The sequence below is a fragment of the Sprattus sprattus genome, assembly GCF_963457725.1.
Source record: "Sprattus sprattus genome assembly, chromosome: 5".
In the NCBI taxonomy this organism is placed as follows: Eukaryota; Metazoa; Chordata; class Actinopteri; order Clupeiformes; family Clupeidae; genus Sprattus; species Sprattus sprattus.
The window spans coordinates 15,269,662-15,410,394 of NC_137924.1; the positions used below are offsets into that span (position 1 = coordinate 15,269,662).

General features: G+C 42.6%; 3 protein-coding genes across 3 annotated transcripts; all 3 read left to right on the plus strand.

The window, feature by feature from the left end:
- Nucleotides 1-20,117: 20,117 nt before the first annotated feature.
- Nucleotides 20,118-112,252, plus strand: thsd7ba (thrombospondin, type I, domain containing 7Ba; the record flags this gene model as incomplete). The annotated part of the gene is made up of 27 exons (XM_080838259.1): nucleotides 20,118-20,262; nucleotides 45,194-46,046; nucleotides 48,876-49,124; nucleotides 51,016-51,185; nucleotides 57,109-57,264; nucleotides 62,696-62,896; nucleotides 71,984-72,202; nucleotides 73,338-73,578; nucleotides 77,622-77,737; nucleotides 78,648-78,780; nucleotides 78,923-79,026; nucleotides 85,501-85,692; nucleotides 89,021-89,287; nucleotides 89,555-89,739; nucleotides 100,026-100,159; nucleotides 100,389-100,542; nucleotides 101,657-101,798; nucleotides 102,509-102,628; nucleotides 102,992-103,105; nucleotides 104,395-104,540; nucleotides 107,571-107,742; nucleotides 108,822-108,995; nucleotides 109,510-109,605; nucleotides 110,242-110,324; nucleotides 110,844-111,036; nucleotides 111,656-111,743; nucleotides 112,171-112,252. Exons 1-27 carry the CDS (start codon nucleotides 20,121-20,123, stop codon nucleotides 112,250-112,252), a joined length of 4,926 nt encoding a protein of 1,641 aa, XP_080694385.1. The 5' UTR covers nucleotides 20,118-20,120.
- A 10,744-nt stretch (nucleotides 112,253-122,996) lies between these two features.
- On the plus strand, nucleotides 122,997-127,958 carry LOC308365093 (histamine N-methyltransferase-like; the record flags this gene model as incomplete). The annotated part of the gene is made up of 7 exons (XM_080838424.1): nucleotides 122,997-123,055; nucleotides 123,581-123,727; nucleotides 126,121-126,173; nucleotides 126,890-126,997; nucleotides 127,178-127,308; nucleotides 127,410-127,503; nucleotides 127,603-127,958. Exons 2-7 carry the CDS (start codon nucleotides 123,591-123,593, stop codon nucleotides 127,956-127,958), a joined length of 879 nt encoding a protein of 292 aa, XP_080694550.1. The 5' UTR covers nucleotides 122,997-123,055; nucleotides 123,581-123,590.
- A 1,456-nt stretch (nucleotides 127,959-129,414) lies between these two features.
- LOC308365940 (histamine N-methyltransferase-like) lies at nucleotides 129,415-132,960 on the plus strand. The gene is made up of 7 exons (XM_080839576.1): nucleotides 129,415-129,454; nucleotides 129,667-129,809; nucleotides 131,321-131,373; nucleotides 131,812-131,919; nucleotides 132,067-132,197; nucleotides 132,360-132,453; nucleotides 132,593-132,960. The coding sequence occupies exons 2-7, from the start codon at nucleotides 129,676-129,678 to the stop codon at nucleotides 132,943-132,945; spliced, it is 873 nt and encodes a 290-aa protein (XP_080695702.1). The 5' UTR covers nucleotides 129,415-129,454; nucleotides 129,667-129,675; the 3' UTR covers nucleotides 132,946-132,960.
- The last annotated feature ends 7,773 nt before the right edge of the window (nucleotides 132,961-140,733 follow it).

The following is a 140,733-nucleotide window of genomic DNA, read 5'->3' on the forward strand; positions in this document are numbered from 1 at the left end:
TCAGGCCTTTGATTCTTGCAGCATTTTGAGGTTTTGGGAACACGCTTGATTTGTCCTCAAACATTCAGGCGTCCTCTCATTGCCAAACTCTCAGAGGTCAGTGTATTTGTGCATGCACACACTCCGATGCCTTGGTTGTTCTTATCTTTGCGGAAGCTGATGTTTCAGATTTTCTTGGTCTTATTTCAGATGTGGCCTTGGTGCTTTTTTAGAAACAAAAAATAGGTCTGAATCACATTGCCAAATATAGATGACAACTCTGATGTTAGGGGACAGCAGCTCAAGCTTATATCCTGGGGAAATTATTCACATTTTCTGAGGTGCAGCAGATGTGTTGGTTCTCCAGAGATAGGAGGATCAACTGCTGTGAGGAACATTTGTTTATGGTGATTGCATTAGGACTTGCACCTTCCAAACCTGTTCGTTATCAGCCTGATCGGTACAGCAAGAGGGGCTGGCAGGGAACGCAGCCTGTTTAAAATACAGAGGGGCCGCCTCATACAGGAGAGGCTCCCCTGGTAGTTCATTATTTCATCAGAATCAACCCAGAAGCAGACTGCGTGATGGCTCTCGCTGTCCTCCTTAACATTTGCTGCACCACAATATGCATTTCCACTGCTCCTTTTGCATCTAATTAATACAGTCTGTCTGCCTCCAAACAACAAGATAATGACTTCTACTACTGCCTGCTCTCTTGTGTCAGAGCGCCACAGCCCCAACGCTAGGGACTGTTTTGTTTTGTTTCAGAAGATGTGGAGCGTAACTTTCTGCAATGTGAGTTTTGGGAAATAATGTCCCATACCCCCTCACTGCCCGAGGTCATGTCATTCCAATTAAGGCAGCTTTGCTCGTGAAATGTTGTGTTTTCAGTTGTGCATCATCTGTCAAAACATTCACAAGAGAAGAAATTGCAACACATTGGCTCTCATGAATGATTGATAACAGGGTGTTTTTCCACTGCTCGGGGTGAACCTGTTAAAATTGTATGCTGAAACCAAAAGGTGTACATGTTGACTGTTCACTGAGCATTACACCCCAACGTAGTGCTTGACATAAATAATGAATTGCTTTTATACACACAGTGGATTCAGCTGCATGCCAGAATGTGTTAAAAACACTAACAACAGAAACCATTCATTGTGGAGTGACACACTTTTCTGGTGCAAAACTGTGAACTCTCACTGCATAAACCCAGTTCAGTTCAGGTTGATTGGGTGTTCTTTAATGACATTTTTTTTTCATTCGAATGTCTGAAAACCATTCTGATTGAGCGTATAGGACAGCAAGCATTACGGGGGCCCATTTCCATATAAAACAAGCCCACAATGATTCTTTGAGCACTCAGACACAACACCAGCTCAGCAAACCACTTGACTCAACACTCCCGTAATGCTCATGTTCTAGGAATTTTCTCTCTGCCTCAGTGCTGCTCGAGTGATCCAGGGATTAATTATACCAGGCTATGGGTGAAGCAGGAAGCCAGCCAGCCACCAAGAATGGAAGACATACACTCTGTCCTCCCAATCTCTGGCTATTTTTGGGTCCCTCCACAAAGACCCTTTAACTGTGCTTTTGTAAGGAGAGAATGCAGAATAGCACAAAGATTCACTGGCCCACCCCCCTCCTCCCTCAGTTGGACAGACATCTTCTTGGCGCATAATAATCTGGGTTCTCTGATCTGGTCCCTGTTAAGCCAGCAGCAGGAGCTAGCTGAGTTTGGGTCCTGATCAATTCATTGCATACAGTGTCGTGGTAATAATTTCACGGCCACAGATTTTCTTCAAGGACACCAAACAGCATTTCCTTTATCCTTAGGTTCATGACAGACTGAAAGGCTGAATGATGCAGGGCTGACTTGCCGTGTGCTCTTTGTTTGTTATTTGAATTGTATGAGCTGCTGTTGAATTCCCCTAATGATACATTACCTGCCCATAAAATTCCAAAGTACATGGAGTGGAAAGGAAATAGCTTCAGTAAAATGAAGCAAGCTACTCTCTGTAATAGGTAAGAATTGAATAATACACCACCATGCACATTTGGCACAGCTAGTCTTAACTTGACTTTCACTGCTCTGATACAATTTCCTTTTTCACTGTATATGTGTGTGTGTGTGCCAGTGTGTGTATGTGCAAGTGTCTGTGTGTGTTTGTGCAAGTGTCTGTGTGATTAAGAGAGGAAGACAGTAGGGCACAGCAAGAAATGGAAAAAAATAACCAACTACACACATGGATGGTAACCTATTAAAGCAGAGAGTTAGGGCATGGAAATGAGCTGCTCCATCTTGGTTTTCAGATTCCGATTTCATGTGATTGAATTCATAGGGCTCAGTGAAATGAATTACATAAATGTGGACATAGTTGCTGTTGTGGTTCATGAAAAATAGTAACAATGCGATCATGTTCGAGTCTTAGTTCTTGTGGGACTGATTACATTTCTGACCTTCACAAGTTGAAGAAATATAGGTCATTCTATTTCAGCTGGCGTGTCACAGAATCTAGATTAGTGTGTCTATTGATTGTGATTCAGCTCCTTTGTCACTGGCAAATGGGGGGACTGTCATTTAGCCCAGGTTAATCTGCTTGAAACACTCTAAGGTCACACAATACAGTAAACTGCCTTTGGATTGATTAGAACACTGGATATTTGGCATGGAGTTTAGAGTCACTTTGTGTGTTGCCCTTGTGCCTGTCCGTTTTTGATTTTTGTTCGTCTTTGACGTTATCTGGAGCTGTAGCTGCATTTGATGACATGAATATGAGTGGAATCATTTTTTCCCCAAATAATGCCATCTGGTAAATAATAGGCCTACCTCTGTTAATGTGATCGACTTGAGAAGATGTATTCTACTGAGGTTACAAAGTTACTGAGTTAAATTGTCTTGAGGTATTGTTCGCTAAAGCAACTGTATTTGTAGCACCAAAAGCCTTACTTAATCAGATTTATGATCAAATAATCTCATCTGCCACCACAATACAGTTGTTGCAGTATCATTCAGATCTCGAGGTGCACTGCCTGGGTAGAAGAACTACTCTGTCTATCTTTTCTATCTGTCTTGACATGCAAGGCACAGATTGAGGCAGTTTTGTGTAATCCTGTCCTTGGCCTAAAGGCCTCATTCATCAAAGCTGCAGATGCCAACTCTTGGGCGGCATTATCTTTCAAAATATCAATATCCCCAGTCCTCTTGTTTAAAAGAAACAGCTGAATGGACACACACAGTATGAGTTCAGCAGATGAAAGTGCACTAGCATACAAATAATGGACTGCGAGCCAAATATGTGATCTTAACAATGGGACTTGACAAGGAGTGGTGTAGTGTTGAGTTTGAGCTTCTCTCTGATCATTCTTGCCAGCCACTGCGCTGACAATTTATTTGATTGTATTTCTTCTTTCTTGGCTGTGTAAGATTAGTCATTTTTTAAGGTAATTGACCTTGGTCCCATCACACCTGAGGTTTACAGGCACTTGTCTCGCCGTGAGGAATAGAAATAGTAGATGTCCAAGCAGGTACATTCCGGGGGGGGACACACTGTAATCGCTCAGAGGACATCTTGTTTTCTATTTCTCATCAGTGTTTTGGGGGGGAGGGGGGTTCCATTTTGAGGAGTTTGACCAACTATACAGCAAAAGCTTCAGAAACAAATAATTGTGTTATTTCTCAGCCTACCTCCACACCTCAATCTGAGGAAGGCACAATCAGCTGCTGACAGATTGAACCTGTCGCTCCACTACCATTTTATTGGATTTGCCCTCAGTGAGTTCACTCCACTGCCACAGCCAGGTGCCAGCCCTTCCAAAGGGTAGAGCATTCCACTGCTCAATAATGTCTCACTTCCCATTGCCTCAAGAATTCATGTCCAACCAAATCAGATGGAGGGTTCAGTCAGAATGATTCATAGGGGCATGCGGAAACCCCTGCTAAATCTCATCTGACATAGCTTGTGGTCACAGAGCTGGCATAACTGTCTCACAAACGGACTGATGCACCACGAATATAGTCATATCGAATCTTGTGTATAAATATGTTGAGTTAATCTTAGGTGGCCAAGCAAAATACACGCAGATTTGAAAGTCTCATATGAGTATTCGCATGTATGCTCCTATTGCTGTGGACTAGTAGGCCTATTTAACACTACAGGCAGACTAGATGAGCAGTGAGAAAATATTAGACAGCACTGCAAAAATGAATTGGCATTGCATAACACTAAAAAAACGTAAAGCCATGTATAATGTGCATGTTCAAACATTTCCATATTTTTTAAGTTTGCATTTTATGAACATACCACAAAGTAATCCAAATTCTTTTTTATGTGTCTGGATCTGTGTGAAGTGGTGCCAGCTCTACTACCTGAATATTCTCCTGTTTATTACCATCTGAATCAGTACATCCCCCTCCCATCTGATTCCCACAGTATCCTAGTGGGAAAATGAGGCTCATACAAAACTCTATACTAAGGTTCAGAAACATTCTAATGATATCTCAATCATGTAAACATGTGTTGTGAGCTATGGATTAAACAGTGGTACACAAAAACAATCTGTTCTCTCTGTTGGATGTCATGATCACAAAGTTGATCTCATGGTGTAGCTTATTTTATCAATCCCAGTTAAACTTTGCTGTCCATTTGTTTCATTCCTTCTCTTGTAAGCTCTGGGGTTTGTCAAGAAGTCTGCCTAATTTCCCTTTACCATGAGGCAACAAGCTAATGAATGTTAAGCTGAACTTGAGAGGTTTTGCCTGCTTTGGTTAAGTGTGAAGAGACGTTTCTGTCAGAATACGTATGCTCATTTCAGATTCTGAGATGAAATCACAAAGTGCATTTTCTTCATTATTTAAACATGCTAATCATATTATTATTAATATATTGTTATTATTATTATTATTATTATAATATGAAAGCAGTTAAACAAGGACAGGGAGATTTACATTTTAGGAAGATTTAGAACATTTATACTATAACTTTGTGTTAAGAAGGAGGGTAAAGGTTTTATGTCATATCTAACATGAATGAAATCGGATTATACGCAAAGCCCTACTTACTATGACCTTTTCAGTTAAGTTCTTAAAAATAGCGATTAATAAGACATCAAGAATCAGATTAAGGTCTGTCTAGTTTTCTTACACCAGCTTCGTCCCTTTTCAACTGCGCAACAACCACAGAATGTGATGCTGGTTATTAGAGTGGTTTAGTTCCTGAACCATATAAGAAATTAAACAACACTTCTCAAAGCTGGGCATTTCCTGTTAAGATTTCAATTACCATTCTGATTACCACTGACATCATCTCCTAATGCAACAGCCTTGATTGCATTATTTATGAAGAACTTTCATCAGTTGGCCGCTGTTGAGCTAAGTATCTTAATTTCCTGTTTTTGCCCCCTATGATGTAAATCACTCTTGGACTAACTTACTGACTTTATTGCCCCCTGCTTCTGGGGGAATAGTCAGTATATCTGAACCTCATGGTTTTATAATGGTGTTGATAGAATATATAAATAAACCTTAATAATGCTGTCACAATAAATAAAACCACCCATAGACTGTGGCCCAAGTCATAGACTACTAGTTTGTTTCTCAAGTATTGACAATTTATAGTTGGTCCAGAAACATTGCAGCCAGAGCTAGCTTTGCTGTGTGTGTGCTGAGCTTTTTACATGTGGCATAATGGTGTTGTCTAATGGTTTCCTAACATGTTAATAGCCTCAGTCAGCAGCTGACATCCATTATCATGAGATGCTAATAAAGACATTTTCAGTGCATGATGCATCTCCCCTTAAAGAGGACTTCCCCATTTAACTCTTTAAGCACCCAGTGGCTGATTTGCTTGGCACGTCAGCTTTGACATGGCAGTTACAGGCTATGACATATTTGTCACTGCTGACATTCTGAAATTTCTTTCATAACATATTTTTTTCTTTATTGGGGCTTTTGCTCTGTCAGTTCTCTCTCTCTCTCTCTCTCTCTCTCTCTCTCCCCCCCCCCTCTCTTCCTCTTCCTCTCTTCCTCTTTTTGATTTCCTCATTCTGCTGACTCCACATCTTCTAGAGGACCTCATTAAGGGCCTAGGCCGTCCCCTCAGAAGGCTACTGCCCATCTCGAGTGTTATACAACCCCACTAACTCTTCACAAACAGGAAGTAGAAGACTTACTCCAGCATTTAATGGAATCTACTCTTTTATCTGCTTTTATTATCAGTTGATTAAGTAATGCAGCGTTCCTCTTAGAGAAGGAAGGCTGGCAGAGTCATATCTGGTTCCAAAGGTTAAGTGAAGGTGAGATGTAATCGGCCTCTTTGTACTCTGCCAAGTTTGTAGGATGAGGTGCAATTACTCTGAAAAGGGGTCTCCAAGCATAGTGAAAGATAGAGGTTGGGCCCTCTCAGGTGTTGCAAGACTGCATGGTACTGATCTGTGAAGTAAAGAATACCTTTGTTGACTTAAAGTTGTGCTCGTCGTTTCTCATGTTAATTGCACTGTCAGGATTTTGATGACCTCAACCACACCACGTAGATGGGTTTCTATTTGTTTGCTGAATTATTAACAGATAGCATGCCTTTGGTGGTCCTGGGGGGGCAGAGGAAGGTTCTGTGATATCCAGGATATTCACATGGAAAACAGTGACATTGAAAAACAGTCAATTTTGAAAATGTTGCAGAGTTCATTCCCAGTGTTTATTTCCACATCTGCGAACAAGATTGTACTCGGCTACATTTGGCCTCATTCAGTTTTCTTACTGCTTTTGCAGTGGAGAAATTGTAGTGAATTATAGGCAATTATGTCTAATTCTTCAGAGAGAACAAAGTGTGTACTGGGGTTGGTTGATTTAGAGAATTTTAAGTCACAGAACTTTTACTCAGAGGTGTTGAATTTAGAATTGTACCTTACTTACAGCATTTCACAGTACCTTAAAATGTTTTAAAAGACCTTTTTGGATATTTTCAGAGTTCATAATGATGCTCTGACAGATCTCCCGCTAAAAGAGCTGTCAGCATTAGATCCTTGGCATTGATCCCAGAACCATCAACTAAAGATGAATATTTTTGTGGATTATTTTCGAATAAGTGTCTGCAGATAAATATCTGGGGGATCACAGTACACTCACTTTACGGGACTCGCTGTATATGGTATATCTCGCCCCCTCTAAGAAATTCTCTCTCACACAGACACACTTTCCCCAAATCTGGTTGTCATTTTTCGATTTACCATGCAAGTGATAAAAAAGTCGTTACTCCTGCATGTTGGAATGTTCTGATTTACATAAGAGGCAAGCTGGGTTTTTTGAGCTGGAAGGAAGTTTAATTTGTCTGAAATATCTAAGATATTGAGTTACTCGTCTGCATTACCGCTCGTGTACTGGGGCCCCTGTGATGAAAGCTTCTCTCACATAATAAATGATAAGCTATGGAATCAGTTCAGAAGGTATGGTTTTGCTCTGTGTAGATTCCCTTCAGTAGAGCCACCTGTTTTTTGTTCATAATGATTTTTTCCCCCCATATATCAAACCATATAATGCATCAATGCTTAACATTCTGTGACTTAAAATTACATTATTTTAAAAGGGCCCAACATACTTCTGTTATTAAACCCACAGCATACAGCAGATCAGATCACGATTCTACAGAAAATTAGCCTCGGTAAGAGCCTTGGTAAGAGCTTCCTTGGTCACTTCAGCTCCTTAAAATTGACCTGAACCTCTTCCTTGAGCTTCAGGGCTTTGATTCCAAAGATCACTGAATGGTTCAGAGTAATGTAACTAATCCAATCCCGTAACTAAAATCCAATTAGCCATATGGCAGAGCTCAGCAATAATTCCTGCTGGCACTACGTATCCCAAGATCTCTGTGTAGCACAGGTCACCATTACCCCACCCCCTTTTTTTGTTTTAACTGAGTCAATTTGTATCCCCTTGTGCTAGGTGTATACGAGAGGGTTGACTCAAGTTTCCATCCCCCTGCCGGAGGCCTTTATTGAATCACTGCCATGCGGGCACAGCAGCTGTTCCTTCTGGCCACAGCACGCCACTGGCGTTAATTGAACCGTAATAGGCACAACAGCAGGGAAGGTCAGACAGGCAGGGTTCAGTGATACATGGCACTGTCGCCTTTGATACAGGGTTTGTTTCTGTGATTTCCATACCGGCATACAAAAGCAGGCACACAAAAAAGCTACATTCAGCCTCGGAAACACCTCAAATGTGATTTGTGCACAAAAGGAAGCATCTGCCATTTATATCTTGCACTAATGGAGAAACCTGAAATTGAAGACATTGAGCTAATGTGCTTTACATAAGCCTCTATGTGAAGATTTTAAGTAAGGCCATAGAATAAAAATACAGATTTACTGACTTGTTAAATGTCTGCTTTAACAAGGCAGGAATATTCTGCAACTCGGTGTCCAGGAAACTGCAGGTCTCAGAAGAATTGCTCTCGAAATGGATAATGACATGAATCATTGCTTGTGCATGTTCCCTGACTCCCCCCATCAACACCTCTAGCAGGCAAAGCCACAGTGAGGAGTTTGGGCATACTGTGCCAAGTCAAGTTGTTGTGGAGAACAGTAAAATAGTCTTCGGTATGCACTGACAGATGAAAACTCAAACTTTGTCACTTCTGTCACATCTGCTTTGTACTTTGTAAGGTTTCTTGTGAAATGCAGAAGCGGAAAGCTTTATCTTTTTATTTCAATGCCGAAGTTTGTTCAAACAGGATTTCACTTTTGTTCTGCACTTATCATTGGTGTCTTTACTTTACTCAAGCTGAAACCCTGTTGGAGGGCACCTCTTATCATCTTGTTCTGTAATGGGATATTAAGCCATAAACTAATACAAGAGAGCTGAATCAATACCTCCAACAGCGGGATTGAGGATATGACTGGATGGATGTGCTGGAGCAATGTGGTTGAAGAGTGTTGTTTTTTCTTAATGTAGCTGTAATCTGACAGGCACCTCAACAAACAACCTGCTAAATGAGTGCTGGTCACAGCAGAACAACTAGTCAAAGGAAAGCAATATCATTGATTGTTGGCACCCTTCCCTATTTTTCACTCTTTGCTGGTGGTATGGTGATACAAATAGTTGACAGAACGAGATCCATAGATGTGCATGACTGGCGGAAGAATAAGACACTATTGAAATGTAAATGTCAGCAGGTGTAAGGACATGGCACATTTGCAATCCTTCCACTAGAAGAATAGAACAAAAATAATGTTAAGCAAGTATGTTCCCACACTCATTTGCTTTATATGTCTACTATTCATCTCCTTAACAGGACTCTCAGGGCACCCACAGTTATTTATGTTAGTGATCAGTCTGACTTTTAAGTAGCTGTAGGTCTGAGTTTATCCAAAGCCTGGGTTTTAAAGGTACAGTTATCCATTCTTGCAGACCACACCTTTAAACTCTGGCATTTAGATGACTGTGGTTATAAGCAGCTAGCTGATAGCTTCAAAAACCGATTTGAATGTCCTGTTGATTACATCATCACAGCAAAATTCTGCACATGTGTTTTTTCAAGGGGCAGGGCCCCCCTTTGTTACAGGGCAGTGAATGGAATCGGGGTGGAAGTTTAATCTCCAATTCCCTGATTCAGATGTGGGATCAATGGAAGAAGTCACCCATGCTCTTGGAGCTGTCTCCTGCACAGTCCCTATGCCAGCTGTCCGTCTGCGCCCTTGGCTGAACTCTGGTAATCCACTGGCTGAAACCGAGAGGGCTGGGGGTCTCCCTGACAGCCTCCTCTATTGTTCGCTGTCCTTATCTCTGTGCCCGTGCTTGGCTTCTACCCCGCGCCAACAACAAAACAAAAAAAACAGTGTGGCAGCTTGTCCTTAAAAAAGAGTCGGGACCTAATGTGCTGGTTCATTTCTTAGTAGGATATTTTTGGACCACAAAAGAGCACATATCTTTATTTCAAATTTAGGTAATAAAGATTTCTCAAAACCTTATTAGCCTCAGCCATTTATGAAGATTATAGGGTTGAATGCCAGATATTTGGTTTATTTCCTTTAATTTTATGCCCTGGCACTGTAATATCTGCAAAAGGTTAAACGAAGTAATAAGACATGGATATTAAAAATGTGTATTTTAATACAGGACTAATGGCAGTGGCATTCTTGTCTTTGGTAATCATCAAATCGTTGACTTCAGATCTCAATTTCAAAGGTCATAGAAAATTAGGTGCTGACATTTATTATGACATTTTGACTTCAGTATCAAATATTTGGCTGTGTTGGTGGCCTAAACATCATATTATACCACTATGTTACTCCCTGCTCAGGTAAGAGCGTTCATAATAATAAAGAATGTGCCTTAATATTAAAAGCCAAAGTGGGAGGCTCTTTCTTATACTGGCAGGTTGCTGTGTGTATGACTATTGGCTGGAGTTGTCAACATAAGTGTCTTGTGAGGTTCCTTGGGCTAATGAAAAGCCTGTTCCATCTTCAAATATACTCGTACGTGATAGATGGTAGTTTCCCAGCTAAATTTCACCCATAAATAAAATGCCCTTAAGAGGATGACATGCAATTCCACTTTGAAGGTTTGGATTTACACTTGAATTATGCTAGGCTTGTTTTGGACTGATTTAGAGCTATGTATTGCCCAAGCGTCTGTGATTGCCTCGGACTTACTAGCACATTTTCTTGTGCCTGTAGGCCATATCGGATTTGAGATGATAGGATAGGATCCACATGAGCAGCTAAGTCACAAAATTAAACACTCTTTTGGCTTTGATGTGCACAAAATAAGAGTGATGATTCTGTAAATAACTCTTTCAAAAAGTGCACAATTACAAATCACCATGTCTATTGAAACATATGAAATAGATCAATTAGCTTTTGTCCATATAAATACAGGAATATAATTCATTTCAAGTAAATATAATTTAAAATTATTGTTTGATGTGTAATACTCTATTTGATGCAGACTTCATGGTTATTGCCCTCTCTTTTGTTAAAATTTTGGCCGTCTTTTGTAATAATCAGCTAACTAATACTGCAAGCTTTTCTAAGTGTAATTGTGTCAGTTTTTTACAGAAAGCAGTAGATTGTTTGAAAGTGTTTTATTGTAGTTTTTCTATACAGCATGGATCCTTGATAGCAAACAACCCAACTAATCAAATACTTGTATGAATCATACCTCTTTCAGTTAACCATGGACCAGACTGGTTATTTCATTTAGTAGTGTGCTTTAAACCTGAAGCATATTGGTATTTCAGAGTAGTCTTTCTTTCACAGCATTTGTGTCACCTCCGAGGTTTAATTTCACCCATGGTTCCCCTCTCTCTCAGACTCATCCTCTTGTATAATTGACTTGAACAGGTCCGGGCTCAGCTGCGCCCCGACTCTGGACACTCTCTCCAGGCAAGGCTGGCTCTGTGCGCTCGGCGCCGATTAGCAGGCGTTTTCCACAGGGATGCTCGTCAGGATTGTCTAGGACCAGGTGTCTGCTCATGCAGGGGCTTGGCTATGTTATCAGCCAGCCTCAACAGCCAGGCCTGCCTGAAAATAATCCCAACCCCCACTACACCCCCGCCTCCGGCCAATTCGCCGGACTGCCACCTGCCAGCATTTTTCCTTATTCTCCTGGCCTGCTTATCAAATCTTTGGGGAGTTAGCGGGGCGGAATTAGTGCTAGTAGATTATGAACTAGTTAACAAGTATAGGCAGCCAGGTGGAACAACAGGGCTGTATGTTTAATTACATTTGTTATCCCTGTGGAAATGCACCCTTTCATTAACTGGAGGCAGATACAGTATGACTCTCGGCTGCTCTACTATGTTTTTCCTTGCTGGTGTAGGTATTCGAACTGTGAGGGGCGTTTATTTTTGGTGCCTGGTTTCCTGCCTCTCTCTAAGCTCTGTGCTCTTTGCTCTCTGTGCTGCACTACGCTGTCACCAGCACTTGAAGGGAAGCGGTTTCTTCATCTCGCAGACGATGAACCACCTCAAAAGCAGCCAATTAAAATCAGGGATGACAAGGACTTTTTTTCGTCGCCTGACAGGAGTGGTATCCTCTCACCTGACGGGGCTTCAGGTGTTTGTTCTCTCCGTTCTGCTTTTTAAAGGCTTTCTTATGGGAGACTTCGTGCCACAGCTTATCACCACCTGCTCCTCGATGAGTGTAAAAGAAGCTCATTATTTCAGTCTCATGCCACGGTGCTTTTTTTTTAACGTTTCGGTGAAGGAGAAACCAAGCCTCTCACGTGGTGGGTAGTTTGTAAAGGTTTCCTTTCAAATTTTTGCCTGTTTATACAAGGCCAGTTATTTCTTTCAAATCAAAGACGTTTGCATTGATGTCTGTGTTTAGACATTTATGAATGGATGAAACAAGCCTAGATTTGGTAAAGTCAATTGCCATTGACATGTCATTAACAATTGTGATGGATGGCATTAGTTGATTTATCAGTTTTTCGCAGCCTTTCCCCGATCCATAATGACGCCCCTGATAAGCTCACAGATCTGTATTACCCTCACAGGCCCAGTAGGTGTTGGTGATAGATGATTAGCTTGATAAACACAAAATCCATCATTCATTTGTTAAGGCTAAATCTCAACAACACTGATGCAGAACGCCTGGATGCCTGAATTTCCGTGTTTACATTTTCACATCAATACACTTACCAGTGCGCTAATTCCTTTCTGTCTTGCATAGATTTCAGAAACAGGCTCCAGCTACTTGATTTTATTCGTGAAGTGTCCTCCTTTTTGCACAAGACACAGACTAAAGGATCATATTCAGCTCTCATGCTGCTCATATGAGATTGCGTGTTCACGAATGAATGCCTTGTCAAAGCCAGCTATTCCTCTGCATGGGGAGTGTCATTAATGTGGCCACAAAAAAACAAACAAACAAACAAAAACAACTGGCACTGTTGCGATGATGGGCACTAACTGCTTGTGACAGCACGGTGAAACTGACACACATTTGAAATTATTTTGAAATAAGGGTTGTGTGTTTAATCGGGTTGGCTAATCTAATTATGTGTTTATAGGATTGACTTGATTCATGATTAAGTAGAGGTTAGGAAATTGAAATGCAAGCACCATCTTCAAATTTAGATTATGGAAAATGTGATGAGAAGTGCCCATGACAGAGGAAGTAAGACTGCAAATAAATAATCAAGTGTCTCCTTTTGTTTTTTGCATAGCCAAACATTTTATAATTTTGTTAAATACATTTGCTAGTAGTGACTATTTTCAAATTAATTGACAGTGGGAGCAATGATTTAACATCCTGACAACAAATTTCCGTGTTAGCACTCTTCAAATTGATTTGAAGGGCAAAACCGTTCACTCCATTCATATTCAACGATTCTGCTGCGTCTTTGTCTCTGTATTATTTGCCATGTCTGAACAGATTTACTCAGTAATTATTCATTACAGCTCTGAACAATATAAACAGTCTCCTAGCAAAGTTTATTGTTTAACAGATAATGGTTTCCATCAGTTTTCTCTGCACACAAACATTTGTCCACAAAGGGAGGGCTTGCTAAAAATGCCAAAAGGCCATATCGTGTCATACCTTTTCTCTTAGCAACTGGAGTTGGAGTTTAACACCAGCAGGGCTTTATCACAATAGAGATGTCCATTAATGTAAATATGATCAGTCAGAGATGTTCTTCCAGAGAGATGGGCGAGGCCGACAGGCAGTCTGCGAAGCCCTGCTCCGCTCATATAAATGCTGCACACACACCCGCGGTGAATGCATATGCTGCGTGACCCCTCCCCGCCCCAACACCTCGACTCGCTGCTTGTTTAACCACCCGTGTCCGGGCACCTGCAGGGGGGTGGGGGGGGGGGGGGGGGCGTGCAAAGAGGCCGGATGTCTGAGAGGCTCACTATAAACAGGGAGCTGATTGAGTTCAGCACCCCAGCGGCTGCAGTCAGGTGTAGGTGACGTGCCCTCCTCCCAACAGCACTATTGAGTGTCACCGGCAGCCGTGATAGGGCCTGGCAGTCGTTCCCCTGTCTCCGTGTACCGGTATGTTCTGTGCTGTAACAAACAAGCAGGGGGAGTTCCACCTGCCAGTGTGGGATAGTTTATTTTATAACAGACGTAAATTGTTTCACCTGAAGTTTACGATGTTCGGTAGGATTTTATGAATTTAGTCTATAGTCACCACAAAATCTTTAATTTCATCATTTGAGAGAAATGTTAGAGATGATCACTTACATACTCGAGGGGTTCATTGGCAGGAAGAGAAATGTAATGACGACTGCATGAGGTAAAAGTCAAGCCTTTTTAAAATGTCATTGCAAAGACTCTGTATCCGACCCATGTTCAGAGGGAAGGTTATGCAAGTTTGTATTCTTACTCCTACACTGAAATTATGACACCAAGCTAACAAAAAATCAAACAGGTCATGTTCTAATGAGGTTGAAGGGTTGGTGTACTGTGAAGCAAACAAAGCCGCAGCAAGACCTCTTTTATTCCATACTGGGACCTCAGAAATGGACCCATTTATATATTTATTCATTAATTCGTTCATTCATATTGTGGTAAAAATCAATTTCTTTTGCTCCATCGCCTTTTCCCCCTCTTCTCTGTGTGACACCAGGGAGGGCATGTGAAAAGCCAGAGCCAAAGAAAGTCATTTGAGACACAATGGTGGGGAAAGGCAAAGCACTTAAAAGCCTCGGGAAATAAAGCAGGGGTCAGGCGGACCAGGACTACCAGAGCATGGCGTGGAAAGTCAATAGGCGGACAGGAGTAGAGAGCCACGGCAATGGACGGGATGAGATGGGAAGGGATGGGAACAAGGGCACGGGGTGTTAATAGAATCAGGGATTCAGTGGGATGAGCTTGCAGGGTCCGGCTCAGCCGCGGTGTTGACAGGTAATCATTGAATGTCAACCTGGAGCAGAGCAGGCCTGCACAACTTTGATTGTGTAGTGTTTTCGTACATGTCTGATACTGTCTGACAGCTGATAAATTGTCATTCTAATCCCTTCAGTTTCTTTTATGAAATTTTTGACAAATAAACAAACACTGAGTTTGTCCCTGTCTTGGTATGTTTCTGAGGCATGTGTGCATTCCGATCACATAATCCCTCGATCCTCGAGCTCAGTCTGATGTATTCCATCTAAACCAACAAATAGGAAAAAAACTTTTTAAGATATGGTGGCACTTTCTGACTTCTTGTTTTTAGTTTCTTATTTACATTTATTTACTTATGTAAATCTTTATGTAATCTTAACTCTATGTACATTTTATCTTCATATTTTTTCCACAAAGTTTTAGTTGTTCCATTACAGTCCCTATCCATCTGCGGCCTTCCAGCCTCCATTTTGAAGTAATAAAAGAATGGCAGTCTAATCCTGCCTTATTGTGGACTGGCATGTTGCATAATGGAGGACTCATCTATGAGGTCAGGTGACTTGGCTGCATGTCACCTTTCTCCTTTTTTGCCCCTGAATGATCTCCTTTCTCCTCTCTGCCTCTCCCCAGCTTCGTTTGGCTCTGGGACTGTTCCCAGCACAAATTTCACACGGAGGATACCTGATCCAGCCTTTACCGCCAGGGTTATCGTTATCGTGTCCGTTTGCCGGTGATGGTGTGACAGGCACATCCTTCACACCCCAAACTTCCCGAGGGGGAGTCACAGAGGATTAGCTGCTGGATGATGCGTCAGGAGAAAGACAAGGTTCTGTTTATCTGCCGTCCACGTGTCAGCCTGAGCATCCGAGGAGGCCAAAACTGTCAGCACCATCAGCGGCACCACCAGCCTGGCGACTGCTCCAATGCCTGTCAGTGCTAAGTGATGACTCTCAGCCTATCCCTTCAGGTAATGTTCCGCAACAGAATGGGTGGCAGTTTGTTTGCCACCATAACTCCATCTATTGGACAGGGCCCTCTCTAGCTGATACCTTTTCCTGGAATGAGAGATATAGAAAGTTGGGTTATAAGTGTGTGTGTGTGTGTGTGTGTGTGTGTGTGTGTGTGTGGTAAAGTAACACTCTATGAGTTATGTTTTTATGAGCAACTACTTTTTGTTCATCTTCAATTACGAAAGTGTATATGTACTGTATATATAATATTGATGGTATATGGTTTATGGTAATGCAAAGGACAGCAAAACACACCAGCATTCCTGCTTACCATACAGGCTACGTGCTATGTAGTTTTGTTTTTTGGATCTGTACACCCCACGAAAATGTAAGAAAAGTCATAGCACAGTGCGACAATAAGGATAGTAAGCATTACCATGTTAAGGGGTGATTACATCGAGATGTGTCGCTAGTAGCAGCCACTTCAAAAACGCCTTGGCAAAGCGCGCCGGGCAAAACAGCCTGGTGCGCCTGTGGAGTGGGGCTGTGAGTGCAACCAAATCACATCACGACGCTGAAAAACATTTTAATTATATAGTCATCGTAATTAAATTCCCCTAATATCAACCTTTCGTCTGCATTTGCCATTGTCCCACCGTTCCCATAGACACAAAAGGCGCGCCTTACCAAAGGAAAACAATGGTTTTGCTAGCAGCGCGTTTCTAGAAACGCTTCTCTGTGTGATCGGACCCTTAGCAAGCTTTTATTAGTGCCAACTGGGCCAAGTGGTGTTTTGTAAGGTTTTTGAGGGTAAGCCTAGCTTTTTAAGACCATTTTAGACCAAAACTTCATAATGGTGCTTTTAAAGCTGGCAGGTCCATTGTGCAGTATTTTTAAACCTCAGTGGATGAAGCCTGGTCCACATTAGCATGATCGCATGGAGATTAGAAAGGTTGAACCTCCACCCCATCCAAAGAATTGATTCTAGAATTTAGTTGATTCTGATATTTTTCCTGTTCGCATCTACATTACATTAAAGACTGCAGCACAGGCAGAGTGTTCTAGCATGGTATTTCTCCTGCTAAACTTTCACACTTGTGCTGCTTTTGCTCAGCTGCCAGAGTAAAATACTAGCAATGCCAAGGTCACAGGTTTGGTTCCTAGGGGACACAGATGATGGTATAATGGTATAATGCAAACCTTGCATGCCCCCCAAGTTGCTGTAGACAAAAGCATCTGGTTTATCAGAGGCACCGCAATGTTTTTGTCTAAAACTAGTTAACAGGCCAATGGCCGTCAAATTTGTCTTGCAGACAGCAAAATTGGCCCTGATAAAATGGTTTATTAAATGGTTTATTTCAGCGATATTTCAGCGCCATCATGCTGTTAAAGCTGATCTGAGGATTCATTTAAAAGTGTAAGCCTGGTAATATTGGGTAAATATTTACTTATTTATAACTATTATATTTAAACTAGAAGCTACTATAAGTAAATTGTATGTTGGATCGGTGACTGCTCCTGACTGGTCATCTAACATCCAGGCAACTGGGAAGAATTGAACCATGTGTGAATGCAGCTCCTGTGTATGTGCTTGGGCAAGGGGGGATCATTGAAAGGAAAGGATGTGTTTTTTAAATGTTGAGTATCTTGCTCTAAAAGCACTGATTTCCTCTGGAGTGGCCAAGTATGCATTGATTTTGAAATTTGCTTTTGATGGGTGATTCGTTGTGGTGGTAAATTACGTGTCAATTGATTACTGCAAGGAGAAGGATGCTGGGGTCTGTAATGTGTATCTATTGAAACATTAGCGTCCTTGCTGTTTATCAGTATCCAGGCACAGGTAGAAGTTATTGATTTCATGTGACCAGACAAGCTAACTGGACTGTATTGAATGGAAACCTCAGCAAACAAAAGACATCTGTGTAAAATGGACTGGGATTAGCCGGTTTTGTTTTCCTTCCCGCTAAAGCTGGATTTATGCTCTCCCAGGGAAGGGTGGGTGAAGGAGACAGAGCGCTGAATGGTGATTGGATGAATCTGCGGTGAATCAGGTGCTTGCATTGCCGTAGTGGCCGCTTTGGGGGAAGCTAATCAAACATTAATTATTGGGACCACCTGTTTACCCCGGGGGTTTGCTCCTTCCTCTGTCCCTGGGTGCTGATTGGGAGATGATCAACACTCTCTGCCTTTTCACGAAAGCGAACCAAGAGGGTTGGGCCGAGAAGAGAGGAGAGGAGTGAGCGTTCCGTCACATCTTAGCTCAAATGTCATGAGATGGCCCTCTGGCCCTGATGCAGCGGCACTCTCCAATGCTCAGCCGTGCAAACTGCACTGTGCTGCGCTGTGCCTGCAACCAGTCATATACGATTGACCTAGTTATTCTAAAAAGCAGCTTAAGACTTTGACACGTCAGATTTCAAGATGGTAGGAGCTCGTGGCTGTCAACAGGCACACATAGACTTAAAAACATACATATTCACAAACGCACAAACACACTAACACACCGCACACTCACTCCCTACACACACAAATGCAAAGTCACATATATCCTGTATATATAAATAGAGGTGCACACACACACACACACACACACACACACACACACACACACACACATCAACTGACTCACACACAAGCATGAAGCATCATGCACACAAATTGTGTTTTGCTCATAAGAAGGAAGGAATCGTTTATATTTACCACCTCCTCGAAACTGCCAGTTCAACAGAGATAGGCCACAATCTATCACTCCAGCAAGCTCTTTCACACTAACTGACTCCAGGAATATTTGATAAACTGCACCTAACCTTTAAAAAAAATCTACAACATAAATATAAACGTGCATAAGGGCTCTGTAAGCCAAAGCCATTGGAAGAGCATTTCCTAGTCAGTCAATAGTATATCTATTTGGCTGGCAAGGATGCTCATCCTAAAAATCTCATCCTAAAAATATTACTATTGTGCTGCTTGCAGAGAGGGCAAGGATTAGCTGTAAAATGAGGCAGCCTCATGGCTTGCTGGTAAGATGGCCAGTAGTGCTCTAATTGGCCCCGTGCATAGCAACATATTTGATGCCAGATTCTGAGAAGATATAGGGAAGCGTTTTACTGCCATTTTTCTTCCCTGTAAGCATTGTCCTGGTTGTGATTTTCTTGGCCTTTCTTGATTTCTGACTCCACATTTCTCTCTTCTCTCCATCAATCTTTCTCCACATTCCCCTCTCAAATCAGATTTAGCTCGCAGTGAAACACTGCCAAAGCAATGAGATAAAAATCTAATTTTCCTGAATGAAATCAACCGAAAACCAATTGGAGGCCATGGGCTTTCCTGAGAAATCACATAGAAATAATCCCACCTTCCAAATACATAGTTAAGCTTAATATTTATTCATCCATCAATATACATATTTTGTTCAGCAACCCAGAGACAATCGGATTAACCAAATGCATTGTGTGGACTCACTGAGCGAGAGGGGGGAAAAGAAAAAACTAAATTTTAATTCACGTGCAGGTAACATGGGCTTACCAATGGCACAAGAATATAACCTCTACAATACTGAGGCCTTCAGGTATTCTGCTACCCACAGATCTGAGCAAAATCATTGGGTATTCACAACACAAGTACAAACTGAAAATACAATAGCAATGCAGACCAATTTCAATCAGCAAAGCACCAGATTGTGATCATTATGTGAGTCACAACTTGTATCCAGTGAATTTATTGTGCAATGTTAATGCTCAGAGAGAGAGAGAGAGAGTGTGTCAAATATAGTGGATATATTTTAAAGTGCTCCATGTACACCACTGTGGGAAGGTTATGTTTGTGTCATGCTGATATTAAAACCTTTCTCACTTAACCTCTCTCAGTCGTTTATAAATATGTCTCATTATTTTCGCATTACTGCTGGTGTTGATGCATTGCTTTGCAGTCAAGAATTTGAAGAGTGTCTGAATACAAACTTAATTCTTCCCCCTCAGGGTGTGGGTCGTGGCACAAAGGAACAGACCGAATGAACTGAGCAACTAACAGAAATGTGTGAACGCCTTCTGTTATTTCAAAAAACTAAATTATGGAATGGATTTTTATGCTGTAGCCTCATGTGCTTCAACCTTAACTCAGTGGATGTTCTCCAGTTTCTCTGACCATTTGTTCATGGCCAATGGCTTGGGCTTGTCTCAAGAGGAGGGGAAAAAGCAAACTAACAGGGCATGAACTGGAGGATGGACTCTAGAGGGGTTAGTTTCTCACATAGCGGTGATTGACACGCTGCTTGAGTTTAGTCTCCTCTAAACTGTCTCCATCTCTCCCCTTTCTTTTAGGAATAAGAAAAGGAAAAGAGAGTCAAGTGGCTGGACTATGATTCTAAAAGATGACACTGGTGTCGTTGGTTGGACATGGCGTGTTGGGAACTACCTACTGCTCTTTGTTTCTCTCACTGCAGTTCAAGTGCATTCAGACCTTGAGTTTACAAAGGATAAACACTATTCCTGGAAAACAGGTAAGAATTGCTAAATCTTTTATTACAGTTACTGCCTCTGAAATGAAAAGAAGCCTTCTTTCTTTTCGATAGGTTTCATTTTGTGTATTCATCTGTCAGAGGACATGTTATATAGACGGCCCTTAAACTACACAACCTTGTTGTTATAGATAGTGTTGACAGTACTACATGATATTTTGTTGTCTTTCTCTTTAGCGATGGTTCAGATTTATGCTATTGTACCATTTCTTTTTATCAGTGTTACAACATATTGAACTTGTCTGATTTCAGCCAGTTCTCCCCCTCTCAATCGCTCTCTCACTCTCTAACACACACACACACACACACACACACACACACACACACACACACACACACAGTCAAAAGATGGTGTAGGCTATGGCAATCAATTCCTTTTTACCCGGGCATCCAAAGGGTCACGCAGTATTCACTTTCACATTCCATCCCCCCTTGAGTAGCACTTGTGCTTTCATTTAGTATTCTCTTAGCAGATGTGAAAAAACCCCACCAAGACTGATGAAGGGACCACGGGAGGATATAGGGACGTTAGCATAATGGTATATTTTCGGTGAAAGATTATCCATCTCCTGGCAGCTGGTGACAAGAGCCTCCGAAGAGAGTGTAATCACATATAATGATATATATAGTACTCTGTCCTCAGTTCTCAAAGGTACAGTAAGTAATTACCTGCCATTGTGACTTCCTGAGGATTAATGAACGAGTTTCAGACATTTCATAGTAGGATGGCATTCTGCACGTTGTTGTGTGGGAAAGTTGATTAAGACTTTTATTGCGTGGAAAACCACATTGGCACGTTTTCTTGTGCTAGTAGATGTTATATATATCCAGACGGGTATATATATATATATATATATATATATAAGATACAAAACAACAGTTGACTGTAGAACGGTCTTTCTTGTTTTTTTTTTAGAATCACACCACTAGTATAACGCTCAGTGGTCTGAATAAATACATTTGAGGATTCTGTTGTCTTAGCTCCATTCTCAGACATACAAATTCACTCTGTACTCCACTGTAACAGTATCCACATCTTCATCCTACTCCAGCACTCCCTGACAATATGTTTCAGAACACTGATAAAGCCAAGGATTTAATTTATGGTTTTGAATGTAACTGTGTCAAAGCCATGGCAGGTGCACCTGCCTATCTCCTTTTCCAGCGCAGCATGAGAACTTTCCTCTCAGTACACAAAGCCTCGGCTCAGTGTGATTATTACTTTCATTTCATTCTCTGCAGTTGGGTAATGATACTGCCCATGTGATAAAGAGATTGATTAATTTCACTTGAAAGGGCGTGTGTTCAAAAGGGATCTAAGCAGAACACCGGGCGCGTAGGATTTGACACCCTTGCAGAGCAGAAGGCAGCTTATACGAGGTGGAGCCTCTCAGGATAGGAAATCACTCTCTACCACCAGATCTTGGTACTTGAATGTTAAAACGGGCATTTTCGATTTCTACACTGAGTAACTCGTCGAGCAGTTTTGATCTGCTGAATATCAAAATGGGTTTCTTTAGATTTCACTTACAACAGGATTCCTTGATAGAGAAGATTGTTAATCCCCTTGAAAACAACGCAACGATGTACGCAAAGCATCAAACCTTAGGATTTAGGTAGCTCCTTGGCCAAATTCAATAACAAAACAACTAAACAACTTGGTTTTACATGGCCTAAAACAACTTAGTTATTCATGGCCTAAAACAACTTAGTTATACATGACGGTACAACAGCATTTCAGTCAACAGATACTTGGTGGTGTGCTTTGCCTTGTGTGCTTGGCTGGGCAGTAATGGGGTATCTCTGTGGCCCGTGCTGTGACTGCGTGTCTGTGAGTGTGAATATGTATTGGGGTTTGGGTTTGACCTTCATCAGCGATCAGACTGGAGCACCCAAGGCAGTGGCTAATGGGCCAATCGCTTAGCTCTTTAAACAAAGCCGTCTCATTAGACCTTTAAAATACACAGCTACTTTTGAGCCATTTTTCCTCCTGCCTTGGGAGAATCAAAGAGCAGAATAATGTGCCGTGCCATGAAGAAAGTGCTCTCTCCACTCTGCAATCGGTCTGCCCTCTTTCTGATTTCAATCATACGGACAATGTGTTTTCATGTCCATATTATGTTTTATTTATTTACTTGTTGGGTCATGTGGTTTGGGTTTTTAATGAAAGTACGACATGTAGGCCTATTGCAGTCAATTATGAACCTTACCAGCAGGCCTAAGATGTGGATTAGTATGCGCCAGTGGTGGGGAGTGGCCATAAACCTAATGGCCTATGTGCAATACTGTCGTCTACTGTATTATGTTACCCATCACCTATAAAACATATTGCTTGTTTAAAAGGAAGATGGATACAGTTTCTTTAAGTATAAGCTTAACGAACAGGCTATTTAGGATATATGTAACATTTTGTCAGAAATTGGTGTTAAAATGCCCTTTTATTATCCCTTTATTTCCATGTTGGGGTAAACCAACCTGAGGCTTTGCTGTTGGTTTCTGCTTAAGGTGCTCAGTTGGACCTTAGAGGGTATGGATAGAATTGCTACTGCTCTTGTTGCCAGGAATGTGTTATGCAGTTTGTCTCTGCCTAACTTCAAGCTATGCTGGATGAGAAAGAAGACCAGGAGAGATCACATCCCCAAACACCTCTGCTGCACATTAGACTACCAAAACCGTCTGCTGCTCTGATGCCTCACACACAGCCGGCTCATCACTGCTCTGGAGGTTATTTTTGAAGCGCTGCATATAACTCTCAACAGTGAATTGTGTAGAATTCATGCTTTCAGTGTTGTGACTTCACTGTTGCATCTACAATGTTGATGACCTGATAACCGGTAGCGCCCGCTGGGAGTGACAGCTGGCAATAGCTTTCACACCCAGATTCATAAACACATTGATATCAGCAAAAAAGGCACTGTCAGATGTAACCCTGAAAATTTGCATGCATAACTGTCAACGCTCTCAGTTCCCTCTTATTTCCGATTTCCCTTTCAGTGAAAATGTGTGTGAGGGACTTATTTGGAGGAAATTACACAAAATAAGAAGACTTGTAGGTTGGACTTATTGTCACCTCTTCTCTTATTGTCACCTCTTCTCAGATGGGATAGAAATATGCCTTCCACGGTTTCCAACAATTAGATTCCAAACTCTAATTCAGTCATTTTGAGCTGCGACAGTCACAATAAACCTGCAAGATCCTGTAGGGCCTGCATGGGTCAGGTGTTTGCACAAGATCCTGTAGGGCCTGCATGGGTAAGGTGTGTGCACAAGATCCTGTAGGGCCTGCATGGGTAAGGTGTGTGCACAAGATCCTGTAGGGCCTGCATGGGTAAGGTGTGTTCACAAGATCCTGTAGGGCCTGCATGAGTAAGGTGTTTGCAAAAGATACATGGCACTGCTGCTCCTCAGGCCAAAGGAATGTGGTTTGAGGAGCTTTTTGATACAAGATGCCATGAGGCATCTAGGCCTACTTCGATTTAGTAACCCTAGCAACCTCAACATGACCCATCTGTGGAACATGTAGACTTCAGTCTCATTTTAGTTCACCTCTGCAAGGGCAAGGCCGTAAACCGTGTGTTGCACTTTTTCATACATTTGTGGATTCGAGTGATTCATGAAATAAACGAAATTAACATTTTCTTTTTCCAGAGGTCTGATCTCTGCATAAATTCTGGTGTACAGGCTACAGTATTTTATTGATCTTGCTGATCAAATATAGTCCCCCTGGCACATCTATCTCAGTGCATCATAGACATGAAAATATGTCAAGACTCTCTCCATTTTATTACCCTGCTCAGGGCAGAACCTTAGATTGATCCTCCGGCTTTCCTGCCACCTTAAGAAAAGAATAGTTTTATTATTGCTGTTAGGTGTGCTCTTAAAATAAATCAGATCCATAAAGGCCAGGGTATGTAGATATTTCAACGCACAATACAAAACCAGACCCCAGGGATGAACAGATGGGGATGTTCACTACATATAATTTGAAGAGCTCTTTTTTAGTATAGTAAATCAATGTACGTGTTTAGAAAATGCTAAATCCTATCCTATATGAATAGGTTGCCAGTTTTAGTCATGGAACCAGGTTAAGGTTTACATTGTGATTCATCCAATTAAAAGATATCAATTTCCTGTAGCTTGAAGAATTTAATTATAAACAGTTTTGTAGAGGTCCATCTTTCACTCTTGTTCTTTGGCAGTGAGGCTGCTCATGAACATCAATTCCTCTGGGTTTGTGTTTTTTTTTCTAAAGTTCTCACTTTTTTACCTTCTGTCAGACATGTAGCTTCAGTATTTTTGTTCAGAAATTTGACAGCACAGTTACCACTGCAGAAGAATGTACTGCTTCACCCTTGAGTTTGGAGTGAGCCCTTGTGAGCTCAGTACAACGCAAAACATTTTATGTCCAAAACACAGTGCTATTGATTTGGTTTATGGATGAAATAGATTCAACACAAACAGGCACAAATTCAGAATATGTAGAGGTTGTAAAATGTTCCCACTGAAACAGAGTTACTTTTCTATCATGTTTTTAGACCTTCTGACATATTTTCTGCATTCCAAGCCGATCATATGAGACTGATTAACGGCATCCTGGCCAGTGTACAACAATAGCGTTTCTCAGAGTCATACAACTTGTGCTGAGCAGATGAGTGCAAAAAAAAAATGAATTGAAATTAAAAAATCCTAAATTTGCATTTCAGCTGGCACCATCATTCTCTGCTCCTGCCAGCGACTTCCCCCAAGCTCATTTTAGATTGCAGCTTGTGCGCTGAATGCACAATTCACCCAGTAACTTCACCCCATGTCCTCCTAATGGAATTGTCACAGCCGTGTAGCTCGTCCCTAATTTTCCTCGCATTCTTGCAGATACACGAATGTGCATAAGATTTACAGAGCTTTGCTTTTAATAATTAAAGATGCTGAGGGTCAAGCCAAACAAGAGGCACTGGTTTCTTGTTTTGGCTGTTGGTGATGCTTTCATTCTTCTGTGTCTGTTGGGTTTAGAGGTGGGGTTTGGGGGGGATTTTCGTGCTACGTTGGTAAATCTGCCTGTGATTCTCTGGAGATTTTAGCGGTAAAGTCTCCAAACAAATAACATCCAAATTAAATGTGGGAACTCGTACTGAGAGAATAGGCTTAGAGGCAGTGATTCCTCTGAATGAGAAATCAATAAGGGTTTCATTAAGGACAGAGGGTTCATCTCAAGCCCTTGTTGCGGTAGCACTCCAGACCTACACTCACTACACCCTGTACGGTCAATCAACAGCATGGTCCCTGAAGATGTGGATATCTATTTTTCTCTGGCTTTCAAGATCATCTATTTTTGTTGGGGTATTTTTACTGGATGTTCCTGGACCATCTCAGACATGTCAGTCACTCTTGTGCAGTAGGTCAGTTGTGCATCCACTGATGAGATCTCCTGGGCAATTACCGCTAGAGCACAATGCTAGTTCTCAATGATGATGAATCATTGGCCACTAATCAACAGCAGACATGGACTGCCATAACTGATCCATGAAGCACAGGAAACAAAACTATTCAAGCTGTTATGGTGATGAAGTGTTTCCTGTAACGTTTGCATATATACAGCAGCTCTTTTGAATGGTAGTCTTTATATGGTTTATATTGATAAAGAAGCTCTATATCTGGCGGTATATATATCTCTAAATATTTGAAAAGTCAACTTTGCGAATGAGGTCGTAATTATTTGTCTTGATATCTTTTCATCATTCAATTAAGCCATCAAGTTGAAACAGTTTTAACATGTGTTGTGTTAATCCAGCACAAAAAGTGTCTAAAAGGCTCTCTGCATCATCACTAAGAAGCAAACACCTTACCACCTTTTACCACTTTGCTTTTTGGCTGCTGTGCCTGAGCAACGGGGGAGGAGTGGGACCAAAAGAGGGGGATAAAGCCCCCCTTAGTCGATTCGGCACCCCAACCCTCACCTCTCCTCTCTGCCTCCCTTTCTGTTTCAAATATCTCTGTTTTGATGTGTGAGCTTCGTTGTGGTAATGGTCATCTGTGTGTGCCGGTTATCAAAGCGACCTTGAGAGAATCTGAAGGTGAGCCTTCAAAGCGTTCTCAGCATTGATCATGCAGTCGAGATTCTTCTGCGCGCCCCAGTGCGGTGCTATCTCTGTCGGGTGGGAACTGATTGAGGTTGTCATAAAAGCCGACGCCCGATCTCAGCGGACCTACCAGCAAGGAATCTCCAAGCAGTCAGTTCACGTATCCCCCAGAGAGAATATCCTCAGCCGAGAGTTGGATTCCAGAATGGTTCCCGTCTCTCAACTCCCTTTTCAAGTCCTGAAAGGGTGGTATGTCAGCTTTATGCAAAGTAGTGATTTTTTGAGGTGTCATGAATGATGAATTTCCAACGGACATCGTGATGAAAGAGGCAAGGGGTCTTCAGCAGCTCCAGAATGCTAATCATTTCATGAAGAAATTCTCCTCTTAATTTCATAATCGAGTCTCTGCACAGAATGAAATATTAAGACTAATAAGAAGGATGGGAGGATATAACCAGAGCTCCTGGGGGCTCTTGGTATGTGGGTTTGTGTGCTCATTTCCCCACTCACCCATTTACCTAATTCCACTGATTCCCACTGTCTGTCTGAGCTTTCCGGCATCATTCCTGCATCCCTGTGCATGAATCACCCGCATTTGGTCTCTGAAACCTGTGCTACCAATATCTGTGCAGCTCATAATTCCCAGTGAGCAGTGCTCAGCAAAAACAGTCCCACTTAGCATGGCAGACATGCACTGTGGTCCTAGTGCTGGCATTGGCAAACCCTCAGTTTGCTCTCTATATGATCTGCAGCCAAGTCCCTCCACTCGAGAGTAGAGGCATTCAGAAGAATGAGTCTCATTAGGGATCAGGGAGAAGCAGACATCTGCAGCGCACAGAGGCTTCCCTGATGCCATTGAATAGATAATCAAGATAATGGCAAAATAACGGCACACCAAGACGCGCCGTTTAACCTAACAAACTGCCATCAAGGCTGTTTGATAACTCCTCTTGGCCTGTAGATAGGTGCTGGCTCAAAACTGAAGTGGGAGTAAAAACATACACAAGGCTAAAAATACATCTTTTTTTTTCGTCAGGAAGTAACTTTCGCCGCAGCAAATACCCTAGTGGTAATGTTTCCATACTGTCATGAACAATGAGACTCGGCGCCGGCGCAGATGCACTGCCAGTCAAATTGGTTCCCTTGTGATTAGGTCCCAGCCGAGGCACCATCTCCGGCACACCTCAGCCTCCCATCTCCCTGTCAGAGTGGTAATTAACATGGTATTACATGGCCGGAGGGCAACTCCAGGGCTCGTCAGGAGGGCCCCCTCACAGCAGGAGAAGATGTCATAGCCCCGCTGCCGGGTCCTGTCCAATACCACCAGTATGGTAATGGGCTGCAGGGTTGCCTACGTTGCATGCAAACATACACAGTTTACCGTCCATCTACACCCCCGCTGTGTCTTCCGTAAAGTGGGTTTATCAGTGACTGTGTAATTGCAGCCAAAGTGTTACCAACATCGGAAAACACGGTTTCAGAACATTAGAGTGGCAAATACTGCAGAAAAATTTGCAATTAATATGACTCCATTGAATTATTAAATGACCAACAATATTACCAAGCAGCATATAAGCAAGTTTTTAGATATAATGGCATGTCACAAAAGAAATTATACAAATTAACAGTTTATTAATACAATAAAAGGTATACCTTAAGTGTTGCAAGAATGTAAGGTAAAACCCAAGTGGAAACGTACAACTAAACTATAATAATTAAATGACACGTTGATCCCAAGTAGACCATATACAAATAAACATGATAAACCTGAAGGCATGTAACATAAAGAACATAGACCCAAGTCTGAGAGAAATGGTGAGGGAGAGACAGACAGAGTAGCGATGCTGATTGCTTTTAAACCTTTTTTTATCCGTCACTCCTACACCAGAGATCCCTTCAAGGGCTAATGCTGAGATTGGCACTTGGATCTTGTGGTATTGATTAATTTATTTCCAGAATATCTCTTCTGGTTCATTTCCTCAATATTATCTCCTAGACAGAGACTGAAGGAGTGTACTGGTGAGAAGAGGGAACAGCATTGGTCTTGACGGGCATGGCAAGTCAATTCTACTGATTCGGTTGAGTAATGCTATAAATATTAAACTGCTGCCTTATCGTCAACAATGTCAGGCATTCCAATAGATCAGGGCACAGGCACAGACAGGGAGACGCCAGTGATCTGAGCAACTGAGGCAGGGAGCAGTGCAGTCTTTGAGAGCTACGCAGAGGCGAACATATGAGGACTTTGTAAATGTCAGAATATTGGAATCGTTTTTGTTCCCAGATTGTTTGTCTGCTTGCAGTAAATATTCAAGAAAACAATCTATTTGTAATACTGGAGCTTTGGTGAGGACTTGGGGGAATTTAGAAATGTAGCCTCACGCAATACTGGTCTCAGAGAATTTAGAGATATGCCCGTCTAAGTTTACGGAACAAGCATTCGGCCCCAGCCATTCAGAAATCCATATTTTATCTTACAAACAGGGGGTTTAATTTCACTGCTTGTATTTAGTCCAGCTGGGAATGTCGTTCTCAGATGGTAGGCAGTTGAAATCTAAATAAGGCGCTCCTGGGGTTGCATTTCAATGAGCTGAGGGAGAACCTAGGCATGTAATAATAAACAGACACCTTCAGGAAATGCTTGCTTGTGTGCTCAGCTGTGGGGGCTTACTTGGGTCGTCTTGTTAAAAGAGAATGCAATTGGTTGAATAAATAGAAGGGTCAGGTGCACATTTGCAGAACTAGCAGGGTGAGTTTATAATTGCTACAGTGTACAAGTCATGGTAACAATACAATACATGGAAAACACAGCATATTACTACGTAGGACAAGCATAAGCGGTACAAAAACAGATGGTAGACTCCGAGGTAGTCTCTGTGTCATTGGTGGCTGCAAATGATTGGACAAAAGAAAGGATATTCCCTTTTCAATTCTCAGCGCTGTTGGGTTGTCAGACACAGTAGCAACCTGCTCATCCCTAGAGAGATTTCTTTGCCTTGCACTTCACCTGCTTGATTGGTAAGGTGGTGGAAATATTCTTTTTTCTGTCACCCAATGGAGGTGCTTTCATAATGCTTCCGCATCACAGTGATAAATGTATTTTTTCTTTTTTTCTTTGTCTCTATTTCTCTCTCTCTCTTCTCTTTTTCATTCTTTGTGTAGCACTCCCCCCCCCCCCCCCCCCCCCCCCCCTCTCTGGATTTCTCTTTCTGTCTCATTGTACCTCTCATGACCAGAATTATTTTAAGGTTATGGCAAGAACAAGATAGTGACAATGGGATATAGTTGTACAATAATGTGCCATTTGTAAAGGAAGTGCCATTGTCTTGAACCTAAATAAGGTACATAATCATCGATTATAAGACTTTTCAAGAAAAAAATCACTTATTTCAGAGACATGCAGGCATTCAGGAAACTGTTCAGCAATATTTCCCTGTACAGCAAAGCTGCCTTGTAGTATTGCTTTAAACTGTGTTGAGTATGTCGTTGTTAATCATAGGATGTAGGCCTAACTGTAGTCCTTCATAGTTTGAAGTCGTATGCCCCTTTTCAGTATAAGTATGGTACACAATTTCAGGGATAATTAATTTAACCATGCTTAACAATAGACTGAGGCAGACAGTACCCATCTGATACCTTGTTTCAGTCTCTGATAAAGTGTCCCCCTGCGAGCAGTTCCTCACTGCTCCCTACTCCTGAGAGCATATTCCTCTCAAAATGCCCAATTAGCCCCTAATTATTCCTGTCACATGTGTGAGCGTTGCATCTGTGAATTCCAGTCTCAGGTTCCCTCTGGAGACACTGAGAGACGGCTGAAACCCTGCTGAGAGTGCAGTCATCTCCCCAGTTCTCACTTCCAGTAGTCTGAAGCTCATGACAACTGATAGCTCCTGCTGACCAGGAGACATGGAAGCCGTGTTGCTACCTCGCTTAGATCAGCTTGCCCCGGACATCATCCCCGGCAGCAACCTCTTTCAACTTTTTAAAATGTGTACAAATTGCTTTCTCCCCACTCACAGGTTCTTTTAGGTTTACTTTCTCCTGCAAGACCGCGCTTGTTCATTACCTCTTCTATTGACAAAACCTAATTGCTGAGGCAATTGAATGCTCAGGTTTTGAAGGGGGATTGGGGAAAGTGTTTAAAATGCATGTCTTGTTGAGGCAGCAAATAACTTAAAGCAGTTAACTTTTATCAATTAATTACTGTGGAAAGAAGAGACACATTTGGGATTGGGCTATTCCTTCGAAGAGCTTGTATGTGCCTTTTGGCAAAATTTCTAAGTGTCTAAATAATAATAGCATTAAGTCCTTTGAAGGTGACACACATGGAAGAGCTTTGGTGCCGTAATTGGTGCTGACATTGTTCGATACTTGACCGGATCATTTGTATGCTGTATACAAATGAAAAACAGAATCAGCTGTATTGGCCGAGTATGTTGAGACGTTGACTTTGACTCAGATTGTTGGTGGCTCTCAAAGCCATATGACCACACACAAAGATTATACAGACAATATGCAGACAGTGTACAGATTATATGAAATAAACTTCACAACTGTCATAAACAACAATAGGTGGTATTATTGCATACATTAACAAATCAATAAACAAACAAAAATGATCTAACACAAATATTCCATGTTAGACCAAAAAAATCTATTCTATAACATTTATAAACAATCATTTTAACTCTCTCAGTTGGCATGGAATCATCATAATAATAACAACTAGAATGCGTTTCGTGAACGAACTGCGAGAGTGTGCTTGCTCTGTTGCGGCCATGACCGAGAGAACAAGTGCCTTGGAATTGGGGTAGGTGTCAGCTCTCCAGCTCTCCCTGCTGGATGAGCATGCACAAATGAGTATGCATGAGTGAGTATGCATGAGTGAGTAAACATGAGTGAGTATGCATGAGTTAGTATGCATGAGTGAGTATGCACGAGTGAGTATGTATGAGTGAGTATGCATGAGTGAGTAAACATGAGTGAGTATGCATGCGTGAGTGTGCATGAGTGAGTATGCATGAGTGAGTTAACATGAGTGAGTATGCATGAGTGAGTAAACATGAGTGAGTATGCATGAGTGAGTATGCACGAGTGAGTAAACATGAGTGAGTATGCATGAGTGAGTATGCATGAGTGAGTAAACATAAGTGGGTATGCATGAGTGAGTAAACATGAGTGAGTACGCATGAGTGAGTAAACATGAGTGAGTATGCATGAGTGAGTAAACATGAGTGAGTATGCATGAGTGAGTAAACATGAGTGAGTACGCATGAGTGAGCAAACATGAGTGAGTATGCATGAGTAAGTATGCATGAGTGAGTATGCACGAGTGAGTATGCATGAGTGAGTATGCACGAGTGAGTAAACATGAGTGAGTATGCATGAGTGAGTAGAGCCCTGGTATGGAAGGTGTCTCTTAATATTCCTAGTTATACAGTTGAATGGAGAGGGACAGAGAGAGAAGAGGAGCCGTGCGCAGGTGTCAGTGAGAGTTGTCAGTGAATCACAGGTGCAAGCCAGTTTAATGAGCCTATTATGATGTCATAATGCCTCAAAGTTCTGCCATGCAAGTCTATGGAGAAAAAAGGTGATGGAAAAAGAGGAATAAAAAAGGAGTGGCAAGGAGTACCGCCACGAAAAGTCATAGCAGGTTGCACCGGATCGGGCCGGACGTTTCGGTGTTTGAACGGCGTCTCTATCTCAATCGGGCGAGGAGTAGTTAGCTGCAAGAAAAATGGGGAGAATAAACTAGAATGCGTTTCGTGAACGAACTGCGAGAGTGTGCTTGCTCTGTTGCGGCCATGACAGAGAGAACAAGTGCCTTGGAATTAGTCTCTTCCCCTCCTAGTCTCCTAGAAGAGTGAAGAAAGTAAAGAAGAGTGGAAGAAGGAAAGAAGAAAAGAAAGAAGAGTGGAAGAAAGAAAGAAGAGTGGAAAGAGTGAACAAGAGTGGCTCTGGATAAAGACAGTAAAGAGAGAGTGAAGAGGGAAAATATTGAAAGAAGGAGAAAAAAAGGTGAAGCAGAGAGATGGAGTGTGAGAGAAAGTAGAGTGAGAGGGATAGAGAGAAAGAAGGAGAAGGAGAAGAAGAAGGTTTTTCCCAAGGAGCACATGTGCTCCTAAATGTTTTCATTTAGGAGCACATGTGCTCCTTGGGAAAAACCTTAGCGTAGAGCCCTGCAAATACTCTACTTTTTTTCTCTCTCCTTCTTTCTCTCTATCCCTCTCACTCTACTTTCTCTCACACTCCATCTCTCTGCTTCACCTTTTTCAAAGAAATTTAGGAGCACAGCAGGTTTTTTTCTCTCACACTCCATCTTCACCTTCACCTTTTTCAAAGAAATTTAGGAGCACAGCAGGTTTTTTTTACGCGGAAGCAAAGCATGTCATACTCATTTGCGACCTATAGTTACAAACATTGTATTTTCCAACGTTTAACCCCATTCATGTTCAGTTATTCCAAAGCAATTTAGCTGGTAAATTGATCAAATTACTGCATTTGTTCATACAACGCTTTGGTTGACCTCTTATTAATTGTTATTAGTAGTATCTTACATAGCCAGCTTTACTTAAAGTTTATTGTAAGATATAGCTTGTTTGACTTAATGCAGTTAGAGTTAGACTGTAGGTCTAGTATCTAACGTAAGCAACACTTTTACTGTATAGCTAGAGAGCACGTGTATCACATTGGTTTATAGTCTGTCAAATTAGTTCTAGTTATTGGTGTTCGTTGGCATAAAAAGTTAGTCTTCTCTTATAAGCCTATAGTACATCTGATTAGAGCTAGCAACCGTGAAAAACCTCTTCTGAAACTAAGAAGGATAACTATGACTAAATGTGACTAAAACTAATATGCATTTTTGTCTTAAGACTGAATCTAAAATAGCTGCCAAAATGAATACATCTCAGTGTTCATTTTGGCAGCTATTTTAGATTCAGCAGCTATTTTAGATTCAGTGCATATTAGTTTTAGTCACATTTAGTCATAGTTATCCTTCTTAGTTTCAGTCTAGTTTTCGAAAACTGAGCACACTACAACAGCTACGCTGTGTCCAGGTACATCCTCAAACGTTTTTCAGTTAACCTAATGATTCAAGGTCTCTCATGAATCATTACTCCCAGGACACGGGTTAATGTTAACTCACGCTATCGGCCACAACAAGTTAACCATTCTTTCAGTATAAGCAACTTTTGCATAGCCCCGCACAGCTAGGATAGCTCACGTTACCGTAGTAGGAATACAAGCCTTAGCTCACTATATCCACACAACTAAATTCATGAATTACTTCACAGGTTTACTTAACAACTTGAATTAAGGAAAATGATCCCCCGTTACGGCTAGCTGAAACTGCCAGTGGATACTCCCGTTACGTGGTGTTAGTTAGCCTCTATTCCCGTACTCAGATGTTACAGCTGCTTAACACAGCTAGGATAGCTCTGCTTAACACAGCTAGGATAGCTAACGTTACCGTAGTGGGAATACAAGCCTTAGCTCACTATATCCACACAACTAAATTCATGAATTACTTCAAAGGTTTACTTCACAACTTGAATTAAGGAAAATGGCGTCTCCAACGTTAACGTAGCGTTAATTTATATGTTAGCTGCTACGGCTAACACTATCAGTTTCCATTAAAATTTCAGTCAGTATACTGAAAATGCTGCCATTCAACTCACCTTAACGAAGGCAAGCACACTAATAAAGAAAACTTGACAACAACAATACTGTGCTTCCCTTCGGGAAAGCACACTAATAACACAACAACAGACATCTGCAATCAAGTGCAGATTATTTTAACACATTTTGACAACGAGCCCATTGTGGTGAAAAACATTGACAAAATCGTATTTGTCTGTTGTCTGTGTGTTATGTGTTAAGCATAGGGTTTTTGCTCTAACATTAAAGCTTTATGGTGTGAAGCACGGATGTAATGATGTCCTGGTGACACATTTCCTTACATATGCATTGTTTCTCAATCAGATTTCATTTGTCTTCCCCCCCCCACAAATGGATGTGAAAAAAACATGTCAATCAGAAGACGAGATGATGAGTATCTCATGCTGTTTGTAGCTTTCATTTGTCTCTGTGCTTTGAGTTGGGGCTAGACTGCAAGGAGAAAATATGGTTCTGTTTTAATCACCCTGATGACCTGAAAGTGCCATCATAATTGGGTCCATTACAGCTGACAGGTATGAATTACATTGTCACTTGTCCCGCTTGAAAAGACCAGCAGCTTCCATCCCTCATCATCTCTAAAACATCTTCAGCTAACCAGGTTGTTGTCTGTCATTATGTGCCTTTTCCAGCCCTTTTCAAGTACTCTTTTAAAGACTTGCATTGAGAAAAGATGACTCTTCAAAAGCAAAAATGATGCTGTCACATTGCAGCAGAGACAACTGTATTCCCCTGAGGTAAAATATTTCTATACCAGTCCCATTATCAGCAATCAACCAATTTCATGCATAAAGAGCCTTTGAATGTAACATTTAGACGTTCGATGGACATGATACAACGCGTGTATTATGTCTTCGAGCCATTAGAGAGAAATGTGTTATGCGGGATGTGGTAGTGACGAGTTGTTAAGGCCATGTTGTCACGACCTTGTTGTAATATTGTGCTTTCTGAAGCTGGTAGAAAAGGGTACTAACAGCACCAACACCATGAGTTTAATGCCCAGGAAACAAACATGGTGATTTTAGTTTTTTGTTGTTTTTGATTGCAGCATCTGCTAAATGTGTACCTATCAAAATTCTAATAAACATTAAACACTAAAGACATTTTATTTGCAATAGATCACAGTAACTTCACAATGAGGCTTAAATAAAGATATTTCTGCATTTTCCGACATACTGTATGTGCTGTATAGGTTATTACAGCCGTTGTCCATCATATTTCCATGTGAGATGGCAACCCCATCCTCTTATCATGCCGTGAAATCCTATTGTTTTTGTTTTGCATCCAAGTACTAATGCTGCACAACTGTGCCACAACATTATAGTTTTATTTAGATAAACATGCCTCCCACCAATGCTTTTGATTGCAACCATGGCTATGTTCTCCCAGAGTCTTTCCAAATGTGGCAGACACTCACATCACACTGTTGGTGTTGTAATGGCACCATCTGCCCCAAATTACAGTGTAACTTCCAGAATGCCATGTGTCAGGGTTTGTAATGCCTCAGGAACCGTACCTGCAGTACTAGCCAAATGAGAGAGCAGCAGTGTGAAATCTGTATATACACTCTACTCTGTATGTACACTGGAGACAAAAGGCATATAAATATATATCCCATTTCCAGTGCCTGGCTCGGCATACAGTACGCGGCTGCCTTTTGTCTCCACTCTTTTGTGAAGTCATGTGTGATAAGGGGTCTGCAGTGCATGCTTAGGTGGCCACGAAAAATGATGTTCTGGGCGTCCCATGACATGTCTCCAGATGTATCTTTTTTAAGGGCTTCTTCTCCTAACAAGCCACTGCACATCAACACTAAGAATAGTAATCCTTTGCATTGCATAGTGCTGCTCATTTATGCACTGCGCTGTATTCATTCTATGCTCCATTTGAGGTTCATTTTGATGAGTTTCTGTGCAGAACCTTTGTGCTGTAAGTGCACACAGTTTTTTTTTTTTCTTTGGCGAAGCACACACTACTAGTTTGCCCAGGTCTCTGCGCCTGTATAAAATGCATCTTAGTTCGCTTCTGGTGGCTGCTTCCCTTATTTACAGGTGGATGAAGAAGACTATCCCCTCCTGATCCCGAGGAGCTCAGAGTGACTCCATTCATCTTCTGTTCCCACCAATAAGTCACTGAAAGAAATGGTTTTGCAGTATCAGCCAGTCCTCTAATGGGTCTGGAGATAACAACTACCTCCACCGCCTGGAATGGCTTTGTTTGGTAACCTGATAGAGAGACAAGAAAGGGATTATGGCGAGGCACTGTTGTCAAGGCTGCTATTGACACTGCCATCACTGGATCACTTTAACCCCCGGTAGCCCCATATTCCAGTCTGGTGGCTTCTTCTTTTTTCCCTGGCAGAGGGATGCAGTTTAGCTGATTTGTGTACCATGATGTGAGATGCTGTTGTTTACTGCTGTGCTAAATTAAGTGAAGAGCTGCTTGAGGACTGAGGCTATTATCCCACTGCAGCAGTTTAGTGAGGAGCTTTAAGATGATGATAGAGACATCATTTATCTTAAATGGTGATATGCCTCAGACAGTCATTTTCCCCCCCAAATGCCCACTCTTGTGTTTCTATTTACAGTGGTCATTGATTCCGTTTTATTTTTACCATCTTCTGCGAGACAATCAACCACACTGAATCCAAAAGTGTGTGACAACTTCAGTATCATCTCAATTACAGTAATGAGCTGTGTATATAGTATGTACCATTTTAATGAATGATTAATTCTGGGCAGGGACTGTGGTGACAGGAGTGTGTGCCTCTCTGTGTTGTTCTACGAGTGAGGACAGGCTAACAAGCTCTCCTGGATTGCAAATGTACATTTACCAAAGTGAATCCATCAGCCCAACCCATTAAGGAGAGTGTAATGCCGAGCAGAGCATTTTATTTCTATTCTAAGATGGTGTGTCCGTCTGATGGTCGGACAGTGGGATCCACGATGGGAGGGTGTAAATGGAAGACGGACACTTTCCTTCTGCTTTCAATTTCAGGTCTCGCCAGCCTAGCAGCAAAGCAGGTGTGGATGAAAAGGCTTGCCTGTCCTCCCTGCAATGTTTAATGCTAGAGCCCACTGTTTCTCTCCTGCTGTTTGGCCGCGCATGACCATTTGCCTGTGGTTCTCCGGGCCAGTTATGAATAGTGCTCCGCAGAGCCTGGGGAGGGTGGAAGCTAACATTTCTGATGGTTCTGAGAGCAGCATGGGTGGTCCCTGATCCAATTAGTGGTCACCTTTTAGTGCATTCTTGTCTTGGGCCTTTTACACTGCAGCAGACTTGATCACACCTGGAGGACAGTCCAGGAAGGTCAGTTCCATCTGTGCTCTCCGGCATATTTTTCTCTAAAATGAGAAGTGATCGCTTTGTGTGTGTGTGTGTGTGTGTGTGTGTGTGTGTGTGTGTGTGTTGTGTGTGTGTTTCTGTGTGTGTGTGTGTCTGTGTGTGTGTGTCTGTGTGTGTGTGTGTGTGTGTGTGTGTTTATGTGTGTGTGTAATAGTGACTTATTATTCGTGGAGCTAGATAAATATTCACTTGGTAGCATTTAGCCTTGCTTCCTGGTAGTGTGCAGGCTGTAACATGTTTCATTAACGATGTAAGATTTTGTGTCTTATCTATCTTATCTATCTATCCATCTTTTCAGATGAATTTTCAGGCATGGGCAGGATGCTGTTGCAGTAATCAATTTGATATACTCTAATCTGAATCTGATTAATATAAAGACACTCAAAAACTTTGGTTACTATTTTAACTTGTATATTAATGAATTGTCTTAAACTCTGTTTGACTAAATCACTGAAGTACACAAGTGATTCTCTAGTACCAGACAAAAGCATTGTGTTAATTTATGAAGGAAAAGAGAACAGCTTTGTCCACCTCTTTGACCCATCAGCTCCTTCTATGTGATTTCTATCCTAACCACAAGCTTCCATTGGGGTTCCAGTGAAAGGCAATTCAAGCACGCTACAGTGGCCAGTGCATGCTAATATGCAGCAGCATGGACACAGCAGTCTAACATTGACCTTTGCTCTTATGAAGCCATCCTGCCTACACAACAGCTTAAACTAGCTTATTTGAATTCCTGCTGTGGCATCCAATTTAGTTGGACTGGTTTTTATTTTCGAAGATCATAAGAGACTGTGAGACATAGGTTTATGGTGAAGTAGATATCTAGCAAAAGGTGGATACTATTCAGGCCATTATTATTATGTTAATTTTAGAAAAGGGTGTCTTTTTATTTAGATGTTTTTTACACTGTGGAACTACTATGGACATACAGTTATGTTGCCCTGTTTTGCAGATGGTGATGCAAGAAACTATTTTGCCATAGGCAGACGGAGAGCCTGCCTGCTCCTAAAGCAGCAGACATCGCTATCAATTTCAAAAGAAACAAGGCTTTTATTAATATTCGATATTTATTTATTCTGTAAGTGTTCAGGATTTTTAGCATCAGGATGGGGTGGGGGGGCTGGTGGTGGTAAACAAACAAGGTGTCCATATGCTAGCTTTCATCCTTCATTTTAATTATTCATCTGTCTATCTCTATGTTTGTTCACTCTAGATGCCTTGTTTTCGTGTAGAGAAAAAAAATAATCTTTTGCCGAGCTCTAGGGGGTATGTTAAGTGAGGACAACTGAAACCACTGTGAGCTGAGTTCAGCCACTAGATTTCCCTTTCTTTAAGTCTGACATTTCTAAAGTATAGTTTTTAAAAAAAAGGGAAATTTTCCTCACAAAATTCATAGTGCAGTTTAATGATGGGTAGACAGGAAGGCTGAATTAACCTTTAGTAAGAGGGAAGTTATAGAGTAGCCAGTGGTATTCTTATATTCTGTATTTTTCATGAAATGTCTGCTTGTCCATATACCCATGTACCCATCAGCAAGACCACGCACACACTTACATAAACACACATATGCACATGCGCACGCACGCAAACACGCTCGCACACACAAACACACAAACACTTACATAAAGACACATACACATACGCACACACACAAACACACACATCTTAATTTATTGAGCTTTTACCCTCAATTCAACATCATATATGCACCATATTCATGTTTTTGAATGGCATGCAATTCTCTTCTGCTAGACTCTCACCCCAGTAGTACTCTACTGCCTCTTTCCCCTTAGTGTACAGAGAGAGTGCTAAATAATTGGCAGGCAGCGATGCTTGTTTCTTGGAGCATTTTACAGCAAGGCTGTGTTGAAAATGTAGGTGATGACAGAGTCCCAGAGACATTGTCTTTCTCAAAACATCGATTTTCACAATGGCAATCAGAGCCATTTAACTGGCTTTTTCCAAAAAACTGTTACGCTTACTTCAAGTTTACATTTAGTATAAAGGGGGAAAAAAGTCAGACTGACGGCCGTAGGAGAAATTTCCCCCATCTATTTGTGAGACGTTCCCTGTCATCCGGCACAGCAAACCCAATGAGTGAAGTGAAGTTTGATTGATAGATGATAGTTGTTCAGCAGGTGAGAGTTTTCCCTCGCGTCGCTGAGCACAGTAATTTACTAACTAATTAAACATCAGTCATCAATAGCCTACCTTCTACAGCCTTCAGACATCTGGGCGGAATGAGCTGATTCAGGATATATTAAAAGATGGATTGACTGGGTGCTGATAATCATATGAGTCGCTGCATACATGAATTTGATAATTAAAAGAGCCCCATATTGAATACATTTTTAGGGGGATGTGATCTAGCATGGAAATGTGTTTATGAATAATGTTTCTCCATGCATGTATATCAGTTCATTAAAAGTGTTATGACAAATGAAATATTGATATGAATTTGCAAACACTATTGCAGATACAGAGAAAGTGAATGATCCTCATGCATAACCAATTATACACACAGCTGGCAGGTTTTGATGGATGAAGGGAGACATTTTCAGGAGAAATACAGTGTGAAAATTTAAGGCATAACAGCACACGTACTTTCAGGTGTTTGTTGAACAACACAACTTTACTCAGAGAATGTCACAAACCGCTGGGAATGTTGGTGCATATCAATTATCACATTGCATTTCATATAGCCTAGCATCTTTGAAAACCAGTTATATCTTTGCAGCAATGATTTTGTAAGAACTGGATATTATTATTATTATTGTTGTTATTGTTATTGTTGTTATTATTACGCAATACAGAACTGAGGGTATCTACAAGATCGTATATAGAGGGGATGGAATTCTGGGATTACTTGCTGTGATAGCTGTGATGTTTGTGCAGGTCATGATATGTATAATTGCATGTGATCGTACGGTTGCTGATAAACGGTGTTATAGCACAGTAAAATAGGGGGCTTAAGTGTTCTCTGTCTCCACCAGACATGTGTTGTGTGATAACCCAGTCTCTGTTGAGAGTGCCTTACCTGTAATTAGGACCTGCTTGGAATGAATAGATCAGGTGTCCCAAGTGGCGGTCCCTGTGGGTGCCTGGCTGTGCTGATGTAGTTACCGCGACAGAGAGGAATAGGCTCCGGGCTATTGGCTCCCGTCTTTGGGGAGAGGGGCAGGCCGGTGACAGGCAGGGTGATTATTCAGCCTCCGAGATGTGGACTGCTGGAGGGGAACTGTTTGGTGTGTTTGCCGCTCCTCCGTCAGTGTAATCATTCTGAATCACGCTGCCATAAATCACATGCACAGCACAGCTGGGCTCCAGCTCTGCCTGAGCGCACAAGGTGTGTGTGTGTGTGTGTGTGTGTGTGTGTGTGAGTGGGGGGCTGCTAAAAGACTAGCACTCGCCAACCAATGTCCGTGTGGAATAACACCCTGTCTAGCCACAGCTGGAGTGAAATGAGTGCCTTTCTGGAGAGAGAGAGAGAGGGAGAGAGAGAGAGGAGGGGGATGGGGCCATAGGGCTTCGTGTGGAGGAATTTGGAGAGTTCACACGCTGGTGTGAAGTGTGCCCTTTCACTGTTTATTGTGGCAAGCGGATTAGAAGTGTCCGCATCGATTCTGGATAGCAATTCCACTCTTGGCTCTAAATCATTCATAGTAGAAATAGGGCTTCTGTGTTGTGGCTGCAAGCAGAGTGGTCCCTACCCATAGTGGGCCAATCAAATGTAATCATAACCCTGTGTTCAAAGAGAGGTGTAAGAATATTAGCCTTGACGGCTCTTGGATAGTGCATCAGAGTGTTGAAGCTGGAGACAATGGGCTGTATTAAACCATGCACACAGCTACACACTTCTCAGCCTACGTGATACAAAAATTGCCGGCGTTAAAATGGGTTTGCGTTAACGCCGTAAATAACGCGTTAAACTGACAGCACTAGTAAACACCATTTGGCTAACACGCTTTTCAGCTTTCGATTCTGAGGGATGGACTGAGTCAAGTGCCAAGGTGAAACAACATACTGTATTGTGTTTGAAGTCGGCAGTAGGCCTAGATCTTATATTATTATACATGAACAAATGACATTGCAAAATGTGTCAAATTTTGGTTTTAAAACCAAAGTGTTGCTTTAAGGCCTAAAATATAACAAAGGTAGCATATCAGCTATATTATTAAACAGAAAAAAAACTTGTTTTTATCACATGATCTCGCAAAAAGCACCGGAAAATAATTTGTCAAATTACAATAAAACTCTGTGTTTCGAGTATTCTAAACCTGTTTTGATATACTGGAGCTTGCCGATGCCCAGTGCATTCAGCCATTTCGACTTGACCCTGAAGCCTTAATTAATCAATTCATTAATCCACTGCTCTGGTGCAGACGACTGGAGGAATAACTTTCAAACCACAGTAATCATCCACATTCTCTGCTGGGCCTCATCAAAATTAGTGTTTCATCTTTCCTTGCACCTTCGTTTCAGAGGGTGGCTGATATGATGAACATATTTTATGTAATTTTCAGTCATCAGTGGGAAGGTATTTGATTACTTGATTTTTTTTGTGTTTAGTAAGGATCTCAAGCATGTCTTATAAATTGGCCTTGTAAAAGTGTAATTTGGTTCATTTACTTCTTTGTTTGGTTTACGAGATAGATAGAAGCAAATGTTTTCATTTGACGTTATTTGTAATACAATTTTCCGCTTGCTTTCATTTACAAAATCAAAGTCTGGTTTATGGTTTTAATGGATTCTAATTACATTCACAAGGTCAATTACGAAAGTTCCACGTTTTGCCCAAAAAAATGAGGTTCTGACTCATTTGAAAATAAATCACGCCTTTTTCATGAGTGCGCCTTCGGGCGTGATCGAAGTGCGATGGGGTGGGTACACATACCAGAAATATTTGTAACTCGAGCGCACGCAATAAAGGGCTTAAAGTAACAGTATGCAGTAATTATACTTCAGGGTTAGGGTTAGGATAAGCAGTTTTACCTTAAAATAACAGCTTGAAAAAAATTGGGGCGCTACAATGACTTTTAATATGGAGAATCGTCTCCGTGCCATTGCCATACCAGGGTCCATAGGCATATAACCGCTAAATGTAGGATTGCCTAACGCCGCCCGGCTTTCTACTGTCTGCCGAACTAGTAAGTAGCTTATTTGCCGTCTTGCTTTGTCTTGTTTTGCACTTGCTTGATGTTTGACTGTGTTAGGACAGTTGTTGAGTAACTAGTTTGTCATAATGTCAAAGTCAGCACATTTCTAGAGATTTCGTTAGTTTTAGCCATTGATTTAGCAATTGATCAGTTTAGCAATTGATCCGGAATGCTTCTTTAAGCGTGAATGGGAGAACACAGCCCAATATGAATATAAATAACATATCAGTACAGAGGTGTGTTTCTCGAATAAAGACGAAGTCCCTGCTGGCCATGGTGGTCTGACACATCTTTGGCTGAAATACCAACCTACTCTCGAAACCATAGTAGCTATGTTGCAAATCTCCACTTCCGTAATTCGTACCACCACAGTCCCACAACGTTGTGAATGATGTTATATGGCATCTAGAGAGAAATATTTGAGTCCTACACATTTACTAGAACAGTTGATGGAGCGGCCTAACACTTAATAATTGTTAAGAATGAAGCACTAGACTTATTAATAATAATTGTAAAGAGAGTTTTATGTTGTGTCCCAATATTTTACTAATTACAGTCTGTCACAGCCATCAGCCATCATTGTTTTACCACAGCCATTCAGTGGCTTTGTGGTAAAAATGTTCAGTAACATGTTATTGACCTATTTTTTTCTCTCAAAGTAAACATTTAAATCCTGGGGGTTATTCCAAGAATGCGGTTTAGTGAAAAACATGGCTAAGTTGACTCTTATATGGTAAATGGTAAACCTCCTAACAGAAAAGCCATAGTGCACTTCTATAGGAGATTTACCACTTCACCACCGGTTTGTCATTAAACCATTTTCTTGGAATACCCCTCTGGTGTTCCTGTTTGTTACATGCTTCACTGGTATTTCTTACAGATAAGTGAAATTCTCAGTGGTGGATGTTCAGGTAGGTAAGGTAAGGTCCATCTTGTCAAACTAACGCAATTAAAACGTTGGCAACATCAATGCGACCTTGTTTCCGATTGAACGCTGGAACTACGCTTTGGAGAAACACCAAATCATTGAACAATGGTTGTAATGACGGTGATTGTGATGGTGGTTAGACAACGACGCTTAAAAAAACACAACACTGGTAAATTAGTTATGTGGAATTATGTAACAGAAAGAGGTAAACCATTACTGTACTTTCCCACCATTCAACATTTAGAGATTGTCACTGTATGGCTACTATAACTAGTAACGCTATCCCCAGATATCTCTCTGAAATGAAATATAGATAGGGATGTATCCCTGTGTTAGATAGTGAAATATAGATAGGGATATATCCCTGCTTTAGATAGTGACATGTAACCTGACAACCACCAAAATGAAAACACTGGAGCCCAAGGACGCTCGTGGGGGGAAGAAATCAAGTTGAACATGCATTTTTCATGTCAAAGTATGGCTCCTGTAGCAGAATGCTACTGATAATGGCACCATGTGTGATTGTGACCTCTTTTCATCTCATACTTGGAGCAACGTGCTGCATACAGAATCTTTCTAGTCTTTTACCGTCCTTATACATGCTCAATTGCGATGTGTTACAAATCAAAGAATATGTAAAAGATGCATTACCCGTGACCGACAGATCATGGACATGTACTTCTGAATCGGTATCTGTCCTAATTGAGGACAACATTCTCATGCATTGTACTTGGTCGTACATGGTGAGGTTGATATGAATAATCTCAGCGGAGCGAACATGTAATGATGTCCTTTGAGCCTTATTACCTTGTTGACATGCCATCGCTGTTTGTTATTTCTTTGAAGATAGAGTGTTGAGCAAGTGAAGCCCTACTTTTATTAACAGAGACAAATAGAGTCACCTAGTATGGCGACGTGGCAGGGGCTGTGAAAAGAAGTTAATGATATGCTCCGCTGAACTATGAAACAATTCAGCGGTTTAGAATATTGACTCTTTGAGGTAAATGCGCAAGCTTGAAGTTGATGTGGACTCTGAAGACTTCTTCTCAAAGAGTGCGTTTCATTTAGAGCCATATTGGGAGATCAGAGGTCCTACTTTGACAATATACAAGGAATACAATAAATCAACGTATTTCAGACGTTTTTCAGACGTTTTCCATCGTTATTCCCAATTTCTAAGTATATTAGTCTATTGTTCTTACACGACTATATTAAATGTATACATAGCTTGTGGTCATTTCAGTTATTTGTCTCCAAAGGGTTCATTTGTAACTGTGCGTCATGGCTTTCTTCTTTTTTTTGTCTGGAAACAAAGGCTGAGGATTTGTTTGAACTAATTTTGTCTCTGAACCTGATAACAGAATCACATCAAAGCACCGTCTGGTTGGGAAATCATTGTAATTGCTCTGCAGTCAGAATACATTGTGGAGCATTTGATGTGAAATATTTGAGGAGAGACACATTTGTTTTTGACTCTGAGCCTTAGATTGTGTCTAGTCCATTATTTCTGTCAGTGCACAAATTGTCTCATGTCGGCTCTTGCCCTTGCTGTTTTAATACATTTGTGAAATTAGACCTCTTGTTTCTGAATATACGATGACACCAGGCTAATGCTTGCTGACAAAAGGCATTGTTATTCTTCCTCGCAAACAGGTAGTTAGGTTGATTTTTCTCGCTCATGGTGGAGCTGATGTTGAGAAACACTCTGCCTCTGTCTTTGTCTCTGCCAGGCCAGTGGGGAAGATGTATGGGCGAGGAGTGCGGCTCTGGCGGAGTGCAGATGAGGACGGTGTGGTGCATCCACAGCGAGGGCTGGACCACGCACCACTCCAACTGTCGGCACGCGGACAAGCCCGAGAGCCAACGCCACTGCTTCAAAGTCTGCGAGTGGCACCAGGACCTTTTTGAGTGGGAGGTGTCCGAGTGGGGGCCGTGCGTCCTCGTGCCCTTCCTCTCCAACGAGCTGCGTCTGCGCGCGTCCTCCTGCATCACGGCGCAGCACGGCATCCAGCGCCGCCGCGTCCAGTGCGTGCGCACCTCCAACCGCACGGTGGTGACCGACCGCATCTGCGAGTTCTTCTCCCACCGGTCTGCGCTGGAGCAGGCCTGCCTCATCCCCTGCCCCCACGACTGCGTGGTGTCCGACTTCTCCGCCTGGTCCGGCTGCAGCAAGACCTGCGGCGTGGGCCTGCAGCACCAGACTCGAGTGGTCCTGGCCACGCCCATGTACGGCGGGGCCAACTGCCCCAACCTCACCCAAACCAGGACCTGCTCCAACCCTGTCCCCTGCCCCGTGGGAGAGAACGAGTACGAGTACAGCCTTAAGGTGGGGCCATGGAGCGAGTGCCGGCTGCCCCAGCACAAGGGCCTCTGGCTCAGCGGCCGCACCATGCTTGACTTCAGCGTCACCTCTGGCTCCGAGAAGGAGAAGAACTCGGTCAAGCGGCACATCCAGAGCGCCCTGCACCATCACCACCAGCATCACCTCCACCACCACAACCCCAAAGCCTGGGACCTCGAGATCGGCTACCAGACACGGCAGGTCCGCTGCACCCGAAGCGACGGCAGAAACGCCATGCTAAGGTAAGCTGCCCCGCAACCACATGTGCCAGCCATTCCCTTGTTGCGTCCATCCAATTTAAGATAATCTGTGTACAAAAGATGCATACTTCAAAGATAAACATGCTGTGAAAATAAGCCCTTTAAAGGACCAAATCCCAGATTACTCTCACTCTCCTGAGGTGTATCTCTGGCTCCAGTGAAAGGAATTGCAGTGCAGCAGGAATTTTTTGAGGCCGTCTGTGAAGTAGGCACAGCTAAATCGGTTAGGCCCCCATTAATCTCTTTCCCACTGATGTAGCATACAAGGTGAGTGCTGAGACGTGCCTTGCAGCCGCATGGGCCAGCTGGTCCCTGAATTGAATGTGATGGAAAGGATCACGTTTGCTGTGTTACAGCAATCTTTAGATCTGCTACACAACTTTCAGCGAACGCTCAATCATCTTTTAGGTGCTTTTGTGACATATTTTGTTGTGGATGTTTGTGTGTGTATCAGCCAGAATGTTATACAGGTAGTGCTTGAGGCGGGGGGTTATGTTTGAACGTGTGTTTATCTTGTAAGGCTAGGATTACCTCTGCCTTAAGTGTTTAAACCTATTGATAGTGAATTGAATAGAAGTGCATGTGGTGTTTTGTGAAATATAAATTCAGCACTTTTTTCCTCAAGCCCTTGAGTCGACTAACATGCTGTTAATACGTCATCATTTCTGAAGGGATTCTATCCTTTGAGATCACAGTGGTGTTATTATTGGTAACTATCAAGACATCCGAGTATAATGTTTGAGAACAGTCATTAAGAACTAATGTTTGTGAGTCTATAATGTGGTTTCCACATTTCGCTTCTTGTTTCAGGAAAGGGTTTATTGATTTGAAAGGTTTATAGATATTTGTATTGATAGTTGTCATTAATAATACTGACAAAACCTTTGCTGCTTAGCTGATTGGCAAAATTGTTGGATTACACTTGAAATGTAGCTAACACTGTAATGAAGACACTTTGATGATAAAATAATGCAAATACTCATAAATTTGGTGTCATATGGCAAATTTGTTAACAAAACAGGGAAGTGGTGGATGGGTGTCTGCAAAATGGTTCATTAATCTTACCTACCAGATCTGTTTTGACAGGAAATTGCATTAAGATATGCAGGGTTTTTATTTCTAAATGTTGAGTTAAGAAATATTCTGCTTGCAACAAAATGTGCCAACAGACATGTTTTTGACACATTTCATTGTCTTTCATTGTTAGAAGAACAATGCCCTTAACATGTATGGAAACCTAGTTTATTTGTGTTCTCTGAGGCCCCTTAAGAACACATTCCTTATGGTCTGTATTCCCAATGCTGTAAATAAAAGTTGTGGATTAGTTGGCCGTGGATTAAGTGAAGTTCCATTGTATTCAGACAGCTTGTGTTCCCTAACCCTTATCAGAGAGTATTGTCTGAATACGCATTATGTAACTCAAGGCCTAACCGGTGAGTGCAATTACCCAGTGGAAAGGACGTTTTTTTTTTTACTTTTTTAAATTTTCCACATGAAGAATCATAGAGCAGGATGCAGCAAAACAGTGGTGACATCTGCCTGAAGCCAGCCCTGGAAAGAGATGGAATGAGGAGAAAGAGAAATGGAGGGAGGGGAAAAGAGGGATAGAACAGGAAAATGAGAGGGGCCAATGTGTACACATGCTGGTCGGCAAATTGGTTTAGCACTGATGCAGCAGTTTGAGAGCCCATTTTACTCTTGTGGTATATGTAGGGATGGGAAAATATTTGTCTCTGATTGGCTTGCTGGTGTTCCCATATTTTTTTATGTTTCAGGGCTCCCTACAAATATATCTGTTCAAACGCTTTGTTCTTACACGCAGGAGTAAATCCTTATAGGTTTAGAAGTTAGGTGGACAAGCCTCTTGAAATGGCAAGCCACACAGGCAACATTTTGAAAGCCAAGAAGTATATATGTAAATGTATTACATTATTTCCACAGTGTAAAAAAATAATCATAGGTAGTTTGTTGAACAGTGTGAAGTTTGACTGAATCAGGTAGACATTGTTAAAATCTACAGTGCATCAGATCATTTACATTTATTAGCATGCAGGGTAGCAAGTTTCTTAATTAGTGCTAAATGTAGACTTAATGAAATGTAGTGATGTTAAATGTGTTTTTCCCACCTGAGCACAATTTATGCATATTTGCATATTAAAATGTCATTACCAAGTGAAATCGTGCACAAGTGAATGCCGTAGAGGCACATTGTCTAATATGCTTCGATATGAGCAGTAAGTGCTCTATAAAAACATGAAAACTGAATATGTGTTGGTAAAGTGGCTTGCCAAAATAGCTCATGTATTGGCATATTTCACAGGCATTCATGCAATTCACTGATATACATAGCTAAGACATATGTGTGAAACGTTTTTTGTTTCTACAATTTCCAAGATTAAGTTTGTACTGTATGAAAATCAATGGAGTTATATCTGCACAACCTGACAATCATCCAGAGACACTACATGCAATGCCAGATTAATCCTGCAAAAAAGTGTTACATTTGAAAACTCCATATCCCTTGTTGAAATCCCATGCATTCTCGTGGACCAAAACAAACCTCTCCTGCTTAAATAGTCACTTTTATGTCTGAGTTGTGTTTTTGGAAGCCATCCCTGTGAACCAGAGGCTCCAAATGGAACTCCACTATTCCCACTTTGCTGTACTCTTTTATCTCCAAACCCCATAATCTTGAAGCTGCACATAGGCAGCCAACACTTTGTCTTGCTTTGAAACAAATTTTCTGTCTTATCAAACAAATGGTGTGCTTTGTAAGTCTTTTTGCATTGATGTTTCTTTCTCCTCGTGCAGCCTTTGTACACAAGACAACAGCCCTGGGACATTCCAGTCATGCATAATGCCCAAAGATTGTGAGACGTCTGACTGGTCGCCTTGGAGCCCTTGCTCAAAAACTTGCCGGGCAGCAGACCTTTCCCCCGGCTACCGCTTTAGGACTCGTAGCAGGATCCAAGCCCCCATTGGAGGGGGCAAAGAGTGCCCTGCCCTCGAGGAAAAAGAGGCCTGCAACATCATTGGAGATTTACTTCCTCATTGTCCAAGGTACTTTTGGATGTCCCACATCAAACCCTTTTCCAGTGTCGTCTTTGGTTCCCCAAAGTCCACTTATAAAATTTGTGGTTTGTTGTATGTGAATTTACTTTTTGCATGACAATCTTCCATCCGCTTTGTATCCCTGAGAATGAAAGAGGCCGTTTTGTTCCCCTAAGATGTTTTATGCAAATGACCCCTGTTCTGATTTGCATCTCCTCGCATGCACAATGAGAGGCCATATCCCCACCGGTGGCAGAGCGTTGTAGTATTAAAAACATTTTAAGATAATGGCAGATGCTCGATGTTTACAACCTTATTTTGGGTGTAGTCAAGGCTGTAAGCCTCGTTTGATCGCTCACCTTTTATTCACATCCTGTCACAGTCACAACTCTGATTGTATTTGTGATGACCAGTTGTATAATAACTCAAAGCAAATATTTTGAATAAACAGGCTATAACTTTTAAAACACTTAAAGCACTTTCCAGCTACTGAAGGCTGTAGTTAGTCAAGCTACTGAAGTCTGTAGTTAGTCAAACTACTGAAATAACATATTTTTTCCCCATAAGGTCTACAATGTAATAGATCGTCACATATGAGCTACATTGTTAAACAGATTTTTTTTTTATCACTTAAGCAAACAAGCCCAGTTAATAATTTGTTCAATTACAGTAAAACCCAGCAATCAATTAGAGACAGAAAATAGCTCTCCATGTGCAAAGAAGGTGGCCATGACAATCCTGACCTCGTTTGGATATCACCAACTTGCAGTGCATCCAGCGATGTTGACCTAATGAATAGCATTCAAGCCGCAGTAATTATCCATATCCGTAACCGGCCGTAGGCTGAGTGCCACAGATTATCACGCAACTGTCATACAGCTTTTATACAACAGATTGTGTTTTCTTTCGTTTATTGGTATTTTGTTTATTCATTCTCTGTCCAAAAACGTTCTGACGTCAAGTGTTGCTAAGCAACGAGTACCATCACTCTGCAGCAAAGCTGTGTGAGAGAGGCTATCTGTGCACATGAATCGGTCCACTTAACTGACTTCAGGTTACGTGTTCATTTGTACCTTCCCCCTACTCCATTTGCTTCCTTTCCACACTCCAAAACTGTCAAAAGTAAAAATCACTTAAGTATATAAAATCACTGCCTGCCATCCTGCTCTCTTACTTTGAATGAATGGAATGTTGACGTTGTACAATTCGTTACAATTTGTTATATCAAAGTAGAGTGATTACTAGCGGTGAAGACTTAGAGTGAGGTTGTTCCAGGATATCCCCACTCACGGAATGCCTCTTGTCCAATCAGAGATGAATAAATAGTTCAACCGGATCTAACTGTTTTATATAAGCCTTTACCGTAACTATTCAGTGTAGTAACAGGGGGCCTAAGCGTTCAAAGTTTGTCTTTTAGTGCAAGACTAGGATAGCCTATATGTATTACACAGCTTACTTCCAGAAAGTACTTCTATGATTGAAATCCTAACTTTTAAGTCTTTTGAAAATGTTAGAAAGAATGCATGAAAGAGGAAAATGCTGAATGATTTTTCCAGGAGCTATTCATTTGATAAAGTGATATTAAATGCATCCGTACATTTCTGTGATTAGAGGAAAAGTAATTAATGAGATTATGCATTTGATGAATTACTGCAGCCTGTTGTTCTATGGAAACCGCTGTTTTATTGCTTTCTGCATCATACCATTCTTCATAGTCAAAGCCTTTTCATTAGTGAGTAGCCATTTTTTGCTAAAGAAACCTCAGCTTTTTATTCCACCTCAATTATACCAAGCCATGCATGCACTTAATTGAGAAACTCCATTTGAGGGCACAACAATTACCCTAGTTTAGCTCCACCCTCACTACAGCCAATGATCCTCTGCCTGTGCACTTTATCAGGTATATTTGGAAAAGCACAGACTGGGGAGACTGCCGAGTCGCCCCCCTCCTGAGCCAACAGGACCGACGCCTTAACAACATCAGCGCCCTCTGTGGAGGAGGCGTCCAGACCAGGGAGACCTACTGCATCCAGGTCCCAGATGACTCCATCCCACCACACCGGAAGGAGGGTAAGAGCTGCAGCTGATAGGCCAGTAGTTACTCACAGAACAACAGATGATGATTCTGCATGAATGTGGTCTGAAACGATATCTATGGAAAGTGTGGAAATAGCAAGTCAGTGTGATGTTTTACAAAGTAGCTGATCAGTATCATTTATGCACAGGCACCTAGAAAGTTGGCAAGTCAATTTATATAGCACAATTCACACACAATGGATATTCAAAGTGCTCTACAAATGAGCACACAAATAATGGATTAAAAGGTAACATGCATTAAAAGTTAGTAATAACCTTAATTAATAAAGGTAAAGTGCATTAGAAAATAAAAATTGTTTAAAGAAGCTTAAAGAATAAATAAAGTAAGTAAATAAAGTGTATTTGAACAGCTAACAGACAGCATCCGAGAACAGGTGAGTCGTCAGTCTAGATTTGAAATGGGCTACAGTTGGAGTACATTTGATGTCATCAGGAAGTTGGTTCCAGAGCTGGCCAGCATCGCAGCCAAATGCTGCTTCACCATGTTCAGTTCTGACAGTAGGTATCACCAACAGATCCACCAGTGGTCACCAGTTTTCACCAGTGGTCTAAGAGGTCTAGCTGGTGTGTAGTGCTGAAACATATCTGAGGGGTAATTTGGTCATGTACTTTTTAGTGATTTATAAACAAACAGCAGTGCTTTAAAGTCAATTCTGGAAGCCAGTGTGAAGACTTAAATATTGGAGTAATGTGGTCAGTCCTTTTTGCTTTCCTAAGAAATCTATTAGCCGCATTTTGCTCAAACTGAAGCTGTTTGATGGTCTTGTTTTAGGAAGGCCTGTGAAGTTGTCAACTCTCCTGGAGATAAAAGCATGAATGCGTTTTTCAAAATCATGTTTTGTTTTGACACAAGTCTAGCAAGATTTCAGGATTGTTCAAAGCTGATTTAGTGATTGCTTTGACATGGCTGTTAAAAACTGAGATCTCCGTCAATTAGGACACCAAATGTTTTAACAGTGTTCTTCACTTCCCCCTTTTGTGTCAAGATGATAAGCAATCTTAAATCAAATTTCTTCATTTACCCCAAAATAAGATCATTTCAGTTTTGTCTTCATTCAGCTGAAGGAGATTTTAAGACATCCAGCTTTTAATCTGATCCATGCATTGACAAAGATTATAGAGGACCATAGTGATTAGGTGAGAGGGCTGAGTAAATGTGGGTGTCATCATCATAGCAATGATAAGAACTCGTATTGACCTTGATGCCTCAGGTCAAGGATGTTGGTGTGGGAGTACTGTTTCTTATGGCAACGAAGAAGCTCCTGTCTTGAAAGTATGACCTGAGCCACTTGAAAACTACCTGAAAATCCCATTCCCTAATGATCCAGTCTGTGAAGTAAGATATTATGATCAACAGTATCAAAGGCTGCTCTGAGGTCTAACACCTAGACCGATGTTTTTCTGACGGCTGTTTCAGTGCCGTTATTGGCAAGTTATTATTTTTGAGTGGGGGCTTTATAGCAGCTTTTTCAGGGACTTGTTGAAATGTGCCAGACAGCAATGATACATTTACACTTTGAAACACGTCTGCCGCTAAGCGGCGGAAATCAGATTTGAAAAAGTTGGTAGGCAAAGTATGTAAGCAGTATGTGGTAGAGCTGAGATTCTGTGAGATTCTGTTTTTCTAAGAGTTTAATTATCTATCAAAGCCAATTCTGACATCAGGTTGAGTTCCCCTCTCTTTGTTCCTGGCATTTCCCAAATGTCGAGTTGTTAGTAGGCCTAATTGGGAGGATATGTTCTGTCTGATTTTAAGACACAAACAGTTTATTTTTTTTCTGTCTGAAAAAAGACACAAACTCATTGCACTTTTTAACAGAGAGAATTTCTGGTGCCAACTGTGGGAAAGATGAGAACGAAGTTCTCTGTCAAGTTCAAGTGGGTGTTGCTCCACGTGTCAGAGCTGGTGTGACCTTATCGGAACATAAACCATTTGGTAACGGTGGGGTGTTTCTTTCAGCAAATAATTATCCCAATATCTGGGCGGGTCTGGGTGGGTGTTAACAAGTAAAGGCCCCGTCACACCATAACGTTCTGGTCAACGTTTATCTGAACGTTCTAATCGTTCAATTTCGTGCGTTCTAGGGCGAGTTGGACACATGTGGCGTGTGACTAACGACAGAATAGCGTGGGACTGACGCATAACTAGCGTTGGACTGACGCATGAGGAGCGTGTTACAGCGCCCATGTGACGTGTCACTGGCGTGCAACGAACGTGTGTTGATGTGTCACTGGCACGCGACGAACGATAAGTCAACATTAGACGAGCGAGTTGATCTGAACAGTATGCCGCCAAGACAACGAAAAGGTGTGAGGGGGGCTTCTGCTGCTAGCCGGGTGCAAGTAAGAAGATGATAAATGCTGCTGAAAGTAAGAAGAATGCAAAGCCTCTTTCACTAGCAATGTCTTCGGACGAAGATGTACTGTTATTATTACTGTGATTTACGAAATAACAGGCGTTATTCCTGGGGTTTTATATTATTAAAATAAATGATTTAGATTTGACACTGGATTTGTGTTTCTCAATGTTTATTATTAGAAAACATCAACACATCCACACACATTGTCCATGTCAAAAGAGTCTTCATATCACATCCATCTGCCATGGAACAGCACCAACTATAACAGTGCTCAGCTATGTTCAAGTTCAGTACATCTACTTCATGCTGGGCTCAAGCAAGCATATATACCCTCCTTAGTCTTTCTGGATCCTCCATAATGGGTGTTCTCTACGATAGCCCAAAATCAACTGAACCCTACTTAAAAAGCATCAGATTATATAGGGTAGACTGATTACATTTGAGACACCCATTTCAACCCATTGATGGTGACTGACCAAGGATTGAAAATACAGGCTATATCACAATCAAGCTGTATCAAGTGTTCCCAATCTCCCACCATGCTTATTTAGACCCTAAGATCAATCATTCTTATTACTTTCATGTTTGAAAAAACATTGTGTCTCAACTGTACCTCGCTGACAGCCACAAGCTTGCATGCACCTTGCATGATGACAAGATAGCATGGAATATGTGGATTTATAGTGCACAGAATAACGTTTGCAATGATGTAACTTTCGCCGATATCTTCGTACGAGAGATGGGTTAGGTGCTCAAATTTCCCGGGATCAAAGAGGACGTTAGTAGGCATGTCCAAACTAAAAATCACGTGTCAGGATTGCTGCGCACATAAATTATTTCGAGTGTATCAACTGTACTCAGTCTACCCCATAGATAAATATAAAGGCCTTTATATATATCTATGGTCCACCCTACCCACATGCATGGAAGTTCGGGAAACGCTTAATGACGCTCATTGGACGCCATATGATGTTTGTTTGACGTTAGTCACATGCTGCGTGCGCTAGGGGTCCGTTCAGTGGTTGTTGACAGGTCGCCAGTGAGTCGTTCAGTGCAAGGCAGACGTTTAATAACAACCGAGTAATGCTAGGGTAACGACTAGGGGTGCAACGGATCAAAAAACTCACGGTTCGGATCTTCCTCGGATCAGAGTCACGGATCGGATCATTTTTCGGATCAGCAAAAAAAATTTAAAATAGACAAGACAAATAAACATGTTTTGTCTTTTTGTTTATTAACACTTGTGATAGCCCGGTCTGATTGTGGAGGAAGGGGCTGCTTAAATGCCGCGGTGATGAGCGGTTGTTGAGCCGCTTTCGGTTTCACTCCTGTCAGTGAAACACCGGGGTGATGTCGCTGTAAATGCGTGGCCATGCTCGATGTGTTTCCACTGTTGTAGGCTATGGCTTTCTTGTGCCACAGTGCCTACACACCGTCACGGTTTTATCCACCAACCTCTTTCCTTCTGCATTCAATTTGACAGGGAAGCCAAAATGCTCCCAAACAGGGGATTTAAATGTGGGGCGTTCCTCCGCTCGCCTTGACCACGCTGTGTTGCAGGTTTTTCTTTATGTTAGCAATCGCTATGTCAGCTACGTATTACGTCTGTGTGGTAACCTAGGCGACAGGTTTGTGTGGCAGGGTGAGTATATGGAAACAGACGTAGCACTAGAGGCAGCAGTTATCGTTACAGTAGTCACCGAAGTCTAGCCTACTTTTATTTTCCATGCCCACTGTTCTACATGTTGTACGCTGAGGACAATAAATCACAACGAGCCATAGGACTGTTTGCTTATTTAAAAGGGAACTGTTGCAGACTTTTACCCAGAGCGTATTAAGTAGCTCTGTCCCTGGAACTAGCAGGAATGGTTACGGCTGTGTGTGGACTGAACATGCACACAATTTTTTTTTTTCATAAATCAATCCACGGATCATGCGTGTGCCGAACCGAAATAGATGATCCGAACGGATCACGGATCAATGATGATCCGTTGCACCCCTAGTAACGACTGACTAACGATAGCCAAACGTGTGCAACGTTAGTATAACGTTCCACGAACGTTCTCCAACGTTTAAATCAAACGTTGAACAACGCCGGTCTCCATGAGAACTTTTGTGCATGTTCAAAAACCAGCGTTGACCAGCGTTCTCCGCTGATCACCGCTGATCACCGCCGATCACCGCCGATTACAGTGTTCACCAGCTTTCACACAACACTATACCAGCGACCATGGACGATTACCAACGTTTCCTCTAATGCCATAGAACGTTGACCAGAACGTTATGGTGTGACGGGGCCTTAACAGCAATGAGGCGAGAGAAATGGTCATTGAGCTGTGGTCTCCAGAACTCTGTTTTCACCCACTGACCAGGAAGGCATTAAATATAAAGTACATACTATATATATTTAAAATATTTATGCATGCATCAGAGCTAACTGATATATATAATTGATGTTACTGATTAACTAAAGAGGAGAAGTCATTCAGTTCAGTAATATTTCTGTCCCTCAGTGCACAACAGTTAGAGCACGTTACAAAGTGACCTTAATGGCTTTGTCATGGTAAATAAACACCGTTGTCATCTGTATCATCTTGACACTCTGTGAAATCTCTTTGTCTGTAATACAGCTCGCCCCACTGAGGGCCCATGGTGACACTCTCTCCCGCAGAAAACTCTTTTGAGATAAGAAAAGCACACTGGGAAATCACTGCCTTCACTTTCCTCAAATGAATAGAGGGGAAAGCAGATCAGAGTATTGTTTTGACCAGTGTACAAACAAGCCCAGTTCCATCATAGCATAGCAATGAAGAAAGCAGTTTTTTTCAATCAATGTTGTTTTGGGATGTAGATCAATGGAAATCAGAGGAAGTGTTTGGTTTGGAAATGACCCATGCAGCTTAGGCTAATGCAAATGGATTACAGTCAACGCTCGGAGACCTGTCTCCTCTCGCTTTTTTAATACGAGGGTTGGAAAAATTGCTTTTCACCATTGAGCTTTTTTTTTCCAAAACTTTGTGCCGTAACACTAAACCGCACAAATTGAGTGAATGGGGGGAAATATAAAATCTAATTGTGCACGTTTTCCTTCCCTCAAATGCCTTTCAGCCATTACCCTTTTTTATATGGAGATAAAATCCTCCAAATTACCCTTTGTTAGACATGATGCACAATGGACTTTTAATGCATTTTTCTCCTGGCTTACATTTAAATGAAAATCTGTTGCTCAATGATGTGAAACAAGCTCATTTAAATGAAAATATTTCTCTTAATAAAGCCTACCATAGGGGCACAGAGCATCACCCAGGAGTGTGTGTTTCCAATTACTCTGTTGATGATTTGACCTCACCCACTTTCATTGATTGGTTTTGTGCTCACAGTGGCTATTGCTTAAGCATATTGCTGACTGTTATCCTATGAACTGAACTCTCTCTCTCTCTCTCACTCTCTCTCTCTCTCTCTCTCTCTCTCTCTCTCTCTCTCTTTCTCTCTCTCTCTCTCTCTCTTGCTCTCTCTCTCTGTCATACACCCTGCAGTGTCGCGACCAGTGAACAGGAAGCTGTGTGCTGGAGACATGCCTGCAGCTGTGCAGCCCTGTTCCATCCCTTGCCCCGAGCAGTGCTCCCCGACTCCCTGGTCATCCTGGGGTGCCTGTGTACATGACAACTGCATGGAGCCACAGGGAAGAAAAGGTACAGTATGGAGAGCGAGAGAGAGAGAGTGATTGAGAGAGAGAGAGTGAGTGAGAGAAAGAGTGAGAAAGATAAATAGTGAGAGAGTGAGAGAAATAGTGAGAGAACGAGAGAGAGAGAGAGAGAGAGAGAGAGAGAGAGAGAAAGAGAGTGAGAGAGCGACAGAAAGAGTCAGAGAGCATGAAAGAAAAAGAAAGAGTTAGAGACTGACCGAGCGAGGGAGAGAGAGAAAGAAAGAGTGAGAGAGAGCGAGAGAAAAAGAGTAAAAGAGAGGCTGGCTCTGGTCATGCTGTTAATGGCTTAGCCCTCGTGTTCCCTCCTCAGGGACTGCAAGCGGCACTGAAACCCACACTGTTATTCCCTGGAGGTGGACAGGACATAATGAAGGTTGAGACAGTGGTGCTGTTGTGAGGGGTCAGCCGACCCACCCAGACAATGTACCCACTAATGGGACCTGATTGGCCTGGTGTCGTGTCACCCTCTCCAGGGAAGGGACGGCCTCTGTGTAGAGGTGATGACATGGCTAAAAGAGTCAGCCCTGGTAATCAGGGAGTGTACAGTGCGGTGACCTGCTGCAACTAAAGTGACATAAGCTGGTCTGTAATATGTCGGAGCATCTTTCATGGGAACAAGACGTTTTCTCACAGGTTTGGTCAATGACTTTCGTTCTAAGTGTTTTTGACACTTTTGTTGATAATTGGTGAAATTCACCATACACCGACATACTGTTAATACAGTATACTTCCTGAGGGGAAAAAAAGGTGACTGTCCCAGGTACTGCTACTGCTGAAATGGCAGTGTACGGTATGCGCACCATTGCATAAAAATGGATATGCTGCAGAACCAGCAGGTAAAGGTGTAGTCAAAGACACTAGGTGGGCAGAGCCAAGTTCATTTGTGAAAGGTTTGGTTAAAGCCGACCCATAGCATCGACAAGCAGTTCATTTAAACTGAATGCGTCAGACGAGATTACAATTGAAGAAGATGTAAGATATCGCCGCAGGTTCTGGACGGTGTTGGCCAGGAGCACTTTCACAAGGATTAAAGCGTAGTGCTTCTTCTGTTGTTGAAAACCATTCAATTAGTTTGAAACATAATTGTAGCGTGTCAATCCTGTTTTAAAATACCATCCCATCCCTAATTGTTATATTTAGGGTATGTAATTTTGAGCCTGAAAAAAAGAAAGTGGTATGATCTCTTAGATTCCATGCCAAGGTAACATTATTTTTGTCAAGATCAATATAGCTCATCTAATATCCATTCTAGAGATTTTTTTTTTAAGCCCTTAGAATTTAAATGTCCGAACGCGCGTAATGTGATACACATTCAATTTGATCATCTAAATGTGTCTAATGGAACACATTTACACTTTGGCACTTGCTGCGGTGTGACTGCTGCGGTGTGACTCTGTGTTTTCTTAGTAGGTTACTTGCTCTCCTTTTTCAAATATGACAGCCGGTATGAATGCTGTGCTGATGCGAAAGGCTGATCTTAAGCTTTTACTGCAACAACAAATTAGATGTGTCAAGGAACTATAGCTTTCAACGTTACTTAGATTGAAATTCTATCCTTTGTTTAGTTATTCTGGGAACAAACTGTAGGCAATTTGATGCAGTCAACACATTCAGAACATCAACAGAACTTAACAAATGAGTGGAAGCTTTGGAGCATTGGAGAGAGTGAACATATAGAGGTATTCATTTGTGAATAGATATCACAACAAATGTCATTATTGTGTATTTACATCATGGATGACATTTGCGTGTTTCTGACTGAGCATTTCATTAAAGATTTATACTACCTCTTCCCGGACACTTGAGTCTTTCAAGCATTTAAAACATTATATATATGTTTTTAAAGCCTGCAAGGATATGTGTTACCTTCAAGGATATCCTAGATACATTTAATGAATTAAAAAGCACAGGGTTGTTCCTGCTTCCTTGCTACAGAAATATACAGACATAATGCACCACTCTTCCAATAAAGGGAGTATTATATTTATCTTGGCAGATAGATGAATCAGACTTTTACAGTAATAGTTAATGATTGGCACATTCAAATGTCCCCGGTCAGAGAAGAATATGTGAAGAATATTTCGCCACCCCCTATATCCAAAACCCACACCTCTGCAGAAAGAGTAATTGATCGCTGGAGTTCAAGACAACCCATCCGGTGGAATATACCGTTTTCACCGGCTGCTTCCGCCGTCAAAATAGGGCCTGGAGTGTTAAAGCTATTTGGCTGTTGAGTTTCAAAACAGCTCATGTCTGCCAAAATCCCTGACTGTTACTTTAATGTTTGTATCATATACTCCTTGGGGAAATTTGGGAAATAAAAAAAAAACTTTGATCATTTTTCCCATGCTAAAGACTTTAACTCCCTCTATATGTGGGTATGACGCCCTATCGGAACTGGAGTGCTGTTGGTTTTGCAGATGCGAAAGCCTTTTGGTAAATCCTGCTCATGATGTGCTGGTTTTAATATCCGTCCCTGAGGTGTAGCAGCAGAGAGAGAGATAGAATGAGAATGAGAGAGAGAGAGAAAGAGAAAGAGGGCGGTGGGGTGCTGATGCTCCGTAGCCTGCCCTCTGTGAGCTAATAAACATCAGAGGCTAGCTACAACCCACACACCAGCCAGCTTCGCCAAGGATGCACTGTCAGAAGTGCAGTTTTCATGAATAAAGTTGGTCAGGTTATTATTTCTTTCTTTGTATTGTTATTTTGTTTGTGAGTGCATTGTAAATGGAACTGTCTGGCAGGCCTGTTGTTGGTGGATGTAGCAGCTCTAGCATTGCAGAGGTGAAAAAGAGCACTGTGAGCAGCACAGTAGAGTGAATGGACCTCCGAGGAATGGGTAATGATGCTCCGAACTGATCTCAGCATTAATGGAAGGGGAGTGGGGGGTGGGGGGCGTGGTAATGAAGCAGACCTGATAAGGAACCAAGTAGAAGAACCAGAGGCCGTCAGTACCCCTCCACACACCCTCTCTCTCTCTCTCTCTCTCTCTCTCTCTCGCTCTCTCTCTCTCTCTCTCTCTCTCTCTCCCCCCCTCTCTCTCTCTCTCTCTCTCTCTCTCTCTCTCTCTCTCCTTTCTTGAATAAATCTGATACAGCCGCTGAACCTTTCATTTATTAATATCCGTGGAGATATGAGCCCCGCCACATTTTCTCTTCTTCACAGTTTTGGTGTGGGCAGTAAAGGGATCGAGCCGATCTTGTGATTGATCCCAGGTCTTGGGCTCCTGTCTGTGAGGACATTCTAGGGGCCCTCCAAGGGTACTGCTCTGTGGCTGCGAGACCTAGTTTGAAAATGATTGGTTGTTGTAATTTGTTCATTGGGCGCCCAGGGATTAGCCAGTGTCCTCTCGCAGTGAGAGAGCATGCTGCGACTGCAGGGGCGAGCACGGCGGCTGTAAAATTTATGTGAACTAATACATTACTTGAATGAAGACATATGGTAGGGTCACAGAGGACAACTTTGTCAGACAAAAAAGCATAATTTTCAGTTTTATATGGATGTAATTAGAGGTTAAAATATGGAATAAAAGCCGGGGTAGTTTTTACTACACGATTTTAGCACTTTTTGACTTCTGTGTCGTACCACAAAAGCACTGTTTGTGTAGTCACACATTTAATACTGGCATAAATAGTCACGCTCTGCACAGCTCTCTGCTATTATGGGCACTGCTGGCAGGATCTAATGAACGGAATGCACTTTAAAGAGATCGAACATGTCACAGATTTCTTTCTCTCCGCATTTCTTTGGCTTCACACTTTGCACTATCTTGATTTAGTCATCCCCTACATGTATTTAATATCGATTTAGCATTTGAACCCCAGATCTGCTCACCGTTGCAGTTTAATAATCCAATACTACTTCTCATCCTGCGATGGCAGCGGAGTTGGCATTAGAATGAGAGGTTAACCGTTCTTTAAAGATTTAATTACAGGGCGTTAAACCACAAGCAGTGCAGCACTGGTGGTTCAATGGACATCAGAAGAGGAAATTAATATTTCATTGAAATAGGTTAACTTTGTATGACTCCGCTGAAGGAACTTCCTTTCCCTTGTTACACGGGAGAAACTAATTGCAGTGTTTTCGCACCTGTTATCCAGTGTCGACATGCTTGTGCATGGGCATGATGACTTGTAGCTTTATCCAGGGCCCCTCTGTCATTTTGGTTTCACCAGGATTTATAAGTGGAAACAAGACTAGGAGTAGGAAATGGAGACCTGGTGAGCATTGTGCTCTACACTTGCGATTCCAAAGCCTTGCGGTGCGAGACATTGATTTATTACAAAGTTTTTCGCTTTTTGTGTTCCCACAGTTCTGAGACCTCAGGCTGTGGTTCTATTTTTTCCCCCAAGGGTACTGATCTCTGTAGTCATTGTCAGGCCCTAGAAGTCCACAAAAACAATGGCACTTAATGCAAACAGTGTGCATGTGTGTTGTTAAGAGTAGGGTTGATCAAATAATTTCACATTAAAGTTTATGGTGAGGTCGTGGTGAGTTGGGCCTTGAGAAATGATTCCCATTTTTGTTTTATTTTCCCTACGGCTGACCCTGAAACTGGATACTCTCTGGAGAGGTGTAATGATTTGGTTAATGTGAACAATATTTACCGTGGCTTGAAATGTGTTTAATAATTAATGTAATTATTTAAAATTCAATATCACTTCTCGTTAACACAATGTGTGATCCAGTTTTCGCTGTGTAATCTGTTCTGGAGAGCAGCTTTTGAGCGTCGGCCAAAAATATGAAAAATGAAGCATCAATGGAACTAATGGTCTTTTTAAAGGATTGAAAAATTGATCAAACGCGGCTTAAACTCTGGTGGATAGGCATTACCTCAGAAACCCAGAAGTTTAATTAAAGCCCACAATCCAGCCAATAATCAGACACCTTACTCACACGTCCCACCTCCGCTATCTGATAAGGCATTGCATCAGAGTTTTGACTCCTAATGATAAATTGCCAAGAAATCAATGATGATATACTCTAGCAGAACATAAACAAGTTAGCTTTCAGCAGCCGAGGAGAGAGAGAGAGAGACAGAGAGAGAGAGAGAATGAGAGAGAGGGAAGAAGAAGAATTGCTTACCAGGAGGGGAGAGGCTTGTGGGGCAGCAGGGAGAGAAACAGCCGGGTCTTATCTGCTCTTCCAGCCTACTGCCCACACCCTCACCCACCGCAGGGATTTCTGAGAAGGTTATGATGAAGTAGAGTTGGCAGGAGGTCACCTGTATCTCACAACAGTGATAATCCGTCCCCTGTGTGTATGTGTATGTGTGTGTGTGTGCCCCTTCCTCTATTTCTCTTTTCCTCTAACCCTTCTCCTCACTCCTGCTCTCTCCTTTCTCCCATTTTCTCCTTCTCTCTCACTCCCCCTCTCCTTTTCTCACACTTTCCCTCTTTCACTCACTCGGCCCCCAGGCTTCCGGCAGCGCTGGAGGCAGGTGCTCGTGGAAGCAGCCGGCGTGTCAGACAGCTGCCCACACCTCCTGGAGTCTATGCCCTGCGAGGACCCCGTGTGCTTCCAGTGGCACGTGGCCTCTGAGGGTGCCTGTGCCACCACCCAGGGAGCCTGTGGCCCGGGCACTGCCAACCAGACCATCGTCTGCGTCAGCACCAAGGGTACGGCAGCCTCGTTAATTCATTAATTTATTTCTTAAACCAGCACGGCAGTGTGACGCCAAGGGGCTGGTTGGAGTCTCCAGACTGCCAGGCGATGGCACAGTGTGCCCTGTATGCTGTAGTTATCGTGTATTTGTTCAGAGTCAATCCATAATTCATGAGAAAGCTGGCAGGTAAATAAGGAGCGCCGTTTCATGGACGTGATTATTAGACAGCACAGGGGCTTGCATACAACCTTAATTGCCCATACCTCCATCCCTATACACATAATTGTAATGTTTCTCTTTTTTTGTTCCTTTGCATTATTATTCTGTCACAATAGATTATGTGTACGTCTGCAACACATCCAGAGACATTACCTAATGATGTACCTGATAAGAATTGAGAGCCTGAGAAATATAAAACTGGAAAATAGCTCCTAATAATGCTGGACAGTGTGTTATGACACGCAGTGCTAGCAGTAAAAACTCATAATAATCATGTTGAAACACAAATAGAAGGCATATGGCAACCCCTCACCACAGTAAATTCCTCATACGTATAAATAAACTAGATGTTGCCTTCGCTGTGATGCCCTGGAATACATCAGTTTTCTGACCTCTTGGATGTTTGTTTACTCTGAAGGTGGGTCTGGCTCATGTTACTTGTTAAAACTGAACAGACTAATAGAGTCTAGGCTAGGAGTAGGATCCACGCCATGTTTGATATTTTCTCTGGAGTGTTTTGGCCCTTACTGTCACAGCAGCAGGATAATTACAGCCGGATTCAATTAAATGTGCTAAGAACATATGAAGTTTAATTAAGGTGATATTTATAGATAAAACACTTTTGTGCCATAAAGGCCTAGGTAATGACAGTTATTAGTATCAACATTACCCTCCTAATTTGGGTAATTATAGAGATCACACACTCAATTAATTCAAGTTTCTGATACATAATTATTTAACCCTGTGTTGCTTTTTGGTTCTGTCTAAGGGATTTGGATCAGATGAAATGCATCTCTTTTGTATTCTTGTATAGTGGTCTGTTCTCTGAACTAAGACAGTCGTGGTCAGTACGCTCCGTTTGATCCAAATGAAACATCATTTCCATTACTAAATAGTCTATGTATGCACAGGGCTTTAAAATGCATCTGGCAGACAGCTGAACGGACGGAATAGTGAACAGATCTGTTTTTGTATGAATGATTTCAATTTATGTCTGCTAATGTCTTATCACTTGCACTTGTCTATTCAATAATTCACTAGCATTATCAGAGTGATGAAACCTCTCCATGCTGCAACACCCCTGCATAGCTTGCATCATTATGTAAACTGAGGTACTTCTGGGTCACCACATCCTGAACAGGACAACATCTCACGGACGTCATCATGTGTATAGAGTTGGTCATGGTCAATAATAGCAGCCATTAAAATAGATAAATTCCATACATTGTGCAACTATGGAACAGAGAGACAGAATTCATTGCGTTTATAGCGATAAGATAGTTAGACAACCTTCCCTCATTGCCGCAGCAGTAACTGGGCAACCGTGAAGTCATGTGAGGAATGTAGCAACCCTGCGTGTCGCCGCCACAAGTGGCCTGGTTTGCTCTCGTCGTCCTGAATGGATGACACCGGACCGGTGACAGGGCGAGGATTTACTAGCGAGCAGGTAATTGGCAGTTGTAAAATCAACGGTTGAGGGGAATGAAATCCTGGAGGAGAAAAAAAAAAGATCAAATGTTGCACAAAGTGGCTGTTTTTTAAGAGAGCCCGGGTGAGAGATAAAAGTGAATGATGGGGCGCTGACCCTGCTGAGGTTTACCACCACATTCACAGACATCCTCCAATTTACTCTCCGCACTCGCGCACGGCCCCACATTCAAGTTCTGCTGCATAATGTGACATTGGCATACGGCTCATGAGCAGCAGGCAGGGCTATCTTTCTTGAGGGCCACCAGTTCACTGCCTGTTAAAACTCATTGTTACTTCAGTAAAGAACTTTTCATTGTATTAATTCAGTGCCAGACAGCTGTGGGCAGAGAGACAGGCGAACACCAATGGTTGTGTCTGTAGGAAGTGCCTCCATCTGTGAAAAGTTCTGAAAGTGTATTTTTAACGTAGTTTGATGGACCGATAGACTCACATTGTTGCTGTTGTGTGAGACATTGTACACTCTACTGTTCAGATATTCTGTTCTAATAATATGTCTTTCCCAAGTAAGCACTATAAATCATAGCTTTTAATACGCAATTACGCTTAAAGCATGTATCTAGTAATGCATTATAAGTGTATTAGATTTATTATAAGTTCATAACTGAACACATGACAATTTATAATTTGGAAGTAGCAATGTTAAACAACATTTACCTGTTCATAACATCCCACAGATGATAATCAAGACTGTATTGACTAGATATACCATAATGTACGTTGCTGCCTAATACCTAAAGCCATATTCTTCAGTGTTGTATAGGATTATGAAGTGATTATTCACTTCATAAACCATTCTGTGTGAACATCAGTGGGGGAGTTACTTTTGAAGGGAGAGTGTTTTTTGCACAAAGACACTTCCCCATTTTGCATGCGCTAGCAATAAACGAGAGACCTCACAAAAGTGATCCTATAAACTAAGATTTGAAATAAGTATAGATTTTAGAAAATGTTATCCTGGTCACTATTCTGATCAACAGAAACAGTTGCTGCAGTATGCATCTCTGAGGCTGCAGTAGGGAGGTCTTCGCCTCTGCCAGATGACTCCAGGTGAGAGCGCTGCCTCGTTGCTTTCGCTCCACACGATGCAGCTCACTCTTAATATGCAAATGAGGAGTGGCAGGTTCCATTTCCCAACTTTTCCGGAATATCCACATCCCCCCAACAGGATTTCAATGATCCAAGGAGCAATTTCAGAGAGACGTAATTTGTTCATTATTTTGACTCCATCCTGAGCACACAACATGCTTCCTGTTTTCATTTACTTTGGTGACAGGGGCTCCTTTTCTTTGAAGAAGGCTTTCTCAAGAAAAAAATGGAGGGGGAAAAAGAGAGAGAAATTCTTAGCAGGAGAAAACCGATTCTCTTTTGCACCTTGTCACCTAACTTGCCTTAGTTTTTGCACTGCAGCCAAGTTGTGACTATTTTGAAATAATGTGATGACACACCTCATGTATTCTAATTAATAAGCTGATAGACGCTAATACTAATAGCTTGTGTGCTTGTGAAAGTTCAGTCTATTAGATGTAACCTAGATGTTTCCATGGGAGCTGTTTAATACCACGCTGCTGAGATGTTCTTAAGGTGTCGAGGCGTGTGATGACTGGCACATATGAATCTATTTTATGCATGTCTCGAAAAAGCCTTTTGTGCAAAACACTGGGCTTGGTAATGTGACTTGGGTACATCGAGAACCCATTTTATCTCTGATGTGGATGCTGCATTCTTTAGAATGTCTCAGAAGCCTCAAATCTTGGCTGACCTGGGGCTAATTCTGTAATAGCTGGAGCTTTGGGAGTTATCAACCCCAGAATCTCTCTGTAATTATAGCTAATGTCAAACCCAGGACCTCTGGCATTGATAGATAGAGGACTGAATCACCAACCAGTGGATATGTGGCTTGAAAATCAATTTTTTCTTGTGAATGTTTATTTATTTATTTCTCTGCTTTTTTCCTGAGCCCAACTTGTCACTGGTTAAACCTTTCATCATCTGACTGGTATTTTTTCATTTGTGGGGAGTGATGCTCTCCCAAGGTTACATAGCAGATAAAGCGCTCCCCACCATTGTGTGGGCCTCTTACAGCCGGCTCTGTTTTACAGAACATCGTGAGCCCAAGTGGTGCTGTTGTATCTACCCTGTCTCTCAGACTTTAAATCATGTCTGCCATTAAAATGCTAATACCTTTGGCAAAGTTTGAGGGAGATGACAGGATGACGGTTTGATCAATGAGAGCTGTAATCCATTCATCAGATTAGGGCGCCATCCCTGTCTAATGACTTCTTACGACTGTTCTGCTGGTCCTCCTCAAATGCTGTCACTGGTCTCATCTCGTGTCACACCGGGTTCGGCACAATGAGCGGCTTATGGCAGCGTGATCAAAAGTTTTTTCTTTGCTGTGTCAAATACGATGGTGTGTGTTTCAAGTGCACAAACTCTTTGTCGTTTTAGTGGTTTCGGGTCTTTGTGTGTTTTAGCGGCAGGATGGGACGGATCACGTGAAGTCAGCCCCTTCTTTTTTTTTTCTGCCGGGCTCATCACATTTCCAAACATCATTTCACTGATCACTCGGCTCGGGAGGGGGCAGTGCTTGTGAGAGCTACTTTTCCTCTGCATGGGCTCTCAGCTGTCACTTAGTAAGTGATGTGTCAGGGAAACACTCAGCGGAGGTAAATTATGAGTGTTGTGTGGCGGAGGACATGATTGAGTGCATAGATGCAATTTCACTGCGGGCGCCCGAAAAGCTCGCTGCATCGCATTGATAGCGTCGGTGGATGCTACACTGCTCTCTACCTGTTAGGCTGTAATTCCAGCCCATCCTGAAAATGGGCAGGCGATCAAGCTTTTGCGTGAGGGTGACTGGGATAGCGGCTGGGCGAAAAAAAATATAGAGAGAGATGGATTTAGCGCTTGAAAATTTCTCTCACCCCGGAAAAGGTTACATCCTTGTATGATAATAGTGGGGGAAAGTTTGAATTCTGGGATGAAAGAGAAGACACTCCTGCCAGAAATAGAATGTGCGCGACGCGGTATAGTATTTGAAGGAGAGACCCAGCGACAATCCATGTGTATTAATAATGCAGGAGACCCTGGGGCAGCCATCCATTTACAGGGATCCCCCCGCACACACACACACACATAGACACACGCACACACACACACAAGCTCAGGGGTGGCTTCCTGCTTTTAGAGCCAGCCACATCCTCTGCGGTACTTTCTCCCTGTAAGGGGAATCGCTGCAGCTTTGTTTCCGCTACCATAACTTTTTCATGATTAATTGTTCCCACAAGGTGCTCGTTCAGTCTCTTTGTGCAGGTAATTCACTGTGCCATTTGTCATTGCACATTAAAAAGCATTCAGTTGTACAATGGTGGTTTGTGAAGTTTCAACCCAGAAAGCATTGCTCTCCAGATAATGCATGACAATGACTAGGCCCACACTGTATTGTAGTCGCAATGGCTGTTTTGTTGTCTACATAAAGAACTGTACAACAGAGCCAACCAGCAGAGGAATGAGAAATTGAAAGAGTGCAACAATGTGTCGACACACACGCCCCCCCCCACCCCCCCCAAAAGAACTCTCCAGGCTGGTTGAGATGGAATAATTAGGTTTAATGCTTCATTAGGTGCCTGGGAGAGCCTGTCAAGATACTATACAGATATAATGTGGATTAATCCAGATTTTCTCCCCACACTCCCCCCCCCCCCCCCCCCCAAGGCTTGGCAGTACATGGTGGTGGCATGTGGAGCAGAGAAAATGCATGAGATAAACCATGTGCTCGATGCAGATGGCTCCTCTGCACGAATGTCTTCATTATCTTAGGATGTGGTTGTCAGCCTCCTGCCTCAGCTTTCACGTTTCTGCCGCTCTACTCTCCTCAGGCCAGCAACGACAGCTCCGAAGGAAACAGCGGATCTGCTTTCCAAGTTCTGCCCACCTCTGATTCGGCTGATGTTTATCCGTGGGGCTGTGGTCCTTGTTTGGTGTTGTCTGTGCACCGGACAGAGTTGTTATGCTGCTGAACCTCCTGGTCAGTGCTTTAAATAGAGATGAGGGTGCTGGAGCTCCGCGACTATCTGTTTTCCCACTGACTGTGTGATCTATCAAAGTGTCCGTTATCAGTGTGTCTAATCAATGGCGGTGACAGTAATCTGGTAGATGACCTTTCTGCAAACGTGGCAGGATTGTCGATAGCCGAGCCGGGGTGGGATAATTCAGATCAATCCGCAAAATCATCCCGCTGTGACAGTCCAGTGAATTATCATTGCAATGGTCATCTAAATCTTGTGATTTGACAGGCACAGGCTTATTAACACATACATGTCTCATGTATGCCAAGAGGGTTTTAAACTCATTGCAATGGTTCGGTGGGATGCGGTACTTTTTCCCCACATACCAGCCCCCCCAATCATATTCGGTTTGTGTATTCAACAACGCCAATGATGTCTTCCAGAGCTACTTTTTATTCGCATTATCTAAAGGTCAGCCTTTTGACTCCCTGAAGATGACATTTAATTTTTCTGCTCACCTCTGTGTGGGATCTCCATTTGACATTTCTGTTGCCCAGGTGCCATGGCTTTCAGCTTAACATTTACCTACACATACAGCCCATACAGTAATGTGTTAATGTTGTGGGCAGAATTTATACTGACTAACAAGCGCTAACTCGCCACACTGTACATTTTAATCTTAGTTGCTAGTAAAAAGCGCTCTGGCGTTTTTAAGGTGTGCTGAGCTGAGCTGTTTGGCAGCCTTTGAGCACACACTTTATATTTTTCCTAAATAACCAAAAGCGTACTTAAGATTTATGCCAAGATGATTGCCTGTGTATGTTGCTGTATTTTGCGCGGTATGAACAGTAATTCAGTTGCGAGTCATACCGACAAGTGCAATCATCCAGTCCAATTTACGTCCACACCTTTGCCTAACTAAGTGGGAGTAACTGCTGTAATTGTCCATTTCTACAGTATATGTTTTATGGAAAAGAAGGGATCGAGCTCCATTACTGCACTGCGTGTGTTCAAGAAAAAGTAGAAGAGCTGTAACTATCGAGATGGTCCCTCAGCGTGGGCTGTGCGGGTTAATTGAGGTAATCTACATGCACATTTTTATCTGTGGTTCTCAGGGGCAAAACATACAGTACATTTCAAATTTGTACAGTTTTGTCTGTTGCTCAGAGCTGCGTGAGATATGGGTTGTTTCGGGAAAGTGAGGAGACATAAGTCATTTGCAGCCAAAAGTATGACCCCTAGCTTTGAAGCATTTATCTGCATGTGAAGGTTGCAGTAGAAACTTTTCCCAGACCGTCTCTCTGAAGTGGGTGAGTTCAGAGCCTCAGGTGTAATTACATAAATGTGTGCATCGCACTGCCTGAGTACTGCAGAATATATTCAACTGCTGATGGTTGGGTTTTTTGTAAAGGGCAACTTGTTATGGAATAGTTAGGAATTAGTTTGAATCCCTTGAGTAAGTGATTTGGATGCTTTAAATGTAGAGTACTCTGTTCCCAAGGAAGCGGAAGCTTTTAGCAAGCATTCTCCTCGAAACTGGCCACGTACTTAGAAAACACATTAAGGACAAAGGCTCGCCCAGTCAGCTGTTAGCATTATTTACTGTTGCTATGGTGATTGAGCTGTTGATCACATCATTTTGTAGGGGATCTTAATGTTCAAAACACGTGACCAGCCAATCAGAAACCAGTTTCTTCTTCCACTGATGAATAAATCCTTTTTGACTAGCAGAGGTTGTGAGAGGACGAATGGAAAGCAGGGGAAGCCGTCAGTGGTGTGCGCACGTTGTTAACTTGCGCTCGGAGGCTCTCCGTTCTCCAAGGGAGTTGCAGTTATCTTCAAACCCATGGAAGTGCAGAGAGCGCCACGTGGTCGCCGAGGGCACCTTCCCCTTCGCCGCTCCGCTCCTCCACACCGAGTGCATTCCTCTTCGCCGTCCTGGCTTTGATGACTCCAGAGGCAACGGCATTGGACTCTAGGGGTGGAGGATAACTGCTCCCCAATGGGAATTCCTTACACTGGTGCTCTGCTTGATGAGGCACAGCACCTGCTCTCATCCCTTACCTCCTGGCATGGAGAAACCCTCTCAACGGCGAGAGAGAGAGAAAGAAAGAAAGAGTGAATACAAAGATAACAAAATCTGCCCCCGGGATGGTATTGTTGAACTACAGTTTTGAAAAGGCAAAGACAAGGAGGGTTCGACAGCGGTGGCGAAAGCATCTTGTTAGAGACCAAATTCTCCAAATCCGGTTTTGATGCTTTTTGTCACGTTTCTGCCATGAGGACAGCTTTGAGGGGATGATTCAATCCCATTAGCGAGGGCAGCAGTGCTGTTGCACATGTGTTGTTTACACCTCTATTCATACAGTATATTTATGTATTATGTGTTTAATTGATAGCATATGCCTATTTCTTCATTATTTTCTTAGGCGTGATTTTTCTTCTGTTCATTACAATTTCTGTATTTTGCTGCATTTTTCAAGGCCCCCCCCCCCAAAAAAAGTACACGCTGACATTTACCAGAGACACTGATTTAGCTTCATTACGTCTATCAGCATCCATTAGATTTTAAAGGCAAAGTTAAGATTGGATAAATGGTGATTAAAGCTTAAGTCATTCATTTGGGCGGTGTTGTAGTGGTTGTTTGCAGTCAGTTCAGCTGACACATAGGAAATGACTGCAACTTGGGGAAAATGGAAAAATTACTGCTACGTGTTTCTCGCATCTCACTCACACAATGACATGCAACTGAAAAACAGCTGTTAATATAATTAATGGATACTTTTTATGGTTTTGATTCATTTGATTATTGAAACTCGTGCAGAACAGCTCTGAAACAACTTCCGAATAGCAATTTATAATGCTCCATTATGTTTATTAGATGTAATGAAATTCAAATTGAATGTGACAGAGTGTTTTCCATTTCGAGTGGCTGACGACCAAAAAAAATGGAAGAAAAGAAATGAGTTTGAGCTTTGAATCTCTCATTTCGAGATGAAAAACAGTCACACTCGCCTGATCATCAGAGGGGTATTAAAAAGATAAAAGCAATTCTCCATCATACTTTGAAATGGTGGAACATGGTAGAATTAATATTTACGGCACAATATCTACAATGCATGCATTCATCTCGGAATTTTATACCTCTGTAATTCTTTATCTCCACAATGCGTGCCATATGCTGCTCATACGTGCACACACACTGCTCTGCGCTTTGCCTTAAATCCAAATAATGAAGTGCATCTGTTTTTCATTGTTACAGTTGTATCTGCTTCTGCCTAGTATCTCACAGGCTCAGCTGGCTCATTTGTTCCACCGCGTTTCCAGTTAGCCGGCGCGCAATTCAACTCCCTCAATCTGTGTTCTCTCCTGTGGCTTCGCAGGCAGGCGCGTACCTGGCGAGCTGTGTGCGGCGGCGGAGGGGGCGGAGGAGGCGGAGGACGAGCTCCCCCCCACCGAGGTGGCCTGCGAGGTAGCCTGTGCCGGCGACTGCGTGGTCGACTCCTGGTCGCGGTGGTCCCCGTGCTCCCACTCCTGCTCGTCCAAAACCACCGAGGGCAAGCAGAGTCGCACGCGCACCATCCTGGCTCTGCCTGGGGAAGGTAAGTGCCGATGACTGACCTTAATCAGGATGGATAAGTAACTCTCCCACAACAACCCCTGACCGGGGTTGAACTTCCCCACTACACACCCCGGTGCAGTCGGTTCTGTTTGGTTGGGTGTTTGCTGGCAGGCTCTACTGTGATTTTACCGACAATATAGAAATCATCATAGATCCCATCGAATGTGATTAATTAATGGCTGTTTGAGCCGTTAAGGGAAGGCTTCTCTGAGCTTTCGGAGGCTTTTCATTGCTGGTTATCTGTGTGCCGGCAGAGTGGCGCCACTGAAAAGAGCGAGTCGGTATAAACAGCTGTTGGGTAGGATCTGGCCAGTGGCATAAATCATGTGTGGCCTGTATAAAATGGCAGGAAGAGCTGTGTAATTAAGACAAAAATACACCTGAGTCTGGGGACGCCTCCTGCCCACTGCATTCTCTCTCTCTCTATCTCTCTCTCTCTCCATCTCTCTCCTCTTCTCCCCCTGTCTCTGTCTCCCCTTCTATCTTTACCTCTCTCTCCTCTTCACCCTCCCTTCCTCTCTCCTCTTCCTCTTAATGTCACTATCCTATTCTCTCTCTCTCTCTCTCTCTCTCTCTCTCTCTCTCTCTCTGTCTTTCTCTCTTTCTCTCTCTGTCTCTGACATACACACACACAGGCACACCACACACACTCGCACACACGCTAACTGCACTGCAGAAATATGGAAATCCCTCCCAACCTTAGATTCTCCAAAGACCTGAAGGCTGTTATTAGCCAGACAATCCCTAATTAATATTCACCCAATCTGCGCACTAAGTAGTTATTTTACATTCTGGAGCACTTACTTGAGCGCCAAGTCATTGTGCGATAGGAAAAAAGGCTGAATGTCAATTCAATGTCACAGTGACTTAGGGTTACTAATTACAATACAGGGGAGGGCAAAAACAAGGTAATAATCCCTTCCTGCTTTGAGGCTCAGCTCCAATGTATTCATATCCGAATTCGTACTCCGATGGGCTAATTAATGAGCATAGACGTACAAGCTGGTTTTTAAGAAAAGCGGTAAAAGGGTCGAGTGAGCTGCTCTCTGCCTGATGGCTGTTTTTCTGTGTGTGTGTGTGTGTGTGTGTGTGTGCTGTCGGCTGTCTCCCTCAAGGAGGGAAAGCGTGTCCAGCCGCCACCGCCTTGGAGGAGTGGAGATCTTGCAATGACCATCCATGCATCGTGTTCTACTGGGAGGCGTCGCCCTGGGAACCCTGTGTTGAGGACCCGTCAGCCAGCGCCAACGGCACCAACCAGTGGAACAGCACGGCCTTGTGCTCCGCCGCCGCCGCAGGGACCCAGACCCGCACAGCCACCTGCGTGAAAATGAACATCGGACCAGTGATTCCTAAGAGGTACTAAATTACATTCTGACCCCCTCCGCAGCTGTGGTGGGAGCAGGAGACAACTGAGATAAGGAACGAATTTTGACATGGGGAATATATAAGTACTTTAGACTCTACTGCCTCAATTCTAAATATAGAGTCTTTTAGATGACTGCAAACATTTCTGCTCCAATTTTGTCATCTTGTAGATCTGAGCAAGTCATCCATCTGCTGACAATATGGTCAAGCAGCCCTTGGTATAAATCTGAAAATACTGTATCTTAAAGGCAAAGAGGCAGTTTTATTCTGGACTTTTAATTAGCATTTTATAGCCAGCAGCCCTTTAATACAAGCTGTATTTCTGTGGGATTTTAATGGACATTACATTTATAGGTTCATCCATTTCTATTGATTTCTTTGGTTAGCCATCTTTGCGTTTTTACCTTGAGAGGGGGGGCTTTTATTTTCAAGCATAAAAAGAATCCCTCCAAAAGGAAGTGCATGGACTATAATTCAAATTTTATATTTATGTTATTATCCCATTTTAATTCTATGACATACATCTCTCCAGCCCACCCATAATACTCTGAGTAGGTGGTCTTATTAATCACTCTGGCCTCGTCATACACATGGCAGTGGCCTAATTCCTGTGAATTGTTTATAGACAGAAGGCTGAAGGCTGGAGGCTGCCACACAGCCTTGGCAGTGGGAGCAAAACTAGTTCCACCTCCCACTCCCACACAACATCAACAACAACAGCAACTCCACATGTTATGCAATTATAAATCGCTTTAAAGAGGAGGGCTCCATATTACACTGTGTGACCCAGTATTGTACAGTTACCCTAGGGTGGGAATGGCTGTATATTGTATTATACTTTGAAAGATTCATGAATGTCTTGGTGCTGTATGGCATAGCACAGAGCCCATTGGTACAGTGTCTATTGGGGGCTATTCAGAAGTCTTTTGCTGAGGCACACTATGCATTATTGTGATGTGAATGGCCCAGTGTATGTACCAGACTCAGAGGCTGGAGAGGTCAAAGGTGAAACATGCTACTGCTTTTACCTTTTCATACGAGGAGAAGTGTTCATCTGTCTCTTGTGAAGCTCTTCGTGCTTCTATTTACTGTTTGTTAGTACGGAGGTGTAGTGTGGGGTAGATGTGTGCATGGAGCGGAAACACACACTCTGCTAACTTTGATAATGCGCCTCCATGAGGGAATCCAGTAATGGAGGTGTGGGTGAGGGAAAGGCCTTCTCTGTGTTATGTGAAAAAGATATTGTGCTTGAGGTAATCAGACTTATCAATTATTTAACCAGGTTTGTTCTGATTTTGCCTTGCATTATATTGACTCACACATGAAAGTGCTTTACGGGCAACTTCCCCTGCAGCTGTGCTTTTAAGCTCACTTTTTAACGTTCTCTCTCCTTCCTGGCACTTGTTTCACTGGAAGAAAAATGCCTATCTATCACTATCTATAGGTATGTTTGTTATGAGACTACTGGCTTGCTTGGATTTTTTTGACTGTCTTATGGAGTATTACAGAAATTCTTCTTTCAACAGGCGTTGGAATCAATAACCTTTATGTCTTTAGAGTTCCTTTGAAAAGAAGGTCGGTTTGGATGCTCACCCCTCTCCCACTCTCGCAGACTTGTGCTGACCACTCATCTTTCATCTCCTGCAATCAATCCACCTTTCTCTCTCTCTCTCTCTCTGTCTTCCTCTATCTTTTTTTCCCCTTTCCCTCTCGCATTTTCCATCCCATCCCGTACCTACTCTTCCTTTGGCTGTATTATATCACCATGCCCATTGGCTCATTTCACCCGAGCGTGCTGTAAACCAAGCGCAGTAAAGACAAAAAGAAAAATGGGTCTGTGTGTTTTAAATCCCCACTCTCCTTTGATGTCACTTCCACGTTGGGCTGAGAGGCCCTGGGGTTTGGGGACCCATGCTGGGGCCTGGCCTTGGCTGAACCCCTCGCCGCCTCTGCGTCCCACCGCCCGCTGAGGCGTGGGTGTGTGAAGGAACGAGGGTGTGGCCCTTCACACAACTCTGGGTCTGTCCGTGGGAGTTCTTGGGTACCTACGGAGCCAAAGGTGCGCTCTCCAGTGTGGAGTGAGTGGAAGCAGGAGGCTACGCTCTTCTGCTGCATGGCCTTTTCAATTGCTTTTATTATTTTACATGAGCTGAATCCCTCCAGCGATTGACACCAGTTTGGTTCTGACACTTTTGTGAAATCAAAGCACCCACATGCGGTGAGGGCTTTGAGGGGGGCAGCTTTAAAGAAAATGTTAAGAGGTAATCTCCTACCACTTGCAGTGCGGTAAGTTTATATTTGTGATGCGGCTTGGTCCTGGGCTGTTTTCTCAAAGCTTACATAGCTCTTGATGAGCAATCAGAGCAGTTTGCTCACCCCTCGAGAAGTTTCTGGAGAGCGCTTTTCTCTAACTACGATGCATATAGATGGAACACGTTCTTGAACTAAGAATTAAAAGGGGCTATGAACTATCAGATGAATTGTGTTTTTGATGAGTTCCTCGGCATCCTTCAGCTCATAGGAACTGCATTACCAACACAACACATCGACAAAGTGGTTCATTTGTGGACTTTTGAGAAGGTCTGGATCAATTTCTTGTTCGAGCTGCAAGTTTTAGCATGTCTGCATCTGAATATTGGCTTATCCATTAAAATGTATATAGCATTTAGCCAACTTGTGTATATTCTGGGAACTGGAGGTGAAATATAGAGTACTATTTAATTCATTTTTCAGATTCATAAAAAGCAATAGCATGTTCTACTAGGAGAGAATGCATCATGTAGCTATATTACAACCAACTGGAATTTGAAGTTCGACTAAGCATAGCATAAAAAGAGAGGATTTTTTTTCATGTGTGCTGTAGGCTATATCAATCATATATGACTCATTAGGTTGGCTACAGTACTGTGCAGTGCAGGTAAATATACAACTAGAATGCAGCCAGTAAAATACAGGAGCTACCTTACCAGCAATCAAGACAGAAACTGATTGTGTTATTTCATATGAAGTTAGCTCGACTAACAATGTCCCTTTTACTTTTAACATCACACAGCAAATCACATCATACTGCCAGAAGCAGAAAAACAGTAATGGTATTATCTTACTAATGTCCAGTATTCAGCAAAAGCAACACAACATCAAAGAATAAAAAAACAGATCTTTACAGACCATGATGCTGATTGTACAGCATAATGGTTAAACAAATTCATCCGATACATGTCTGAAAGGAAAACAGCGCTGAGGGAAAACAAGGATATGCATCTTTGAAACCATATGCCCTTTTCTCTGGCTCTTGTGGGAAGTGCTGTTTACTGTGGTGGTTGCTGTCGTTGTGCCAAGTATAAACAAAGTCATTTGTATACTGTTTCGACACTCCAGATTTTTCAGATTTAATTAGCAACCGTGTCATGGACTTCGATCGTGTCTTTTTTCCTGTTCGTGTTTGTGTGTGTGTGTGTGTGTACAAATGCTCTCTGTATAGCAACATTTAACTATTTTGTTTTGTTTTGATAGTCTTGCTCTTTCTCTCTATCTCTCTCTATTCTCCATCCATTTCTCCCTTGTCTTCTCTTTTGTGAATACCTGTGAATCTTATGTATACATCTTTATATATATATATATATATATATATATACACACACACACATATATATGTGTGTGTGTGTGTGTGTGTGTGTGTGTGTATACATCCTCTGTGTAATTAAATATGAAAGAAATCACAATTCATCATTTCTTTTAAGAACAATGCTGTCTGTCCTGAGCTTTAGTTACTGTCTTGTCTGGACAGCTCAAGTGCATCTTTATGCATTTGTTAAACCTATATAGGGCAAATCATTGCATTTATCAGCATTAGTAAGTGCGTGACCAGGATAGATGGCATCTCTCAATTCCCTGATGAGGTGCCTACTCTGTAATGTCAAGGACAGTACACCTTCCTCAGCTACCAGCACCCAGGCAGCGTATCATTGATCGCAATCTCTCTCCATTTTTCTCCCTCACTCCCTCCCCCTCCCTCATATCTGTTTTTGATCCAGGTGTCCAGACTCTGCCCGTCCCGACAGTGACCGGCCCTGTCTGCTCCCCTGTAAGACAGACTGCAGGGTGACTCCCTTCAGCGAATGGACAGCCTGTCCTTCAACCTGTCTACCAGGTGCTTCAGCCGAACGACTCCACATGAGGACATCTGCAGTTTGGCTTTTTTTTTGTGTGTGTGTGTGTGTCTTCTTCCCCTCCCTCCACCCGTCATAATCTTCCCTGACTTCAAACAAAAGTGCAACGCTTAGCATTTTGCCTCCAAATCTCCTCTGACTCAATAATTCCCTTTATTCTCAAGAGGATGAAAAGATTAGTCACAGAATTTTTCGAGGAAAGTCTGTAATGCAGTGTTTGTGGAGTGACCTATTCTGCATTCCTAATGAAAATGCTGTTGAATTAAATATGAGGGTGCAGTCGGGGTTGAGTAAAGCAGTAATGATGATCCCGAATAACCTGCCTGGGCCCTGTATATTATAATGGAATCACTTCAGAACGGACAAAGCAAAAGAGCACTGCTATAGATTTCCCACTTTCCCTTAAGACACAATTTGCTAAATTTAAATATAATTTAATCATACATACACTGCGCTCATAATCGCCAATTACTTTCCTGATTAACAAAGGTGGAGATACATATTTAATGTCTCTGAACAATATGGTAATGCAGTTAACATAAGTATGTAATTGTATTTTTTCCTCACTGAATGCTACTCCATCTGCAGACATGCCTACCCCTGTTGGATCCTCTAGTGATGTAATCACACACTTAATTGCACTATTTTCAGCGTTTCTCAATTAGCTAGGTGTAATGAGCCTTTCAGTCTGAGCCAAATTAAGTCATTAGATCACTCTTGGACACGTATACAGAGAGCAGATTGGAGGGTCACAAAGCGTGAAGACTACATACTATATTGCAGTCTTTGTTTTTTATTTATTTATTTATTTCATTTCATTTCATTTCCTATGACAAGCAGGTTTTTGCAGTTTTTTATTTATCATGTGCTATGATTTCTTTCATTTTACAGTCAATGCAACCATACCCACGCAGTCACGATACAGGACCATAATCCAGAGATCGGCCAATGCTGGACAAGAGTGTCCCGACACGCTGTATGAAGAGAGGGAGTGCGAGGCTCTTCCTGTCTGTCCATCCTTCAGGTAAACACACAGGCGCCTGGTGAGGCCTGCTGAGCTTTCCTCTGGTGTTATTTGTGATGTTCAAATATCTCAGCTCTTTGTCACCCATTACCCAAGGCATCACTTTAAAGAGTGCTCTTGTTTCTGCCATCCCCGGGAACAGATGGAGGACTCATAAGTGGCACCCTTGTACCCTGGTACCAGATGCTGTCAGACAGGGGATAACAGGGCCAGGAGAGGCGTGCGGAAAAGGACTGGAAGTGCGAGGTAAGAGGGAGAAAAAAGAACCTGCCCTCGTAGCCGTGAACATACGATTGTGTCACTGATAACATCAAGTGCCAGCATAGGAGATGGGAACGGATGCAGTGAAACAGTGAGCTGTGGTGTTGTGTTTGTGTCATGTGTGTTTTTGTGTCATATTCCCATGATATATTTTTAAAGCCTCTAAAGGTGCACTGCACGGGACCCCAGAGCAGGTCTGATTTATGGAAGCCGTTAAAGTGCATCGTATTCCTCATTTTGACAAGAGAAACTGCTACGCTGGCCGGAAGTTCACGGCAGAAACAAAATGACTTCCAATTAAATAGCTGCTAATGTTGCTGCGCGTTTTTTATGTATATTACAATGATTCCTCTCCTCCTTACAACAGTGCTTACCGTTTTCAGTGAAGCTAATGGATGGATCTGCACTCCCTCAGAATCATTTAGCAGCCCGAGGTCTAAATTGGAACATTTCAGCCCGTAACAAAGTAACACAGATGTCCATATAAATCTAAGACCAAAGCAGCTAAGTCTAATTTGCACATTGGTGTGTTCAAAGTATATTTGTTTTTGTGCTGTTGTGGACAAGCGGATATGGACCAGCTGAGCGTGTGCACACTACGACTGTATTGTGCTGTGTGCATGCAAACTACTGCATGGTCAGTTTCGCACATGCACAGTCAATACGGACATGTCTGTACCGCAGCACAGACAGTCCGTACGGACTGTGCAGATGGCAAAATTTGCACCATCCACACAGTGCAGAGACTGTAGGCAAGTTGTGTCCGCAGATGTATACCACACGCGTGTTAGTGAATCTGAAATATACCAAACACTTAACTGTTAATACATCTGTTAATGTTAGGGAATCTGAAGTATACCAAGGCTTAAAGTGTCAATGAATCTATTTCTCCCTGCTCCTCTGTGGCTCTGCACATCACTGACTTGAACACTATAAATATTTAAACATGGGCAAAGGAATAATCAGATCGTTAAAATTACTGCGAGCATGCCGACTAGAGTATGACTGACTCGTTAACATTTAGCCATTTATTTGAAATATTGGAGCAGCACAGTTAAATGTGGCGTTTCATAAACGTGGCATTTTGCCAAATATGAGTGTAGTCATTAAAAATAAAGTGATGCATCACAATTTCTCAGGTGTTTGGTTTCCAAACAAGATCTTTTTTGAAAACCAAATGTCCATGTGATACCATATAATGAGTGGAGAACAATGGTAGAGTGCAAACAGGGGTATGGTTTAAATCACAGTTAGAATGTTACAACCAAACACACCACAGCAGAGGCCACACATGACTGCACGTGTGATGAGCAGCTAGCTCTGCCTCACAAACCGACATCAAGGTCTAAGACAAGGAGGCTGACGTTGACATTGACTTGTCTGCATCTTATTGGTATCAAGGTTTTGGCTCACATGGTAAGGTGCGAAAAGCCAGCCCCAACCTAATTCACTCTCCTTCTGAAAACCTCATACTGGCTCAGGCCTTCTCCGGTGGCCAGTAATCGAAAACGGCATCCAGAGGGCTGTTAGAATCCCCTGGAGATGCTATTAATGACTTTCCTACCTTGAGTCTCAAGGTTATAAACATTGATTGAAGGTGGTTAATTTTTTCCCTTTTTTCAACGCCCTTGTCTTAGGTGTCTCACTTTTTGATATGTACCGCCTAGGTTTTCGCACAGCAATTCTTCAGAGTGTGACTGAAAAATTATTTTGGGCATAGCTTTAAGGTTTCATTAGGACAATGGCAGTGCCCCATCATAGATCATCTGTCAGACTCAACCCCATGGAATTTTCCATCAGGTTCCTTCCATACTCTGATTAATTTCACAGCATGAGCTTCACTTCTAGAATGTATATGCTGTAGAAATCTGAATGTCCATTTTAAGTTTACTCAGTTACCCCTTTGGCAGAAGATAAATTACTGCATGTTGGCTGTCTAAAGCAAAGCCTGTGTTTTTAATTTTTACCAGATGAATCTGTCTTTATTTGAAAGAGGACCAGTATTTTGACGTCTGAAATGGCCATGCTGTCTGTGTCATACAATGTGTGCAGTGTTTGGTGTTTAATGGTGTTTCGGGGATATATTCAATAGTCAAACAGACAAAAAATGATTGCAGGGTAATGTATTGTTATGCTAATGTTACAGTTTGGGCACCCTCTCACAACATTTACCTGGCTAGCTTTCAAGTATATGTCTATGGAACAAACAAAGAGAATCCAAAAATTGGATCTAAAAGCTCCTTTTTTCTGCTATGTCCAAAAAAGCACTAATGCATTTTGGTATCGTTATTCTTCGGAGAGTTTCAGGTATGGCTCCTTTAGTTGATCTCTATAAAGATGTGTGTACAGAAAGCTTTGCTTTAGTTATATATTTTCATTCGCATTCACATCGTCATCACCATCTGACTGATTCATGAATATCAAGAAATGTCTAGACTTAACACTGAGCCATTGTGTTGCCCTGATACTCTGCTTTATTCAGCAGCACAAAGCCAAAGCTTATACTGCTAAACCCTTTGGATTGATTATGTTCCCATACGAGCATAAATCAGAGAGTATGCATATGCAGCATAACATTCCTACTGGAAAACAATGTTCATGTCATGATTGTCATAACCATAAACTATACTGTACTACTGCATTACAGTATATTTGATCCAAGCATTTCCTAAATACTTCTGCATAATTGTCTGGCGATGTTGTCCTCTCACATTCCAAGGTGTAGCCGCATTGTTTTAATTTGACTGAACCAACATTCAGGTGTGACGATGCTTAGCCGAGTAGTTTGACAGCAGCCCTCCGCAAGCGAGATGCAAATTAACGAGAGAGAGAAAGTCTTGCTGTGTTGAAAGAACTTGCTTCATCAGCACAGCAGAGAGTAAACAGCAGAGTGAGATGGAGAGAAACTAAATTGCACTCAATGAACTAGCGAGAGTGGCACCTCTGCAGAAGTTAACGGCAGTGCGAAATCCGACTCCTCAAAACAATGCCAGACCTGTGAATTACAGAAAACCCGTCTGCCACCTCAAAGGTGTGCTAGGATGTGACCCTAAGCGCACTGTGAGTCTCTCACTGCAGTCAATCATGCATAATCCGCCTGCAAACGCGCTTGTTTGTGTCCATAATCATCGCCCACTCCTTAAGCAAACTGAAAAATATACATCTTGAGCTCTCTCTTAGTGGGAGGAGAAGAAGGGACGCAAAGAAATAAACACATCTGTTCCGCGTTGAAAAATATAATGGTTTACATGTGCCGAAGTGTGAAATATAAGCTTAATCTAAGTGGTTAGCGATCCGACATCGCATGTGTTGAGGTCGGTGGTGGCTGAGTCATACTGTGGCCACTGAGTATTCTGCGGCTTTGCATCTGGGAGTGTTTCGTCCTCTAACAGACACTGAGAAAGATGAATGTTTTTGAGTGATCAAAGCCGAAAGGGGAGACAACAGACATCTGGTTTGATGAAATAGGTAAACACTGGCAGACCAATTTATTAAATTCTCTAGAGAGAATTAGTCCAGGGCTTTGACCACAGTGTCTAAAAACTGAGCTTCAAACAGCACCGCGCAGTGCGTTTCATTTAATCACGGCCTAATCTGAGAGATGGATTGAATAGGGGTCGGGTGAGAAACAGACTTCTTTTTATTCCTGGCCCCCGTAGATTTAATGAGAATTGAAAAGCCCAGAGGGAGAAGTTTGACAAGCTCTTTGAAAAGGGGAAAAGTTCCCCTGGTATGTCCTTTTGTGCAGTCAGCAAACATTGGCACCTTTGTAAGTAACTACATTATTAAAGATGATCCCTGTCACAAGCTGAGATAAGAATAAAATGTTAACGATTTGGAGGGGAGATAATATGAAAGAGTGTGCTGCTGAGGGAAATGGAAGAGGAAATAATTGTGCTAAAAATGGGGGGGCCCCCATTCTGAATGAGAATGTCACCACTGTCAACCTTTCGCAGGTAAGGGCACAGCCACACAAAAAATGAAGAACAGAAAAAGCGAAAGCGAGTGACAAAATGCCAAGAAGTGTGACTGTGAAATGACTGCAGCAGGGGTGAAAATGAGCTGTTTCCGTTTGGTATTTCACAATTCAAATATAGATGTACTGTACATGTTCTAGACATGCGTAGCTCACACTATATAGATGTACTGTACATGCATACATGCTCTAGACGTGTATAGCTCACATACTATAGATGTACTGTACATGTTTTAGACATCCATAGCTCACACACTATAGATGGACTGTACATCCATACATGTTCTAAACATGCGTAGCTCACACACTATAGATGTACTGTACATGTTGTAGACGTGCGTAGCTCACACACTATAGATGTACTGTACATGTTGTAGACGTGCGTAGCTCACATACTATAGATGTACTGTACATCCATACATGTTTAAGACGTGCGTAGCTCACACACTATAGATGGACTGTACATCCATACATGTTCTAAACATGCGTAGCTCACACACTATAGATGTACTGTACATGTTGTAGACATGCATAGCTCACACACTATAGATGTACTGTTCATCCATACATGTTTTAGACGTGCTTAGCTCACACACTACAGTATAGATGTACTGTACAGGCATTGTTCTAGGCTTGAGTAGCTCACACACTATACCCAGTGTATACATTGATGAGACACCGTATTCAACAATAGATACAAGTATTGTCATACATACATACAAAAAACATTCTTTGATGAAATTGTTTGTAAAGCAAAGTCAAATGCTGGAAGCTGTATAAAATCAATGATCAACACCACAGTGACAGGATGCTTTGCGATGCAAAAGCCATCGATCGTCGCAACTGTGGACCCCCACATTGAGCTGGTGGTGGAGAGGAGAACTTAGCCAATTTGGTCAGATGGCAGAATTTAAAAGTCAAATAGCGATCAATACAATGTGTTACAGGTATGTTTGTAGATCAATGTGCTGCTCAAAGGCATCACAGGGGTCATGCACTAAGATAAAAACAACCCTGTCCCTGAGGGAAGGTGCTGCCCAAGAGGGCTAGAGTCAAATAGAATTTTAATGTTTTAGAATTGGTAGCTAAGCAGTGAAGTCCTACTTGCAACACAACATGGCGTGAAAGACTCCCACTTCATATAGATATCATTCCTGATCAGTCTATTCTTGTTTCTGACTCTGGTGCGAGCAGTTGCAAGTATTTCCCTGTGGACTGTATGTGTTAGATTCAACCAGTGAATACTACCTGTTATATTTAATGTAGAGACTCATCTTGAAAAGGCCATTGGACAATGATGTTGTGATCACAGTAATGGGTTTGTACAGTAATCAGTTTGGGGTGGCTTTTACCACATAATTTTTTTCTGCTATTTTAACTGTATCCTGTATTCAATTCAATTTTATTTATACAGCGCCAAAACAATCAAATTGTCTCAGCTTTACAATCTATATATATATATATAGACTAAAACATATACAGGATATTATACAATCTATATATATATGTATATACAGCCGCGGAAAAAATTAAGAGACCACTTCAAAATTATCAGTTTCTCTGGTTTTACTATTTATTGGTATGTGTTCAAGTAAAATGTACATTTTTGTTTTATTCTATAACCTACTGGCAACATTCCTACCAAATTTCAAATAAAAATATTGTCATTTAGATTATTTATTTATTTACCTTTATGTGTTTAAAAAGTATCCTGCATTTTCCCTTTGAAGCAAAGAGCATTTTTACTAGCGGCTCACTTAAGTTGAAAGGGTAGACCAGTGTCCCACTCTCTAAGATAGGAGTCTTGATGGGGAGACTTACATGGTTAAGTGGCATGTCAAAACATGTCATCATTTAAGTGGCAAATATCTGGCTATGAGTGAAGCCCACTGCTCTGGCTGTGAAGGGTGGAGAGACAGCTCATAGTGGCTTGTGGGTGGCAGGGATGCATCACTCTCCTGAAAGGTAACAAGCAGATCCACATTTGCCAAGCGTATAATTTACTTGCTCTTAGCAGGGGGGAGCGCCGGGGAAGTGTTTCCAGAGGCAAAGGGGGGAGGGGGGGATTCTGAAGCCAGCGGTGAAAAGGAAAACAACTTTGGCAATAACGTGTTTTACTGTTCCCGGCTCAGATCTACCAGCCCTCACAAAACGCACAAGCTGCTTGCAGGCTGAGAGGGGATGGGGCAAAAAGGCCCCAGGTTCAAAGTTACAGCCCCCCCCCCCCGTATCACTCCACTTTTGTGATGTTGCGGAGGGAAGCTGATTTTCCGGGGATCAACACCGTGCTGCAGATCCAAGCGCGTGTAAACAGCCTGTGGTGTGAGACTGGTGCCCTGCTTTTATGCAGACCCACCGAGTGTAATGAACGGTGGGGAGGTTTGTTTGGCCGGGGGTGTGATGGTGGGATTGAGTGTGTGTGTGCGTTTGAACTGGGCCGTGTAATCCAAATGACACCCCCTTTCCAACCTGTGCCTCCCCAGGGGTGAGCTGCGTGGGCGAGGACGAGGAGCCGGTGGCCGTTGGCGGCTGTCTGCGCTGGGCTGGCGCCATGCCCCAGCGCTTCAGGCCCTGCTGGGTGCCCTGCAAGGACGACTGTGCCTTCAGCTCCTGGTCCAAGTTCTCCGAGTGCACGGGCTGCGGTGGCCCGCGCAGCCGAAAGCGCACCCTCACAGGTGAGTAGCCAACCTCTGCTCTCACCCTTTCTTTGTGTTCATCTACTCCCGTCCCCAATATCCCCAACACATCGTAGCCATCAGTATGTGCCAGTTTGTGGTTGTAGTAGGTGGTAACAGCAATGACACGCAGAAGGTTGTGGTTGTGGTCAGGGAAGGCACTCCTGTTTGTTTTGTCTGCTACAGTTGAACAGTTCAATTCCACTTCACAGTCCACAAACAAGGCACTGCGCGCACCATTCACAGTTTACACACAGCGTGCACAGTGTTTATTCACACCTTGACTACACAGACAGGACCACAAATAGGACCACACACACACACACACACAAACCTCCTGGTGCTCTTGCAGCTCTGGAGGGCAAACTTGTGGGAGTGTTGAAATGACATGAGGTCAAACGTGTCCATATTATCCCTCTCAGGGATGAGCAGTTGACTGTCTTCATCCTCTCTCCACGCTCCCCCCCCCCCCCCCCCCATCAGGTTTAAAACAGGTCCCCTGGAAACACTGTAATCCCTTTATTTGAATGGAAATGACAGAGCCTTTTGGCTGAATTACATGGTGTGTAGCTGCACTGGGGCAGATATTGTATCATTTGTCCTCATAAATTTGTGATTTGTTGCCTTTAGGCTTTCGCAAATTTCCCCTGCCTTCATCCATAATGCTCTTCATTTAGAGTGTAAATTATCCCACTGTGTTTGGTGGAGTCTACTGAGCAATATCCTCACATTTGCTCTGCCCTCTCAGTTCATTTGGCTCCCTCTCGCTGAACCAGAAAGGCTCAGATGTTGCCCCTTTATACTGTCAACGATGAGCAGTGAATAAATTGACCATGCCGCATCTTTAAGATCCTTAAGAAAACACAACATATCTTGCACTTCTTTCGGCTGCTTTTCCAGTGGGTATTGCATGTTTAGTCGCAGCCAGCTGCACCCAGTGTCATCATCTTGGCTCCTTGCCACCTATCAAACACCTTGTATTTCTGACAAAATAGAAAATTCAACATACTGCAATTATAATAGATGTAAAGCACGCCCGATTGCTGATGCCCACCAGAGAAAAGATGAAGGGGGGTAACGTCATAAAGAGAGGCCAGGCGGTTGGCTGAGGTGGACTAAAATGGATGCACAGGGTAACCTAAGGGAGCGGACAAAAGAGTCTGTCTACGCTAAAGGGACAAGCAGAGCAGCCGGAGAGAGCCTTTTAAGTGGACTACTGGGAGAACTTACGTTGAGAGCGCATAAGGGAGGCACGGGGGCTGCTGGCAGAAGGCAGTTTCATTAACCAGCTCTCTTACCTCCCCCGTCTTGGAGAGGCGTTCATCCCTTATGCAGGACCTGAAGGCCGTTTTCCCACCAAGACAGACCTTTCCATATTCAAAGATGGCCTGCTGTGAACAATTTCAAAACCCGATTAGAAAGCTGTCTTCGAGGGATTGACTAGGGTTTGTGTTATTAGGCAGACTGCAGGGTTTTTTTTAGGCCCAGGAGGAAAAAAAAGCCCGCCACACATCTTGATTGCTTTTCATTACCACACCAGCCTAAAGTATTTTTAGCCGGCTCCTCTGTACTTCACAGTAGACCACCACAGCCCCTACACAGAGAACAGTCAAAACACAGCTCTAAACTAACACACTGCAAACTGCATAGTATTTGGAGAAGAGACATTTGGAAGGATGAACATGTGCAAACTGGGGGAAAATCCAGCACAGCATCTTTAACCAATTGCATCATATTGAGCAGGTGTACAGTCAAGAGGCTTCATCAATTATGTAAAGGCAGCAGGGTTTTTTTTTGCACGCACCCACGCTTAAAAGATGGAGGTGAGCAAACAGACTGTCGCCGGGGCTCCGGTACGCTGACAGCGATTCCACAGAGCCGGGGTCTGTTTTGGCGAGGGGGCCGGCAGCAATCGGCAGAAACAGGTGGCGGCTGCTGGAGAGTCAGCAGGAAGCTGGAGGACACCCATGGACGTGAGGCTTCAAGAGAGCGCGAGCTCGTGATGGCAGAGCAGGTGGAGGACAGCAGCCCAGGAACTTAAGCAAAAGCTGCTCCCCGCCTTACACCATCTGGCTTGGACGAAATAGGACTTTTTTTATTTCTCTTTTTTTTTATTTCTCTTGTTCCCTTTCCTGTTGGGCCCTGCAGCTGGAGCATCCCCCTCTCTTCCGCAGTGTTTTGTTTGTGTGTCGCTGTGTGTGTGTTTATGTGTGTGTTGTGTGTGCATGTGGGGGATTGATGCATCTAAATGTGCTCTCCAAGCTCTCACTTGCCTCCAAGCATTATCTCCATCTCCATCTCCACTCCACACTAGCACGAGGCATCCATAGGCATACTGCAGGCTTAGCAGGAGTAATGCCATATCTCACGATGCGTCACCCATGTGCCACCAGCGGCGTGTCATATTTATTCAGGTTCTGGGGGGGGGGGGGGGAGTCCCTGCAGCGCTCTGACAGAATGAGCTCCCTCCAGCCCGCTCTCCTGCTGACAGTGGTGAAGTGGGGCTTCGCAGGTGTCAGTGGGGTTTGGCTGTGTGTACACGCCAGCTGACAGGGCCATGAAGCTGCTGCTGGCCTACCCACCGGCCACATGATGGACAGGGTGTCAGAGGACGCACACTCATCCCCTCTCACTTTCCCCACCTCCCCCATCTCAACACCATAGAACACAAATGTAACACACTAATTGCAACTGTGTCACAAAATGAAGTGAGAAGAATAGAAACTCATTTCATGTTAGAAGAAATGTAAAAAATGTTCCTCCTGTTGGTGAGATTAAGATGGTAAACAGATCTTTGACTATTCATTTTTGAATGCGTGCGTCTGTCCATCTTTCTGTGTGTCTGTCTGTGTCCGTGTGTGTGATTACGTTTGCCTCAACCTGTCCACTGGTACAGGTCATGACTGAAAAAATGCAAAGCAGTGGCAGACAGACAGAAAACGAGCGCCATGTCCTACAAATGTCTAGCCAGATGTGATTTCATCTGGGCAGAAATTCAGTTTGCTCATCAGATTTCCCCTGAAGCATCTTGTGTCGCTGTCTGCTCAAAATAGGGTATTAAGCTCTCCCAGGGGAAATTTGTTATAATATTTGACAACTCTCTGCTGTCGGAATGGAGAGTCATGTACCCAGTCATTTATTTGGAACCGTAAGAGTATTTAAGGGAACGAAATGACATGGTCCTGTCCCTGTGGTGTACCTCCCTTACAGGGGGTTCAGAGCTGTAACAGCCATTCATATCATAGAGGATCTCCTCTTATGTTTCATTCCTTCGTGATAAACACCTTGATGGGCTGAAACTTAAGAATGTGATTTCACCCGTCTGTAGGCCGGAGCAGGAAGAGGCCACGCTGCCAGCGCGAGGACCTCTTCCCCCTGTCGGAGACCGAGGAGTGTCCCTGTGACGCCTACTTGTCGCAGCCCTACGGGAATTGGTCGTCCTGCATCCTTCTTGATGTGCCGGTAGCTGGCTCTCGCCACGGCTGGCAGGCCCGTCGCGACGCGAAGGAGTGCGGGCAGGGCCTCCGGTTCCGAGCCGTGGCCTGCATGGACCAGGGGGGGCATCTGGTCCGCCCGGATCTGTGCAGCGAGTCAGGTAGGTCTGTGCCCCCCTCACACGCGCCCCTCGTCCCCCCACATCCACTCCTCACGTCAGCTGCCAGACAGCGTCGCCGCTGGGAGCCAAGTCATTAGTCAAAATAGCAAGCTCCCCTCAGGCTCACTGTGTCACTGTAAATGAGATGGAGGTCTCTGCGCAGGGGCGGCCGCGTGTAACCCCCACCAGTGATTAGTTGAGGCTGCGCGATCCCGGCCACTACCTCGGCTCTGATCAGTGACATTCTTAACCCCCCCCACCCCCCAGGCTTTGTGGAAGAGGACTGCCACATCCCCTGCCCGCTGGACTGCAAGCTCAGCGACTGGTCGCCCTGGTCGCCCTGTAGCACCTCCTGCGGCAGCGGGCTGAAGGTCAGGTCGAAGTGGCTGCGCGAGAAGCCTTTCAACGGCGGGCGGCCCTGCCCCAAGCTGGACCTGAAGAATCAGGTGAGGTGTGCAGTGCTGTGCCAGCTAGACTGTTTAATGAGGGTAGAGCCATAAAGTGTCACAAAGAAAGAAGTCTCAAGTGCCATGTTAACGACCTCTTCATATAATCTTTGTGCAAAAAAAACTGTAAAGGGGGGGGTTGGTGGTAAAGAAATGATATTATTATGAAAATTATGATAATAATGGAATACTACAAGTGATTAACTGAATTGATCTCATTATTTCCTGATTAATACTGGAACTTTTTATAGCCTAAGCCTTAAATTTGGTGTTACACATATCCCAACAGTGAACATACTGTAGGCTATTAGCCATGCAGAAAGAAGTGATGGTTAACCACAGGAAGAATGCTATCTTTTGATTAGCTAACCATGTTTAATTTACTGCCTCCATTCACTCCAATGCTTTTCACTTCATTATGCACAGGGCAATGAAAAATGCCCCTCAGTCTTGGCGCGGAGTCTAAACAAACCCTATCTCGCTGTAGTTAGGTATTGTTCGGTAAATTGAGTCTTTCTTGGCCGAATCGAATTCGTCAGGTTCCCAGAAAGCACTAATGAGGGAAGTGTGTAATTATAGTAGCTGCACAATGGTTTATGGATTCCTAAGTCATTGTGGCTGCACTAATGGTAGAATATGTAGGCGAGAAGAGGGCAGGTTTCTGTCACAACTTGCCTCTTGTTTACCACACAGAAGTTTGCAACTGGCAAAGAACTGTTTATTTTGAGCCATAATGATTATAATATAAATGGACATATGTGCCAAACAGGGTCAGTGTAGTACTGCTCCATTGGATTAATGACTATTTGTTTGTTTAAATTAACTCTTAAAAGGCCATGACCCTAACTTTCCCACTGGCATTCATTTGATTAATAAACTATGATTCTGTTTACTTCAGTCACATGCAATTGGTGAGAGTTGATGAGATTTACTGACAGTTGGGGAAATTTGTAAAAAAAAAAAAAAAAAAAAAAAAAGACGGTGGAAGTCGGTGAAATGTGTTAAGAGGTGGTGTGAGTATGTGCTCGTGCCCATGACCCTCTCTGATGGCGCCAGCAACTCCACCCCTTGCTGAGTTGATGGCCCGCCCCACAACAGCTCTTCTAAGAATATCAAACAGCTTTGATTTTCTCAGCAGTCAAAAGCAATTATTGGAACGAGTCCTTGTAACCACGCCAGCACTAGAGCTTAGAACTTGGTGAGCTCAGTTTTATTTGTATAGAACGCCTGTGATCTCCACCAAGCACTTAAAGGGTTTTTTCTTTTTTTTTTTCTTTTTTTTAACCTGGGCCCTATTTTTAGATCTTTTTGGGTCCAAACTTTTATCCCTATTGCGACATTATGGTGATTAGCTGGATGGATTGAATCATCACTGGCCATATCAGTGTTTGTTTGTTTTTTCATTCATTTTTTATATAATTATTCAGTAAATGAGCCTGATGCCTATTTACAGTGTCTGCACAAGACCTACTGCAGAATGCCAACTCAACATCTCCTCATCAGTTGGGGCCTCCAGAGAGGGAAGCGGAGAGACAGGCGGCCACCTTTGCTCCAACAGACGCAAACTTTTATTCGTCTCGCAGAATATTTGTGACAGTTTGGTCCCCAAAGGGTCATGGTTTAAAGAGGAAAATTGTATTATAAATGTGGTGTGTATGCTTGAGTGGGTTCTAAAGGACATGGCGGTCTGTAGAGGTCAGTATGCAGATGAGGCAGGCTGCGTGAAAAATATTTAAATGCGTTCTTCTGGAGCTTTGTGTACAGATGGTTAAGTGCCCGCTAACAAGCTTTATGTGCCCTCTGTTAAGCAAGCCTTTAATAGTCTGCCACCCAAATCAGAGTTTTGCCCACGATAATGGCCCTTCTAATCCTTAAAGGGGGAGATGAGCACTCATCGTTAATTTTGCGACTGGCCATATTGGGCCTTCCACATGTGACATACACAGCTGTCCAAGTGGTGTTGGAGTAATGGAGTACGGCGTGGGGAAGGAAGGGCAGGGACACGTGGAATATCCCTCCACTGCTGTCCGCTTCAGCTCCCCACAGACAGGAAGGGAAATGTACCGTTACGTTCACTGGACCACCTGTTAGAGGTCTCAGCTGGCCATTGCACTTCTCACAGGAGAATTTCACAGAATGTTAAAACGCATCCACAGCGTCCGACCAAATGAACAGTACAACACTTCACATGCAAGCTGTATAGCGTATGGGGGGGGAATATGTCTTTACTAAAAATAGCGTGACGGTCAACGATTTCAGGTATTAAATAGTTCCGTCCACAATAGGCACAGTATTGACAGGTAGCGCTGCTGTAAAAAGAAGCTTTGCTCTTCCAGGCATTCCCATTGAATCCCCAGAGAGAGCTTCCGCCACTGCTGAGGAGTCAGAGAGCAGGAGAGCACTCTGCCTTCATTGTTTATTTATAACGGAAAAGCATTAACCGATTGGAGTGGCATGTCACAACCAGCCAATTGTCTCTGCCTCGATTTAGCACAATAAACAGCTGTTCCTGTTCAGCGGAACCTTGTTGTTTGTCTTTCACTACTGGTATCTATCTATTGTTTGTTTCAAGCATTTTTTTTTATCTGCCTCAGGACAGGTTTTGTATAGCCAGGTAGACTCAGCTTGAGTCCTCCTCCAGCCTGATCCCATCCCATTGTCAGATGGAATGTGCTTCTGCAGATTTCTGAATGGATTTGAATGCTGCAGCCGACTCTATTTGCTGCTGCTAGTAGATTTGTTGCTGACGCTGAACACCTGGCCTCCACCTGCAGCTTGCACTGATGCAATTAGGCCAGAGTTCCACTCCCTCAGCGAAGGTGTCCTAATGCAGCCCTCTGCAGGCGAACGATTCATATTCTTAAAATCTGCTTATCTCCAGTGTGGTGATTAGGTGATCTGTTAAGGGCCTGATAAATACATTTGGGAAGGAAATTGTCACTCCACATCCACAATTTCTCATGTTGAAATGATGTGCATGTGCAATAATCAAGACTCACTGCAGGACAGCAGCTTTTGACACATTAAGACACATTAAGGAGACGTTACTGTTTCTCACCTCATTAATAATCATTTTCACCTGAAATTCATGAAATTTAATAATTCTATCATGCATTCATTGTATTTTAATTGATCACTATTCATTATTTTCCTTTCACATTGGTAGGGGAAATAGAGGATGCCACAGTATGCCTTGATTGAGTTCACAGACATGAGTGGACAAATGTGTCAGGCAAAGTGCGTAGTCTTATTCATGAGAGACTAATCCGTACGGTGGCATCAGAATGAGAATGTTAAACGGAAGACATTTCATTTCCTGCACGGAAATTTCCACCAGCGATTCTTTAACCTCACACGGAACCGGGTTCTAGATGAAGACAAAGTGAGGATGCTATTTCCACGGGTTGCAGCAGATATTGTCCTCCCTAGAGCCTCTCCGGGCTCGGCTGCAGTTAGACGCTCTATTCCTCATTCAACGCCTGGGGCTGTGGGCACGATTCTGGCCCTGTCGCGTGGCGCACATTCCTCTTGCCCGCACCTCATGCCATATGGCAGCCGTCACGCACAGACACCGAAGTGGACCAGGCTGGTACCGGCGGAGACTGGGCTTTTGCCTGGACTGCATAATTTAACAGGCTCCATAAATCTTTACTCAGGAGCCAGTTGTGCGCAATAAAAAAAAGACTCCGTCTCTGTCAGTCCTGTATTATAGCACGGGAGCCTCTCACCAAGCCACAACACCACTCCAGAGAGGTACAGAAGCACTTTTTTAACGATGGCATTTGTTGACAGAATTTCTTTTAATTCTGCTTTCCAGTGTTGATAGTTTTATCACAGCATTCTGGTACATAAATTCTAGGATAATCTGTGGTGAGTGCTAGAACTCGCAAAATTTAGTAACGTCTTTTTTTTTTATGTCGCCACTTTTTATGGACCATTTTTGTGGCATGCAATTGAAATGTTTTTCATGGCAACATAAAAGGGTGGGTTTAACCTCATATTTGATGTCCATACTTCTTTTCTTCTTTCTTTTGCTTTATTCTCGGTTGAAAGAGCAGTTAGAAGCTAGGCAGCAGTTGGCTGAAATTCAACTCAGAAGAGGTGGTTGAGGCTAAACAGGGGCTGACATGTTTTCCACATGGAAAAAAAGAGCTGAGCAGCAGCGAGGCCAGCATGAGTGCAGCTTGTTCTTGTTGTTGTGCTCTCCGTCTCTATAATTGGTGCCGAGCTTAGCCATCGAGATGGACGCGTGCGGCATGGCGGCCGAATGCGTCCCTGCCAGGCCGGCTTTCTGCGCAGTGGTGTCAGCGGCGCCTGGCCCAGAAACAATCGCGTCTCATTTTATTGAATGCAGCAAAATCAATATGTTTTCCATTTATGCTTCTCTGGGTTTTGATCTGCCATTTGCAAGCATGAATGTGGTGGTGGTGGTGGGGGGTATGCACTGAGAGAGTAGGTGAATGAGATGTCCCCTGTCAGATTGTTGACTTTTTGATTTGTTTAGACGGGGGAACATGCTTGCAGATAGATGGTGAGATTGATGTTTTGATTTGGGCTAAAGCTCTTTTTCATTAACAAGTGGCCCTCAGCGGCTTCGCCGAGCACTTCTGTAGCGGTGAATTTGTCTGAGGCGGGCGGATTTGTTATTCATCTGCTGCACCCAATTTAGCTTTTCAACTGTGATTAGTCATATTGCGCATCACAGAGCATCTCTCTCATGTTAAAGCATGTAGGAGGGAAAGGGGGAAAAAAGAGATGCAACCCTGGCCCAAACCCCTGTAGCATCCTCCCACCTCTGAGCCGACATACCTTGCTCAAGTCAGAGTGTCAAGGAGGAGAGGAAGGATTGTGTTTGTTGTGGGGTAATAACTGTTCATCACTAGGAATCCACAGACATTCTGGAAATGTTTCTGCCAGACAGAGCCATTCTTGGGGATTACCCACTTACATAGATGAAAGTGCTTTTGGGTCATCGGCAATTTCTCTCCTGCTCTTTTTTTTTTTTTTTTTTTTACACTCACAAAAATTCTCAGACATTCTGCACAGCCTGGTAGTACTTGTGCCTTCATAATATGCTCAATAAGGGTTGTAATGGACTTAAAACCAAAGTCTTATAGGGAATTAAAGTGAATAGATTACCTCCCTTTATGGTCTCTAAAAAGAACAGCACTGTTCTGCCTGGATGGTTTGAATTACAGGAGCTGGCTGCTGCCTCTCCTGTATTTAACCGAGGAAGGTGTGATTCGAGGGCAGGACACACACATGTGGATTAAACTCCTAGCCCACTGACCAGCCAAGGAAAGGTGTCCTTTTTTTTCGATTTCAACCTCCCCGCAAAATATGCATATTGCTCAGACAGTCCCTGGTGGGGTGAAGCTCAATTGGCTTTTGGAAGCTCTCCAGGTTTGTCAAAGTCCTTCAGTTGCCCAGATGGCCTGCGCCGTTTAGCTCTGTTGCAAAGGTTAGCAGTGGTTTCATCAACTGATTAGAATAACTAAACAGCAAGGGTGCCAAAGAGGAATAATAAACGTCCACTCATCCTCTGACAGCGATGGAATCCCCCCTCGTTTTCTTTTAGAGGAAGGGAAAAAAAGGTCATCTGTGCTTTTGAAATCCAATTTTAACCACAAACTTAATGGAGCTTGCCTCTTCTAAGAGAGCTCTACACACAAGGCTTTACATGATGAGGGGCAGCCATTTTCCAACAGCTATAGAATTCAGCCCCTCAGGTCATGCATGAGAGCCTCTCCAAGTGGCTCTGTGGGTTATTTGCTCCGCTCAATTTCAAATAGTAAACATCGCCTGCAATAGTTTGAAGTGAGGTTACTCTACCTTGGGCCAGGAGGAGAGTTATTTCAGTTACAGTTTTCAGAGGAGATTTGGCATTCAGCTGTCATATCGGTCTCTTACAGGACTGTAACTTGCCATTTTTTTACTCCGCTGAAATGTATGATGATTGCGGATTTTGCCTCTGCAGTGACACGACTATGGTTTAATCTGTCTGCTCCCGCACAGGTTGTATTCTTCGCCTGACTTTACAGAGGAAAGTCTCTCCTCCTTTTAGAGTTGCTGCTATTGTCCAGGCTTGGCAATAGGGTCTGCAAGTCTACCAAAAATATGTAGTTTGGAGTATATTGTTAGCATTTGAACACTTCCTGGTTCCAAAGAAAGATATCTCTATGGAAAATGAGTGGGTTTTCGCAAAATCTGCAAAAATAAAGTGCGAGTGAAACAGTGGCAGTTGAAAAATATGCAAAGTGTATGGTAAATCAAAATGTAGTTATCAGTTGGTCTTTTGTAACTAACTGTTGCCTTTTCTTGTAAAAATATATATGTTGTTCCCAATATTCTAAAGCAGAAAAAAGACTACATAGTGGATTCCAATTCTTAATTTGCCTGCTTCCTACGTGCTGTTCTTTTGTCCTCCAGCATGTGCCACGGAAGTTGTTCAAAGACAGACGTCATGAAGGACATCTCCTTTTGTTAACAGCTCTCAGAGGAACTGAGGAGCGAGGAGGGAGGACCCAGAAGGGCGTCCTATGCTGAAGTGTTTTCAATTGGAATGCATGGCGATGACAATACATACAGTAGAATGAATTGCTCTTAGAGTCCTGTACGGATGGATTGCAAGCAGTTATTTAACTACCAGTGGTGTTTTTAAACAGGAACTTGAAAGAATGATAATCCATAGCATAAATGACAATGGCCACTTGCACAATGGATGCTGTGTATTTCTGTCATTCTTTCAATGATAATATTGAGCACATTCCCTCAAGACGATGGCATTGTATAGTTAGTCAGTGCAGTTTCTGCTTTATAATAGGGCCTAAGTATCATTGGTGTATTAGATCCACATGTCTACTTGCTGATGTCTCAGCTCCCCACCCACACAGACTTCAGTCTGGCTTTACATGCTTAATTAGTGACACAGATATTCAGGCAATGCAGCGTAAAGTGTATTACAGTCCATCATGGGAAAGACATTCATCTCTGGGAAGTTGCTCTTCAGCACAATTGTTTTCTATCCCGTCCAGAGGCCAAGCGACAGTAATGGGCCAATCTGTTTGAAGTTTGAGTCAGTGTGCGACACTTAAAGAGATTTATGGAGTGCAGGCGTGCCTGTGAGGCCTGCTATCCGTGTGTCTTTCTCCTACCAATGAAAAGCCCTCAAGTATGGAGCTGAGATTTGTTTGTGTGACATTCCTCAACTTGTGTGTGTGTGTGTGTGTGTGTGTGTGTGTGTGTGTGTGTGTGTGTGTGTGTGTGTGTGTGTGTGTGTGTGTGTGTGTGTGTGTGTGTGAGAGAGAGAGAGCGAGAGAGAGAGATGGTTTGAGTGTGTGTCTTCTTTATCCTTGTCATGCAGAGTTAAGCATGTGGGAAAGCTTCACTTCCTTTTTAATTGTGTCAAAGCTTGTCAGATGATGTCATTGAAAAATGGGTAGTGTTTATTGCTTTCCTCGTTACAGCGGTCAGTTGTTGTCTCTTTTGTGTCTATACTTTCTGTAGCCATAAGCCCATAGTGCGTCTCAGTTATGTCTCGTATTCTATACATTCTCACATAATGTCAAATGTTACTTCTCATTAAAAATTGAGAGGGAAGAAGAAGAACAACAACAAATGGTCGGAGGGAAGTACAGCAGGTCCATGAAGCTAGTGTGCTGGGATTCAGTCATGCAACACCTTCATGAGGTCTACACAGGAACTGAGGAAGTGAAGATGAAGTTTCATAAGCCCTGCATTGAGCTTCATAAGGCTTAATGTCAACCCCTCACAGTCACAGACATGCAGCCCCTCATCATGTTCATTACCACTCAGTCATGTTTTACCCCTTAATGTATGCATCTATGTGGGGCTATACAGTACTTGTGGTTCATGTAAATCAAAGCTCTAGAACCATTCTATTGCTCCGCTGTAGAATCCTGCCAACAGAATGGGACTGATTACTATTGGAATTCCAGGTCTACCCCCAGCTCTTCAGTCAATCCCATCTGCACCCAATCACAATATCCTCCTTACATCCCCATTATTCTTGTAATGAGACACAAACGGTCCAGCCTGAGCAGCCGATCTTTAGCACTTCATCATCTGATGCGTAATTTATAAAACGTTGAGGCTCAGTGGCAGGTTTTAGACCTCTGTGGAGGGGCCGAGAGGCGACGTGCACCCCAACTAATGGCTCTATCATTTCTCTTCTCTCTTCCTCTGTTTTGTTTTTTTTCTTTTCTTTTTTTTTGCCTGTCACGCACTGCTAACACGGACATCTACAAAGGCTCAGGTCAGTGCTGCTCATTCTGTGTTTATGCTCTGTGCTTTCAGTTACACTTACACTGATGACCCCTCAGGGCACAGGCAACCCCCTCCCTCCCCTCGGTGACGGCCCTGTAACACACGTTGGTTTTTGGGCGGAGAGCGCGTGCCATGGCACCAAAAAAAATGATGCGCGGAGCGTTCTGCAGCAGCTCTGATCTCAACCGCTGCCCCCTCGCGCTGACATTTGAAAAAGAGCCGAGGACTTCATTAATTGGGCGAATCGTCAGCAACCCTTTGGAGAGGGGGCTCACAGGAGCTGACCCAGAGTTATTATTTCATATTTCCTCACAGCGCACTCAAATTGAAAGTTACAATGAGAGACAGAAAGAGAGAGAGAGAGAGAGAGAGAGAGAAAGAGCGATGGAGATGAGGGAGGAGAGAAAGAGAGATGGAGATGAGGGAGGGGGAAGAGAACTCCCGGCTTTCTCTGTAATGTGGAAAGAGCTAAGCGTGAGCATTTTTTTTTCCATTTTGATGAAACTGTTCGACTGTCGACACAGGTGTTTGTTCCCAGGTTAAAAACAAAAGAGCGCTCTCTTTGAATATAGTTATTTATTATATTACTGTCAAACAACTATTACAGGAAAGCCTCTTGTTTCTCTGAATGTTCTTTTGGGTAGTTGCCTGTTCAGTTGAGTAATAGTAGTCTACTGAGTCTGATGAGGCTGATGTGGCGTCAGGGTGAAAAAAGAGATATCTCTTTGCCATTCTCCAGTCAGGCTCCGGTGGTTTTACTCTTTGAGACTAAAGACAGTAAAACCACTTTGCCTTCTTTTAAAGCTTCCTCCTGCATTTAGTCCATTTCATACATCAGCACCCCATTTTATATCCTCCATCACCTTTGATGGTCCATAAATAGGTAACTATCTGGGTGATTTCAATGGGAAAGCACCAGTGTCAATGGAAAGGATCGTTTGTCTGGGCTGTGATATGGCTCGTCTACAAGTGAAAAGGGCTCAGGCGTGTTCTGTCATATGTGCCATGTGCAGCTGCAGGGCCAGATGGGATATGATGAGGAGGAATAAGCGGCGTCTGCAGTCCCCATAAGGATGTTAACGGTGAACGACGATTCGCACCCGATCGAATCCTCAAGAGTCTATTCCTCAGGAGACGAACATTTGCAAATAAATATGTGCATTCCACAACAGTAATTAGTATTTATTTGTTTCTGGCGGTATTAGGAGTTTGATTTATGTCCCATATTCTGCACAGCTGATGCGCATGTTAATGCTTTGCTCCACGCAAAAAAAAAAGATAAAGAGTCTTTTTGGGGAGATGAATCAGCATCTATGATGTGGGGATGTGCACTCCCTTAACAAACATGTGAGTGCAAGTGGTCTGTGGCAGGCATGGCTTGAGGTATAGGAGCATCATGGAATGTGTGAAAGTCAGAAAAGAAGCCACGTAAGCCTCTGCCTGTATGTATGCAAGATGGGAAGTTGAATGAGGAAGACGAGTCTCTCCTGAGCCTCTTCTTACAACACGACACCCTGAGAAGTGAATGCTGCTTCCCCCAGTTCTCTTTACAGGGCTGGGTTAATCAATACGTTCCCTCAAGAGATTTCATGCATATACTGTTTAAGCGTACCGCTTTCTTTTTTTTAAATCCTCTTTAATTAAAGCTTGAAGATCAACAGGAGATTTCTGTAGCCCTTGTAGCCTGTCTCTCTCTGCCAGTGTACACAAACCAGCCTACGCACCCCCTTCTCTGGGATACAGTAGTAAACATGTGCACCTCTAGGGTATACTGTAGTTTTTTCCCACATGTGTTTGTTTGTTTGTGTGTGTGTGTGTGTGTGTGTTTGTGTGTGTGTATGCATGTGAGTGTATGTATGTATGTATGTGTGTGTGTGTGTGTGTGTGTGTGTGTGTGTGAGAGAGTGCGTGCGTGTGTGTGTGTATAAGTGTTATAGTACCACTGTTGGTACAGCTCCACACTCACGCTCCCGCTATGCTCCCCTTCTGTGTGTGTGTATCCGTAGGTGTATGAGGCTGTACCGTGTCACAATGAGTGCAGTGAGCATGTGTGGGTCACCGAGGCCTGGTCTGTCTGCACCATCAACGCAGTGGACGAGCTCCCGGCCTGCGGTGAGGGGGTACAGAGCCGCAAGATCAGGTAAGCAGAGAGGGAGGAGGGGAGAGGGTGGTACACCAGGGCATGGCATCATTGACTTCTAGCCTTTAATCTCTCTTCCTCTCATCTCTTTCCTCCCTACCTTTCTCCCTCCTCCTCTTTTTCTCCCTCCTTTTCACTTCTCTCTCTCTCCTCTTTTCCTCCCTCGATCTCTCCCTCCCCTCTTATCTCTTCTTCTCTCTCCCTTTCTCCCTATTTCTCTCCCTTGTAGATGTGTGAGTCGTGGGAGCGAAGGCCATGCAGCCAGTGTGAACGACACCCTGTGTGATCCTGAGGAGATGCCATTCCGAGGGCAGACCTGCTTCCTGCCCTGCCCCAGCGAATGCGTGATGTCACACTGGGGTCCGTGGAGCGAGTGCCCCACGGTAGGACCACTGTCTCCCTGACGATGTGTTGCCTCTCTGGTGGAACAGGCGCCCTGCGGGCGGCATGTATGTTCACGGTGGAAAGAGACAGAGAGCTGGCGGGGCTTGAGGGAGCTGTGGTCTGAGATCCATTTTTCACAATCACCGCAGTGGCACAGCTGAATTGGAAAAGGCAGGCTTTCCTCTGCCCCTTAAAGAGATAACGCACCGATGCGGCAAACTGTAATAATAATAATGCATTTGGTATGCTAATTAATGTCGCACATTTCTGAATTCTACAATTCTGTTCTCCAAAGCCAGCTTGTTGAATATCAAACTCTCCACAGTTCGCAAACAGGTTAGTTGTCTCAGTTGGTGGTGCCCAGCCACCAGAAACCAGCTGAATATTGCAAACCGCTGAAGCGTAATTTGTTTTTGTTTCCCATCCCGAATGTTATTAGAGCATTGTGGCATTGCTGTACAGCATCTCAGTTACAGCGTGTTCCAAGCACCGCTCCCTTTTGTAATTGTGTTCGGTTCGCATGAGCACCATACAAAAATCAATCCGGATACTGAGCTTTGGTAATTAGCTCTGGTTATAGATAAAAGTCATTAGCACCTGGGCTGTATGGTTGCGTCGTCGTGGTTTCAGATGATTGGTGCTCTCGCTAACGACGAGTGCAGCTGATCAGTAGCTCCATCGCCGTGGCCAGTTAGCCATCTAAATGATACTCATTAGGAGGTGACAGTGATGGAGATGCAGATTGGCTTATTGCCTGCTGTGATGTCCCAGAAGCTTAGAGAGGTAAACAGACCTTCCTACACACTGCAGTTGACTAGAGACTAGAGAGGTAAACAGCACTGTCCTAAACAAACCCCGTCTGGGGCAGCATTCTCCGACGCTTTAAACACCCATCTAGCCTTCACACTTTTAAAAGATTGCAGAGCGACTAGAGATGACAATTGAATTGTAGTAATTTTTGCATATAATAAGACTGATAATATATCAAGTGTCCCAGACAATCAGTGGAAAGTTGTTTTTGTATTCTCTTCTAAGACCTTTGTTTGCCCAAATGAAAATTTCAGTGAATTATTCTGCATTATTTACTTACTTTCTTTTTGGGCTCTCTTCCAGCCCTGTAACCAAGACACAGTGAGGGAGAGGACGAGGCACATGTTTCGTCCCCCTGCGTCCGACCAGACATGCCCGGAGGATGTGCAGACCGAGCCATGTGTCCTCAACGCCACGTGTTTCACCTACCAATACAACGTCTCAAGTGCGTCTCTCTGTCTGTCTCTCTCTCCCCCACCCGCAACCTCCCCCTACTGTTAAGGGCCTCTTTGCATCCCTTTAGCATAGCACTGGAACCAGGCAGAGATCAGAGATGAAAGGGGTTTTATAAATAGTCCTATCCATCTTATCAGCGGCTGCCTGGAGTAAACTGAAATCAGTGCGAGGGGAGGTTGGTTGTGTGCGAAAAAAGGCTTTAGTAAATGCACCGCTAGCCAATGCACTAGCACTCAAGCAGGCTAATCTCCTTTATCGATTATCATTTGGAGCCCATTAAGTTAAATAGAACAGAGATAGTGTAACTCTCATGGCCTGAATCATTCCAGATCATTTCTTATTCAGTTAGTCACGCTTAACATGTGCAGTAGATTGTTCGCCTAATTACACTGTCAAATGTGCAGTATGATGATGCCTAGTTAGAAGCACTAAATGACACCTGCCATAGCCAATTATTAAAACCATGCATATGCAGGGGCAAATTAACGATCATTTACAGGCATTGTTATTAAGTATGCACATATATGTATTCCTAAATTATTGAATCTTTTTGTGCTTGTTTGTTTTTGTCTTTGTGTGGGTGAGTGTGTGTGTGTTTGTGTATGTTCGTTCGTGTGTGTGTGTGTGTGTGTGTGTGTGTGTGTGTGTGTGTGTGTGTGTGTGTTCGTTCATGTGTGTTTGTGTGTGTGTGCTCATCAGACTGGAGCACATGTCAGCTAAGTGAGAATGCTGTCTGCGGCAAAGGCACCAGAGCCCGGTTCCTGGACTGCTCCCGCAGCGACGGGAAGATGGTGGAGCTGAACGTGTGCGAGGAGGCAAGTGCCCGCTTCAGTCCCGTTTAACCCCCCCAGAACCGTGGTGCATCAGACGCCCCTCGCCCCCCACTGGCTGCATCTCCGCAGCTCCTCCACGGCTTGAAAGCCCGTGGGATTTAATTATGCCCTTCGATATGTGAAGCGTAACTATCCATTTTCCACCCAGTGAATGAAGTGACACTCCTGGACTCGATGTATCCTCTCATTCCTGTCATGTTTTTTCGACCACGGAGGGGAACCACACTGCACCGAATAAAGCGTTTGGAGTCGGTGGCTTAGCGCTGTGGTTGCGGGGATAGGCATCTGCGGTAGAACTCGAAAACCTGACCATTTTTAACCCCTGTTTGTCCTTTTGTATTTCAGCAAGGCCTGGAGAATTTGTGGGAGCTGATTGTAAGCTGTGTTGTTGAATGCCCCATCAACTGCATTCTTTCTGAGTGGTCGGCCTGGACGGAGTGCTCGCACACGTGTGGCAACCAAGGTAACCAATCTTCCCCTTAGACATATCCATGTTCAGTTTACATGACTGGGGTGTGAGGTAAATTTGTCAGCTAATTGAGTGTGCCAGTTTGAGCATGGTGCTGTTTCTCTGCATGAGTGATGAACAACAGTTACTTATGAGAGGCTAATGTGTTTTCCTTGTAAATGGATGGATTCATTACATTAACTTTCTTTGTCATTAGCATGCAATACAAGGATTCTGCTTAATTATTAATGAGGTGTTTCCAGTTGTATTTTGGGATTACAGGTTAATGATAGCAGGTTAACTAAACCTCGCTTTCCTGCACTTGTTGAATGATTTATCAAGTGAAGTGAAATATTTATCTTGTCCATTATCAGTGTCAGGATTATCATTTTTAATTCAGTGTGTGTGGGTTGTTTGCCATCAGTTTGTTCTGAGCAGTGTTATGTAGCTCATGCAAAATGAAACACCTAATTATTTTCCCGAACGGCCTATACCATTCCCCAGATGTCTGTGACATGTCACCTAAAATATCCTCGTTGTAATTCTGCCAATTAGCCACCTCAATCTTCATTAGGATAAAATATCCTCGATAAAATTCGATTCAACTCCCCACGTATGCACTAACAATTTAAACATCTGCAGCCACAGAGGAAAGTGAAAGACAGAAAGGGTGTCGGATAGGACTGATTGGTCCATACGTGTGCCGCACTCAGGCTGACATCTTGTTTTTTCTCCAGCATGTTTCAGTGGTGGCTTAATTTGGGCTCCATTAGACTGGTGGTGCAGAGCTCTCAGCGTAATGTGTCTGTCAGAGAGCGGCGGAACTGTGGCACTCCACGGCCCGTCTGCTGCCGAATGTCTCTCTTCTTTCCCCTCAGGTTCACGGGGAGAAATTTTGCTGTCAAATCATGGGCGTTTAAAAGGCCCGCTCACTCTGCCGAGGCTATCTTTTAATGAATCGCCTATTCGAAACTAGCCAGCTGTGCTGGCTACCTCCTTGAAGGGGGAACAAAACATCGATTTGACATGTTATGTAGGGGCTTTGACTGTAAAGCCTCACAAGTGCTTAATGGAGGAATGCAATGTGCTATAGGACACTTTTTCTTGCTTAGCTGATCCCTTTTTCAGAAACCCTTCTTAGATTTTAAATCAGCATTCCCCTTTAAAAATGTGTGTGTGTGTGTGTGTGTGTGTGTGTGTGTGTGTGTGTGTGTGTGTGTGTGTGTGTGTGTGTGTGTGTGTGTGTGTGTGTATTTGTGTGTGCGTGTGTTGTTGTCGTCGTCCCTCTCTTCTCTCCTGTGCAGGTCAGATGGTGCGAGCGCGGAGTGTGCTCCAACCCGCCCATGAGGAGGGTCGGCCGTGTCCCTCCCAACTCTCCCAGACCAAGCCCTGTCCCATCAGGCCCTGCTACACCTGGCACCTCGGGGAGTGGTCTCCCTGCCGTGTGGAGGTACACACAGGCACATGCAAACACATGCACACACATGCACACATAGACACAGAGGCCGAATGTTCAGCATCGTACATTTTATAAATCAAACGGCTCAGTACGCTGTTGTTAAGTTCGAGCCGTGGATATATTTTGCGCCAGTTAGCCTGAAACTTGGCTTTAGGTGACAGCTTTACATTAGTAAACCTGTATGAAGATCCTGGCTTTTTTTTCTCAGCGGGTTCCACTTCAGATTATATTGATTTACTATTTAACCAGCAGTCCATGTTTGCATGTCTTCAAGTTCATGTCATTGAAACCTGTGTATGCTAGTGAGAGAAGGGGCTTACATGAAAGAGGGAAAGTGCACCAAGTGTGTTGTTCAGGACAGAGGTCGGTCTGTCTTATGCAGCGCTTTCAGCCACGTCATCCCGCATTCTGCACCGGTGCAAATGTTGGCTTAACATTATTAGATGCTGCTGTAAATGTGTGTGAGACTTTCCCTGCATTATAAGTGCTAGATTTGAGGGAATCAATTGAATTTTGCACAATACCCATAATCCTGCACTCAAATTCAAGCCCTGACACTTACTTGTATCCACACATACACTTTATACAAGAAAAAAAGAGTGCATTACTATGAGAACTCACTCCAACTCTCTGTAAAGTGCCCAGAAGCCGTCTCAAGGATGCAACGAGTTCAAACGGTGTCGAGACAAGTATCACCACATTAATACCTGACAGAGGGGAGAAAGTGGAGGTACTTTAATTGAATTCTGCAAGGGCACTCACACCCTGTGTGTGTGTGTCTGAGAGCGGGGACTTTGTGTCATTGAGACGTGCGCTAACTGTTGATGAGGGGGCTAGCTTTTGGATCTCGAGTCTTATCATTAAAACAGAGCAAAGGCTGCCCTTAGATTTCCATCTCTTTGCCAGCCTTTGTTTCGCTTCTCATCTGAATCGGCTTTTAATTGAATGTCTCGGGGTCTCCCATACATCCCCAGGGCCTCGAGCGCAGTCTACCTGATCAAACACAGCCCCCCTCTAACAATCTGAGCCAGAAAAACACAATTCTCACTCCTTTTTTCCCCCCTCTCTAAACACAAGTGTCATCTTTGACTATGTGTGCACAAGGTGCACTTAAAGATAGTCTATGCCTAACCGTAGGATTTTACAACCATGGTGATAAAAATCGATAACTCTCCCATACTAGGCGCTTTCATACGTCGTCTTTGTTGACAGGTATGAAATAATCATTACGTCGGGTTTGATCTTAGGGTGTTTGAGAGTGATTTGTGCGTAGCAGCTGGATGGTGACACTGAGAACTCTGAAATGATTCACCATGGTTCAAACGCCACACTGTATGTCATAAACAAAACAGGCAGAGAAACCATATTTGCTAAATGTATTACTTTAATGTTTCGGGACAATGGTCATTTTATGGGGGGGAGGTTTATGTTTACAATATTGTTTTAAAACAGCACTTTACAACAGTCGATGAGCCTCTGTAATCAATATGGAGCGCTTAAGTTGTATGGTAATCTTTTGAAATCCCTTAATGTTGCTGTTGTTCTATTGCAGTAGTCTTCCATGTGTTGTGTATCAGCAGAAGCCAATCTTGTCCCCAGGATAAAACTGACTATAGGCCAGTGGCTTTAAGTTTCAATGTTGTGAAATCCCTGGAGAGGATCATAACAGATAAGCCAGGGAGGTGGAGCAATCATTAGATCACTACCAATTTGCCTATAGAAGAAATCGTAGCACAAATTACGCCATCTCCACAATACTTCACCTTGTCTTGAAGCACTTAAAAAGTTGTTCAGACTGCTTTTTATTTATTTTATTATAAGTATAATAACATATTTTATTCATCCACACACCCTGCTCAAAAATTAGTCCAGTTGAAGTTCAAAGTTAATCCTTTTTTGATTAAGTGGTTTTAATTTTTTCATGAAGTAGGCCACAACAAGTTACATTTAATTAAATACTTTCTGATATTGCAGTCAGTAGTATAGGGTCTCCCTCAAGGATGTGTAAGTTCACCCTTCTTGTTTACTCTGTATACAAAACAATTGTGTCAGTTCCCAGCCTTGTCAATTTGTAGTGACATTCTCAGACGACACTGTTACACTTAGTCTACTAACAAGTAACATTAATGAACGTAAAACGGAGGAAACTATGTTAGATCCCAGATCAACTGGAGATCAGAGCTCTGTTGTCATACTTGGTCATCATGACATTAGACAGGTGACTTCTTACAAATATTGAGGGGTCCACCTTCATAGTGAGCTTAACTGGCACACACATTTGGCCATTGTCACATCAGCACCTCCTTCGGAGACTCTGTATTATGTAATTCTTTTCATACAGCTACTATAGAGTCCATCTTGCGATTTTAAGATTTAATTTGGTTGAAATGGCAAGGAAGATTATGGGAATGGCCTCACCCCTCAAGACAGTTTTTAGCAGTCCACTATTTGGCAGGCCAACAGGATTGTATCTGACTCCTCCTATGTGCTGAACTCTGAATATGAGCTAACGAACCCTGGAAGGAGGTGCAGGACACCTGTGTAACACTCATTCCCCCCTCTGTCAGTTCTGCTCCTAAATGGGCACCTCCTGCAGGACAGAGACAACCACAGGGAGGCTCTAACATGACTCTACCAACCTCTCATGTGCCTGTAAATATGTCATGTGAGAGTTGTGCTACTGTTACTGCAATGTATGCCCTAAGTGTATTTCATTTGTTTTGTTGTGATGTCTTTTAATCCAAGACCATTTTTTCCCATGGGAGACAATAAAGTAGCCAATGAATCTTCTTTCACTTTCACTTTCACACACCTGTCTAAACCTCTTATCAATGTCCCAGTGAGTGGAAAACCGTACAGTTTAGTTTGTCAGTGATCATAATGGCAAAGCCTGCTTGGCGCTGCCACTTATTGCAACTTTCAGATCCTGACCTTTGCCACTCAGTTACAGACAGTTAGTGGAGGTGCAGCTCTCAGACCAATCTCCCAGGGTCGTGGGCGTTAACGAGTATTTCTCTGCAGGGCGCCGAGTGTGGCGAGGGGGTCAGAGAACGGAACCTCTCCTGCATGGTGCACTGGGGAGACTGGCTTGATGCCTCCTCACCTAAGCCGGTGGATGACGAGTGGTGCGGTGACCGGCTGAGCAAGGAGAGCGAGCAGGAGCTGCAGCTGCCTTGTTTCGTGCCCTGCCCAGGTAAAGCCCGAAAAAGGATGTTTTTTTCCCATTCCTGTTTTTTGCCAAGCATCTGGGTTTACTAATTAACACTTGAGCCAAGAGGTTGAATTGACAAGGACAATGTAGGGCTGGTTAATATGGTGTGCAAAAACAAGGTAAAATCATCTGAACTTATTTTGTTGAAATGAGTCCTTCCTGTGGAAGTCTGTGGAAAACAACAGCATCATCCTCAGACTGGAGGAAAACCCAAGGCCTTTAGGAGGGAAACTGTACGGAGGAAAGAAAGTCACCATGGACCTCTGTGGCATGTTGTTGCTGGAGTCTGAAGCATTGCGTTATTGGATTTTTATTATAACGTGCAATTATTTCCACGCCATTAGATATTTCTGCCTCCCCTGACTAACAAAGCAGAAGCACAGGGAAGTTTCACACTACAGGCCCTCTGTCTCTCTCTCTCTGTCTTTCTCTCTTCCTCTCTCTGTATCTCCCTTTTTTCTCTGCCTCTCTCTCTCTCTTTCTTTTGATTACCTTGGCTCTATCTGTCCATCTCAGCTCCTCGCGCATTTCAATTGCAGGGCCGTGTCAGGGCTTAGAAGCAGCTGCTGTGGATTCAGGCGTTTTAGGTGGTGGTGGTGGTGGTGGTGATGCTGGGAGGGGGTGGATGGAGCATACGCTCTGCTATATGATGTGTTTCACGGCGCTCCTGCGAGGGGTGGAAATAGAGCGGCCCCATGAAGATGAAAGATAATGAGCTGCTTCACTGCACAGATTGTCACTAATAGCGAGCCAGGGTAGGGAATCAAAGGGATGTCATGGATGAGGAGTCGCCGCAGTCGCAGAAATTGTCATCGCAAGAGAAGAGCCCTCGTGTGGATTATGAGGTTTATTGATGTGCGACCTTCAGCTAAGGAGTAGCTAATATGTCTGAAGAATCGCATAATATCTTCGATTTCTTGTCATTTGTGCCACGTCAGTCAATGAATCAAACTGAAAGAGTGTGCCACATGCTCCGCTTGAATCCATTTCAATGGTGTGTTTTTTTTGGTGAAAAATTGAAACATGTGTATAGCAAGGGTAATATTGTTATTGCCCCATAGGTGACTGCCACCTGACAGAGTGGTCCTCATGGAGCTCGTGTCAGCTGACCTGCCTGGAGGGCCGGAGCTTCGAGACGATGGGCCGGCAGGCGCGCTCCAGGGCCGTGGTCGTGCAGGTCGTGGAGAACCAGGAGAGCTGCCCGCACCAGGTGTTTGAGACGCGGTCCTGCAAAGGTGCGCAAAGACTTTCGGGGCCAAACGTTAATTAAGCCAACTGAGCACGAAACAGGTGGTTCGGTTGCTATTTAAAGCTTTCCATTTTCATTGCATGTAAGGATACTTTTTTATTTGTGGGTGACAAATACCCTATGATTATCTGAACAACATACTATAGGTATGCCAGGTACGCTTATCATTCTTAAAATTCACTTTGACTGTAGCAACGACTCTACTCATTTCTAAAGGCTTTCTCATTTCAATCTTTTTCATGCTCACAAAAACATCACAACTTCCTTTTTACTTCTCTAATTCCTGTACTTCTGAGATGAAAATCACAATGCTTTGCCTTATTTTGTTAAGAGAACGGTGCTTGATGAGTTGACAGTAGCAGTGAGAAATGTTCTCACCTGCATTGTTGAGCGCGGCCTCCTGTGTGCATCGCTGCCAATGCTATTCAGGCAAGCCAGCAGCCATGCCTGCCTGCCCATCCCAGGCCTAATGAGCCTTCCTTGTGTCTCTGCTGTTGCAGGAGGAAAATGCCACAGCTACGAGTGGCGGACCAGTGGATGGCGAGACAATGAGCGGTCGGTGTGGTGCCAGCGCTCCGACGGCGTCAACGTCACAGGTACAGCGCACCGCCCGTCGTACTGTGACAATGTCACAAATGCCGGAGCACACAGCACCCTTCACATGCTTTCTGGATTTTTTTTATAGCGCGAGGCTCCGTTAAAATAGGGCCCCTTAAACAATGATTTCATCGGGAACCAAAACAAATCTTGGGTGAATATAAAAGCGTCAGATTCGGTTTACAGTCCCCTAATGCGGCCATTGATCACGGTGCAATAAAACCCCAAACTTCACAGCAGGCTCCAATCCATACAAATGTAATAAAACACTTTTTTTGAGCAAAATGAAGCAGCCCAGTGCAGCCTCACACAAAAAGGCATTTGCACTGAGCAAATGAAGGCTTTTGGATGGCTTGATCTGCCGTAAATAACAAGTAAAGGTGATCTTATCTCCGAAAGAAATTGTCTCCGGTAAATATAAGCTCAAGCAGGGTAATCTTTTACCGCTCAGCTAAGCCGGAGCCTAAGGCATTTTTCTCTGATGTTTTGACATGTAATTTTCCATTCCTGGAATTACAATGTTCTCAGATTGATCCAAGCCCGCGATAGGCTAGCGGAGCCATTAATCAGCCGCGCCGCTACATTTATTTGCTTATCAATGGGAGGAAATGCTAATGATTACCTCTGTGCTCCAGGGGGGTGCTTCCCGCAGAATCGGCCCACGACCGTGCGACACTGCCAACCCCTCTGCACCAAACCCTTTTCCCACTGCACACAGGTAAGCACACAGAGCACGCTGCATGCTGAAAATGCATGAGCCTGCTCTTATTCAGGGCTGTTCTCCCATAGCCACTCCTTTTTGTTAACAAGATGTCTTGTAGTTAACAAAGTAAATAGACCAAAGCAGAGTGCAGTGTTAATGCCCTCAATGGTCAGACGCCTACTGTTGTTGTTAGTATTAGTAGGGCGGTGCAGGTAATGTGGATTTAATGCAGCTTATTGCAAACAAACAAAGAGTCACTCCCCAAACAAATACATACCAGAACCCATGATTGCCTGCTACTGCCCCCCGTAGTGTGACCCGTGCAACTGCACAGGCTTTGCATCAATCATGTTGCATACTGTAGGGAGTGATAGTAAAATACAGATTATATCAGTAGTATAGACCCGTGCCCCGCGAAGATACTGTACATGACAAACCAGCAGTAAAGATACAGAGCCGGGGGGCGCTGCAGGGCTCCGTGAGAAATAGGTCCCAGTCCGCCAGGCCTCTGAGAGAGTAATGTTTTCTGGGCAGAGCGGCGTGTGCGGCTGCGAGAAGGGTTACACGGAGGTGATGACGACGCACGGCTTCCTGGACTACTGCACCAAGACCCCAGGGGCCGTCAACAAGAAGGCCGACGTCAAGACCAACTCGGGCCGACTGAAGCCAGGGCCCTCGCAGATCCAAGACTTCTTTGGCGAGTGGTCCCTGCGACCGGTGGGACCAGGTATTTGAAATGCAGATGGTCGTGATTTATACTGTATCAGCCAGGGTCCTCCTCAGATCATCACTGTCCCTTTGAATTAAAAACAGATGCACTGGTCTTTTTTTTCTAAGTCCCACAGATGGCAAGATAGGGTAAACAGTATTCATGTTTCACTTCAAGCTGAAATAAAGGTGCATACTATGGGGACCTATGAAAGTCTGTAATGAGAGTTTATATTCTATAAGTTTTTTCTATATATAATTCATTTTACTGCTTATGTTTAATTCATTTACTCTGAGCAGCACATCTCTGATGCATGTTTTTTTGAATCCCAAGGGATTCTGATGTTGAAATGGTGTTATATATTGGTAGTGCATTGCAGAAATAGCATCAAATGTTCTCTCATCTACATTTATTCACGTAACTATTTTTATGTGTCTGTTTTTATCCAAAAAAAAAGAGCAACCTTATTATGCCAGAAGTAGCTTTTGAATTCAAGATTTCTCCTTTCCTCTCATCTCACCACCTAACAACATGAAATCGCTAATGAAAGAGAGTAGTATTTTGGGATGCGTTCTTCAAGGCTGCAGAGGGCTGCAGAGGGCATGGTAAATCAGTCTGCTGTTCTTTGCCTGCACAGATGGAAGAATAAAACTCTGGGTGTACGGAGTGACTGCTGGTGGATTCCTCCTCATTCTGCTGATTATATCAGTCTCATTTCTCTTTTGGTACGTATAGCATTTCAGGGATGTTCTGGCAGCAAGGATTACTGTTACTGAATTCTGCATCACAGCATTTTGAAACTTACACCTGTTTTAGTGGATGAAACCTGTTTCTGGGAGAATGTATGAAGCCTATGAAACAAAAGAAATGCATTTCTGCATCACATGCTAGTGTTTTTGAATAATGTTTCGCTGCTGCCCTCAAGTGGTGAGACATCATGAGTGCAGCTGTATTAGGGATTTTCAGTGTAGGTTAATGGTGCTGTGCTAAGCTCCATTATTGCTAATATCTGACAGCCCACAACAATGTCTCCCCCTCATGCAAAACTATTTGACAAATATGACTTGTAAAATGATTTCTGCAATGCAATGCATGTTTACATGTTTGTTTGTGTGTTTCCTTGCCTGTTTGTATTCTTTCTGTCTTTTACAGCAACCCCGCCAAACAGACCAAAAGCTCCTCCCCGCCACAGAAGCCTCTCACACTTGCCTACGATGGAGATGCGGACATGTGACCCAACGTGCCATACTGAGCTCCCCCACCCCGCCAGAACATACTGTTTGAAACATCACCACTTCATGGAGCCCTGCTGAGTCAGTCAGAACCGGGGGGTGGGGGGGGGGGATGTGTAGCAGGATTTCGGGGAAAAATTCCCCCCTCTCACATCAAAGGGAATGTCAACGTCTGCCAAACTTCTGTGAACTGGGGTTAGACGTCAGTGTCCAAGGACACAGAGACGTTTCGGATCAAGGACTACATGTGTTGTCATGACATTCAAAAAGGGTAACCAAAGCCCTGCAAAAAGTGGCATTCCATGCGCCAACGGAATATGCTGACATTTTCCTGAGGTGATTTGTTTTGTTTTGATTCTCTTACCTTGACAGAAAATAATAGTGGTTGAAAAAAAAAAAAAAAAACAATGGGGGCATTTTGAGAGGTCACTGATGTGTCGTCAGTCTGTTGTGTGTCATGGCAAGCTGCACATGACTTTTGGTCTGTCAGAAAAAAAAATGCAAAATGCGCTATGCACTATATTAGTGCTTATCTGTTCGTTTTTCTTTTTCGTATTTTGTTTTTCAAATAAAACATTTTTCTAGTGTTTTCATTGTGCTGCAAGAATGTTGCTGTAAAATGGTGACTTGATTGATAATGTCATTGGGTGTACATGTGCTTATCAGATAGGAAACCAAAATGAAATCAGCTCGGACTGAGTGCGAACTAAATCACTGTTCCCTTGGTCCATCAAACAGGCTTTACTTTTTTCAGCAAGGAAATTCTAAACCCACAAACTGCAAGTGTTAAATCTGCTCTCCCAAATACCAGCAAGTTTACTTTTGTTTTGTTACAATGCCCACCATGATTGTGCAATGTAGTGAAGGATATGTTGGTATGGACATGCCCAAGAATGGAAGTTTCAGAGGCTAGAACTGCCATAGATATCGTTGTGATTGTGTGCATGAGCAATCTTTGGGGATACTGCTTCTTATGTCTGTGAAAAGAATTGGCGGGAACTGATGAAGTGTTCAAGTGATTTGTGTGTTTGAGTTCCTTTGGTTGTTTATTCCTTTAATTTCATTGATTTGGTAATATGTTTGTTTTGTATTCAGCCAGCCTTACTCCCCGTCAGTAGAGTGGTGTCTGGCGTACGGTCAGAGCAGTCCACTCAGTCAGTCCTACCACAACTGTTACCCGCCAGATCATTGTGTAAATGTCTTCTCACCCTCCTGTCTGTAGGCCGCTGTTTGGCCTGATGTTCAACTGGAAAATAGTTTTCCAGGTCAGAGTTTAGCCTGTTGGCTCCTGCTGCGGTGGTCAGTTCAGCCCCAGAATGTGAAATCATGTTGTAGTGCCGTATTTCCTGCAAACTGTCACTACGTGGACAAGCACTGTATATAAACAGTATGGCCGAAGGATACTGGAGTTCATTACATGCTATTGAAAATGAGTTGAATGTTTAAATAGTATGGCTATGTAATGAGTTGTTTATTTATTTATAGAGTTATTTATTTATTTATTTTGTGTATTGATTGGTCTGATAATAATCGTTCAGAGCTACCTATTTAAAGGTGCAGTTTTGTGTTTTTGCCATGGAAAACTAGCCCTACATATATTATGTTATTCTGAAGCTGTTATTGAAAGACAAAGTTTACTAACATTCTCATGGATACATCTTCTTTCTTTGTTTCTTGTGTTTCCTTGCAATTGTTTAGATATCTGTTTATGCATTAAATATAATGGAAACAAATTAATTGAAACACCAGAAACAAACAGTCAAGATATCTGGGTAACATTATGTTTATGTTTCTTCGGCCATTGTTGATATGTTTGTCAACAGAACTTAAAACAATAGCCATTTAAGGAGAACCATGTCAGGACTTCTAAACATCGGTGGAGCTGGTCAGCTTTTGTCATTGTGCATTTGAAACATTCCAAAACCAACCCAATGCCTCAAAGCAGAGCAGGACAGCAAGGGGGAGAGTGTGTCTGAAGTAGTTGGATTTAAAAAAGGAAGCCGGCCTTGTTTGCGTCACCAACAATAGTTGTCTCGAGATTGTGTAATCTTTTCATTAAATGCTGAGGTCATGCCTGGCCCCAGAGACAAATGTTCAATTTCTTTTGTCAATTTTACTTCAGTTGTTTGCAAAAACCTCAAACTGCACCTTTAATACATGCAGAATACTTTGACATTGCTGCTCACAGTTTGGTTTATATGAAGTACCAAATCATGTACCAATGTAATAAGTGAGGGTTGAAAATGTGATATTTACTCTCATTTAACACAGTGTGGATCAGTATGCCTGGTAATTCCCTATGGTTGCGTTTTCTCAAGGGGTCAAGTCTAGTGGTTTGGAGCCTTTGTTAGTTAAAACATGAGACGATGACAGAAATGTATAGTAAGTGATTTTAAGGTTATCTTTCTTTCCAATTGACGTTATGGCAAAATGGCAATATATACTGGAACATTCAACTGTGCATATGCATGCTTGAACCTTATTTATTAAAACATAAAAAAGTGGCCTTGCATTTATTGTTTATACTGATGTGCATTTTTAAGAAGTGTTCTTCAGTGACCATTAAGGAGTCGTGGTCTTTAAGTTGCCCCTCAGACTTTTCTAGGTTTACATTGCTTCTTCACAATTGTTAAATATGCTCTCAACAATATCCAGTTGCGTGAAAGAAAAACACTGGACTTTTGTTTACATTGTGATTTCCGTCATATTTGTGTGTTTTTGAAGAGTTGAACAAAAAATGCTAATAAATTGTGATACTCTGTGGAACTACCATGTTTCATTCTCATTGAACATAGATATGAGGGCCCTGCTTGCTTAAAGCAAGTATTGATAACCTAAATGCACTAGGGATGCACCAATATCAATATCGGGTATTGGGCTGATACTGTTCTCGGTATCAGCAAATGTCTGATTCGGAGTGAAAAAAGTGGTATTGGTGCATCCCTACTAAATACCCAACAGAAGTGTGCAATAATGTTTTTCTTTTTGGTATATCCAGTCATCTTTATGCTACATTCGTTGAGAGGTATTGTTGGTCTTGTCAGAAATATTGAATTTGGTCTCTTCATCTTTTCTTGTTTTGTTAAGGACTCCTTTTTTGCCTTGGTAGATTTGTGAATATGCAACATTCCTCATTTTCATAACCGCCCTTAGAAGAAAGATGAAATTCTTCCCTTTATATTGGCTGCCTCCTGCCTCTTATCTTCTGATAAACCCTTCATTCTTTGTAACTCCTTTTTGATGAATGGCTGGGGCTCACAATGGAGTTATATTTATATATATGTCTCTCATGATCTTCAACCACTCTCCATTTTATCGAAATGATACTCACTCTCTTGCGAATGACGTGTTTCGGAGGAATTCAATGCTTTTTTCTCATTTGTACGTAATGCACTCTGTGTACACATCTGTTTGTTTCCAAGTGAGAGAGGACTATGAGAGAATATTAAGTGAGCCTGAATGCAGACATAACACATCTTGAAGCTGAGGCAAAGACTCACATTATAGATGGTGTAATTTGCATAATTAGTTATGCTGTTATGTCTTAATCAATTTTTCTCCCTTTCTCAACTTAGAGTTTTGCTTGGTTCTTTTCACTTGAATGCCGTTGGTTACACTTTGCACAAGCTGCCAGAGAGTTCAGGACAAGGAATATCGGGTCTCCAGGAAGTAGAATCGTTTAAATCTTTTTGTTTAATTTAACTCATTTAGTTAAGCATGTCAGCTCCACTCAGAGAGAAAATGAACTTAAGTGGTTGTGTCGTGGCCACCTTGCTGGGGAGCGGCTGGATGTTGCGATCTTGTCATGGTTAATCCATCCATTTAAGCCCCCTACTCAAGGCATTAGGCTACCCTGCCGCTTTCTGAATGTGGGCCTCAGCAGTTTTAGTTAGACCTGACTTCAGTTTAATTATGATTTATCATTCACCAGCAGCCCAGTCATTTTTTCAGAACTTAATGTGGTTTGACGGAGTAAAAGCTGAATGGCAAATGGCTTCATGAATGAGGTATGGATATTTAGGGGAAGGCAGCACCTTGGATATTGGACCTTATCTTAAACTGGGTAAGCATGTGGGTTAGAACCAGTCCTGTAATTCTATGTGTGATTAGCTTCTCTGTGTACCCTCCACTTTCATTACATAGGCAAGTTGATTACAGCCTGGACTGCACTAATGATGACCAAGACACTGAAGAGTCGTACACATTCTGCTGTGGTCTCATGAAACCACATGCATGCATAGGGGCAACACAATAACTTTTACATAGTCATTTTCTCCAAGCTGGGGTGGAGATTGGACCAAAGGGGCAGAGGTTTTGTTGACAAATGATTTGAACTCTGCCAGCATTTAGTTCACCACAGGTTTTGAAGAATGTGTTTGTGTGCATAATGTACTGCTTTACATTAATGCATTCATTAAAAATGGGTTAGGTTAGGGTTAAGGTTAACAATCTTTGAACACTGGTATACAAACACATTAAGTACGCTGGTGGTTTGTGTATGCTACTTATACCTTATAACCAAGGTCTCTTAACTAACAGTTTTCAAACCAGGACTAAATATGAATACAATCTTTTATATTAACAGACATTTAAGAAAATGAACAGCTCTTTTTCATTATTTAATAACTTTAGCTACTTTGTTTAATTAATGTTAGTTGACAAAGCCTACCTAATGATAACCTTGAAATCACTGAATTACGTGTGTGGATGTACTTTTTTATTTTTTACACAAACACAGTGCTTATCTAATCGTTATATTTTCAGTGACTTCTTCCAAGTTAATAAACAGCTTGGGATATAACCAAATGCCCACATTTTTATCACATGCCAGGACACTCAAAATGGGTTGGATTGGATACACTTTCCCAATAAAAATTATAGATATCTGTTAACCAACAACTGAACATCTGTTAAGGACAAGTTAAGGACAATAACTGCCACTGCTGTTGATCATGACATGAATATTGAGGGATGATGTATTAACATCCCAGGCAGTAGTTTATAATAAGCATTGGAGAGTTCCACTGAAAATAAAATATATTGTTAATTAACTCTTTCCCGCCGATGCAAAATTAAAGCAATGGTGCAAGGCAGTTATTAAAGACCTTATTTTGCATGTTTGTGTAATTGGGGAAAGAAAAAAACAGCCTTGTGCCACTGCAGTAAGAAGTTAAATGGATTCTGTGAGGGGCTAAAAAGCTGATCACTCAATATAAGACACTTAATAAGGCCATTACAGTATTGACTTCCAAAGAGGTCCAAAATACTAGGCTTATACTTTGTGTTTACATAAACCTAAGTTAAGGGGTTGAGTCAGGAGACTGAGGTTATTGTCAGGGTTATGTAAGCTACAGTTTTAGAGGGCTGCCACAGACTGACAATCAGTCTTACACTGCACCAACTGGTCTCCTACTGAATTGAAACTAATTTTTCCTTCTGAAATGAAGCTATTTTGTGTCCTACTGAAATCCTTACGAAATAGCACTGTGAGAAAAAGTGAGGGTGTTTTCTGCTGCAGTTAGATCTCATATAGCGATGAAGAAATGCACAGGCCTATTCATGAGATTTTGTGATCATTCAGGTAAAGGAGATAATGCTCGATATCTGCAGACAAAACATTTGAATGATTGAAAGAATGATTTTGCTTTATAGATAGCAATAGACACTATGTGCATCTTAAAATCAGATTTTTTTTTACTGAAAGGACATTCATGTAGTGTTTTAACAGTGAGGAAACGATAGCTTCCAAGCCAAAGGAGGGATCTCATTAGCTGATAGCCTAACCTACCAAAGTTAGCAACTAGGTCGAGTAACAGATATCAAGATATGTTCCTTGCAAATGTGCATATTTATATTCACCTATTGTGAATTATTAGAACATGCTGAATTTTGAGGACAACTTGAGAGAGGAGAGAGATAAATGCTTCTACTGTGCAAACGTATGTGTCTTTGTTATGGGAAAGACAAATGACCCTGGATAACCTGAACCTATGGATTTGGTATGCCTATTTTGACTAATAATCGCTATTGTTGTTACTCAATCGAGTATTCACATTCACAGTATCTATTGTAATATATTATATTCTATAGTTTTGGTGACCCGCTTTTCAGCAATACAGACAACAAGAACAAAAATCTATTCAACCACCAGTTATTTTATGAGCAATCTTTCTCTCCGTCTTTTCACACACACACACACACACACACTCACATACAAACACAGGATCTATCTGTTTGTGTAATTCTCTTTCTTTGTCTCCTTTTTCCCCTCATACTGTGTTTCCCCTCTGTCCACCGTCAGGTAAGAAGGTCATCATTTCCTACAAGAAATGTTGTTCTCCCATTTAAGTGTTCGAATGTGAATGGCCTTGGCAGAAGTATGAGCTCTCTGAGAGCCCTGAGTGTTAACTTTGTTTCTGTCATTGTTTGCAGACACATTTTTGTTGGCTGGATTGCAGCAACTCAGTCCATGGACAAATAGTTTGAGTTTTGTTTATGTTCTATTATGGATTCTTTATATTTGAATGTGGATGTCTTTATATGTTCTTTGTGATAAGACAGCATTGTACAGGCTTACTACCATCCTGGAGGACATCTCCGTGCTACAAAAGACTTCAAAGCCAATCAGCTGGGATAAGAGGCATGCTGTAAGTGTCAGGTCTACACTCCTGCCACTCCCCCTCTGGCTACGACACCCCCAGCTGCACCTCGTTTCTTTCACCTGAGTTTTGATCACACACACCTGGCCAGTGGCAATTTTAGCCCAAAATTCTGGTGGGGCAATTTTGTATGACGTCATGTCATCGTCACAAAAATAGAGCTAGCTGATTATTATATTATTATATAAGCAATTTGCCAATATGCTCAGTTAGGCATAGGCTATGGGCTGCATTTTGAGTGCCGGCAGGGAGCAGAAATCATATTTCAATTATATTTCACATGCTTCAGTTCACAAAGATGTTGCTTATAATACATCAACAAAGTAAAATAAATGTATTGCAATGAAATAAAAAGATTCAAGGCGACACAAACTCCAGATTTACAGTCTCCACACTTCACACAAAATAACGGCCTGACATCCAGGCCGTTCTGTCTTCGTTAGTTCCGTGCTCTGGCGACTGGACTCCCAGGTCGTTTTGTGTTTTAGCCTTTTGTGGTTTGTAGTTTTTGATCTTGATCTTTTGTGCTTTCCAGTTACGTATATCTTCTGATCTTTCATCCAGTTTTTGCTTTTTGTTCCCGTTTTTTCCCATGTCCCTTGGCTGTGGTTCAATAAACTGTCAAACTACCTTCAGTCAGTGTGTCAACTAATGTCTGTGACAGTAAGTTTTGAGAGATGGTACTTAGTACTTCTATGTATCTTTTCTGCTCAGAGAATCCACTAGACTACCTCTCTTATTCAATCCATTAGACTACATCTCTCATTAGGTCTGTTATGAGAAAGTTTATGCAACATGAGTAACTGATTAAATGGGTTTGCAGTGATCTATCATATTTTCAGTTGTTTTATGAACATGGTGAATTTCCCCATGGAAATCCGTGTGAACTGTATTTGCACAATTTGTAGATATGTCTTTGGATTTTCTTGTTGTTATGAATCCTAATATGTCATGACCATCTAAAATTGTCGTGAACATGACCATGACACGGTGACAGAAAGGAAAATATTCTACTGTAATTCTAAATATTCTAGCCTAGTGAATCTTGTTTGGGCTTGATGAAAATAAGACATTTGTACAATTATTTGACTGCCCTATTACCAACGGTCGTCTCAGTAGCTCCCTCTAAAAGGGAAGACATTTCACATTTTAATTTAAGAACCACTGGGCATATGTGCTTAGAATTTGGTAGGGCATGGTAACGTGTGATGTGAGTTATTATATCTTGTTGCAGCTCATGTGGAAAATTGCACTGCAGGGTTTCTTCATACTCAATTAGGCCTAGGTGAGAGCTGTTGCTATTTTAGACTTATTTGTAAAGTTCTACACAAAACACACTGTGATGCAGTTTTAAAAATGTTTACTATAATGTAGGGTTTATTCTGAGAAAGTTTACATCAGTGGCAGTGAGATTTGTTGACTAGTTCTCTAAATATGTGATTTTGTGTTACCGTTATGGATACAAACAGAGTATAGATGATTCTTTGGTAGACAAGACTACACTCAGATTGTAGTTAAAGGTTGCATACAATGTCACGCAACAAGAGATGTGTAGAGTCTGACATACTGACAACGTCAGGGCGATGGATGAACAAATGTCACCACAATCTGTTGTCAACTCAACTAAGAACAGAACTGTAGCTTATCAATGCTGATGACTTCCAATACTCAGCCTTGGCCTGAATGATGAAGATTAACCAAAACAATAGAGTTCCTTGGCCTGAGATGCCTGTAAGTAAATGGTCTTTTTTCATGCATGTGTACAGTGCAGTGACTCAGTAATCAAGTTATCAATGCGTGAGAGTTCGCAGGTAGCCCTCGTGTTCATGGGAAGCCTAATAGGATACACAGCTGTTTGACTTGACTGGGATTATTTGCAGTATGAAAAAAATCATGTGTACAACTAATTATTCTATACTACAATCAAGACCAGTCAAATCAAACTTCCTCATCCATAAACTCTATTGAGAAGTCAGTGAACAGTGCATTTCTCCTGGGACCCTTTATCTTAGGGGTCTTTAGAATGGAGAATAGGGGCCTTAAGAATGGAGTGTGTGTGAAACATGTTCTTCGACTTATACAAAATTATACAATTTGTTGTCTCTGTTTGAATCAAACATACAAAGTATATCATGTATAATGAACAGCCTAACCATCCAAAGGGAAAAAATAGACTGACTGCATAATCATTTTGAGAAGATAACTGAAAATGTTCCAAGTATCTGGGCTGTAATGTTAATGAACTACTTTGCAGGACCATTGCGTCGACTTTTACTACAAAGTGACTCTCAAGATCCAAACATAATATATCAAGTAACAATGGATCCAAAACTATGCAACACAATCTCAAAAGCAGCAGTTAAAGCCATCTTGTCAACTAAAGGAGTAATGGACTGAGTCAAAGCTGCTACCACTTGGATGCACTACATATTTATAGGCTACATGAGCGTGTGTATACTAGGATCAAACCTAGTGGTATTCTAGTCTGATATACCAGCTAATGAAGGAGGACATTAATGTTATGGACTATACTCTCATGTGCTATTGGACCGTAACAGTAGGCTACTACTAATGCCATGACTCCACCCACAACATTACATTTTTACAGGATTCTTGGAGTGGAGGGAGAGATCCTGCACATACATCGAGCCCTTGAGCATATCCGCAGTCGCGGGGAGCCTGCAGGGGATGGAGGCTTCCTTAGGGCCCCAAAGCATTTTAGTTACCACCGGGGGACCAGGGATGCTGTGGCTGGAGAACATTTGCTGCTGATTCCGAGTCGCCAACAGGTAGGGAGGCCACTTCCCATCACCGCCACCAGGGGCGTCATCCTTGCTGGAGGAGGACTGCACAACAGCATCGCTGCTGCCGGCCAGAGGACCCACGGCATTGCCATTGCACGGAATACTCCGGGGGTCTTCTGCATCACTGCTGCTGAATTGTGGGCTTTCAGTGCCACTGCCGCCAGCTCAGGATCCCCATGTCACTGCCACCTGCCTGAGAGTCCTCCATATAGTTACTGTCGGCAGAAGGGCCTCCATCCAGCCATCACTTTCCCAGCCCTTACGTTTCAGAGACAGTTGCTCCTTGCCCTTCACCCTGCCATGGGCTCGTGCTGATGACCAGGTTTGTGGTGCTGCTGGGCATGATGGTCCAACCCCTCAGGGACTGTTTTCCTGCCTTTGACTGTTCCACAGGCCTCTGCTGTTGCTGTGGCTTGTGGGAGTGCTGGGGGCAACTGTGCCCGATCGTCTCTCCACCGTCCTGTGTGGTTGCTTGGGACAGCTAACCACTTCGTAATTTCGCCTGCTGGTTGAACCCTGTGTAGTGCATTAATATTACATTAACATACACGCAGAGAATTATGGGAGAATTACTTAATCACACAAATCACACACACACAAGTCCAGGAAGCGCTGCTACCCTCTTTCATGATACAATCTTTAAACTTAAAATGATGTAAAACAGTTATATAAGACATCTCACGATGAACAAGAAGATCCAATGTCTGAGGCAATATCCTTATATTTTCTCACAGCGCTATTTTGTAAGGATGTTATGACTTCACTAGGAGACTGGGTTGAATGCACTCAATGGTAGTTATCATGTTACAAAGGCTATGTAAAAATAACCTTTACACAAAAAAAATGCAGTACAATAAACATTGATTTAATTGATCAGAACTACAACAAATTTTGAAACAGCTTTTGCTGAGTTTTAGGCCGTGGTGCTTTAGTCTTTTCAGTCAATGAGCTATTGAGTAACGCACTTAAATCAGTCAATGAACGGAAAAGACATTCTTCCCTAATCTTTTACCTCAGTTTCATACTATCTGTAAGTCAGCTAAGTGACGCGTTTGTTATCATTCCAGTCTTTGGTCAAATATACTGACGACAAAGTCTCAAATCATTACTGAAAATGACTAGGCTACTACTGGTTTCCCATTTGAGTTACCAATTGATAAGCTACTGCCTCTTTAAGGGCTGCTGCTGTTTGTAAGACAGAGGAGGAGTCGGTCTAGCTTGAAAGAACGTGGTTCCGAAGATTCTCTAGTGTTGACACCCTAGCAAAGTAGTCTACGGTTTCTGTTTGACACCTCGTAAGGAAAATACATTGAGATACTCATCAAGCTCAACTGAATTACAGGTAATAGCCTACTAATTACAACGGATATATTTAGAGCATAATACCAAGATGTAAACAAAGAATACATTGACTTTCAATCCCACTTAATTTCGTCACCTTTATTATCGATCAGATAAGAACAAATGTCAAGACTAACTACTTTGCCAGGCCGTCTTTTATTTAATTTAGTCTTTTACTTTCATTTAATTTCTTAACGCTTGTAATGTCGCATACGCAAACGTGTGTTTAAATAGAAGCTGTGCATTTTAACACTTAATGTATTTTTTTTAATGAAGGCTTGGGGGCAAAGGTTAGTGAATGGGCTGATAACATTGTTTCGCCGGAGTACAGGCTGCAAAGCGTACGTTAAGCGATTTTAATGGTACCGCATTACAGTTTGAAAAGTGCCTACATATCTCCAATGGCTACTTTATTATAAACACGCTACACCAACAGTGAAGGTCTGTGGTAACGTTTGAGGTTAGTGCCAGTGCTTTTCCAAATGCTTTCATACCAAGGACGTAATTATATGTTTTCTTCTTCTAGGTGAAATCAAATGGCGTCATCCTTTCGAAGCCTGGTAGAAGATGAGAATAGATACCTCAAGTCATTCCGACTATTTCTGGAGCGCTCCTCTGAACATCAGTGCATGCAAGACTTCATCCAAGGAGTTTTGCCTGAGATCTTTACAAAGTAACAGTGCTGTGTATCTTAAAAGCAATGGTTACACATGGCTCTCTGGCCCATTTAACATTTAGTTGATGCTACTTGATTACATATTGAGTATGTCTTATTCATCTGACTTTATGATGTGGAAGGAGCTACATATAGACTACTCTGCACATCTGCTTCTGCTCTGACTCAGAGTGATTAGGCAGCCTAGGTTTCCAGCAGGCCATATAGAACCATGGTTACATGAGGCTCAACAGGAGCAAACAGCTTGTACTAACATTGCCTATAGAGTCTCATCTACCTGTATGATTCCACAGATGTACCACATACATCTGACCCCTTCCTCATAGCCCTACACAAATGTGTGCCTGAGTAGCGCTAGTGCTAAAGGTGCTGTGTCATACACTCACTGTTTAGTTTCATCACAGTCAGATTCAGGACCAGTCCTGCTACCAAGCAATACTATTGAGTAGGTCAGACCATAGGTCCCATCAGAGTTTTCAAGTAAGAAAAGGTTCAAGGCAAGGTCCAAGTAATAGCTATGCAAAGTTCTTGCAGCTGAATACCAAATTGAGAGCCCGATGAAATAGGCGATATGAGTTGAATGGCATTTCACTGGCTTTAGGAAGATCTTCTTTAAAGATGCCTAAGCTTTAAGCATTCACGACTTTATTCACACACTACTCAACTGCAGTAAGTACTATGGGCAGCACTTCCTGTATTTAGAGTCCTCCCTAAATATTGCAACATTCTGTTGGTTGCCCAACACTGACACTTGTCTGGTCCACACCGCTCATTGCGTAAGGTCTTTGCATTGAATAGGTTAAGAATGTTTTAAAGACACATTATGTATATACATGTGATGTTATAAAGAACACAGCGTAACCCTCTTAGTAAGTAAAGCCCATTGGCCTGCTGCCAGGAACGTTTTTACAATTTGGATTGTGATTGCCACAACATATTTTCACCAGTGGATTGTGTATATTGCACATATACAGTACTGTGCAAAAGTTTTAGGCAGGTGTGAAAAAATGCTGTAAACTAAGAATGCTTTCAAAAATGGAAGTGTTAACAGTTTATTTTCATCAATTCTTCATAAATTAACAAAATGCAGTGAAGGAACAGAAGAAAATTCTAAATTAAATCAATATTTGGTGTGACCACCCTTTGCCTTCAAAATAGCATCAATTCTTCCAGATACACTTGCGCAGTTTTTGAAGGAACACGGCTGGTAAATTGTTCCAAACATCTTAGAGAACTAACCACAGATCTTCTGTGGATGTAGGCTTCCTAAAATTCTTCTGTCTCTTCATGTAAACCCAGACAGACTCGATGATGTAGAGATTAGGGCTCTGTGGGGGTCATACCATCACTTGCAGGACTTTCTGTTCTTCTTTAAGCTGAAGATAGTTGTTAATGACATTGGCTGTATGTTTGGGGTTATGTTCCTGCTGCAGAATACATTTGGTGCCAATCATACGCCTCCCTGATGGTATTGCATGATGGATTAGTATCTGCCTGTATTTCTCAGCATTGAGGACACCATTCATCCTGACCAAATCTCCAACTCCACTTGCAGAAATGCAGCCCCAAACTGGAAAGGAACCTCTACCATGCTTCACTGTTGCCTGCAGACTCTCATTATTGTACCTCTCTCCAGCCTCCAGCGAACAAACTGCCTTCTTCTACAGCCAAATATTTCTAATTTTGACTCATCAGTCCAGAGCACCTTCTGCCATGTTTCTGCACCCTAGTTTCTATGTATACGTGCTTAGTTCAGTCACTTGGCCTTGTTTCCTTGTCGGGGTAGAGCTTTTTGGCTGCAACTCTTCCATGAAGACCACTTCTAGCCAGACTTCCCCGGACAGTAAATGTCTGTACCTGGGTACCACTGGTTTCTGCCAGTTCTGAGCTGATGCCACTGCTTGAAATCTTCCGATTTCGAAGGTAAATAAGCTTGATGTGTTTTTCATCAGCTGCATTAAGTTTCCTTGGCTGAACACTGCGTCTACGATCCTCAACGTCTTCTTCAAAAGAGCTGGAACTGCACATTTTGAAACCCCTGTCTGCTTTGAAATCTTTGTCTGGGAGAGACCCTGCTGATGCAGTATAACTACGTTGTGTCTTGTTGCTGTGCTCATTCTTACCATGTAAATGGATAAAAAATAAACATTTATTGTTTACATTTTTCAAAGCATTCTTAGTTCATAGCATTTTTTCACACCTGCCTAAAACTTTTGCACAGTACTGTATCTACAAAAAATAAATGAGTTTCCTCTGGTCTGTAGGCCAGGCTATAAGGATCATCAGTGGGAGAGATAATCATCCATTTCCCTTGCTTTTATGCAACCATGATATCAGCTTTTAAGAAGTCAGTATTACAGTAAATTACAATTTCCCTCTCTTCCCTCCAGAATTGGAAATGGAAAAAGCAGTCTCAATGTCATAGGTGTGGGCAGTGGAGCAGGTAAGTCATGTTAACTTGCCTACTTTCTCTATCAGCGAGAAAAACAAAGTCCACTTCCCCCCCTCTTTTTAAAGAAGAGCAGCTGTCACAAAATACCTCCCTGTGTTGGTTGCATTAGACATGCTTTAAGATAAACCAGTGAGTTTGGTAGGGTGCTGTCAACATTTCACAGTACATGCCAACTACATGTTGGCTAAAACCTTCACAGAGTAATAATGAACATGTTAAAGCACCGCAGACCTGCCTCAGAATTAAAGTGAACACCTTAGCAACACACTCAAATGGGCCCTGAGAGACAGTCAATGATGCTTTTGTAAGCTGCAAATGGCTGTTTGGCCACTGGCACTTTGTTCTGATCCTGTGCCAACTTTTGCAATAGCCTGTCAGACTATGGGGCTCTTAGTCAAAGTCTCCTTTGATGAATTCACCTGACAAACAGGGTCTAAGAACGATAGTGTTTTCAGCATGGGTGCCATAACATTTCATGAAACTTGGCTTTGTGTGTGACTGGTTCCGTAGTTTAAGACTGATGTTTTATTGTTGAAAGGTGGCTTATAGGCCTTAAGTAAAAGTGATCTTGACATAAACATTCCCCTTATATGACTTCAGTTTTGCTGATGCATTGGATGTGGCAATAGTAATTACCCTGGTGGATAGGCACTTTAGTTTATGTGAATTTTATTTTACTGATTTTATGGCACTTTATATGACTGTAGGTGAGATGGACCTGCAGATGTTCTCCCAGGTGCGTCTGAAGCTTCCAGGAATCACAGTGAACAATGAGGTGGTAGAACCAAGCGGAGACATGCTCTTCAAGTATAAGGGTAATTAACTTAAATAAATTCATATGGGTGCTTTTGTGCATAAGGTTTTCAATTTATGGTCTAGTCTGTTGGCTTGTTGACATTATTCTGGTGGTTCCAAAAGACGTTGTTAACCAGGGAAATCTACATCTCTAGATTCCTCTTTTCATCCTTTTTAAACTTGCCTTTGGTGTTTCTCAGTGTTGGTGTCAAAAACCCCTAACCTTGAGTATATACACTTCACATGGAATAAGATGACTGCATCCGAATTCGAAAACCACTGGAAAGAGAGAAACTTGGATAAGAAGATTGACTTCATTCACATGATACAGGTTGTATAATGTGAGCTGCAGCATCATTGGCCTGTGCAGTGACAAGCACCCAGTGATGTGCGTAATCAGTTTTTGCTGAAGTGATCTCTCCTCATCTACAGATGCTGTATTATGTCAAAGATCCTGAAGCAACCGTCTCATTCTTCAGGAGTCTGCTGAGTGAGAACGGGAGGCTGGTGATCATTCTAGTGTCTGGTTGGTATTTCAGTTCACATTTCTATGCAACTGTACTTCCATAATGTCTTTGGGAGATATGATTGACTGATGTGGCTGACAATGAATTGGTAATAACAGGCCAGAGTGGATGGGGCAAGCTGTGGAGGACATACAGAGCAGAACTCTGCAACACTGAGATCAGTCAGTGTGTCACCACCGGAGATATCAAAACCTTCCTGGACGCTAAGGGCATCCCATACACAAACTACGAGCTCCCATCAAAAATGGACATCACCGAGTGCTTCACAGAGGGGGACGAGAAAGGCGAACTGCTGCTGGACTTCTTGACTGAGGTCATAGACTTTAGTAAGAACGCTTCTCCTGAGCTCAAAGCAGGTGTGAAGGCTCTACTGCGCCACCCAGACTGCAGCAGTGAGGAGGATGGGAGAGTCATATTCAACAACAACCTCGGAGTGTTAGTCCTGGACCCATAGCCATAGGGGGTTGTTGAGTGTTAGTCCTGGACCCATAGGGGGTTGTTGAGTGTTAGCCGTGGACCCATAGGGGGTTGTTGAATCAAAGGTGTACGGTACTCCTTTGCATGACGTAGATCAGCTGTTTCGAAGGAATTCTCCAATTATCAGGTGCATTTTTTAAAGTCGTTTAGACACATTAATGTATGAAAACGCTAATTTGCACACATCAGTCAATCAGACAAATGCATCATTACATATCAGAGAATTGTAGCTAACAGGTCCATAGCAGTGCTTATGTTTTATCTTAAATCACTTGATAAACTCAGATTTGTTTATGATTATTAGCAGCAATTTGCTTAGGTCAAGGTGAATTGTTAATCAACACAATGAAGAACCAGTCTCGAGATCTCAAATGATTTATTGCCACCTTTTTACCTTGGCTGTTTGTCACATGCTTGTGGACTAGTTGAACCCTTATGGAATGATGAACCCTAGTTGAACCCTTATGGAATGACTTTTTGCAAAGTTAATATTTCCATAAAGAACACCTACGCCTTATTCAAACAAAAGAAGTGCACTGGCATGAAGAGAAGTGGCCTGCTGTAACCTGTTGGAGCATTCTATGAACGGTTGTCCTTTCTTTCAGGAAGAAATTAGTTGTCAGTCCATTCCTCTAGATCACTGAATAAAGTTTGGATATCCTGTTTGTTCTATGTGTAAAATCATATGAAAAGTTATTAAAAGCCAGCCAGCATCCACAGGACATGGTCTTTTACTTCATCTGTGTTAAAATTGTTCTTTTTTTCCCCCTTTCCTTACATATGTGTGCTCTGCCATGTTGGTCATCATATTTGTGAGATGCAGGACTTTAGATAGTGGACCTCCTACGTCTATACAATCTGTGAACTCCAGGTATGAAGACTTACTTCCCATTAAATACAGCAGTAGTTTTCAGTGACATTTGCTCAGACTGTTTTCCTTCTGTGTCTGTAATACACCACTGACTCATTGCATAACTTTGCCCAGTGAACCGCAATGGCCTGCACTGTTGCATATGCTTAACTTGTTAATTTATGTAGAGGTACCTCGATACATTGTGGATACAACAAGTTGTTGTTTAAAATTATGGCATTTCAGCCATACTGAATACAAAATATATTACAGTTCATAAGCCATAATAGCTTTACACATACAAAAGTAAAATTTCTAATCTTTAAAAAAGGAAAAAGCAAGGAACAAATGCAAAAAATCTTGATAATTCAACACATTGAGTATAAATGTGAGATGTGACACTAACACACAGAGCTTCTTGGCTAAAAGCATTCCAATGGCTGGATGATGGTGAAAGGAGCAGGGGGCTGATTGAATGACATTAGAATTTCACTGCACAGCTGCTAGCCCCTCTTGTGTGCACTTTGAGCTGCCTGTTATGCAACCAAGACACTCCCCTCCCACTCATCCATTATTTGCAGGCTCTGTCTACCAGCGTGCACATTTCCCCAGCAAAGCCAAAGGTAAATGAAGAAATATTTTCTATGTTTTACATGTATTGCATGCTTTAGACCTCAATATTAACATCTTCAGTATCACTGAGAATGTACTAGGTGCTGAACAACTTTTGCCAGACATGAAACAACGAGAGGCCGCTATTCGGCTGAACTCCCTACACATAGCAGCTGCGATTTTGAGTTTGTTCCCCACGTGTTGGATGTGTCTTCCACTCTAGGAGATACTCATGGCGACCACAACAGCTCAGGCTGGCTATGACGGCGACTATGTGCAAAGATTTCAGTTCTTCCTCCAGCATTCAGGGGAGCACACGGTCATGCGAGAGTTCATGGACAAAGTTCTCCCTGGTGAATTTGCAAGGTGGGAAAAAGCATGCAACCTAAACACTGTGGCTAGAAATGCTTAACGTTCTCATGCTTACAAGAGTTGTCCAAAATCTGAATGTCCTCATGCCGAGGATTAGTCATGGACATGGATTCGTCCAAAGGCATGGATAGAGTTGGTCATTAGTCAAAGGCATGGACACACTCAGGAAATGGGGGATGGGGTGGGAGGTGTAAACTACCAAAATCTCAGACAAGTAACAGGACTCCTACTGTTGAATTGTAACTAGATAAAAGTAACAGGTCTCTTACTGTTGAAATGTAACTAAGATAAAAATTAGTATTTGTGGGAAGTCAGCATCATGTGTAAAAAGTGGAATTTTCCTCACAACAAGATAATTTTCTATCAGTACAGTTGTAACTGGTCTTTCCCATCAAAAGTCTTTAATGTAAACATGAATGCAGAACAGGGCTGTGTTTCAACACTAAACTCTGTGGACTAAACAGCGTCTGTTATAAGAATGCCATCCAAATCTACAGTTCACTATATCCAGATAGCTCTTCAGCATTCTTATGCTTAATGCATATTCTCTAAATTACAGTAAACATACTGTATTCATGCAGCTGTAAAGTAAGAAATTAATGGGTTATTTGAAACTCATCCTACATGCCTTACGATGCATATTTTGCTTGCACTTGAGGTAGTGTATTCAAACTCTCAAAATGTGAATAATGTAACAAATTTCATTAATTTATTTAAAATCTTCTAAAATATACATCTTCAAATTTCACAATATTTATACACCTGATTGTGTTCATTGTGGGAATTTCTTTACAGGCCAGTTTCTGCCAGATTAAACCACCTATGGCCTTGAGCCTGCAAAGATCCCCATACAAGTTTGTTTTACAGCTGGAAGAAAATATTACTGGAACATCTTATATACGTACTTATTGAGCAATGGTTTATAATTAGCACACAAAAAACTTGTGACCTTTAAGTGTTTTATTAGGTGGCGGGGGGGGGGGGGGCTGTATCTGATAAAAATCCCCATTAAATGTGTCAAACTTGAACAAACAGAACAGACAAAAAAAACCTTAAAAGTGGCTTTAACTTCATTAACAATCACCCCATGGCTGTAATAGTTGGGATTTCTTAATCATATTGATTCCTCTTCCACGAGAAAAGGGGCTTTAAAAAAAGTGCTTGAATTCATATCAAATAGCCCAAATGTACTTGAGGCTTCCATTCTGAGAGTGCAGTACTGTAAGCTTCTGATCCAGTTAGATAATGATACTGATAAAAGGCTACAATTAGTTGTAGTAGTAGTTGTAATGTAAACAGGTTACTGAATTAATTATAAACGAGTACACTTTTATCAGGCTTTTTTTTTTAAACCTAGCCCTGTGCCAGGTGATGATGTATCCTTTGCATTGAACTATGGAAAGATAATGAGATTGATGTGGTGTGGTAGGAAGTAAAACCATAGCATACATAAACTCTAGGACATGTTTTTCATGAAAAATGTAACACTATTTTGTATGTTTTAGAATTGGAGAGGGAAAATCAGATCTGAACTTTCTTGGTGTTGGAAGTGGCCAAGGTACCGTGATCTGGCCTGGTGCTAAATTCCATGTGTTCATTTCCTGTTCTTTGTCTCCATCTACTGGCCATTTCTGCTCACTCCATTTCATTTTGTCCTGCTTGGATGGCAGTATTTAATCTGAATTATATACAGATATGTGCAGAATCATTGTCAGCATTTTTATGTGCATTATATACAGATATGTGCAGAATCATTGTCACTATTTAATCTGAATTGTATACAGATATGTGCAGAATCATTGTCAGCATTTTTATCTGCATTATATACAGATATGTGCAGAATCATTGTCACTATTTAATCTGAATTATATACAGATATGTGCAGAATCATTGTCAGTATTAAATCTGAATTATATACCGATATGTGCAGAATCATTGTCAGTATTTATTTCCGAATTATATACAACATTTCTAAAATGGAGTTTGTTGTCAACAGGTGAAATGGACTCCCACATGCTGAATATCCTACAGTCTAAGTTTCCCACCACTCAAATCAATGCTCACATTGTGGAGCCAAGCACTGCACTCATTGGAAACTTTAAAGGTGATACCCCTTGCCACTATCCCAACAACCATCTTTTCTAAGATGTAGTATTGAAATCAGGGTGAGGATCATTTGATTCTCTATGCATTTGACACTCCAACTAAAGTCAGCATGAATGACCAAATTCGACTCCACTGTCCTGTACAGCATCAGTGGCCGAGTCCCCGAACCTTCAAAAGATTCCTTTCACCTGGAATGCTGTGTCATGTGCTGAATATGAGAAACAAGTCAAAGACACGAAAGACACGAAAAGATTTGACTTCATGAACATGATTCAGGTACAGCTGCTGTACAATTTTGGCTGTTGATTTATTCAGCTGCATACACCATAGGAATGTGGGGAATAAAATGTCAGATATGTTACAAATATGCATTATGTCCATGACAGGTGTATGCATGTAAATAACCGATTCATTTTCACCTCTATTCACCCTCTGCAGATGCTGTACTACATGGATGATTATGCTGCTGTCATCAAGTTTTTCCACAGCCTGTTGAGAGAAAAGGGAAGGCTCATGATAATTCATGAAGCAGGTACGCATTCTAAACCAACTGTGGCCTTTTTTTAAGTCTAGTAACAAATCTCCAAATATATGGATGGGCCTGATGTCGTTGTGTTTCAGCCTGTTCACCCCACACTCCCTTGGTTTCTATGTTTACCCCTCATGTTTAGCTGGCAGTAGTTGGGGTACTCTATGGAGTACCTTCGCGAAGGATCTCTGCATAAAGTCCGTCACTAAGTACATTTCTGCCGGCGACGTCAAAGGCAAGCTGGACACGCTGGGTCTGAAGTATGAGGAGCACAGCATTCCCAACACCATGGACATCACCGAGTGTTTCGTCGAGGGCAGCAAACTGGGTGCGATGCTGCTGGACTTCATGACGGACCAGGACAGCTTCGAGAAGGCCTACAACCCTGAGATGAGAGCCAAAATCCTGGACCTGCTACGCGACAAGTGCAGCACGGAGAAGAACGGGCGTAGGCTGTTTGACTGCGGCCTGACCTGTTTCCTCATACAGGCCTAACACAACACCGCCTCTTTCCTGCTCTACCCCCACCCCCCCCCCCCCCCCCCAGTAGTACTAACTGAGGATGATAGAGACATGCATGTTATTTGGCATTTCAGCAGCACGCTACAGTGTCCCCTACATTGCTTGCCAGAGGCTTTTATTACTTACAGTGATTTTGTAATTCTACAGACAAGATGATGGAAATGCTTTCTGCCTTTTTCCTGGAAATAGATGGGCCCCAGCATTGTCTAGACACACCAGAAGATGGCGCTCCTGCCTATTACATTCTAATTGAAGCAACTGGGGTTCACTTATGGGGGATCTGGCCAGCAGAACAAAGTGAACATGATACCTGATGAAATGCAAAATATAATTCATTTATATGATGCTCATCATCGAATTGGTAGCCTAATTAGCTGAGCTGCATGGTCAGTCAGCTCAAATTATGTGACTGCAGTGGAAAGTCATTTTCAATATAAGCAATAAAATATGGATTTGTGCTGGATTTGTTGTGTAATTTCAGGCTGATTAGTACAGTGGAGGCATAATAGGTTCAGTTCATTTACACCCAATGTGTTCTTGTCAGACCTAAATTGAGCGCAGGCACCAATGAATTCCTCACAACTTTTGTCAGGCTCCTGGAGAGGAAGCAGTCCCTCTGCTGAAACCTAATTGAAAATCTCCATGACTTCTTCTGACAGACTCTTTCTCCCCAACTAGGTTAGTCTTGATCGCGCACATTACAAGAGCTCCCCCATAGCCGTGCATTCTGCTATCAGAGAGTGACAGAGCATTTGTCACTGAGATAATAAACCCTGAGGCTAGAGAAACCAGATGCGAAGAAGACTCAATCCTTGTACGCAGTGTAATATTCCCAGAGGCTTGAGCCGCACGAAACATGCTAATATAAACAAAACTCCACTGCAGCCCTCCACTGAGTTCACAGGCCCTTTTTATGCCAGTTCAACTGCAGCTTTAGGTGATTAGGGAAGGTGACGTGTTATGAAAGGTGTAGTCGCATGAACCGTGCTGATAAATTTGCTCTGGTTACTTGAGTAAACACTGGGTGACATTTCACCTTCAACCAGGGACTTAAACAGCTAGTTTCCTCATGTTCCTGTCTGCAGCAGGTAGAGTCTGCCACTGACACTGACTGCTTGAGAAAGATAATTTGTATTAAAAAACTGATTGCTGCAAGATTTTAAGGGCGCTTAAATCAGCCAGAGAGAAAAGTTTCACAGTTTGTGTGCTTTGTGGACATGCGCTTCATGTAAGCAAACACCTCATTCTGCCAAACCATGGGTAATCTCCACCCGGATACAGAAGCCTCTTTAATGCAAACAGAACACTTACAGAAAGTTTAAATCACGGACACAGTGAAATATAATAAGTATTAACATAGTATAAGCTTAACATATTTTAAATTGCACACTTTATCCATATTTACTGTGAATGATAAGGCTATACTTTCTTTCAGTCTGTCTTTCTCTTATTTCTTTCTCATTACTACTTCTGTTTTCTTTCTTTCCTTTTGTTTAATGTGATCCATCTCCCATGCCCGGACAGTGCCTGAGCCGACAGCTTTAAGTCAAAGTTAGTACCTGCCGTTTTTCACACTGCCCACACCTCGCAGAAGGTGAATAAAAGCCTTTCCCATTAGAGCCGCGTTCAGCGCCCTCTTTCTCTGCCCTTCTGCTGCTATCAATCACAACCTCTTATCACCCATCATGTCAGAGTGTAGACCTCTCGGAGACTTCAGCAGGACATAAACTCGCCCTTTAATGTATCAAACAGGCTTTAATGGGCAGAAGCTGAAGCGCGACCTTGAAATATGGCCCTGATACAAATCCTCCGAATGACTGGTCTCCTCAGCATTTTCTTCTTCTTCTTCTTCTTCTTCTTCTTCTTCTTCTTCTTCTTCTTCTTCTTCTTCTTCTAGTTTAGGGAAGTATGTGCTGTTCTATGGCATTCTATGAAACATTCATGAAAAGCCCCTTAAATATATCTCTATTTATCAGAGTTTTTTCCTGAAATAATGCAAGACCACTCAATGAGTATTAACGACCAGTACATCTGAAATCCTGAGTCCCTTGAGTTCCCTATACTGCTTAAATAAATGTTGTAGCAGTTATTACTGTATGGTAGCCAATTCCTAAGCTTGACTATATTGATTGACTATAGTATCCAGAAGAATCATTTAAATTATCATTATTCAGGTCAATTTTCAGTAGTTAAAGGGAAATATCAGCAGCATCGCCCCATGGAACTCTAAACCAATACACACATCTACATGCACATAAAATGAAGATAGTATTCCTATACAGAGCCATCTTCAGTGTTATGTGTAATGTGTAATCACAAGCCTTTTATTCTGCCTTTAAGAGGCCGATTTAGGGCTAAATCCCTCAGAGAGAGGGTGATAAGCACATCTGTCTTTCTCTCTGAACTCCCATCCCCTCCCCCATGATGTAGGCTCAACTAAACTGTTCATTTGGAAACACTGAGAAGTTTCTATAAATAAAATACAAGGTGCACAAGGCAAATTGCTAACGTCGATTAGATGTACAAAGCGGAGCCAATGCATTGCCATGGACACAAAATAAGAGGTTTCTCGATCTTGATTATCACATACAGTAGCCTCGGTATGGAAACAGAGGAAGTGGGTCTGGCAGTTTGGCCTCCTCAGGTATTGGGCCCTCCTCAGGTATTATATATATATAATATATATAAATTCTCTCCAATCAAGCCCTAGCCGTCTCATTCCTGTTCAAACAATGGTAGAAATCATCATTTCCCTTCTCAATTTTGTGGTTGACAAAGGCTTAATTCAATTTCCCTAATGCAAAGCAGTCCAGTCGTGGGGTTGAAATATAGAGAAAAATGAAGATCTAGATTAGCCTCCTCTTCTTCATTAATCTAGTCCAATCCATGGGAACCACACAATTTAAGATGTACGCACTCGTCTCACTAGATGTGGGAGATTAGCAGAGATGGCAGTGATTTATGGTCTGTTAATGACGTTATTATGGTTTATAAATGTATTACACATGCCAAATATCTAATCTCCAGCAATGAAAAGTAACGATTATGGCAATTCTATTAATTGCCCCAATTCATAGCTTGATCCATGACTTTGAATTGAATATGCCCCTTAAAAAATCACAGATCTTATGTTGGTTCTATTTTGGCAGCAATGAATCCTCTACTTTTTGTGAAAGATGCTTTTCTGATCCCTCAGACATAAAAAGACAAATGAAAGGTAAGAGTGATGAATTACAGTGACGTTAATTAGAGAAGACCACAAGCCAAACTCTCCAGGCAAGCCTGTGTCTGTGTTTCCGTTAATTAAGAGTGATAGTCAGATGTTCACTGTGTCAATACTGAGGGCTGGAAGGTTTTTTAATCACGCTCTATGAGTCATGACCCAGAATATGCTTGAGTGATTCCAATCATTTATTGATAAACTGTACAGGTATCAATCATCCAATAGTTTCCTTGCAACTGAAGTGGGGCCTGAAGTGTCTGCGCTGTTGTCATTTAATTTTTAACTGCCGATATTTTTGCCGGCTTTTCATTTGTTTAATAGGTAGGATTCAAAGAGGGGGCAGATGGCATTTAAATGCTAATTAAACTGGGGGAATATCCGTCCAAAGAGAACGGCGTGTGAAGCCTGGACTCTGCTCCCCTGCAGTGGATAGAAGGATTGGTTCTATTTTATTAAAGAAGTTGTGTTTTAACTTTGGTATTATTAAAAAATCTATTCCTGGCGCCTGATCCATTCAGCTGGATGTAAAATCTTTTTCTCTCTCACGGGAGAGTGTTCAATTGTGCATGCAAAATGAAGTTTCCAATTTAATGCACTATTTAAAAGCCGGAGTCTCTGGAGTGACACTGTGCCTTAATAACGTCTAATAAAGTTCCCCCGGTTACTTCTGCCTTCAGTTTCTGTGGCTCTGCCTAAGGAAGGAAAAGTCCTGGGCAGATTAGTGAAGCCCTCCATTAAGTTGTCAAATGACGTTTGTTTTTTAAGGTTTAAAGCTTGTTTACAGTTGTCTTGAGAGTATGTTTCCAAACACCGTCACCAGGCTTCACATGTTTATTTTTTACAAGTGCAGGCTGAATTTTCTTGTCTCATTCATTCACTGCATGCAAAAGTAGTCATTGTTTGGTTGAGGATGGCCTTGTGTGTGTGTGTGTGTGTGTGTGTGTGTGTGTGTGTGTGTGTGTGTGCGTGTGTGTGTGTGTGTGTGTGTGTGGGTTTGTGTGTGTGTATGAGTGTGTGTGGGGGGGGGGGGTGTGTGTGTGTGGGTGTGTGTGTGTGTGTGTGTGTGTGTGTGTGTGTGTGTGTGTGTGTGTGTGTGTGTGTGTGTGTGTGTGTGTGTCAGTGAACATGCTTGTGTGTGTAACCTATGCCGTCGGATAGTGTACAGTTTTTCTTTTTTTTTGCTTTGCATTCCTTCAGTAATTCATAAATCAAAAGTGCTTTTTCTGCCCTCTGCCTCATCAGACTGCCTGTAATCATTTCGCTTCTCACCAAAGTCAATTTACATCGCCCTGATCAATGAGCGTATTGATGAGCATTCTGATAAAACACCATTAGAGTATCTACAGGCCAGCCTCTTTGGCTGGATTGATTTCATTTGAAATGATCCATGCACATCGACAGAGGTGTGTTGCCATTGTGTGTTTTAGCCTCTGCACCCAGTGAGAGAGACGTTGTTCATCATGGAGAGGGAGCCCCCATCTTCACACCCCAATAAAAAGCAGAGTAATGAAGCTTCGCTGGGCGCTGTCACCCCAACGCTGCCTTATAAAGGATGACACAATTATATTTTACCAGCTTTCCAAAAACGCTGACAAGCTCTGGTTCAATAAAGCACAATCTGTACAGACTGAGGCGGCCTGGCTTTTTTTTTCTTTTTTTTCCTTTTTCTTTTTTCTTTTTGCTCCCAAGAAGTCATAGCTCATGAACTGGACGCCTGCACCACTGTATTGAACCTGGTGGTTAAATATGAGAGATGTCTCCTGCAGCCTTTCCCACAAAACAGTGTGAAGCTACTGAGAGCTTATATGGGTTTTCTACCCTCATATAAAAAATACTGAGAATGCTGGTTCACAGGAGTGTGGTTCCCATTAAGCTGAAATGCTTAATATTGAGGAACAATAAATGTGGGCTTTTGATGGCCACGGTGTTGGGCAGTCATTGCCATCTGCTTCACCCACCTCCTGCCCCTTCCAGCTCCCCAGTCCCCATTTATCTCCCTCCTTTTCCCTCCCTCTTTCCCTCTCATGCTCTCTTTCTCATTTTTTCTTCCTATCTTCCTTGCAGAAACACACATCTGGCCTCAGATAATCTCTCCTCTCCGAGTTTGACACGGCGTCACACGCACACACGCCCCGGCTTCGTGTAATTCAGTCTCATTCTCCGTCGCGGATTACAGCCGCACTCCGGCTCAAGGAACATTTCCGTGTTTTATCCGAGCGCTCCGACCGGGGTGGAGAGTGACTATTAGCTGTGTATCATCTGTCTTGTTCATCTTGTTTTGTTGAGAGAAAGAACACATATCAGATACACAAACATTGAACTGTACCACTTTCAATTCACCCACGCTTCATCACACAAACTTACCACATTATGTGAGCCTAGACAGTCGTGGTCTTTGTGTAAGCCATCATCACATTTCAAAGAAATCTGAGTGAGGAAACTAACACTGGAGTGCTTAATATGACCAGAATCCCCAGTACAAGGATGATTACACGTTGCACATAAGTGGCTAGTGCGTGGTTAGTTAGCTCAATCTGTTTGAAACCAAATCAAATCCTTGGCAACCACATCTCTCCTGCTGACATCTCATGCTGCTATTGTGTGAGATGGTGAAGAACTGTCGCTCATTACACAAAGGCAAATTACTTCTTTATAAATGCAAGGCTCCACAAATGTAAACCTATTCTCTGTACACCTCCTTAATAGGAACGGAATTGTAAATGTGTGCATGACACATACCAAATATGTTTATTGCCATGAAGCGTAAACATGTGTACTGAAATATTGATGCAGGGTTCTCAGTCTCCGGTAAGGTGAATATTAAGTCACAGCAGCAGCCGCATTACATGTGTTAAAACCAAGCATCAATCTGGATTCGATGGAATGTGGTACTGTTAGGAGCCACAGTCATGCCGCGGAGGCAATCAAAGGAGAGTAACAATGAACGTGATTGAACCCCATGCAATCTTAATGGTAATGAAATGTGTGCAACGCACTCGTACGCCTGGAGCCGGGAATGTAATATCAGCAGCGGCCAACTTGTTTATTTATTAAAGGAGGGATTGTCCACCTCACTTGCTATCAGTGAGACTTGACAGCCACAGAGTTCAGGTGATGCATTAGCCAATATGTGCACTGGAGAGGCCTCAACATCACACATCAATATGAAAATCAGTTTTCCCCCCCTTCAAACAGCCCCGGGCAGTACATCCAGCTCCAGAAAAGTGACTAATCTGAGGGTCATAAAGCTGGGTGAAGTGCCCGGGGTGTTTTTCTGAGAGACAGGATTCAAAAATGCCATCATTTTTTTCCATCCCTGAAACCAGGGAGCATCTTCACCGCGTTAGGCGATCTCCTCTAATAGTGTGTGAAATAGGAGGGATTGCCGTAACTAAGCAAAAAAGAGGGGAGGAGTAAAATAAAATAAAATTATGAGACAGAAAGGTGACCTCAGTCGTCAGTGAGTGCATAGGATTAAAAGCCCTGCCACAGATAGCCGATGGGGGTTTGGGTGGCTGTAAAAAAGGGATCAGGGTACAACCTCAATGGTCCAAGTCCATCAACTGTAATCGAAAATGTCTGCAACATTGAGCTTATACATTATCATTTCCAGTAGCTGATGGAAGTGTTTTACAAATGACTAATTCAGGAATGGTGTAGGCACAAGAGAACCAAGGGCTGCTTTTTGTTGAAAGAGATGGTAGTGTAAATATTACCTCCATAATTTCAGTATCTTGCCCTGGTCATCTCTAGTTCTTAGTGGCAATTTGTGTTCATCTGATAAACAGCCTGCTTTGTATATCAGCACTGCAATACCTGTCCTTTCCATTTCCTGTTGAATTTGTAGCACATTGTGCTTCCTATTCATGCCCTAATAGTATACAGTATGAACAACATTGGGACCCCCTTTTATGTAATGTTTGCTTTTAATTTTAAATGGATTCTTTACACTGTAGGCACAAGGACTATGTGTGTCTCTCTCTCTCTCTCTCAGTTGACTGCTTGATAAGGCAGCCGGCCTAATTACAGGCTCAGTGTCTCAAAGTGTCTGTGGAATGGAGAGAAAATGGTTTCACTCAGGAGGAAAGTGGAGACAATGGATTCCCAAATCCTGAGAAAGGATTTCTATCGCGCCATCCCCTTGTCCGACTCCTGCGCAGCACAAATTGTGGCATCGCGGAGTGTTTAATTACAGCTGAATGACTTTGCGCAGAGTCCTTGACCCAGTTGAGATTCCTTATCACATTGAGTCAAGATTACTTTTTAAACTTCGGGAGAAGGGGGATAGAAAACAAGCTAATGCTATTTCCCCAAATACATGGCAGACACACAGCCCAAAGCCATTTAGGAAGCAATAGCCCATTCCAAGATGTGGCATCGAGCTGGCATCCGCACAGCTTTCAAATTCCTTCTCCCCAGCCAGATGGCTGCAGAATTACACATTTTTAATCTAAACCATGAACCTCTCTAGGCTTGGGGAAATCTTCTTGGAATACCCATTTTGGATTTATTTGCAAGGGAACACATACTGTTACCCT

Bases quoted from the DNA above. Each gene is read 5' to 3' on its own strand.
- LOC308365940 (XM_080839576.1), top strand. From the start codon at position 129,676: ATGGCGACCACAACAGCTCAGGCTGGCTATGACGGCGACTATGTGCAA. The intron at 131,920-132,066 runs GTGATACCCCTT...TGTCCTGTACAG, and splicing joins ACTCATTGGAAACTTTAAAG to CATCAGTGGCCGAGTCCCCG. The intron at 132,454-132,592 runs GTACGCATTCTA...CCTCATGTTTAG, and splicing joins CATGATAATTCATGAAGCAG to CTGGCAGTAGTTGGGGTACT.